Source organism: Tubulanus polymorphus, chromosome 6 (genome assembly GCF_964204645.1).
Source record: "Tubulanus polymorphus chromosome 6, tnTubPoly1.2, whole genome shotgun sequence".
NCBI classification, from domain to species: Eukaryota; Metazoa; Nemertea; class Palaeonemertea; order Tubulaniformes; family Tubulanidae; genus Tubulanus; species Tubulanus polymorphus.
Window position 1 is genome coordinate 14,079,319 of NC_134030.1, and position 144,179 is coordinate 14,223,497.

The 144,179-nt window shown below is 36.2% G+C and overlaps 2 protein-coding genes and 1 long non-coding RNA gene across 7 annotated transcripts; 2 read left to right on the forward strand and 1 right to left on the reverse strand.

Annotated features, from left to right (window-relative positions):
* Window positions 1-22,393: 22,393 nt before the first annotated feature.
* Window positions 22,394-23,429, reverse strand: LOC141907568 (uncharacterized). Its single transcript, XR_012619513.1, has 3 exons — window positions 23,306-23,429; window positions 22,571-22,966; window positions 22,394-22,486 (listed from the first exon to the last, which is right to left on the reverse strand). It is a non-coding gene; the product is annotated as an uncharacterized LOC141907568 (long non-coding RNA).
* A 726-nt stretch (window positions 23,430-24,155) lies between these two features.
* Window positions 24,156-101,487, forward strand: LOC141906667 (uncharacterized). Of its 5 annotated transcripts, none has more exons than XM_074795950.1 (7): window positions 24,156-24,218; window positions 30,814-30,887; window positions 49,675-49,777; window positions 63,673-63,866; window positions 64,839-64,946; window positions 72,166-72,221; window positions 96,558-101,487. In XM_074795950.1, the coding sequence occupies exons 3-7, from the start codon at window positions 49,696-49,698 to the stop codon at window positions 100,597-100,599; spliced, it is 4,482 nt and encodes a 1,493-aa protein (XP_074652051.1). In that variant the 5' UTR covers window positions 24,156-24,218; window positions 30,814-30,887; window positions 49,675-49,695; the 3' UTR covers window positions 100,600-101,487. The 5 variants fall into 5 exon arrangements, with proteins under 5 accessions (XP_074652051.1, XP_074652049.1, XP_074652052.1 ...); XM_074795948.1 differs by having other exon boundaries at window positions 24,181-24,259; XM_074795951.1 differs by lacking the exon at window positions 24,156-24,218 and adding an exon at window positions 29,893-30,031.
* A 39,299-nt stretch (window positions 101,488-140,786) lies between these two features.
* LOC141906953 (uncharacterized) lies at window positions 140,787-143,420 on the forward strand. Its single transcript, XM_074796453.1, has one exon. It carries the CDS (start codon window positions 141,052-141,054, stop codon window positions 142,849-142,851), a length of 1,800 nt encoding a protein of 599 aa, XP_074652554.1. The 5' UTR covers window positions 140,787-141,051; the 3' UTR covers window positions 142,852-143,420.
* The last annotated feature ends 759 nt before the right edge of the window (window positions 143,421-144,179 follow it).

Consider the following 144,179-nt stretch of genomic DNA (forward strand, 5'->3'; position numbering starts at 1 on the left):
CAGCGCTAGAAAAGACGTTTTCTCATCAAGTTCTCCCCGTATCGAAAAAATGAAATTGTCGATGCGCAAAAGCGCTCAAATCGACGGGAAAATCACATTTCGTCCCGTAAACGCCGTTCAGCGCTAGAAAAGACGTTTTCTCATCAAGTTCTCCCCGTATCGAAAAAATGAAATTGTCGATGCGCAAAAGCGCTCAAATCGACGGAAAAAGCACATTTCGACCCGAAAACGTCGTTCAGCGCGAAAAAAGACGTTTTCTCATCAAGTTCTCCCCGTATCGAAAAATGAAAATGTCGATACGCAAAAGCGCTCAAATCGACGGGAAAAGCACATTTCGATACATTTCGACCCCAAAACGTCGTTCAGCGCGAGAAAAGACGTTTTCTCATCGAGTTTTCCCCGTATCGAAAAAATTAAAATGTCGATGCGCAAAAGTGCTCAAATCGAGGGGAGAAGCATATTTCGACCCAAAAACGTCGTTCAGCGCGAGAAAAGACGTTTTCTCATCAAGTTTTCCACGTATCGAAAAAATGAAAATGTCGAAGCGCAAAAGCGCTCAAATCGACGGGAAAAGCACATTTCGACACATTTCGACCCAAAAACGTCGTTCAACGCGAGAAAAGACGTTTTCTCATCGAGTTTTCCACGTATCGAAAAAATGAAAATGTCGAAGCGCAAAAGCGCTCAAATCGACGGGAAAAGCACCTTTCGACACATTTCGACCCGAAAACGTCGTTCAGCGCGAGAAAAGACGTTTTCTCATCAGATCTTCTCCGTATCGAAAAAATGAAAATGTCGACACGCAAAAGCGCTCCAATCGACGGGAAAATCACATTTCGACCCGTAAACGTCGTTCAGCGCTAGAAAAGACGTTTTCTTATCAAGTTTTCCCCGTATCGAAAAAATGAAAATGTCGATGCGCAAAAGCGCTCAAATCGACGGGAAAAGCACATTTCGAACCGAAAACGTCGTTCAGCGCGAGAAAAGACGTTTACTCATCGAGTTTTCCCCGTATCGAAAAAATGAAAATGCCGATACGCAAAAGCGCTCAAATCGACGGGAAAAGCACATTTCGATACATTTCGACCCGAAAACGTCGTTCAGCGCGAGAAAAGACGTTTTCTCATCAAGTTTTCCCCGTATCGAACAAATGAAAATGTCGATACGCAAAAGCGCTCAAATCGACTGGAAAAGCACATTTCGATACATTTCGACCCGAAAACGTCGTTCAGCGCGAGAAAAGACGTTTACTCATCGAGTTTTTTCCGTATCGAAAAAATGAAAATGCCGATACGCAAAAGCGCTCAAATCGACGGGAAAAGCACATTTCGACCCGAAAACGTCGTTCAGCGCGAGAAAAGACGTTTTCTCATCAGATCTTCTCCGTATCGAAAAAATGAAAATGTCGACACGCAAAAGCGCTCCAATCGACGGGAAAATCACATTTCGACCCGTAAACGCCGTTCAGCGCTAGAAAAGACGTTTTCTCATCAAGTTCTCCCCGTATCGAAAAAATGAAATTGTCGATGCGCAAAAGCGCTCAAATCGACGGAAAAAGCACATTTCGACCCGAAAACGTCGTTCAGCGCGAGAAAAGACGTTTTCTCATCAGATCTTCTCCGTATCGAAAAAATGAAAATGTCGACACGCAAAAGCGCTCCAATCGACGGGAAAAGCACATTTCGACCCGAAAACGTCGTTCAGCGCTAGAAAAGACGTTTTCTCATCAAGTTCTCCCCGTATCGAAAAAATGAAAATGCCGATACGCAAAAGCGCTAAAATCGACGGGAAAAGCACATTTCGACCCGTAAACCTCGTTCAGCGCTAGAAAAGACGTTTTCTTATCAAGTTTTCCCCGTATCGAAAAAAATGAAAATGTCGATGCGCAAAAGCGCTCACATCGACGGGAAAAGCACATTTCGACCCAGAAACGTCGTTCAGCGCGAGAAAAGACGTTTTCTCATGAAGTTTTCCCCGTATCGAAAAATGAAAATGTCGATACGCAAAAGCGCTCAAATCGACGGGAAAAGCACATTTCGATACATTTCGACCCGAAAACGTCGTTCAGCGCGAGAAAAGACGTTTTCTCATCGAGTTTTCCCCGTATCGAAAAAATGAAAATGTCGATGCGCAAAAGCGCTCAAATCGAGGGGAGAAGCATATTTCGACACATTTCGACCCGAAAACGTCGTTCAGCGCGAGAAAAGACGTTTTCTCATCGAGTTTTCCACGTATCGAAAAAATGAAAATGTCGAAGCGCAAAAGCGCTCAAATCGACGGGAAAAGCACCTTTCGACACGTTTCGACCCGAAAACGTCGTTCAGCGCGAGAAAAGACGTTTTCTCATCAGATCTTCTCCGTATCGAAAAAATGAAAATGTCGACACGCAAAAGCGCTCCAATCGACGGGAAAATCACATTTCGACCCGTAAACGTCGTTCAGCGCTAGAAAAGACGTTTTCTTATCAAGTTTTCCCCGTATCGAAAAAATGAAAATGTCGATGCGCAAAAGCGCTCAAATCGACGGGAAAAGCACATTTCGAACCGAAAACGTCGTTCAGCGCGAGAAAAGACGTTTACTCATCGAGTTTTCCCCGTATCGAAAAAATGAAAATGCCGATACGCAAAAGCGCTCAAATCGACGGGAAAAGCACATTTCGATACATTTCGACCCGAAAACGTCGTTCAGCGCGAGAAAAGACGTTTTCTCATCAAGTTTTCCTCGTATCGAACAAATGAAAATGTCGATACGCAAAAGCGCTCAAATCGACTGGAAAAGCACATTTCGATACATTTCGACCCGAAAACGTCGTTCAGCGCGAGAAAAGACGTTTACTCATCGAGTTTTTTCCGTATCGAAAAAATGAAAATGCCGATACGCAAAAGCGCTCAAATCGACGGGAAAAGCACATTTCGACCCGAAAACGTCGTTCAGCGCGAGAAAAGACGTTTTCTCATCAGATCTTCTCCGTATCGAAAAAATGAAAATGTCGACACGCAAAAGCGCTCCAATCGACGGGAAAATCACATTTCGACCCGTAAACGCCGTTCAGCGCTAGAAAAGACGTTTTCTCATCAAGTTCTCCCCGTATCGAAAAAATGAAATTGTCGATGCGCAAAAGCGCTCAAATCGACGGAAAAAGCACATTTCGACCCGAAAACGTCGTTCAGCGCGAGAAAAGACGTTTTCTCATCAGATCTTCTCCGTATCGAAAAAATGAAAATGTCGACACGCAAAAGCGCTCCAATCGACGGGAAAAGCACATTTCGACCCGAAAACGTCGTTCAGCGCTAGAAAAGACGTTTTCTCATCAAGTTCTCCCCGTATCGAAAAAATGAAAATGCCGATACGCAAAAGCGCTAAAATCGACGGGAAAAGCACATTTCGACCCGTAAACCTCGTTCAGCGCTAGAAAAGACGTTTTCTTATCAAGTTTTCCCCGTATCGAAAAAATGAAAATGTCGATGCGCAAAAGCGCTCACATCGATGGGAAAAGCACATTTCGACCCAGAAACGTCGTTCAGCGCGAGAAAAGACGTTTTCTCATGAAGTTTTCCCCGTATCGAAAAATGAAAATGTCGATACGCAAAAGCGCTCAAATCGACGGGAAAAGCACATTTCGATACATTTCGACCCGAAAACGTCGTTCAGCGCGAGAAAAGACGTTTTCTCATCGAGTTTTCCCCGTATCGAAAAAATGAAAATGTCGATGCGCAAAAGCGCTCAAATCGAGGGGAGAAGCATATTTCGACCCAAAAACGTCGTTCAGCGCGAGAAAAGACGTTTTCTGATCAAGTTTTCCACGTATCGAAAAAATGAAAATGTCGAAGGGCAAAAGCGCTCAAATCGACGGGAAAAGCACATTTCGACACATTTCGACCCAAAAACGTCGTTCAGCGCGAGAAAAGACGTTTTCTCATCGAGTTTTCCACGTATCGAAAAAATGAAAATGTTGAAGCGCAAAAGCGCTCAAATCGACGGGAAAAGCACCTTTCGACACATTTCGACCCGAAAACGTCGTTCAGCGCGAGAAAAGACGTTTTCTCATCAGATCTTCTCCGTATCGAAAAAATGAAAATGTCGACACGCAAAAGCGCTCAAATCGACGGGAAAATCACATTTCGACCCATAAACGTCGTTCAGCGCTAGAAAAGACGTTTTCTTATCAAGTTTTCCCCGTATCCAAAAAATGAAAATGTCGATACGCAAAAGCCCTCAAATCGACGGGAAAAGCACATTTCGAACCGAAAACGTCGTTCAGCGCGAGAAAAGACGTTTACTCATCGAGATTTCCCCGTATCGAAAAAAATGAAAATGCCGATACGCAAAAGCGCTCAAATCGACGGGAAAAGCACATTTCGAACCGAAAACGTCGTTCAGAGCGAGAAAAGACGTTTTCTCATCAAGTTTTCTCCGTATCGAAAAAATGAAATTGTCGATGCGCAAAAGCGCTCAAATCGACGGGAAAAGCACATTTCGACACGTTTCGACCCAAAAACGTCGTTACGCGCGAGAAAAGACGTTTTCTCATCGAGTTTTCCACGTATCGAAAAAATGAAAATGTCGAAGCGCAAAAGCGCTCAATTCGACGGGAAAAGCACCTTTCGACACATTTCGACCCGAAAACGTCGTTCAGCGCGAGAAAAGACGTTTTCTCATCAGATCTTCTCCGTATCGAAAAAATGAAAATGTCGACACGCAAAAGCGCTCACATCGACGGAAAAAGCAGATTTCGACCCAGAAACGTCGTTCAGCGCGAGAAAAGACGTTTTGTCATCAAGTTTTCCCAGTATCGAAAAAATGAAAATGTCGAAGCGCAAAAGCGCTCAAATCGACGGGAAAAGCACATTTTGAACCGAAAACGTCGTTCAGCGCGAGAAAAGACGTTTACTCATCGAGTTTTCCCCGTATCGAAAAAATGAAAATGCCGATACGCAAAAGCGCTCAAATCGACGGGAAAAGCACATTTCGACCAAGAAACGTCGTTCAGCGCGAGAAAAGACAAGATTTCCCCGTATCGAAAAAATGAAATTGTCGATGCGCAAAAGCGCTCAAATCGACTGGAAAAGCACATTTCGACACATTTCGACCCAAAAACGTCGTTCAGCGCGAGAAAAGACGTTTTCTCATCGAGTTTTCCACGTATCGAAAAAATGAAAATGTCGAAGCGCAAAAGCGCTCAAATCGACGGGAAAAGCACCTTTCGACACATTTCGACCCGAAAACGCCGTTCAGTGCGAGAAAAGACGTTTTCTCATCGAGTTTTCCACGTATCGAAAAAATGAAAATGTCGAAGCGCAAAAGCGCTCAAATCGACGGGAAAAGCATATTTCGACCCAAAAACGTCGTTCAGCGCGAGAAAAGACGTTTTCTCATCAAGTTTTCCACGTATCGAAAAAATGAAAATGTCGAAGCGCAAAAGCGCTCAAATCGACGGGAAAAGCACATTTCGACACATTTCGACCCAAAAACGTCGTTCAGCGCGAGAAAAGACGTTTTCTCATCGAGTTTTCCACGTATCGAAAAAATGAAAATGCCGATACGCAAAAGCGCTCAAATCGACGGGAAAAGCACATTTCGATACATTTCGACCCGAAAACGTAGTTCAGCGCGAGAAAAGACGTTTCCTCATCAAGTTTTCCCCGTATCGAAAAAATGAAAATGTCGATACGCAAAAGCGCTCAAATCGACGGGAAAAGCACATTTCGACCCGAAAACGTCGTTCAGCGCGAGAAAAGACGTTTTCTCATCAGATCTTCTCCGTATCGAAAAAATGAAAATGTCGATACGCAAAAGCGCTCAAATCGACGGGAAAAGCACATTTCGATACATTTCGACCCGAAAACGTCGTTCAGCGCGAGAAAAGACGTTTACTCATCGAGTTTTTTCCGTATCGAAAAAATGAAAATGCCGATACGCAAAAGCGCTCAAATCGACGGGAAAAGCACATTTCGACCCGAAAACGTCGTTCAGCGCGAGAAAAGACGTTTTCTCATCAGATCTTCTCCGTATCGAAAAAATGAAAATGTCGACACGCAAAAGCGCTCCAATCGACGGGAAAATCACATTTCGACCCGTAAACGCCGTTCAGCGCTAGAAAAGACGTTTTCTCATCAAGTTCTCCCCGTATCGAAAAAATGAAATTGTCGATGCGCAAAAGTGCTCAAATCGACGGAAAAAGCACATTTCGACACATTTCGACCCAAAAACGTCGTTCAGCGCGAGAAAAGACGTTTTCTCATCAAGTTTTCCCCGTATCGAAAAAATGAAAATGCCGATGCGCAAAAGCGCTCAAATCGACGGAAAAAGCACATTTCGACCCGAAAACGTCGTTCAGCGCGAGAAAAGACGTTTTCTCATCAGATCTTCTCCGTATCGAAAAAATGAAAATGTCGACACGCAAAAGCGCTCCAATCGACGGGAAAAGCACATTTCGACCCGTAAACGCCGTTCAGCGCTAGAAAAGACGTTTTCTCATCAAGTTCTCCCCGTATCGAAAAAATGAAATTGTCGATGCGCAAAAGCGCTCAAATCGACGGAAAAAGCACATTTCGACCCGAAAACGTCGTTCAGCGCGAAAAAAGACGTTTTCTCATCAAGTTTTCCCCGTATCGAAAAATGAAAATGTCGATACGCAAAAGCGCTCAAATCGACGGGAAAAGCACATTTCGATACATTTCGACCCGAAAACGTCGTTCAGCGCTAGAAAAGACGTTTTCTCATCAAGTTCTCCCCGTATCGAAAAAATGAAATTGTCGATGCGCAAAAGCGCTCAAATCGACGGCAAAAGCACATTTCGACCCGAAAACGTCGTTCAGCGCGAGAAAAGACGTTTTCTCATCAGATCTTCTCCGTATCGAAAAAATGAAAATGTCGACACGCAAAAGCGCTCCAATCGACGGGAAAAGCACATTTCGACCCGTAAACGCCGTTCAGCGCTAGAAAAGACGTTTTCTCATCAAGTTCTCCCCGTATCGAAAAAATGAAATTGGCGATGCGCAAAAGCGCTCAAATCGACGGAAAAAGCACATTTCGACCCGAAAACGTCGTTCAGCGCGAGAAAAGACGTTTTCTCATCGAGTTTTCCCCGTATCGAAAAAATGAAAATGTCGATGCGCAAAAGTGCTCAAATCGAGGGGAGAAGCATATTTCGACCCAAAAACGTCGTTCAGCGCGAGAAAAGACGTTTTCTCATCAAGTTTTCCGCGTATCGAAAAAATGAAATTGTCGAAGCGCAAAAGCGCTCAAATCGACGGGAAAAGCACATTTCGACACGTTTCGACCCAAAAACGTCGTTCAGCGCGAGAAAAGACGTTTTCTCATCGAGTTTTCCACGTATCGAAAAAATGAAAATGTCGAAGCGCAAAAGCGCTCAATTCGACGGGAAAAGCACCTTTCGACACATTTCGACCCGAAAACGTCGTTCAGCGCGAGAAAAGACGTTTTCTCATCAGATCTTCTCCGTATCGAAAAAATGAAAATGTCGACACGCAAAAGCGCTCCAATCGACGGGAAAATCACATTTCGACCCGTAAACGTCGTTCAGCGCTAGAAAAGACGTTTTCTTATCAAGTTTTCCCCGTATCGAAAAAATGAAAATGTCGATGCGCAAAAGCGCTCAAATCGACGGGAAAAGCACATTTCGAACCGAAAACGTCGTTCAGCGCGAGAAAAGACGTTTACTCATCGAGTTTTCCCCGTATCGAAAAAATGAAAATGCCGATACGCAAAAGCGCTCAAATCGACGGGAAAAGCACATTTCGATACATTTCGACCCGAAAACGTCGTTCAGCGCGAGAATAGACGTTTTCTCATCAAGTTTTCCCCGTATCGAACAAATGAAAATGTCGATACGCAAAAGCGCTCAAATCGACGGGAAAAGCACATTTCGATACATTTCGACCCGAAAACGTCGTTCAGCGCGAGAAAAGACGTTTACTCATCGAGTTTTTTCCGTATCGAAAAAATGAAAATGCCGATACGCAAAAGCGCTCAAATCGACGGGAAAAGCACATTTCGACCCGAAAACGTCGTTCAGCGCGAGAAAAGTCGTTTTCTCATCAGATCTTCTCCGTATCGAAAAAATGAAAATGTCGACACGCAAAAGCGCTCCAATCGACGGGAAAATCACATTTCGACCCGTAAACGCCGTTCAGCGCTAGAAAAGACGTTTTCTCATCAAGTTCTCCCCGTATCGAAAAAATGAAATTGTCGATGCGCAAAAGCGCTCAAATCGACGGAAAAAGCACATTTCGACCCGAAAACGTCGTTCAGCGCGAGAAAAGACGTTTTCTCATCAGATCTTCTCCGTATCGAAAAAATGAAAATGTCGACACGCAAAAGCGCTCCAATCGACGGGAAAAGCACATTTCGACCCGAAAACGTCGTTCAGCGCTAGAAAAGACGTTTTCTCATCAGATCTTCTCCGTATCGAAAAAATGAAATTGTCGATGCGCAAAAGCGCTCAAATCGACGGAAAAAGCACATTTCGACACATTTCGACCCAAAAACGTCGTTCAGCGCGAGAAAAGACGTTTTCTCATCAAGTTTTCCCCGTATCGAAAAAATGAAAATGCCGATACGCAAAAGCGCTCAAATCGACGGGAAAAGCACATTTCGACCCGTAAACGTCGTTCAGCGCTAGAAAAGACGTTTTCTTATCAAGTTTACCCCGTATCGAAAAAATGAAAATGTCGATGCGCAAAAGCGCTCACATCGACGGAAAAAGCAGATTTCGACCCAGAAACGTCGTTCAGCGCGAGAAAAGACGTTTTGTCATCAAGTTTTCCCAGTATCGAAAAAATGAAAATGTCGAAGCGCAAAAGCGCTCAAAATCGACGGGAAAAGCACATTTTGAACCGAAAACGTTGTTCAGCGCGAGAAAAGACGTTTACTCATCGAGTTTTCCCCGTATCGAAAAAAATGAAAATGCCGATACGCAAAAGCGCTCAAATCGACGGGAAAAGCACATTTCGATACATTTCGACCCGAAAACGTCGTTCAGCGCGAGAATAGACGTTTTCTCATCAAGTTTTCCCCGTATCGAACAAATGAAAATGTCGATATGCAAAAGCGCTCAAATCGACGGGAAAAGCACATTTCGATACATTTCGACCCGAAAACGTCGTTCAGCGCGAGAAAAGACGTTTTCTCATCAGATCTTCTCCGTATCGAAAAAATGAAAATGTCGACACGCAAAAGCGCTCCAATCGACGGGAAAATCACATTTCGACCCGTAAACGCCGTTCAGCGCTAGAAAAGACGTTTTCTCATCAAGTTTTCCCAGTATCGAAAAAATGAAAATGCCGATACGCAAAAGCGCTCAAATCGACGGGAAAAGCACATTTCGATACATTTCGACCCGAAAACGTCGTTCAGCGCGAGAAAAGACGTTTTCTCATCGAGTTTTCCCCGTATCGAAAAAATGAAAATGTCGATGCGCAAAAGCGCTCAAATCGAGGGGAGAAGCATATTTCGACCCAAAAACGTCGTTCAGGGCGAGAAAAGACGTTTTCTCATCAAGTTTTCCACGTATCGAAAAAATGAAAATGTCGAAGCGCAAAAGCGCTCAAATCGACGGGAAAAGCACATTTCGACACAATTCGACCCAAAAACGTCGTTCAGCGCGAGAAAAGACGTTTTCTCATCGAGTTTTCCACGTATCGAAAAAATGAAAATGTCGAATCGCAAAAGCGCTCAAATCGACGGGAAAAGCACCTTTCGACACATTTCGACCCGAAAACGTCGTTCAGCGTGAGAAAAGACGTTTACTCATCGAGTTTTCCCCGTATCGAAAAAATGAAAATGCCGATACGCAAAAGCGCTCAAATCGACGGAAAAAGCACATTTCGACCCGAAAACGTCGTTCAGCGCGAGAAAAGACGTTTTCTCATCAGATCTTCTCCGTATCGAAAAAATGAAAATGTCGACACGCAAAAGCGCTCCAATCGACTGGAAAATCACATTTCGACCCGTAAACGCCGTTTAGCGCTAGAAAAGACGTTTTCTCATCAAGTTCTCCCCGTATCGAAAAAATGAAATTGTCGATGCGCAAAAGCGCTCAAATCGACGGAAAAAGCACATTTCGACCCGAAAACGTCGTTCAGCGCGAAAAAAGACGTTTTCTCATCAAGTTTTCCCCGTATCGAAAAATGAAAATGTCGATACGCAAAAGCACTCAAATCGACGGGAAAAGCACATTTCGATACATTTCGACCCGAAAACGTCGTTCAGCGCGAGAAAAGACGTTTTCTCATTGAGTTTTCCCCGTATCGAAAAAATGAAAATGTCGATGCGCAAAAGCGCTCAAATCGAGGGGAGAAGCATATTTCGACCCAAAAACGTCGTTCAGCGCGAGAAAAGACGTTTTCTCATCAAGTTTGCCACGTATCGAAAAAATGAAAATTTCGAAGCGCAAAAGCGCTCAAATCGACGGGAAAAGCACATTTCGACACATTTCGACCCAAAAACGTCGTTCAGCGCGAGAAAAGACAATAATTCCTGGTAAAGCTGCAGCAGATTTTTTAGATAGTTCCCATAAATATTTTGCTAATTTCTTTAAACCATCTTTAATTTTATCTTGTATAGAATCATTCGGGGGTTTATCCGGTTTATTGGGAGTAGGAGTAGATTTCAAAGAATTTGATATTGCTAAACCAATTGTTGTAAATAACATAGTTACAGCTGTTAGAATTGAAAGAATTGTTATTCCTTCTAATTTAAATAATAACTTTATTCTATCTTTCAATGATATTTCAGAATTTGGTTTAATCAACAAATCTTTAAAAATAACTTTTGAAAATGCTAAAGGTCCAACGTCTTCATCATTTATGTTAAGTTTGGAATTTTCAATTATACGTTCTAATTTAGGTATTTTGTTTAAATTATCTAAATCTTTTTTTACTAAATCTGGGTCTAAATTTTCAGGATTTAATTGTGATTCTGCATTTTTAATATAATCAGGCATATTTAAATTATTATTATATTCTGGCTCATTACCGTCATTAAAACTTGTTTCACTAAAATCAGGCGGTTGTTCTTCAGTTATGCCAGGTTCATCTAAAGGATCCATTCCAATTTCTTCTCCACCTTCTACATCCATTTATATAATAAAAAAATTAAAATTTAAAATATAATATTCCTCCTATAACAATTCCTATACAAGTTAAAGCTAATTTAGTATTAAAATGGAATTTATTATCATTATCAGTTTTAATTATATCATGTTGAATATTATCAGTTTTAATATTTTCTGATGAATTATGATCCGGTTTAGAATCACTATTTAATTTAATATTCTTAGTTTAGTTTCTGTTGATTGAATATGTTTTTTATTTTTTTCACCTTCCATTAATTTTGGAGCAGTAATAATCTTTTTATTTATATCATTTAATCCAAATGAATTATTTATTGTTGCAGTTTTAATTAGATTATTGTAACCAATGATGTTTCCCATCTTTAATACTAAATCATTAGAAATAATTAATAGATTAGGGCCTATACAATAATTTAATCTAATATGTGATTTATCTAAATAATTTTGATATCTTACAATGTTTTCTGGAATCGATCTATTTTTATCATCATGAATAGAATCTTCAAATAATACTTTGAATTGTTTCTGTGCATCGAATGAAGTGTTATCATTTCCAATTATTGGGGATCTTGTTTCAACTTGTGCACCTAGAATACATATCAAATAAGTTCTAATTGATTGATTTATTCTTTGTATTCCAGCTTTAGTAAAACCTTCACCATTTTCTAAAATGAAATTAACCCAACCATTATGGTTTTGTTGTTGTATATTATTATAACATTTTGGTAATTCATTCCAATTTAGTGTTCTTATATCTGAATTTGTCATTATTTTTCCAAATTCTTTAGTATATAATATTCCGAATCCACCCATTGTTCCAATTTTTGCTCTAAAATCTTTATTTGAATTAATATTAAATTCATTACATATTTTATAAAACTTAGAAAAATTAATATTATTATTTAGTTCTTTAAAATATTTTGAACCTGGTAAAGGACATTCTAATTCATCTAATATTAATTTTATTTGAAAATATGTATGAAATCTAAAAAGTGATAACATCAATGGTAAACTTGGTTTGTTTAAATGATCATTCCAACTAATTCCGCATCCTGTTCTTGCGCAATAAACAGCAAAATTTAATTGGTTCTGCCAATACTTCATATTAGATTTTAATAACCATTGTTTTGCCTCATTTAAATTTTTGAAATTAATTGTATACACATGAAATATATTTTCCATCTTTACATGAAAATTATTACTTTCAGTAACATAAATATATAAATCAATTAATGAATTTAAAACTTCATTTCTATATGTAATATCTTTATTAAAATCTATTGCTGGAATATTATATTTAATTGATTTATTATATTGGAAAGCTTTTGGAAAACTATCTACCATTTATATAACAAAAAAATTAATAATTTATTAATTCTTTTAATAATTTATCTTGTTCTTCAACTGTTATATGACCATTTAAACTTATTAGTGTATCTAATGTATTCTTTAATTTATTAATTTCTTTTATATTAGTTTTAATTTTTTCTTTATTACTTTTTATATTCAATTTTGAACTTATACCAGTTAAAACACTTGAACTTAATCCTAATACACCAATTGATATAGCTAAAGGTGTTAATGGTGAGAATATTGCAAGAAATGTTATTACAGAACTAATTGTAACTGAACCACTAATAATAAGATAATATATAATTTTACTTTTTAAATATTTTTTCTTTTTAACTTTTAAATCATTTTCAAATTCTAATATTTGTTTTTCTAAATATATTTTTAATTTAGTTTTATTTATATCATGAGGAATAATATCAATACTATCAACTTTATCTTCCATTTTTTTAGAAAAAAAATTACTAATTAGTAAAGTTATATGCTACAAATATAACAATAAATGTTCCGCCTAAAATCCAAATTATTTCATATTTCTGCTGTTCCTTACTTGGGGTATAATAATCTGATATTGTAGGTTTATGTAGATGTAATTTTTCTTTATTGGTTACCGCGTTATATAAACTCATTGCATCATCGACTGATTGAAAATCTCTATGTGAAATCTTCTGATCATATAATTCCTTGTTATGTAATCCATATAGTTTTGTCTCTTTTCTCTATATTCTTCCGCTGCTTTATTGTATTTCTCTAAAGCTATGTTATGTCTTTTTTGTTCTTCTAATGAACTATTTTTATCTATATGCCTAAATAAATAACTACCGCCAGTAAATGCTAAAGCGTTAGCAATTGCCGATCCTATAATAGTTATAACTGCAGAAGCCATTTATTTAGCAAAAAAATTATGCATTTATATGGGAGGAATATATTTTTGTTTTTCCAAATAATCAATAGTTAAATTAGATAAAGTAACTGCTAATGTTAATTTTAAAATATAATTTATATCAAATCTATCAACATTAACACTTCCCATTTTAAATACTTTTTTTAATACCATTGAATAACCACCAGTTCCAACTGATAGTAATGCTCCATTATATATTCCAGTTATTATCCACTTATTATCACTCATTTATTTATCAAAAAAATTACTATCATCAAAATATTTAGTTATCTTAGTGATGATTAATTCAACATTTATTTCATTACTACTTTTATGATTATCATATATTTTGGATAATATGTTTTTAATATCATCGATAATTCCACCTTTATTTAATTCATAATATTCTAAAGACGTTTTGATTAAATCAATTACTTTTTCTATATTATAATTTTCTTTATTAATCATTGATGCATTGTTAAATGATTTACTTTTTATATCAGTAATTACATCATTTAGTTTAATTCTCATTTCTTTACCATGTTTAAAATCAAACTCAAAACATATACTCGGTCCAACAGTTATATTCATTTATATAGTGAAAAAAATTACTCTCTACATCTTATAACTAATTCATAAATTACAGGGAAATTATTTAAATCAATTAAGTATCCATTATGATTTCTAATTTCTAACCTAAAATTATTAAAACGAGGAATGCATGGTTTGAAATCACATTCTGTTAAATTATAATTTATTTGCGTTCCAAATTCTTTAACATTCTTCAATGGTAAAATGTTTAATAAACCAGAATTACAAGTTATATCTTTAGTTGCTTCGAATGTTTTTGTAGGATTGATTAAATTGCAATAAATATAAAAATGCGTGTAAGGTATTAAGTTTGGTGTAGCATCAACATTTGAATAAAGTTTATCTGGTGTAATTCCTAATAGTTTAGCAATAGGTTTTTTAACTAAAAATTGATATTTTTCTTGATTAGTTAACCTTATCTTAATTTTATCAGAACTATCACTTTTTAAAAATCTAATACTAAACCCGGAATTAGTACCTAATTTGTGCCAGGCTTTTCTATTAATTTCTTGAGATAATGTATCTAAATTATATAACCCTGGTTTTAGAAATAGAGGATACCATTTATTTTTATTTTTGTTAATAACTGCAAAACCACTATGATCAATAGTTTTATCCGTTATATTATAAAAAGAATTACATAAACTCAAATTAACTAATTTTAAATCAACACAATTCTTAAATTATCTATCTAATTGTACTTGTAAATTATGTGATTTATAATTTGTAAGTCTTCTTGAATCAACAAATATTCTGTATTCTTTTAATTCTACCATTATTTATAACATAAAAAAATTACCGCTCATCACTAAAAATTAATTTTAATAAAATTGTTCCTTAATAAATGGATGAGAAGATAGCATGTGAAATTTGTGGTGAACTTCTAAGAAAAAGTAATATGGCTCGACATATGAAAAAACATGATGAAAATTATAAACCCCCTAAACAAAACTGTCCAAAATGTAATAAATTATTCTCAAGAAATTATGTTAAAAAACATTCAGAGAAGTGTAAAATTAATGGTGCAACGGCTAATGTTGATAGTAATGAAAGTAATAGTAATTCTGTTGAAGTTGAACCTGAAATTATTTGGAAAAGACCTTTCTTATTCTATGATAAGGATGATATAAAAGATCATTTCTGCGAGCCTTGTCGAATAAAATATAGCCCTGAAAATATAGAAGATTGGGAGAATCATCAATTTCGTAAAGCACATATAGATAAAATTTCTAATAAATTTGAAACTGAATTCAATGAAAGAAAAAATAATTTATTAGAAAAAATAAAATATGAGAAAACGTTACCAGATAATTAAGAAACAGTTGAAAAGTTAGAAAAACAATATAATGAATTAACAAGAAAAACATATTATTGTAAATATTGTAAATTGATTATTACAACAAGTAATTCAAATCTACATAATAGAACAATAAAACATAAAGAAAACGTAAGAAAAAACCAAGAGCTTAATGAAAATCTATTACCAAGAAATTATAAACAAAAATGCCCACAATGTAATTACGCGACCTTAAGACAAGAAGGTACTGTGTTATTTTGTGTTGATTGTGGATGGCAAAAGAATTTATGGGGTGAAGAAAAAACTAGAAATTTTCTCAAAATTAATCCAAAATTAAATTATCTAGATGAAATTTTTAAAATATTTTCTATAGAAGATCATACACCAGAATATATGCAATGGCTTGAAAAAATGAAAATAATAGAAAATAAAAATGGTGAAATAACTAAAAAAGATATTATAAAAACAATTATTCCGTCAACATTTAACACAAAACAAAAGAAAATGTATTTATATTTATTATTTAACGATTATTATGAAAAACCTAAATTAACAGAAGAAGATATGGAAAATATAAAAAAAATATTTAAACAAATATTAATGTATCATTTGGAAAATAGAATAACAGATTCATTAAATTATGAATTCTTTTTAATTTAAACATCGATATTATAATTCCATTTGATGAATTAACGAACAAAAAGAAACAAAGAGAGCGAGATGAAATGTGGAATAATATAACACGTAATTTAAATGAGAAAAATGAAATGGAAGAACCTAAACAAATTATACAAGAACAATTAAATGAAAAAGAAGAAACCAATAGTGATTTCGAGTTTGATGATATTGATACATTTTAATAACCATAAGGTAATGTTTTTATACCATCATCTGAAATATGTCTTTTATCATCAAATGGATTTAAACTAGTTTTTTCAACTTCATTAATGTACATCTCGTGATCTTCTGATCTTAAACAATTCATTTTATTTTTCATTACAATTGAGTTATATAAACACTTTATATAATCTTGAAATTCTATATGTTTATCAACATTCTTCAAATTCTTCATTATATTTTATAGCAAAATCTTTAGGATTATTCACATGTATTCTATAACATTGCGATGATTTCATAACATCTATGATTTTGAATGTTTTATGTGAATAAACTTCTTCACAGAATTTCTTTATTCTTTCTAATAATTTCAAATCTTGATTGCATAAATACCAGCAATATTGAGTGCGATTAACATAATTATACACACCTGCTGAACCATCTCCCATGAAAAATCCTTTGATAAAATATTCTTTTTCTTCTAATGTTTCGGGTTCTATATTATAAATATTATCAATAATTTCATCAAATGACATATGATTCATTCTTTGGAAAAATCTTTTATGTAATAATTCATCTCCAATTTTTATATCAGTTGGTTTTATTTCATCACCATTTCGTTTAATTAAATTATGATCTTCTGTAACATCTACAAACCCTAATTTAGTTCTAACTCTATAGATTTTCTTATTTGTTTTATGCCTAATAATATTCTTTAATTTTTTCCATCCATTTCTTGTTCAAACATCCATTAATCCATTTATTTGTATTAATTCTTTTTCACCATATGAAATATAACATTCATTTTGTTTTGGAATTATTTCTGAAATTCTTCTTATCAATATTTTATCATTACATTTTAATAATATTGGGGTGTCAGCTGTTACAGAATCAAAATATAATATTTCAATATGCTTTTCCCCAAAAAGTGGTTGTAAAACATTATAATAAAAATCATACATTAATAATTTTGATACTTCTAAAACAGTTGAACCAATGAATATAGGTTTATTAAATTTCATTGACGTTCTTTTTAATTTTCCCGCGGTTAAATAATCTTCAAATCTTTTATTTCCTAAATGTCTAGGACTTGATTGTAAATGTCTTAATCTTTCAGAATTATTTACTAATTCAATATCATTTCTATTTCTAATATTTTCACATGTTTTTCCATAAAAACTATTGTTCATTAATTTGAAGAAATCTTTTTCAAAATCTGTTTTTGATATGGTTCTCTGTTGAGTATTGAAATCTATATATTTTTCTAACCACTTCGATTGATTAAATTCAATATATCTATGTACTTTCTTTAATTTCATTCCTTGTTTTACATAAAATTTTACCATTCTATAATGAACGATATAAGTGTATTTATTATTTTGACTAAGTATTAATTTTTCTGTAAAAACATGATCTTTCGGTTTTATTTTCTTCTGGTATTCACTTAAATAACTATCATCTACAGTTAAATGTTCTGGGCAATAAGGAAAGTTTCTTGTTTTAAACTTTATATTTTCAGGATATTCTAAATCAACTACAAAGAAATAACCAATTGGTGCTTCATCTTCTAAACTCATAATTGCGCTTTCCCAATTAGTTTTATCATCATTTTCAACTTCTGTTAATATAAAATTTTTATATGGTTGAGGTTGCATCATTGCCCAACCATATAAACTTTTGGCGTCAATATATAATAATTTATATTCATCATTTGCTTTAAAATACCTCCCATAACACCACTAATTCCACCTCTAATTTATTTTTCAAATAATAAAACCATATCTGGTTCTTTTAATAAATCTAATTCTACATTTGTATATTTTAAACCACATTGCCAGGTTAAACCAGGACTAGAGTAGCAATAACAAGGATCAACATTAAAATGATTCAAATTAACTTCTCTAAATTTTTCAAATATGTCAGCCAATTTCATAACATCTGATTTTTAAATATAATTCAACTAATTCACCATGATTTTTCATCTTAAAATGGTTCCAAATATTTAATGTTCTATTAAACACTTCGTCTTTCACATACTCCTCTTTTAATTGATCATAAAATTGATCTTTTAATAATTCTGTTACATTAAAATCATTGTGTGTTTTATAAAATGAATAAGGAATTGCGCCTTTATATCTCAATAATTTAGAATCTTGGTCATTTGGATAATAATATCGAGTTATAACGAAATCATTATCAACTAAACTTTTTGATAAATTATCTAATGAACTTGCTAGAAATCTATAAGAGTCTAAAAATCTAATGCAACCAAATTGAAATGAAATATAATTTTCAGATGTTTAAGCTAATAGTTTAAAATCATATTTTCTTACATTTACACCATTCATAGCATTATATTCTTCTATTTCTTGATTAATTGAACCCAATTTTCCTGATAATTGTTTTATAAATAGATGGGTATCATAGCCTGATAAATTATGAAATAAAATTGGTACGAAATTAACTTTCTTAGCTTGTAAATTGCAATCTTCATGAGCAGCTCCACGATATTTTGAATTTAAATGATTATGATCTCTAACTTTTTTATCAAATGAATAAAAATGTTTTTCACAATAACAACAATGAGTTGCATAATTAAAATCAATTTCATCTTCTTTTGTCATAACTATTCTTTTATTTTTGTTTAATAATTTTGCAAAATCACTTTCTAATTCAATCATTTTGTTACAAAAATCATCAACTACATCTTCACCTCTAAAAGAAATATATTGACTTTCATATAATTCAGGATAATTTGATTTCATATAAATTCCATAAGCTGCAGCTCTTTGATGAACTTTTTTAATTGTATTTATAATTGGTGGATCCTGTGTTGTGTCTTCATTTAATTCATTTCCTTTATCCATTGATTTTAATAATTGCTTTTTGTTATATATTTCTTTTCTATCTTGATCAGTTAATTCTTTATTCAACGATTCAAAATCCCCATAAATTACAAATGGAACAATATTCTTAAATTTATGATTAGTAAATTTCAATTTATAATCTTTTTCTGTTGGCATTATTAATTTACAAAAATCTTTATTATCACATAATTCTTTATGTTTTAGTAATGTATTCTCAGTCATAAATTTAGATAAACATTTTCTACATAGATAAATTTTACGATGATGATCACTTTCTGTTCTAAAGAATAAATCAATTTGTTTTAACCACATATAATGTTCATTTTCATCTTTTTTGTAATATAACAAATCTATAGCATTTTCATCATCATAATATTCTGTTAAATATAAAGCTTTCAATGTATAATCTTTAATATTTTCACCTTTTGTCTTTGGTAATTGCATTAATTCGAATACATTTATTTTTAAATTATTAACTTTTTCTATTTTAAAAATCATTTTTATAGTTACTGGATATTGATCAATTTTATATAATGTTTCATATTTCCGGTAATTTGTTATTCTAAAACTATGTGTAATATCTTCTGTTGGATGTAAGCAACTAATAATTGCCCACAGAAAACATTTATAATCTTCATTTTGAACATTTATTACTGCTTTTGTTGTAAATGGTAATTTAATATAAGATGATCCTTTAATATCCTCCTTTTCTGTTGTAAAGTTTGAATCATTTTAAAACATTTTATTACTTTTTGATGTTTTATTTCTTTTTGTATTATAAACATTTAAATCTAAAAATATAATTTCATTTAATGATAAACCAGAACCCTCAAAATATCTTTCTTCAATATGACGTTTAAATTCATTAAATATTTTTTCTAACTTCTCTTTTATTTGCGTTTTTGAAATTATTTCTTCAGAGAGTGTTTGAATATTATAATCCATTTTCTCTTCTGACTTTAAAAAACTTACTTTCCCAGAGATACTAATTTTTGGATATTCAACATCTGTTATCAAATCTAGTATTTTTCTCTTATTTCATTAAATTTACTATAATCTTCTATTGTTGTACCTTTAAAAAATCTAAATGTAATAGCTGCAGGACCAATTTTATTACGTAATGTTTCTAATATTTCAATTGTATCTTTTATTTCTAGTGAATCAATATAATTTCTAACATTTTCCATGTAAGGTTTATTTGAAATGGATTTAGTTTTTGAAGTTGGTTTTTTTACTTGTTGAGGTTTATCATCAAAATAATATTTTCCTAAAACATTATTACTCAAATTTTGATGGTGTTTTTGTGATTCGAGATGTCTATTATAATTCCTTTTTGTTATAAATTCATTACAAACTTCACATTTTATTTCATCCACATTCATATTTTCTAATCGTTCTTTTCTTTCATTGGAATTTTCTGAAGTTTCAAAATCTATAACATTTTTTATATGATTTGCTGTTTTTTCATGTCGTGATTTTTGGGATTTATCAATGTATTTTTTACAATATTGGCAATAATATTGATTTTTATTAACATTATTGTTTTCTGGCTGGTGTTCATTCTCCCCCATTTATTAGGAAAAAAAATTACTTGTGGTGATGAGTGGTGTCTCGACCGCACGACCTCTGGTATGAAACCCACATCTTCCTATTACTAAGACCACCTAGTGTTAATTCACACACAGCACTGAATTGACTGCTGTCCATTGTCACATTCAGAATAACCATCGTTAATAAAAAAAAAAACAAGTAGCCTCAGCGACGGAGATCACTGGTGGAGACAACCACTGCCAGTGCTGGGTGAAATGGTATTGTTGTCGATTGACGACCGTTCCTTTGAGCAGGGTAGATTTTGATGGTGCTGTAACGGAGACATACTGCCTTGTATGTCGATATCTTCGAGGTCACACGCAGTACAGGTTCTCGCAGAAGCGTGACCTCATAGTTTTGGTCGAGTTTCTTTCTTCTATTGATGTAAAAATCGACTTTTAAGAGGTCCATAGAACGTAAATCGAGACACTCTGGAGGCGGCCATGTTACATTGCTCACGTGATGAAATACTGAAATCTGATTGGATCCGTATATTCCGCGGAAGATGGCGGACGGTTTAAACCTGTCCTATTTAAACTGGTCGCCTGTCCAATTCTGCGCCACCTGCATTCGCAGTCAGAATAGGACAGGAGCGACAACCTGTACTACGTGTGGCCTCGATGATATCGACATACAAGGCAGTATGTCTCCGTTACAGCACCATCAAAATCTATCCTGCTCAAAGGAACGGTCGTCAATCGACAACAATACCGTTCACCCAGCACTGGCAGTGGTTGTCTCCACCAGTGATCTCCGTCGCTCTACGATCCTAGTGTAACCATCTGTGGCACGACACTAAGATTCTCAGTGAACAATACCGACGAACTTGAGATAATTTCTACTCACTGACTTACTGAACTGAACCAGCCATGCAGCAGAGGCCACGACACCGGCAATTTGTTTGTTCACTTAAGATGACTGATTGATTATGCTGAATGTGACACTAGATATTAGCAGTCAATTCAGTGTGGTGAAAATATTAGCTTATACGACGGGTAACTTCACTTACTTCACTTCAATGTCTTTTAAAACTTGTGAACAGTAAATGAATACTTATTTACAAATATTCTGTTGATTGTCTATTGTAGGTCATTGTGTGTGTTCTGATGTTGATTTTCTGAGATACAACTCAGGTTTTCTTAAGAATTAGAAGTTATACGTATTAAATTGAATGAGCTCAACATACACATGAATTGTTGTTGTATCATGGTAATTTTGAAAAACGGATGAAACACGAATTGAAAAGTCAATCCAGGTTTAATTGTTAGTGTATGCATATCAGTTTAATTTCAGAAATTAACCTCAATCACGAATCAAAGAGATTAACGAATCCAGCACTAATCATCATGAAATTAGATTCCAAACAACAATTGTGGTGAAAATCCTAGATTCTGATACAGTAATGAGTTTTAAAGAGCTGGAATTTATTAATCCCACGAGCGAGCATGCAATACGAATTGAGATTGGATTTAGGCCTACTTTCTGGTCAAGACTTGGTCTTTGTGATTCGAGTTAAGTTAGAGATATCAGTGTCATTCTGTTGTCACACAATTTGCCATGTCACAAAATACATATGTCACCGTCTTGTCAGGCAGTCTGTATATTGAATAAGATTTTGTACTAGAAAGTGGACAATAAATATAGAATTGCCAGTAAAAAAGAGTTTTTGTGATGGATTTTACTCAATTTCTAGCAAAAATCATGTATGGTCCATGGGGAGAGGAAAATATTGCAAGTTAATCTGATCACTGGTCTATCCCAACTTGCTGTCTGTATCATCAGGAATATATGTAGAGATGCCGCGTTGGATCCAAATATCTGATATAAAAAAACTGACAAGGAGTTCAACTGTTGTAAACTTTATTCAGACTTTAGTCATTTTCACATCATCAGAAACACAACAATTGAGTGAATATATTTTACATATCAGCCAAGTTCCCTCAGAATGACTATCACAGCTGATCCCTTTTTCTTACCTACAAAATTAATAAGTATCAATATCAGCGGATTAATTCGATACTCACAGCAATTAATGCCTTTTCTTCGGTCTTTAAATTTACGTTTGTTTGCCGATTACATTTATGATTCATAGATTATCAGTTGATTTACTGTAATCAATCATTCCAGTGCGATTTTGATATTACTCTTAGTTTCGCTTATTCGATGAGACGCCATTTTAACCCGGAAGTAACTCGATACTGACATGTTTGACATGCATCGAAAATGTAAAATGGATGATGGGATCAACCCGGTCTCTAACTGAAGGTTCACCAAGAGTCTTAGTGTCTGATGTACCAGGATCGTAGAGCGACGGAGATCACTGGTGGAGACAACCACTGCCAGTGCTGGGTGAAACTGAAGGTAGAGACCGGCAACCAGTCTATGTCCTCACAGGGGCTCGTTACGATAGCTGGGGGTCCAAAATCAAAGATTTGACCCAGTATCCTAGGTACCACCTATAAAAAAAGAAAAGGGAGCTAACATTTTGACATACTAGAATTGACCTTCTCATTTCAATCGCTCATAACTTCGTAACTCATCGACCGATTCGCTCGAAATTGGTTTCGTTTCATTCCTAAGAGGTTACTTTTTTTTGAGACCTTCCGCGACAAAATCGGATACGAGACACCCGAGAAATCACGACTCAAATCCGAAAAAACGAGTCAAAATAGCCAAAGCCGGAATTACTAGGACGTCTCGGAGTAGTCGATTCCCGACGAAAAACGATGAGTTGACGCGGTTCCCGGACGTTAATCTTCACATATCATACATCGCTGGAAAGCTTATGAACTGACCTTATTGAAAAATGCGTTTATTTGATAATCCGTTCCGAAACCGGCGACAAGCGAGGTGATAATACGCACCGAACCGATAAATACGCACTTAAAGCGTCACTGAACCGCCATTGAGGGTGTGACGTCACGGGCTCTGAGGACTGATAAATTCGCGATACGTGATTGGTCGACTGAATATGTTAATTATCTAGCGTTGCATGCTGGGATTTCTCATGACGTCACGCAGTTAATGGCGGCCGGAATACACTTGGAAATCGTATTTATCGCATCAATCTGGATTATCAGCTCGCCAGTCGCGGGTATCGGAACGGATTATCAAATAAACGCGTCTGTCAATAAGGTCAGTTCATAAGCTTTCCAGCGATGTATGATATGTGAAGATTAACGTCCGGGAACCGCGTCAAATCATCATTTTTCGTCGGGAATTGAGCACTTCAAGCCGTCCTAGTAATTCCGGCTCTGGATATTTTGACCCGTTTTTTCGGATTTGAGTCGTGATTTCTCGGGCGTCTCCGGTCCGATTTCATCGGGGAAGGTCTCAAACGAAAAAGTCACCTCTTGGGAATGAAACGAATCTAATTTCGTGTAAATCGGTCGATCGGTTACGAAGTTATGAGGGGTTGAAATGAGAAGGTCAATTCTTGTATGTCAAAATGTTAGCTCCCTTTTCTTTTTTTATAGGTGGTACCTAGGATACTGGGTCAAATCTTTGATTTTGGACCCCCAGCTATCGTAACGAGCCCCTGTGTATGTCCTATTCTGACTGCGAATGCAGGTGGCGCAGAATTGGACAGGCGACCAGTCTAATATTTCGGCGGTTTCTCTCGTAAAATATTATTACCAACTTCCGTCGTGTGAGATATAACATCGACCAGGAACGGCGATTGAAACAAAATGGCGACGTTTAAGATAGGTATAAAATAGCTAAAATTTGCTACAATTAACGTAGAAAAGGTGATTATCTGTGCATTCAATCAATAACTTCCAGTCTTTCTTGAAGTAGGATTATATGTGATGGATGATATGGAGGTGACGGACTCCTTATCAGCAATGATTCGTTTTGCATTAATTCAAGTTGTAGATAGATAGATTGTAGTAGAAATAGAATAGGCCTACATTACAATACAACGCAATCGCCACCAGTCCACAGGGGTTTGCGATGGGCTTGGATTTTATTTCCGGGTTGTTGATAATCTCGCAAGAATGGCACTAAATATGAACTGCAAATAAATTATAATTTTAAAATACCTTATAAATTCAAAATACCTTGTTTTTATAATGTTTATTTATCCGCTATAGGCCTAAATAAAGTTCCGATAAACAATTGGTCCTTAAGGATCATTATCAGACGGTCGATATGGCCTAATTAGCGTATTTTAGTGTCGACACCTCTAAACTGTAACTTAATTGTTCGATGTTAGGGTTTTCAAGTGAAAATTTTCCAAACACTATACAAACAATTTAAAAGGCCTAGATGAAAGAAGGGTTTAATATAATATCATAGCAATTGAGCTATAAATTGGATCCGTTTTCCGTTTTCTATCTGCGCGAAGTAGTTACACGATCGCGTAATGACGTCTTGCGCAAGTTGTTACTTCGTGCAGAATAAACCTGCAGGTGCGCGATCGCGTATTGATGTACTGTACCGCGCGAGTTCTTCACGCAGAATGAACCGCGCGAGTAGTGATGAACAGATTTGACTTTATTCAATTAATTATGCAGCGAACTGTTAAAACATCAATAGGCCTATTAATAAAGATAAGATTTCCACTAGGCCTATTTGGATTTGTCAAGAAGCGATATTTAATAGAAACGTTGTTATTTGTAAATTATCGCTATAAAGATTTAATGGTTTTGATTTTATATGCCTAAAGACGATGATTGATTACATCGATGTAGTGTATCAAACTTGTAACTTGTAGTGTATCAAAATAGTGATATGGTACGTGAAAACTAGCTTATTTACCTTTATCTGTTTATTAATCCTAATGTCATGAAATAATCCTGGTCTTGTTATATGATTATATTAGTGTATTCCGACATGTGCCCAAGACGATGTCCTAACGTAAACTGACCCGTTCCGTTAGTCGTCGTGCTGCGACCGATTTTTATCTCGGAACGCCGCACACCTCGTTAAAAAATCTAAAAATATAAACCATTTTTATTTGATCAAGCAAAAGATCCAAAACGAAACTACATCTCCTAAACGTCTTAACAAATAAATATATCTAGGACACTTATACTAATATAACGTTACTTAGGCCTACTGTGCCAATCGTATGCTGACTGACAAATTCCGCAGACGACTTCGGACCACGTACACCCTGCCTTGTTCAGTCTAAAATCCGATCAAGGGTTCTTGAATGGCAGGTCTGCAGGCCACTATGGCACTCTTTTGGATTCATCGCCCCAGCCCGGACAGTTTGAATGAAATATCAGCGTGGCACAGATCGATCTAACTTCGTTACTATACAGATCACGGATCTCCATTTTTTCTTTTCGTGAAAATAACTCACTCACTTTCGGCAAATCTCCGTTAGTTTCCTTTGCCGTACCTGCTGGTGCCGAAGGCACGTGCTCCACAAATTTCTGCCGAATGTCATTCGTTGCACCTTCTGTTACCTTTGTGGAAAGTGTGAGGGATTCCAGTTTGTTTTTGTTATGTTGGTTCTTTCCTTCCTCTAATCCGCAAAGAATAACCGCATATCCCGATTTCTTCGAAGATTTCTCAGCATACTTCGTTGCCATATGCCACATGTCGTAAATTTGCTGTCATTTTGTTTGAGTCCGTAACCATGTCATTGGTCGTTGAGCGTTGGTCGTTTTCCGTTGTAAGTGATGTTAAGTGTTAAAAGAATCAAATAATACCGTTTTATGTGCTGAGAAATTGCATATTTTTATATGGTTCTTCTATCATTGTCTTCAGAATTTCTAGACCAATTATTTTACATAAGTCTTCTAAACACGATAATTATGAAGAAATTAGGGTTCCTGGTACGGTTGGCAAACATTGTGCTGGTGTTTTAAAATAAATGGGCGAATGGGATTACTTATTATGCACATGTCACAATTTCTGCTTCGTTTTACATTTTGGCTACTTATTGTAAGAAAATTACTCCCATTTGAATCTAATTCTAAAGAATTAGGTACCGATTATAATGATTTCATTGTTCATTACCTCAGGAGCCAACACTGGACGGGTACTTCAGAGTTTAAAAATGCATTAACATAGTAGTTTATACTAGACTTAAAATTAGTTAACGGCAGAAATTCATAATAAATGAGTATATTCATAGTAATCAAGTTATAGCCAATCAGGCGTATTCCATCCGACTGCCAGGTGCCTTCAGAAAGTAACTTTTTTATTGACCAAAAAGAAAATCTTAATTGATTAATGCAAATGATAGATTTCAAATATTTTCATATATATATATATATATATATATATATATATATATATATATATATATATATATATATATATATATATATATATATATATATATATATATATATATATATATATATATATATAATGCAGGAAGGAGATCGAATTTATGGCAAAAAATTAGGGCTTCCATCTCATGCCGGGTAATTAAGTAAATTCCAAACAGAAATGCTGGCCAACTCATTTTCTTAGCTGTCGGGTTTAAAAATTACTTGTTTGTAGAATTATTTGAATACTTCATGAATAGGTGCCCGCGTAAAATTAACTTGGGGAAAAATGAGAAGGTATCATTTTTGTCTTATATCCCGCAATAAATGAATCTAAAAACTAAAAAATGCTAACTACAGACCACGAAAAGAGATTTTTCTTTTTAATCTGTGGGTGTTCAACGTTAAGGTTTAACGTGTTATTTTAATATTTTTTGACGCCTTATAAAACGTTACCATTATGAAACCTAAACAATGTTAACCATTCAGCGTCATTTTACAAACGACAGCCGTAAATCGATGTGCAAAACGTCACAGGTCTATGTGTACACAAATAAGCTATCTGGCAAAATATTATTGACATGGATGTAGAATGGCTTCCTGTGATTATATAATGACCTTTATTTGAACGTCGAAATGTTATATTGCATGGAATATCATTAGAAGACGTATTGTAATAGTAAAGGATGTATGATTATATCAGAAGTGGCAGGCATAAATAGAAATGATAAGTAAATCGGATTATTCGGATAAATGGCGGATGTATACACGATTTGGAAGTCTGATATAAAAGTCAGACCCTGACGTGGGCATGCCGGTGGAATGACGAAGCTATCTACGATGTGTGTAGGGCCGGCGTGAATTTCATCAGCGGCTACAAGCGGTCAATATGAAAATGTGTAAACATATAATTTCAATATTCAAACGTTTTAGAAAATAGGCTATGTTTGATATTAGGAGTATGCAGGTTTCGTGAGATTAGCAATTTATAATAGCATAGCTATCATATACGGCTCCGCGTCCTCTGATGGCATGTGTATTAGGTGACAATTCAATTCAATTCTTTATTGATCCTTATTACATTGAAATTTCGGGATAAAATTCCCAAATTCAATAAATACAAATTTTAAAATAAATTAATACAACATACATGACACACGGGTAATTCATACAGAACAACATAAGCATGTTATTTTAAATGACAATGTCTACTTCAACCCACCCAGACTCAAGACTCTAGGATATCGAGTGACAGCCAAACCTGTGGGCCGGCTGGCTAGGCCACACGATATGCTCGAAGTCATGATGAAGCAGACATCAGAAGAGCTCTTTCTTCATCCATGGAGGCAATGAAGTTGCAGACCAGCTTAGAGGCATAAGTAAATGAAGTCGGTCGCAAGTTCGCGATCAATTATTGAGAATTTTCAATAAAAAAATTTAAACCACTACTAGAGTCGAAGACCCGCTGTATCATCTACCCAATCGCCAAATCTCATCATTCCCCAAATTTCTTAAAACTTCGATTTCAAATTTGCAATTCCACATTAGCTTAGCCCAGAAATTATACATTTTTTTGCAGGCGTCAAATAATTTTCTAAAATTAATTTTCTTGTTTATATATAATGTTCGCGTATAATGTTTATTCAAAAATTTTTACATGTGTATGATTTCATAAGTAATGTACAGAATTGTTATGTAATACTCGTCTTTTCTCTCGACCAGTATACGTGTATTTAATGTTCTCTGCTAAACTGTCGATTTTCTCGTCTGTTTGTCATTGTCGGAAAATCCTTTGAAAAAAGTATCACTTGAAATCCCGCCCGAAAAATGATTGCGCTAAATAGAGGTAAAATAAAATCCACGCGTCCGCAACAGAAGTCTTTGATAGTACGAAGTACCGGGTCTAATAACCTCGCGCAACTGATCATGAAAATATCCTAGCTACACGAAGTAACAACTCGCGCAACTGATCATTACGCGATTGCGTAACTGGTTCGCGGAGATCGTCAGTTTCTGACCTTTATATACCTGAGCAATTAACAGAACTAAATTCGGTCGAGCCGTTCAAAAGTTATGAAGGAATTTGTCGGCTGAAAATCACACTTCTCGGCCATAGAGTCTTCATTAGGAAATGAACTAAAGGTCACAAGGTCAAATGGTGACCAAATGATGATTTCTTAGTTAAGAAATAATTGAAAGTAGAGAAGAAACTTTATAAGTATATCTTTGGGAATTGTCATCCGATTTCAATCAAACTTCCTGAAAATTCAGAGTTATAGTTTCCCTATTGATTATAAAACTTAAACTAATTATTAATTAAGCCAATTAAGGGTAATTAGCTTAATTAATTGGCTCATTGCCAGTTCCAGTTATTTATCAACTAAAAAAAAAGGATAAATGTTTACTAATTTGTGTTACAACTTTACAAGGATAAATATATCTGACTATAATTTACCGCAGACATCGCAACACATAAAAATTGGTTGCAATTAGCAACAATTGATTTTTGGGATTAAAATGGTTGCCGGCGCTCGGAAAGTATTTCAAACCCAAAAACGCATCATGATTGGTATCAAACTGATCGTATTCACCCCAGCTTCCTCTATTTAATCAGGATTCATGCATTCAGTTCATTGGTAAGAACATATTAGTGATCCAGTAAGAATTCTTGAATTTCAAATTTAGGCCTATTGGATCCTCGTAGCTAAAGAAGATCCAGAAAGAACCTTTATGGTATATAAAGTACTTGAAGAAGGATCTATTAATTGAAACTTTTATCTTTTGCAGGTGACTCAAAGAACTATGATGTTAAATTAGCCAACCCTTCTTAAAAGAATCATTATGCAAAAAGTGTAGGCCAAGTCCTAAAAGCTTTAGCTCTCACTGAGATGGAGTTATTCAAACTGCAACCATCTTATCTAAATAAGCTTCAATATAGATAAGTTAATGGAATTGTGGATTAAGAATTTTATATGAGCAATAAAATACAGCAATTATAAATTTTGTGGCGGCCCAAGTCCAAGGAAGATGATAATTGACTAAGAGTAGGAGTCAGCTTTGGTCGTTTCAATTGTAGCTTGAAAAACATAAATAAATGATTTCTTGATAAATAAATATTGTATTTTCATTTCAGTTTAGGTTTTATATGGACATTTTTATTGGGGAGAGGCAGGTTTTCATCTAGCTGCTTTTTCAGTGTGATTGATGATGTTGGCCTAAGCCCTTCAGAATGACACACGGGATTTCTTGAGCTTTATCGGCGACATCTTCCCCAAAGTTGCTCAAATTAAAGTAATTATCATAAATTTCATTGATTCTGAGAGAAAATGACTTAGAACAACTTAAAACTAGTGTAAACAGCTGATTTACACATGTAAACAAACGCTTACGCGAACCCGGAAGTGAATGAAAATGCCCGGATGTAGCAATTTTTTTGATACTTCCCAAATTTAACCCAAAAGTCGAGAGCGATGGCTTACCGAATCTAACTAAAACCTTTTGCAATATACACTAAAACTACTATATTTTTCCACCTGGGGGAGAACTTATTTCTAAATTTCATTATTTGATGAAATATATTGCGTTAAAATATTTTAAGTGTCGCAAAATCAGTCAAATTGCCGGTACAAACAAGTACGGCAAACCTGGATGTTAATCAAGAACTTTTGAAAACACCTGTGAAGGTTTCGTGATCCCCAGTCCCGCCCCTATTCTGCAGGATCACCTAGAAGATGGGCATCTAAAAACTGCATTTTTCGGAATCCGCGGTGAAGACTACACGCGCACCTGTCAATCAACAATCTAAAGTTGGCTGGAGTCCAACAGCTTGTAACTTACGAACTAAGCCGCGCATCAACATGGAATTTTCAACACAGTACAAGATGCTTATTGTCTTTCCTCGAAAATTTAGTTGAAGTAAATCGGATGACAATTATAAGATTTATCAAGTTCATAACTTTTGAAGTGGGAAAAAACGGCACTATGGCTGGTTTTGGTCACGTGATCTGAAAACCCCATCAATATGTTCTGAAGGTCCATCTTGTTTCATGTACAAGATATTTTATATATTTCAGTTCAAGGTAACTAGCCCGCAAAGAAATAGATGAAGGAAGATATTAGCTGTTACAGCATTGATAAATTATAAAAGGTTGGTGGAGTCCTGAAAGTTGCATGTGTAACTTCTGTAGATGAGACCGGTCCATATTACCGAGATGACATATTTTCAGAGATGCTAGTTTTCCGGAAATATCCGGAATTCCGGAAATTTAGGATCGCCGATGTCAATTCCGGAAATTGGGTGAGAATTCCTCGCGGCGACCAGTAATGGCACGGACCGTTAAAACGTTCGTTTGCTTGTACTCGTCATCGCTTCTGTGTTATTTTATCTTGGTCTCTGTTTCCGAGGACGTTCTGCTACAATGTATATATGTGTGCTTGTTGTGGTATCTCTACGTGCGTAGGCGGAGCGCCACTGTTGTGACGCCATTTCCAAATAAAAGTCAATTATCTTTACGCGCCGTTGTACATCGTCCCGCTGATGGCCAACAATGTGAAGATGCACGTGGTACTAATTAAGATGATATCTAATAAATATCATCTTAATTATAACCACATGCGTGCTTTGTCCTGAGGCACGCAGCTTTGAAACTTTCTTTTTGCCTGCAGCTGTCAAGCGGGACGGTCTGCAAAATGAGCCCGCACGGAAAGATTGTCAGTCGGGAGTCGGCCGATGTAAAGGCAATTGACAGCGGTATAAAAAATAAATTTAACTGGCACTGGCTAGAGTGTAAGGACAGTAACGGGGACTACTTATCAAACTACATTCGTAAGTTAGACTTAGCTGGCGTGGCGTAGTGTCGTTTGTAAAGACCAGGTCAAATACGGTAGTGGCGGGAAAAAAGATATTCTTCGTCACCCGGATAGCGCGCGGCATAAGCAGCGAGGGATGTGAAGCACAACGAATGCCTGCCGTCGTATTTTCAGATACCCAGGTCGCTCTAGAACGCATTTCCGGCGATGCAAAAATGCAAAAAGACCCCCGTTCTATATTCCGGAATTTTGGTACTTTGGCCCTAGCATCTGTATTTTACCGAGATGACATGAAATATAACATATTTATTCCTTATCGATTTTAACACTTGAAATCATATTAGGCCTATATCAGTAATAAATGCCTGCTGGAGTCATTTTTGGTTTACCTTTGTCAGGAGTATGAGGTTGGCATTGAGCCAATTCATGTAAAATCGCGGTACGTTTTAGCCAACTTGGGACTTTAGTCCCAGCGGGCTATTGCGTTCACTTTTCGTGCATCCGTCCGTCCGTAGATGGAATCCAGTTATTCAAGACGCTTCAAGGTAATGTCCTGATATTTGGTTTATACATGTATCTACCCTAGACTCATCTTCAGCCCAAAAACTGGCCCTGTCAATATCAAGATGGCCGACTGGCAGCCATTGTTGTTCGTAAAAATCACAGGGGCTCGTCACGATAGCTGGGGGTCCAAAATCAAAGATTTGACCCAGTATCCTAGGTACCACCTATAAAAAAAGAAAAGGGAGCCAGTGTTGCCACTTCTCCGGAATTCCGGATTTAAAAAAAATCCAATTTCATTTCCGGATTTTCGGGAGAAGTCAAATAACCACAAAAGAAAACATCGCGAAAAAAATAAAATCCGGGATTCGACCCTAAACATCAAAACGTGACGGCTCCGTAGAGGGTTCGAAAAAGCCGTATTGTGCTGCCACGTAGTGGCAACAACCCTGCAATACACGATTAAACCAAGATGACGCGACGATTGAAATCGACTGACGCTTCGTTTGTTTTTTTGGCTCTCTGGTTTATGTATGAGGTTTATTTGACGGAACCAATCGCTATTTGAAAAAAAAGATCCATAGGCGGTAATGAAAGCGAGGCCTATAACGTCTATTGCGCCAGAACGCATCTCCTGGCGTTCTAATTTCAAAAAGTTTTTTGGGGGAGGGCCCCCAGACCCCCGACTTATTTTCCGGATTTTTAGCTTCACATAAGTGGCAACTCTGAGGGAGCTAACATTTTGACATACTAGAATTGACCTTCTCATTTCAATCGCTCATAACATCGTAACCCATCGACCGATTCGCATGAAATCGGTTTCGTTTCATTCCTAAGAGGTTACTTTTTCGTTTGAGACCTTCCGCGACAAAATCGGATAAGAGACACCCAAGAAATCACGACTCAAACCCGAAAAAACGAGTCAAAATAGCCAATGCCGGAATTACTAGGACGTCTCGGAGTAGTCGATTTCCGACGAAAAATGATGAGTTGACGCGGTTCCCGGATGTAAATCATCACATGTCATACATCGCTGGAAAGCTTATGAACTGACCTTATTGAGAAATGCGTTTATTTGATAATCCATTCCGATACGGGCGACAAGCGAGGTGATAATCCAGATCGATCTGATAAATACGCACTTTAAGCGTCACTGAACCGCCATTGATGGTGTGACCTCACGGTCTCTGAGGACTGAAAAATTCGCGATACGTGATTGGTCGACTGAATATGTCAATTATCTAGCGTTTCATGCTGGGATTTCTAATGACGTCACGCAGTTAATGGCGGCCGGAATACCTTGGAAATCGTAATTATCGCATCAATCTGGATTATCAGCTCGCCAGTCGCGGGTATCGGAACAGATTATCAAATAAACGCGTTTTTCAATAAGGTCAGTTCATAAGCTTTCCAGCGATGTATGATATGTGATAATTTACGTCCGGGAACCGCGTCAACTCATCGTTTTTCGTCGGAAATCGACTACTGCGAGACGTCCTAGTAATTCCGGCTTTGGCTATTTTGACTCATTTTTTCGGGTTAGAGTCCTGATTTCTCGGGTGTGTCATATCCGATTTTCACTTCTTCAATTTGATCGATTTAGCCTATTCAAATTACTCATTGATTCTTTGAAATAGGTTTATGCAATAGACAATAGATCCTTTTACCTTCCTGGCCAGTTTCAAAACTGTTTAACAATCTGGCATTGAGATATAACAGAAAATACACGCAGTTTCCTCAAAATTCAACGCATTTCTATAGACGCTATTTCTCAGCTCTGCCTTTAATGACGTTGCAGCGCGCACCTGCTGATTTAGCCGACGCTGAACAGTAAGCGATGTAAACAACGAAATGAGGTCAAATATCTTGTTACAAAATCATAAATTGCGCGTAAACTAAACATTTTGGAACAGAACGGTTGAAGGTGATTGTATAGATCAATAGAATATCATATTTTGAAATAAAAAAAAGTGTCAGTTACCCTTTAAATCAATTTACCTTGATCTTTCATATATATTTGAATCCCCCAAGGGCCCATCACCATAAGAAAAATTGGGTCGACTGGACTTAAGATGGCCGTCCTATGACCTTTTTAGTGCCCTAAAATGTCAATTTTGTCCCAAATTCTGAGTCCTGTAGCTTCCTACTGGTTGGCCATTTCTCATTACAATTTGTGAAGGATATTCTTTGGAAAGGGATGTTTTATACCTTAGCCAGGAATTTTTGATCGGCCAATTATGACCTAATTTGTGGCCATCTTGGTATCATCAGTACTCATTCGTAGGTGGGAAAAAGTTTTTTGACGCCTTATAAAACGTTACCATTATGAAACCTAAACAATGTTAACCATTCAGCGTCATTTTACAAACGACAACCGTAAATCGATGTGCAAAACGTCACAGGTTTATGTGTACACATACAAGCTATTTGGCAAAATATTATTGATAAAGATGTAGAATGTCTCCCTGTGATTATATAATGACCTCTATTTGAACGTCGAAATGTTATATTGCATTGAATATCATGATAAGACGTATTGTAATAGTATAGTATGTATGATTATATCAGGAGCGGCAGGCATAAATAGAAATGATAAGTAAATCGGATTATTCGGTTAAATGGCGGATGTATACACGATTTGGAAGTCTGATATAAAAGTCAGACCCTGACATGGGGATGCTAGTGGAATGACGAAGCTATCTACGATCTGATTAGGGCCGGCGTGAATTTCATCGGCGGCTACAAGCGGTCTATATAAAAACGTGTAAACAAATAATTTCAATATTCAAATGTTTTAGAAAATATGTTCGATATTAGGGGTATGCAGGTTTCATGAGATTAGCAATTTATAATAGCATAGCTGTCATATACGGCTCCGCGTCCACTGATGGCATGTGTATAAGGTGACAATTCAATTCAATACTTTATTGATCCTTATTACATTGAAATTCCGGGATGAAATTCCCAAATTCAATAAAGTTACAAATTTTAGAATAAGAAAATACAAAATACAAGACACATGGGTAATTCATACAGAATAACATGAATAAGTTATTTAAATGACGATGTCTACTTCAACCCAGACTCAAGTCTAAGATACCGAGTGACAGCCAAACCGGGCCCCGGGACCGGGCCGCTGGCTACACGATATGCTCGAAGTCATGATGAAGCAGACATCAGAAGAGCTCTTTCTTCAACCAATGAAGTTGCAGTTGCTCTGAGGCAATGAAGTTGCAGACCAGCTTAGAGCAAAAGTGAATCGAAGTCAGTGACAAGTTGACAATTTTTTTTTTAAATTAGACCAGTCAAAGACTGTATCATCTACCCAATCGCCAAATCTCGTAATTCCCCAAATTTCTTAAAACTTCGATTTCAAATTTGCAATTCCACATAAGCTTATCCCAGAAATTCTACATTTTTTCGCAGGCGTCAAATAATTTATTAAAGTTAATTTTCTTGTTCCAGATTATATTGATACCTAATCATATTTTGTTACCACAATCGATTGCAAAGTTGTAGCTCATGACATTGTCTATGATTGTGGTGAGTTTTAAGGACATGAGTTAGTCTATATGGTCACCAGGGGGTGTTGAATAGTAGAATAACTTAGTATTTCTTTATAAGATTAGTACCTAGGCATATTTTGTTACCATGATCAATTGCAAAGTTGTAGTTCATGACATGTTCTACTAATGTGGTGAGTTTCAAGGTCATTGGGTTTTGCATATGGTCACCAGGAGGCATTAAATAGTAGAATAACTTAGTATTTCCATATTAGATTGGTAATGAGGCATATTTTGTTATCACAATCAATTACAAAATCGAAGCAGCTGACATATTCAATGATTGTAGTGAGTTTCAAGGTCATTGGTTTTTGTATATAATCACCAGGGGGCGTTCTTTATGGTGTGCAGAGTTGAAAGCCTGATTTACTGATAGCATCAGATTTTTGAGATGAGTCTGACATATACACGAGTGGAATACTTGTTTTATCATCATTAATTGAAGCATTAGCGTTCCATTTTGGAGCCTGATTATTAGCTTGTTAACTGCGGTACAGTGATGAGCGTTTGCGCGGCATAAGAAGGCAGCCAGGGATGTGAAGCACAACGAATGCCTGCCGTCGTATTTTCAGATGGAAGATGCCGATCGTGATACAGCATCTCCGGCGATGCAAAAACGCAAAATTTTTTTCTGGGGGAGAATTTTTCAGACCCCCGTTCTAAATTCCGGAATTTTGGTACTTTGGCCCTAGCATCTCTGATATATGAAAAACCTCCGATGAAACCCAGGCTCTCACCAAGTTTCTACCGTATCTTAACGGGTCACTCATCAGTGCTTCTTCTAGCCCAAAATAGAGGGGCGGTCCGCCCCGCCCCTGAAAATAGCCGCACTTGTGCCTTCAGATGTGTCCCATGCTCGCACTTGTGCCCTCATCACTTGCCGTAGGTAAGCCCTCCTGCCCTTGTCAGTCACGAGTAATGAGTCAGTGCTTTCAAAATAAGCCGTCGCATCCGACTGTTAGTAAAAAATCTGTGACGGCTATGAAATATCTTGTATGATATCAATGATAGTAGCTCATGTGATCAGTGGTTATATTTAGATGTACTGCAGTCAGTGTGCATCGTGTGAAAGCGTGCCTCAGACGCGTGGCCTAGTTTAAGTTTCCAGGAAATTGGCTGACTTCCAAACTACTGCCAAACATTCTAGCGACTGCCGTTGTAAAGCTGGTAGTGTATATTCAATGGATGGTTTCGTTTTGAACACATCGTGATGCTCTGGATCTTTCTATCTAGACTATTAGACAAATTTTATATATACAAGGTGAAAAACTTCGGTGTTCGGTGAACAATTGTTCGGTGAACTCACAGAGAGACTCACTGAGACAATTAGTTTGAGTAGCCTCATAGCAATAATGTGTTCTTAAGCTGGCTGCTAATCAATTATCAGCAGTTACTTGCTAATCACTAACACTATCAATTTAAATCAATTAAATTGATATTTCTAAGATTAAAAATATGAAATTTCATGAAGGCCTATACACTATTGCTGGCTTCTTTTGCTGTATCATTTGCTTTTTGAGATTGCTTTTTGGCCCACTTGGGACTTTAGTCCCAGCGGGCTATTGCGTTCCCTTTTCGTCCGTTGTCCGTTCGTCCGTAGACGGAATCCAGTTATTTTGGGAAGTTTTGAAGACACTCTAAGGTAACGTCTTGATATTTGGGTTACACATGTATCTACCCTAGACCCATCTTCAGCCCAAAAACTGGCTCTGTCAGAATCAAGATGGCCGACTGGCAGCCATTGTTGTTCGCCAAAATCAGCACTTTTTACACATTTTTCAACTTTTTTAGGGAAATTTTGAAGAGGCTTTGATCAATTAGCTTGATCTATCGGATATATGTGAATCCCCCCAGGGCCCATCAGCATAACAAAAATTAGGTCGTTTAGACTCAAGATGGCCGTCCCATGACCTTTTCAGTGCCCAAAAATGTTAATTTTGGCCCGAATCCTGAGTCCTGTAGCTTCCTACTGGTTTCCCATTTCTCATTGCAATTTGTGATGGGTATTCTTTGGAAAGGGATGTTTTATACCAGAGAGGTATTTTTCATCAGCCAATAATGATGCAATTGGCGGCCATCTTGGTGTCACCAGTACTCATTCGTAAGTGGGAAAAAGTTTTTCCACATTATATTGATACCTAAGCGTATTTTGATACCACAATCAATTAGAAAGTTGTAGCTCATAATGTGTTCTATGATTGTGGTGATTTTCAAGGTAATTGGATTTTCGTATATATGGCCACCAGGGGGCGTTGAATAATAAAATATCTTCGCATTTCTTTATTATATTCGTACCTATGCATATTTTGTAACCATAATCAATTGGAAAGTTGTAGCTCATGACATCATCTATGATTGTTGCGAGTTTTGAGGACATTAGTTTTTCTATATGGTCACCAGGGGGCGTTGAATAGTAGAATAACTTAGTATTTCCTTGTTATATTGGTACCTAGGCATATTTTGTCACCATGATCAATTGTAAAGTTGTAGTTCATGACATGTTCTATGATTGTGGTGAGTTTCGAGGTCATTGGGTTTTGAATATGGTCACCAGGGAGCGTTGAATAGTAGAATAACTTAGTATTTCCATATTAAATTGGTAACGAGGCATATTTTGTTATCACAATCAATTACAAAATCGTAGCTGCTGACATGTTCTATGATTGTGGTGAGTTTCAAGGTCATTGGTTTTGTATATGGTCACCAGAGGGCGTTGAATATTGAAATTGTTAGATTGTTGAGCATTTGGAACCACTTCCCAAGTGGGCATGGTGTCCCTGGGCCCCTAGTTTCTGCTATATTTTGTCGGCAACTGGTTTTCCAAATCATTTTGAAAGCCCTATCTATTGATTAACTTTTGTTCATTGACAGGCATAGGTGTAAGGATGTGCTGTGGTCAAGTGTGTCACTCATGGCAAAATCAGAGTTAAACATAGTTTCTAGTCCTCGATCGTAGTAGGGGGTACCTCGATTCTATGCAATAGGGAACATTGCAGGTTGCCCCTAAAAGAGACGTGAGTGCCTTATTATGTGCCCTTGCTCCACTTTTTTACCATACTCACTCCAGCAGTATTCCCTATTACAGTACCCAAATTCTTTTTAACACATTTTGATGATGATGCTTGCTGCAGCTTCGTGATAGAATCTCAGCATCTGCAGTTTAACAGCACTTATTCTGTTATTTTCTTGTTTTATTGGTATCATTTATCGTTCTAACTTGACATGGTTAACTCCTTTATATCTTCAAGATTATAATGGTAGGTAGTTTCCAAAAATATCTGATAATAATGATCGTGTAGTGCTGCCATCTATGGCCTGTAACAGCGATCATTGTCTTGTCTTTGCATTGCTGATTTATCTTATTTAAAGTAAGTTTTCAGGAATCAAAGGCTTATAGGCCTAACAGTAGACTGAAAAATTATAAAATACTTCAATCTTCAGTGCCTGGTGGCTCTTTATGTTTTAAAGTTCATTAATTTTGTTAAATTTTACTCGAACTGTCGAGTTCGGACGATTTTCTTGTCATTTCGCCTTTTGCCTAGGTGACCGAACACTAGCGCACCTAGCTGTGGCGGCAAACATCATCTGAATAGAAGTATTGAAAGGGTTAAAAAAACATCAGCGCGCGCTGCATATGGTACGTGTCTCTGATCAATAAAGTTTGTTTAGCGTCTGTGGATCATCAATAAATGTATGCGCAAATGAAGTTTATATACATTTTTGTTGACTGCATCATTGATATTGTGTCATATATATCTAGTAGGATTTTCTTTGAGCTGAGTAAAGGTAACACATTAAAAAAGTGATATGTAGCGGTGATAGTCAGCCTCAACGTGAGTGTGACAATGTATTCATATCCCTGGCCAAGTACCTTGTTTCCTGGAAAACTACAACTAAACCACGTGTTGAGGCATGTTCTTCTCACTACACGCCGCGCTGCCTCGGCGCTGTTGCTTTTAAAATATCTTATCTTATATGTCCCATTTGATTTCATCAAAATACATTTTACGCTTCAAAATCGTCTCGCTTTATTTTCTAAAAAGAATTGCATGTAAGTGTTTGTTCATGCATTCATTCTCTCCAGTGCGTGGGTCATCGTCAGTTTTTCTAAAAATAGACAACCATCATAGTAACTGAGCCATTCGCCCAGTTTTCATTGATTTGTGATGTTTGGCGTCCAGCATTAAAACCATCTGTGACTTTTCACAAATTCCAGTGTGATTTTCTGTCTCAGACACTCTGAGGGGCGTTAAATTTTAAAATTTTCTTGGGGGACCCCCAAACCCCCCGCAATGACTTCGCACCTTCGGTGCTCGCTTTGTCGTTGAAGAACAAGGATAATATATCATACTGCGCCCTGCTATAAATTTGACCTGTGGAGAACACTGCTGTCTCTGTGTAGGATTCATCTGGTTGACCTCTTATTTGCGCTACTGCTTGACGCTAAGTTTAGCAATGAGACGGTTACGTAGCAGGGTGGCCGCAATCCGCGCGCTTTCTTGTACAGCGTGGTTTAAACTGTATTGCTAGTAGAATGATACTTCGGGGATCATGGACTGTCGCTTCAGTGTGGCGCGTAAATATCGCTCACATATACATATTGTTCATGTCGAATTGATCTACTGTAGTTAAGAATAGATAAAGAATTCACCTGAAATGTCAAACTTGTTGCTTACCCCACCACACAGAAAGAATCTTTCTAGTTATAAAATGTTAAAATTGGTTCATTTCTAAATCTGCTGTTATAATAAAATATAATTGATCATGGTTTAAAAAAGTAATGTACAGGTTAGATAGGTGGCCGGCGGAGTCAACTTTTAAGTTCGGCAAAGAGCGGAGAGACAGGGTATCAATTTTTGGCGAACCGTAGGTTTGCCTATACAAACGGTCAGGTCAAGCAGTTTTCATTGAAAATTAATCGAGTACCGATGTCAACAAGGCACAAACATTGGCTAATGAACCAATAATGTTGATTTTGGTGTCATTGTTTGGAGTTCTCAAGCGAAGAAAAATTCCATAGTGACAGAGTTATTTTTTGGGGACATATTCTTGAAAAACACGTAAAAACCCTGCTTTTAAGCACTTATTAATGGCACGTTTTTATATATGACAATCTGCATACTTAGAATTGAAATATATAAAAGTTCAATTCTTCCTGGAAGTGTTGCCCGTTTTAGTGGGACTCATCTCGGTGTACTTTCGACCTACAGGCCCTCACTTTATAAACCCCCATAATTTTCTTGCTTCTAGTTATTTGAGTTGACCTTGTTACCTGAGCTACAATGAATGTGATGTTTTGTGGGATATACGGGAAATGCCGGGAACTTAAGCGCTTCTGATGTAATTAATGAGGTTTAACAATACAAATCGCATAAGCTATTAAATCATGCGGCAGAAAAAATGAAATTCATTCAATTCTTAAGTCTGTGGTCCTCCCAATCAACATCATAGAACAGATTTTCCGGCAGATGTAAAGCATTAACCACTTAATACCTTACCACAGTATAATCTACCAGTGCTTCAAGGCCCATGGGCCTCTTTTAATGTTTTCATGATATTCAGTGCATATTGCACAACGTTGCTGTTTTTATTTTTCCGATCGTCTTCATCGATGTGGTATTCATGGATGAAAATCATCCGCTGATTTCCGCGGTCAAAGACTCATTTTTATTACTCTTGAGATAGCCTTAGTGCAAATCCATTGAGAAATGGGGGGTAGGAGTTGTTTTCGGCGCAATATCTGCGATACTCACTCTGAATCAGGCATTGTTAGCGATAACAAATGCCTACTAAAGCGTTCTATTTTTATAATGCTCCGATCAGAATATATTCGTATGTGTGTGTATAAATACATGTAAAAAATCAATAATCTTATACGTGAGACTTATTAGCGTGCGCATAACACACCACCGCATCTACCTGACTGCCGGTTTTAAGCTTCCCACGCCGTGTTTTTGGTTTACCTTTGTCAGCGATATGAAGTTGGCATTGAGCCAATTCATGTAAAATCGTGGTACGCTTTTTTATGTGAGCATTTGTTTCATTGGTTCTCGGCTTAAACGACGTATAATCGATGCGATTGAAGACATGGCCAACCTACATCGATGACATGGTCAACATTGTTAAAATTCTAACAAAAACTGTTTTTGGCGGGAAAATTCTTAGCTCTCGCATATAAAATTGCAATAACCTCGATTGGGGGGCGTTGTCTCTACGAGCGAATGTGATTGGCTGTTTTTGGGATATATGGGGAATTCCGGCGCTAATAAAATAATTATGGGAAAGCCATAGAATGGAACGTTTCATAGGACTAGGTGCCGTATACGTGCAAATTTCAAATGCTCATTGCTGGTGAGAATGTAATTATTATCCGCCATAGGTATTGTTTCATTTTAATACCCGGTGATTGATTTGTTTGACATTGATGTGTAAGCGAACATTCACTTACACAAGGCCACCACGTGCGCGCGGAAATCATTAGATTAGACTGTTGCACACAAACACACGCACGTACAGTATACACTACTATAGTGATGCTGTAACGCTGCTTGCTGGCGCGTTTGACATTTCATGAGCAGAAGTGGGCTGTGTTTTCTGTTTGATAGAATTTGTAATAAATTGTAATAAATTGTGACCTGCAAATACTAAGCAGCAAACTATAAGAATAGTTCGAGGTCTGAATATTGTAGTGGTAAATTCCAGGATTTAAAACGAGGATCTAATACACCGATTCCTTACTGCACCGGTATTTTAGCTGCCATACATTCAGCCGCCCTCTGATATGTGACATCATATGAATTTTATTTGAATATTTTTTCGTATGAAAAATGATATTTTTCATAATATTTTTTCATATTATGAAAAATATTTCTTTGAAAATATAAGATAGTTTCCATGCCGCGCCTACCTGTACCCTACGAAATGTTGGATGTGGACCGTAAACAAATGTAGATCTTTGGTCTTGTTTGACTACAAAATAATCCTTTAAGAAAGATAAAATACAATATTTTTAAACTTGTAGAACTTTGAAGTCACGAATTAAAAAGATTTTTCAAGCAATACCCTTACCCCAAACAACCTCTAGCTTTCAAGGTAAACCACACTTTGTCCATGGGCAATTTATTTTTAATACCGGGATGCTATTTATGAGCGGTTATTTTGTCACTCATGGATCATAAGATCATAGACAGGTGCTCTTCTGTAGACCCAGGGGGTGTTGATAAACGATTGAAAAATCCATGGAAATGGAACTGGTTGGAGACTTTAATTGACGATGTTCCCCTAGCTGAATGTATTAGAAAAATCAGGGTTCTTGGAAGAGCACTATGCATCTGGTGCAACAGGGAAATCAACTATGGTGCACGGGGAAAGGTTGCTATTTCTGATCACGTAAAGGCAAAAAAACACAAAGATATAGTTAAGGACGGAATAATTACAAACTACCAGGTATGCATTCTTTGTTTTTGAACTAGGCCTTAAACTTTTGTCAGCCGGTACATGAGTTTATTCCGTGGAAAAGACTTCAGCAGGATTTTCAGAATTTATTTGCAGCTTTTAGATACAATATTAAGATCATATGATAAATAAAATCAGACACGATTGGGTCGTTAATTGCTTACCTTACAGGGTCTTCAACAACATCATAGCAGGAGAAACGTCATTGGCAAATGTTTGAAGATTCACCATCCACTGAAAACGCGAGCAGTCATCCGAAAGTTGAACCTTTCATTCCAGTGCAGGGCAGGATTCTTCATTCTGAGGCTATGGAACTTGCATTCATTGCCGACAAAAGCTTGCCATTTAACATTGTTCCGGATGTGATAGATCTGACTACAGCCTTAAGTAAAGACAGAAATGAATTACAGCATCGAACAAAATGGAACATGGCTTGGCCAAGACATTTTCAGATCAGTTGAATGGAGATCTGAATGAGAACTTTTTCTCTCAACATCGATGAAGCATCGAGCTTTAATCTGAAAAAAGTTCTTTCTATTCTGGCCAGTTTTTATTCACCAGTCGAGAAAAAGATCATTTCGGTATGTCTCGTCATTTAAAATCATCTCAGCGAATAGTGAAAGTATTTATAACGAGGTCATTGGCGAGTTGGACCATCGGCAGATATCTTATGATCGCTTATTGTCCGTTCTTGTTAATTCATGTAATGTCATGCGTGGCTGAAGATCGGGGTTCGAGACCAGGTTGCGTAATAAGGTCCCCCACCTTCTAAACATCGACGGTGACTCGGCGCATCACGTACACAATTTGTCAAAGCAGTTTACCAATTGTTTTGATAAAGTGATGGAAAACTTATTACAGTCCTGTACAATGATTTGAAATGGTCACCTGACTTGCGCGATGATTACCTTTGTGAAATATGTTCTTTGTTGGGATTTAACTTCACGATGCTCGAAAGATATGTTTTTTCCAGGTGGCTGTCATTGCACGATGCCGCTGTTGCTTTACAACGTACGTTTGATGCATACACAGTTTTCTACTTCGGTTTTTTTAATCCAGGTGATCGCATTATATATCTAGCCCGTTGCGTAGAAATTTATCGGCACTTGGGTATTTCAGAACCTGCACGAGAGCGCGTTAAAAAACAAGAAACTTACCGAGGACGGAAAAGCAAGGAAATATCGCATTACGGATTGTTTGTTTGTCGACCGAAAACGGACAGTTATGTACCTGAATTTCCTGATTTCAGTTTTGCCTGTTCTGAAAAAGTCCATTCTGAAAGTTCAAAAAAGAGAGCCTCTGATACATAAGCTTATTGATGAACAAGTCAGTGTATTCCGGGAATTTCTCTCTTGCTTTATTAAGCCTGACAAGATCCCTACTGATGATCGAAAATTAGTTAGTGTCGATCTTTGCTCGATGAAACCGAGTGAAATGTTTGTTGGAGCCAGTCTCAAAACTGATCAGTGAGAATCCAAAAGATCCAGTTGTCAAAGAATTTTACTGCAAAGTCAGAAAGGTGTACATTTCTTGTGCTAAATATTTGGTAAAGAAACTACCACTAGACAGTAAGACGCTGTTACGTATAGCTGCAATTGATCCAGCATGTCGCAGTCATACCTTGACTATCTAAAGGATTTCCCAAATATTGCAACACATGTTCTGAATTCGGATGAGGTTGATAGCTACCAGCTTGAGGTATAATAATAATCTTTATTTTTCGAAGAAATTATAACATATAATATAAGTATATTAATACAAAGTACAAAGTAACTTTAATTATTAAATGCCATAATATCAATGAAAGGTGCCCATGAGAAGCAAAGTTGCTTGTAATTATGGGTCACCTAACACACACAGACACATGCAGACACTCTCTCTCTCTCTCTCTCTCTCTCTCTCTCTCTCTCTCTCTCTCTCTCTCTCTCTCTCTCTCTCTCTCTCTCTCTCTCTCTCTCTCTCTCTCTCTCTCTCTCTTACACACACACACACATATAGTATTTGTAAATGTAGTCACATTAAACAGTAGGATAAAAATTTAGTAACGGTTAATTATGTCAATTTTGAATTTGTTTTTTAACTGCAAAACTGATTTTGATGATTTAAGGTGTTTACCAAGATTCTGCCAGGTGGCGGGAATTGAACAAAGGAAGCTTCTATTAATTATACTTTTAGTATGTTGAGGTATACGAGGGTAATTGCGTTGGCGAGTATAGTAGTTATGGTTATAAGAATTTTTTTTAAAAATATCATTAATTGGTAAAGGAATTAGATTTTTAGAAAGCAGATGTCAAAATTTCGCAGCTTCAAGCTGGATCATATCTTCAAATTTTATGACATTGAATTTTTTAAATAATAGATTAGTTGGGCTATTGTATTTAGCCTTAGCTATAATCCTGATTGCTTTTTTCTGCAGTTGAAAATCCTATTCTGGTTAAATTTTGAAATAAACGATCCCCAAGTTATCAGACAATAGTTTATGTGACAATATATATAGCTATTATACAGCATTTTCAGAGTAAAGCATGGTACAAAATGTTTAAGAGAATTCATCAAATAAATTTGTTTAGCTATTTTTTTGCAAATTGAGTTTACATGCACGTTAAAATTTAAATGCTCATCAATTTCAAGACCTAGAAAGGTAACTGAGTGTGATAAGTTGATCTGGTAATGATTTATTTTTATGAAGTTTTGATGGGCTGCTTTTTTAGCATTTTTAGGCTTAAAGAGGACGAGTTTAGTTTTACCTAGGTTTAATGTAAGATTGTTTGCAGAGAACCAACTATATAGAGTTTTCAAATCATGTGTAAGGTCTTTAAATAATTTAGTGAGTGATTTACCAGTGACGAATATATCAGTGTCATCCGCAAATAAAATTGGTTTACACTTTTTCAAACAGAGATACATATCGTTGGTATAAATTAAAAACAAAAGAGGTCCTAGTACAGAGCCTTGCGGGATTCCGTAATTAAGTGGGTAGACAATAGATTCTGTATTGTCAAATTTTACATACATTTCCCTACTATTTAAGTAACTTTCAAACCAGGCTAGTGCCTGTCCCCTTATACCATAGGTATAAAGTTTTTTCATTAGAATATTAAGATCAAGACAATCAAATGCTTTACTAAGATCTAGGAAAGCTGCTAGTGTATAACAATTAGTTTCAAACCCATTAATAATATTGCCAACTAACTCCATAGTAGCATGGCAAGTTGAATGCTCTGGCCTAAAGCCATATTGGCTATTGTACAGAATTGAGTATTTGACTAGATAGTTATATAGTCTTTTGTGTACGACCTTCTCCAAAAGCTTTGATACACAAGGTAATAACGATAGTTCGAAAATTCTCGATTATCGTCGAGCAAAAACAATTTAAATTCTTTTAATAAGATTATATTAAGGTAATCTTGTATTAAGATTATTAAGACCAATTGACAAAAAATTGAATTCTAAGATTTGAACGATTTAGATCGTTAAGACATGAACTGCGAATTTCGTTCAATATTCTAATTTGATCGTCTCTCAGCATCTTAATATGACTAATTTTAAGTTCTTTACATTGCCTTTCTTCTTGCTGCTGAGCAAATGTAAATGGACCAACATTGCCATATATGTTAAGTGGGCCAAGGAAAAGCAGTTGCCTCGAAACTTTTTCGACGTCATCTCGTTTAGGCCATGCAAATTCAGTTGCGGATATCTTGTGCCGATACTTGATCTCGGCCTCGTCTTCGTCGTATATTGATTAGAATTATATGTGACCAGATAATACAAAAAACGTAAAGTTTTTACGCAATCAATTAAATCAAAAATGAAAAAAATTGCGGAAAATATCGTTTACATTTAGCTGTGGCATGTTAATTGGTGTTTGCTCTTCAATCGCTATTTCATGAAAAACATGAACATCAAGCTCCGTCGCTATATCAGGCTGAGTGGCCATTTCAGTCTCCGTTACCCACGGGTGAAGGTTACAACAAAATTATTCTGCCGAAATATTCTTCGGCATATTCAAGTCTGAGGCACAAACACATGCACAAAAGCACTTTTGCATGAATTGCAGAATCATGAAAAATGGCGAGCAAGCAGACTATACGGGGTACCAGTACAATGTAAAGCATGAAGCCATCTGCACCCTTTAATAGTGTCAGTGGTGATAGTTTGAGGCCAATCTCTGTCAACATTCTCGCTGTATAAGAATCCTCGTTTTGTCAATATATCATCCGATAACAAATTCTCACTACAGTAATGATATAGATCTTTTGCACAAGTAATAACCTTGCCTCCCGCTATAGCCCTGCCCTATCGACTGCTCTGTTTACTTTACCAATTTCCTTATCCCCCTCACCCTTCCCATGCTCTGATCCAAAATAATGCCTTTCAATGCCCTCGATATCCGACAAAGAAAGATCTGCGCAAGTTCCTTTCCCTGTGTATTGGCTACTGCACCCGTCGCTGAAAGAGTACACGAGAAAACCCTTTTTGTCTCTTTGATACGTCTCTTTGACATATTGAGATATGTGTTGGCTGCATGATAATCATGTTTACGATCACTGCTTATGACGAGAATAGCATGTCTGACGGGATTATTTAATCCATCTTTGAAAAAGGAAACAGGGGTGCATTGTGATCTGTGATCCCGAAGTATGCCGATTTAATTTCACCTTGAAATTTTATTTTACGGTTTTTAGCGAAATCACAGACCATGATACACCACCCATTTGGGAGGTTTTCTTTGACAGTTCGATACTGCTTCTCTTGCCATTTGTGAGTAAACATTTCACCCAGTCCTGTAGTGTGGCTGTCTCCACAGTGATCTACGTCGCTCTACGATCCTGTGTACCCACCAACCCAGACACGTTCATTCATATTCACGTGACTTTAGCTGACACAATTTCCGTCGGCATTTTTGCCTGTGTTCAAACTGTGATATCTCAGTTAATAAAAAACCGATTTTTTAAAATACACTATACACTAACCTTATGACACCTTACATTTGTTCATTATATCATTTTGATGATAAATGTGATTTTAGTACGATTAAAGTTAAGATACAAAAATGATGCGCTGTTAAGTGATGAGACACGCATAGCCCAAGTTGTCTTGTTGCTAACGAACTGCAGCGTTACAAGGCCAGTTTCAAAGTGAAGAATGGTGACATTTTTGCTACTTCTGTATATATATGTTTATTTCTGTTTACAGAAACATGAATGAAATTTACACAACATGAATTTATATCGAATATTCTCACAATATACGCATGTGCAACAGTTCAATGTGTTGCACAACTTTTATACATTCAGCGGAAGAAGCAATGTAAATTTCATGAGCCCTATCTTTACTCTCGGGTATTCTGATTTAAAGAGTTTGAAGGCACTTTTTAGGGTTACCTCCAACACATGACACCCGGCGGAAGAAGCAATGTAAATTTTATGAGCCCTATCTTTACTCCCGGGTATTCTGATTTAAAGAGTTTGAAGGCACTTTTTAGGGTTACCTCCATCACATGACACCCGGCGGAAGAAGCAATGTAAATTTCATGAGCCCTATCTTTACTCTCGGGTATTCTGATTTAAAGAGTTTGAAGGCACTTTTTAGGGTTACCTCCATCACATGACACCCGGTCCGTGCTTCGATGCATATCATTTCTGCGGTAATACACTGGAAATGTCAGTGCGCAGATAGAATTGACGTATAAATGATTTTCTATCGGGACCCAATGCATCCCGTCTCGCTTTGGTATGAGCCCCTGAACAGTTATTCGATAGACTGATTTTCTGTTTAATGCCCACTTTCGAGCCAATTGAGGGATGTTCAAGTTTGTAGGGTTTTTTTACTGAAGCTGATACAAACAGCTTTTTGACGGATGTCTGATGTTTAGGTGGAAACTCACTAATTTGCGAAACGATGTCATTTGATTGCTGTATTGGCTTTGGGGTTTTGTTGTGGCATAAACGGCCTAGAACTTCAGCACACTTTCTAGGGGATTTTTTCAAGGTTTTTTGCCAAAGCCAAAACCCGTGTACATCTACAGTCTGTAGGTTTTGCCGAGGCGCACATCTGTGTAAGATTAGCTAGGTCCGTGGGAAATAAACATTCTCTCGAATCGGTAATAACCGATAGAGACCATGAGTAACTGCTTAGATTTCGGGTTATGTAGGCCAAAGATCAAGGTCTCCGGAAGCTGTTTTTTTGTATTTCTCATTCCTGCTTTCAATCATATATGAGGTTCATTTTACACTTAGGCATTTCACCTGATGTGGGGGCATCAGTCGGCTTCAGCAATGTTCTAGTTAGGTCAGATCGTATGCATCCAATCAGCCGGTCATGATTTTTTGGCTTAAAAATTTGAGGCTGGAAAATCATCTTATTCGCTAGAAAAATACAATGTTTCTTGGAAAGGGATATTTAAAATATCATACAGGTATTTTCAATTAGCTAATAATTACGCAATTGGCGGCTATCTCAGTTGGTATCTATACCCATGTGGGCATGGTGTCCACCTAGTTGATATTGGCTGGTCTTTGATTCTCTTGCTCCATAAGTTGTACAAAACACAACATTGATTATGTTATATAATAGCATCACTGAAACTTCTGCTTTTATTTACAGGAATAACATCATACGGTTAAAATGAAAACTAGGTCCAGTAACCAAGCTGGTAAAACCGCAAGTCCCGCAGAAAAATCTACCGGCAGTAGTCAACAAAGCACAGGTAAATATCCAGTGCATCACACTGCAAGACACAAAAAAACAAGAAATTTTTGATGCATTTTTCAGGAAGTTTGGTCAGTAATTCAGTCCCGTTTTAAGATATTTGATTATATTTACCAACAGATTTTATTATAAAGGTTGGTTGATAAGGATTGAATTTCGATCTGGTCCCGCAAATTGCCGGATTTTTCAACCATACGTAAGAAGTTTAGGCTATGATTTCAAGTATTCACATTTTATGAATGAACTTCATGTGTGTCTCATAATTCACTTCTGTTGAAGCATTATATTGAAGCAAGTTTTTCTTGAAAAATGATTTGTACTTAGCATAGACATATGTTATATTGGGGATTTGGTGGTGCCACCTCTGATATGATTTTGGGAAATTAGGATCCAGCAGCTGGCGCTAAAAAGAATCTTGATGAGAAATCATGAATTATTTTTAGGATATGGAAACTGAATTCTATGATCTTTATGAATGTCATGACTTCTTAGTTAGTTAATAGCGCCATCTTGTCAGGGATCTTACTGCTGTAGCAATGCTTTTTGTTCATTTGATCATATAAAATAAACAATAACTATGATCTAAAACCTGTGTTTGAAAAGATTCCCTCTCAATTTGACACAGCGGATAAAGAGAGCATCATCGCAGTAGTAATAAGTGGTTAAGATTAGTTTTATTAATAGGTGCTTATAAGGTAGGTATATGCGTAGCACCTACTTCCAGTCTCAAGAACCCGTATTATTGCAATACTGTTTGAATTGATCGAAGATTTTGCTGGTTTCACTCAAGCTATCTGTTGGATACCCTGATCTAGATTGAGGGATCGTACTTCTCATGATTGATGAATTTGAACTACTACTTACTAAGTTAACAATTTGCATCATTTCCCAAGTTTTTAGAAAAATGTTATTCCAAGGTTGATTCTATCAATACTGTTTTACCTTAACCCTTTCAGTGCTGGCTAATTAATACCCTATATTGCTGAAGATAATTTGAAAATTCTGAAAAGTTCCACCCTAGGGAATAGCACTATAGTGCGTCTACACCCTGGCGCGGTATATCGTTAGTTACTAATATTTCACTATGTTTGATAGGTGCTGCCATCTTTCAAGAGAGATAATTAGTAATTACAAATTAAATCAATACACCGCAGTGCGGTGTACTAGCAAAATCCATCACTGATTCGTACAACGCACATTTTGATGGCATTTGCTCTTTAACTCTGTGCCTGCCACACCTTCTTATTTTTCAGGCGCTTAACCGGGATTTCAGGGTTTTTCAAAGATTTATTAGACAATACTAGAAGAGATGTTTTCAACAAATTTGTTCATCTGGTCTTGCTTTTCATGGTCAATCATTAGGATGTCTTCTTAGATTGATACAATCTGTTTTAATCATAGACAATATGCCGATTCAGGCATATATAACCCCCCTTTTCAATAGATGACATCACTAACACGCTACTTAGAATGACCGATGATAATCTGCTTTAGTAGTAAAAGGCATTAGACTAACTGCGGTGATGAATTCGTCATCTAAGAAACGAGTCAACCGTACAAGTACGGTTTTGGCAGCCAAATGATTGGAAATATTAAGCGTACCAGTATGTGGTTTGGCAGGCAAGGAGTTAATCATCATGGTACATGCGATAGAAAATTGATACAGTACTGTTTTCATGAGTATATAATACAGCCTTGATTGATTAATTGGTGGAATGAAATGGTTTTGCGTAATTAATCACTGATTCTATTTCCTGGGTCTGCCTGGGAATAATACAATAGGCCTAACTGTATATGTGTGCTTACTTGTACCAGGGAAGTGTATTGAGATGGAATACGGGCGCTATTGTGCAGCTCTAGTCGAATGTGCGTTGTCATTGCCCTAAAGCTGATAATGTTTCGTCGGCGAGCACTTTGTTACAGGGCTGCCAACCGTCCCGTTTTCGCCGGGACTTGTCCCGTGGACACGGCACCTGTCACGGTGTCCCTGACAGTAATAAATTGTCCCGGTTTTTAATATTTTGAGAAAAATCCCGGAGATTTCTCGAGTGTACCGCTTTATAATAATTGTCCCATCTGACATTCCCAATGTACCGCGCAATAAATAAATCACTCTTTTTTCCTGCTGCGTGTATCTTTATACATAGTCCCGTTTAACTTTTAAACCTATGTATGTTTTCATCTACAAGCAAATGAGGTCACGCATCGATAAGCTTGTATGTATGCCTGGTAGCCTTGGCAACGCTTGACATTTTGTTTCGTGATGATTCACCAGCAATGCTTGTCTAGAACTAGGCCAGCACACCCATCAGCTGTGAATCGGGGTAAGCTAATGCGAACTGTATGTATTCTAGTATACACAGCTGATATTATGGAGATAGATAGACGGAAATAAACCTTCGGGGCGGGGGCAAGCGGCCCCAGTCCTAGGTAAAATTGTTTACCTTCACGACGTAGTCATGTAGGTTATAAGATGGAAGTGAGCCGATGACGTCATTTTCGTGTCACCACTTACAACTTGTTGGTGGGAGTTCAGAGTAAGATTTTTTTTCCTTGGTCTTTTTTTCCTAGGCAAATACCTTGGCCATTCTTCCTTGGCCATCAACTTGGCTGTTTTCTATTTTTCAATCTGTTGCCCCTGCTACTATTTACTTACCCCGAATGATGTGCTTGGCACTGCCACCTCCTAGTGTAAAGAGGCTATTCTCACGGTTATCTTTTACTGAATATGTTCAGCTGTATCCTCAATCTTATTATAGACCATTGTACTAAAGGGATGGTGGTTGATTTATAAGTGAATTGTCTTTTTTTTTTTGACGCCTTATAAAACGTTACCATTATGAAACCTAAACAATGCTAACCATTCAGCGTCATTTTACAAACGACAGCTGTAAATCGATGTGCAAAACGTCACAGGTTTATGTGTACACAAACAAGCTATCTGGCAAAATATTATTGACATAGATGTAGAATGGCTTCCTGTGATTATATAATGACCTATATTTGAACGTCGAAATGTTATATTGCATTGAATATCATTAGAAGACGTATTGTAATAGTAAAGGATGTATGATTATATCAGAAGGGGCAGGCATAAATAGAAATGATAAGTAAATCGGATTATTCGGTTAAAAGGCGGATGTATACACGATGCGGAAGTCTGATATAAAAGTCAGACCCGGACGTGGGCATGCCGGTGGAATGACGAAGCTATCTACGATCTGAGTAGGGCAAGCGTGAATTTCATCAGCGGCTACAAGCGGTCAATATGAAAATGTGTAAACATATAATTTCAATATTCAAACGTTTTAGAAAATATGTTTGATATTAGGAGTATGCAAGTTTCGTGAGATTAGCAATTTATAATAGCATAGCTGTCATATACGGCTCCGTGTCCTCTGATGGCATGTGTATTAGGTGACAATTCAATTCAATTCTTTATTGATCCTTATTACATTGAAATTCCGGGATAAAATTCCCAAATTCAATAAATACAAATTTTAAAATAAATTAATACAACATACATGACACACGGGTAATTCATACAGAACAACATAAGCATGTTATTTTAAATGACAATGTCTACTTCAACCCACCCAGACTCAAGACTCTAGGATATCGAGTGACAGCCAAACCCGTGGCCCGGGCCGGCTGGCTAGGCCACACGATATGCTCGAAGTCATGATGAAGCAGACATCAGAAGAGCTCTTTCTTCATCCATGGAGGCAATGAAGTTGCAGACCAGCTTAGAGGCATAAGTAAATGAAGTCGGTCGCAAGTTCGCGATCAATTATTGAGAATTTTTAATAAAAAAATTTATACCACTACTGGAGTCGAAGACCTGTATCATCTACCAAATCGCCAAATCTCATCATTCCCCAAATTTCTTAAAACTTCGATTTCAAATTTGCAATTCCACATTAGCTTAGCCCAGAAATTCTTCATTTTTTCCCCAGGCGTCAAATAATTTTCTAAAATTAATTTTCTTGTTTCTCTCATTCGTAGACCTGGTATTTCTCATACTCTAAAGTAATTTTATATGAAATAGGTCAGAGTTCTGACAGATAGCTCAACCGAAACCTTGAAGGATATCTCTAGTCACTCGCACCAGTCAGCTTCTATGCGGATTCTGCCTCCTGGGTCCTAAGTACTTACTCCAGGGCTCGGTAGAGGTCGAAAGATTTCATATCATTAAACCACAGACGAGTTGGATGCTCACTGGCGAGTGTACATCTTATAGGGCCACGTGTGATATGTATATAGCCTATATATAGGCCTATATACTATCATATGATCCGAGATTTACATGTATATGTAGGAGCTTCATTAAATATGATCATCGGATTGAAATATTTCTCTCACATTTTCCACCCCAGATCAGGTTGTGTTCTGTTTGAGGTACAATATATCAGTCAGATTTTCTTTGTCTTTGTTTATGTAATATTATTATATAATATTCTTTCTGTCCATATTGTGATATCTATATTTAACCTGCTCAAATCTGTCTGTATACTCAATTACTGCAATATCCAACAAGTACTTATAATGCCGAATAAGATGGTGACCTGAAGGAGAAACTGATGTCAGTGAACGAAAAGAACTAAGATCGTTACTCCTATGGCTACAGAGGAGCAAGCGATAAAGATATATATATATATATATATATATATATATATATATATATATATATATATATATATATATATATATATATATATATATATATATATATATATATACTCCATCAAAAGCCAAGCATAGAATGTACACGAAATTGTGTAATGAAATTAATGTGCATTGCTTTGAGATGAGAAATAAGATTTACTGAAACCCTATTTATGAAACCAAATTGATGCATGAGAGCCAATCAGTCACCACTAGTGGAAGAAATCACTTGAAATTATGTGATTGCTTGTTGCGCTGCTGATTTTGTGTTTTATAGGGTGCGATACTTGATATCGAATTCAAAGGCTCTAATGAATAACTTTTAATTTTAAACATTGCTGCAGTAATTGAGTGTGAAGACATGACTGTTGTTTGTTATGCTGCCACTATTAACAATTAACACCACTGAAAGTTTGTGTATGTATTTCCCCTATTCCCAGTAGCCAGTTTTTTGAGCCGCCAACTTTTTAATGCTATGTAATGCTTGGGTTGCCTTTGATTTTAAACAAACATGACACATCCCTGCATTTATATGTATACACGTGCCTATATAAATCCACTGAAACTGTCCAAATGACATGCCATTTTTTCCTGAAAATGATATTACTATTGAAGCAATTATTCTGATTAATATGTACAACTAATTAGTAAATGATAGCTGTAAGTTGTATTTTGATAAAATAGCGTTGTGAACTGAGTAAGTGGTATATATGTATGTACACAAATTGCAATGTATGGAATTGGTAAAGTTTAATTACTTGTTTTTAATTTTCTTATGATTAACAGTAAAATTCCCCAATTGTTTTTATTTTCATTGATTCATTGATTAACAAGTTTTAATTTTTTCCACTAGTATTTTTGATTAACGGAATTTGTTTCTTTATAAATTATAGCTTTAGTGCGGGGTATCACACACTATTGACTAGGCTTGCACACCTGTTGGATTGGTTCTTTCTCTCTCTTGTTCTCTCTTTTTTTCTTTAATTGTTGTTTTTTCTCATCACATGAATGATGGATTTTATTTCGCGGGCTTGCTTAGTATAATGTACACATTTAAGCAATTTTACTCAGCAGCCATGGTATGACCACCAGTTTTACAATTGATACATAAAACCAGAGTCATTTTCATTCTGATACGTAACTGTTTTAACAAGTTCATATCTATCATTTTGCCTATTTATGTATTGGATGAAATGGTTTCTATTGGTTGAAAGTAAGTCAAAAGCTATTTTTGATCTTTGGGTGCAACTAAGAATAGGATCAATTACTTGAGATGACATTTTCAAAGATCCCCCTATGGTATCACTTTTTCTAATGTGATGTACAATTTATTCTTATTTCCTTAGAGTACTGTACCCTTCCTTTTACCTCAATTAGCTAATATAGTCTGATTTTGGATCACTTGCGAATTATTTATGTATGCCCCCTCCCGGATTTGTACTACATGTATATATAAAACTCCATCTTTTCTTTCATTCTACAAATAGTCTAATTCATTGAGTCTGCTACATGGGCCTCCCAACATTTCTTGTTAGTGAAGTCTATATTGCAATGATGGCTGCAAGATTATTTTTGAAGTTCAGCGAATATTTCAACCAAAGCAGTGAAAACTTCAATGCAATAATTCTGACTTTTATGATATTTACTTTGATGGTAATTAGCTAACTCCATGATTATAAAATGTTTTCCGAGGCCACTTTGTTCTGAGGTTAATTGTGTGGTCATGACGAGTTGTTAAGCAAACATTGTTCCTCCTTTACTTTTTAAAAGTGTAACCCATTGAGTCAGAAGGAAATCCCAGAGCAAAGTATTCTATCACACAAAGTTTGTAACTAGGTCATTAATTTAAGGAGTCTTGGAGTTCTTTCATTCAATTCTATATCAGAACCTAAAAAATTGCATAGTTTCGTATCAGCATGTTCTTATATGACCCCTTAAAGTTCCTCCTAAAATTAGCTTCCTTATATCAGTACACAGGATGCCTGATGGACTAAATGAGCATTCACTAAATCACTTGCAGAGCAAGTTAGTCATTTCAATAGTGTCCCTTATGGGACCAGATCCTTGTTTATACAAAATATGTGAAAGGGAAACTGACGCGTGTTTTAAAGATTTTCAACTTTTTACACTAAACAAAGGTAATAGTATACAATAAGGCTTGGTGATTTCAAAATTGGAAAAATCTTTTCAAACTAGTCAGGATTGATGATTTTGATGTTCAAGCACCTGTTCACGATACCTATAGTCATAAAACTACATAAACAAAACACCATCATGGCTGCTTAGTAAGCCAAGTATGGTAGTCACCCGGTGAGCCGTTAAAGGGAAGTGTAATAAGGGTCGAGTGAAGCGTCATGAAAATACGTGGCTAGCTTAGCGTGGACCGGTTTTCAGGGCGGAATTATTTTCTGCGCTTGATAAGCTGCGTATTTTGGTAAGATGATGAACTGAATAAGCTGTGAATAGGTCTCGAATAATTTCATTGTGTGATCACTTAGCAATGTACTGAAATCCTTGTGTGAACGCAGCTATAAACAATCTTCTGCTGGCAAAACTTGCAGTTCGATATGGACTATATAAATCAGGGGATATCTAAAGTCTGTCTCAGCCCAGTTTGCCGCGAATTTGTTAGGCAAAGGAGATCAAATGTACACATGTAAATTGGTACTGACAGCTGAAGTGGCTGAACCTCGCGCAAAGATTCAGTGAGTCAGCAAAATCAGCTGACTGTTGATATAGTAACGGCAAAGAGTGGGTAACAGGAGCAAGAATGCAAACGAATTCCAGTTACCGTATTTTCCAGCGAATAAGCCGAGGGCAGTTTTTTAGCCTAAAATACATGGATTTCATAAAGCTTCGGCCAATAAGCCGAGGCCCTTCATCAGAGATTTTAATTCACTGATTTGTCAATTAGTTCGTCTGAATTGACGATTTAAGAGGCTGACAGTAGCCCCCGCCGATGTGTGAGAGTGCTGTGCATACTATCATCGCCGAGTGACTGTGCTCTATATAGACTCACTCAGCTGATTACTATACATACAGCCATACACGCAGTACGCGGCTCACTGCTGATTTGCATATATACTAATGTATGAACTGACATGTGGTAGTACGATGAACTCGCGCGTTATATAAATGTATACCATTGGATGGAACAATCAAAGTAAAAATAAAATAGTTCAAAATAGATTATAATTGGTAGTAAATAATGACCTCAAATAAATATCGACCACTTTTCTTGATTTTGACAATCATTGAGAGCATTAGAGTGGCATAGATCAGGAAGTGATTTTTTATGTCAGATCGTATCCGCCTAATAAGCCGATCACGATATTTTGGGTAAAAATCTGAGGCTAGAAAATCGGCTTATTGGCCGGAAAATACGGTATGCTTTACTACCTTGTTGCATGTCAGCTAAATCTTAGAACGACTTCATGAACTTTCAATTCTTGGAGTATCCAAGAGTGCGTAACTTTTATACACAGTTTTCATGTTTGTTTTGAAGTTGTCAGGGGTGTTTTGATGGACCAATTTCCTGGAATCTGTTAAGATTTAGAACATACAACACAGCTGGAGAGGCAAATAAATAAGTAAAATCTAAAAATATCACTTCAGGAGACACACAATATTTGTTATTCATTCAATACATATACATTAATCCACCAGAGATCCAATTCCAAGCGCATTGATGTCATAATCATAGTCTATCTCCCAGGATTCACCCCAATCACTGTCCTCTGATTTCGTAATCACTAACGTCTCCGAGGTTGGTAACAATTTGTTCGATGACATAGTCCATGATGCCCTCTGTCTCCATCATTTTATCCTCCACTTTTATGACATGGGCTATATAGTTCTTCCACTGTGACATGAGACATGGCATCAATTGAAAGTAATCTTACATCATCCAGCTTAAAGGTTTTATTGTTAGCAGCTCTTTGGTACAGCTGCCAGATATCCTGCTGTGGAGTGTGTAGTTGCCATGCAGTAACCACAGGAATCAGACAATGTTATCATAGTAAAGCTTTGATGTGCTGGGCAAACTGGCCTGAGACAGACTTAAGTGTTTGATTTAGGGAGGGTTGCAACCCCAAAATAGGCCACATAATTAGAAGGTTACACAATCATTGGAAAATCCCTCTTTTTGGAACAACACAGAATATGCTTTTGAATTTAAACTTTTTCATTATTAATTGATAGATATTTCATAGTTGATATTTCCTCTCTGAATTTCAGGGCAACCTGACATATTAGGGGGTGTGCACCCCCTGTACTCTCTCTTTGGAGTGCCCCTGAAACAGAACCAACTGGAGGGTTTATGCAGCCTCCAATAATGATTCACTGCAATTCTGATTGTGCTCCTGTACAATCAATGGAATTTAACTGATGCTGGTTAGAATACAACTAATACTTTTTCCTCACTTATAACTTTTGAATCTTAACATTTGTGGCCTAGAAGAACTTGCGTGGTTACAGGACCTTATCATCAAAAAATAAGTAATAGTCATTTCAACTATAATTAATGGAGGTAATGCCTCGGAGGCCCCATAGTTTGTGTATATTTTCTTTTTTCCCACCTCACAACATTATATTTTTTTCATGGTTCTGTCGTATCATATTGATTCTTGTGTCAAATGATATGCAAATGAAATTGCGGTGGTCAAAAGAAGGATTTCGATCCCCTCCCTGCTTAAAACCCTACTTGCTTTTCCCAGTGCATGTTGATTGGTTAAACATGCTTCATAATTCCTAGTATATACATTCTTATTTAGTAATAAGTTTCTCTGAATCATCCTGATTCATCATAATATGTTGATACATGTAGTATATAAAGTAATTAAATTCCAAGCGTTGACAATTAGTAATCATGACTATGAAATTAATGTAGTGGTTGAGAATACCCACCTACATAGCTAGCTCAGCTTTCTCTCTTTCCCTTTCTCCCTCTCTCTCCCCTCCCTCTCTCTCTCTCTCTCTCTCTCTCTCTCTCTCTCCTCCCTCCCTCCCTCCCTCCCTCCCTCCCACCCTCCCTCTCTCTCTCTCCCTCCCTCCCTCTCCCCCCCTCCCTCTCTCCCCCTCCCTCTCTCTCCCTCCCTCCCTCCCTCTCTCTCTCTCTCTCTCTCTCTCACTCTCTCTCTCTCTGGAACCTTCTCCCTCTGCAATGATATCAAATGACTGGTGCCAAAATGAATGATCACTTGCTATCAACAAATCTATTAAGTTATTAAACTTATGTTGTCATGGGAGATTTACTGAGAAGTAGCTACTTTGGAGAAGAATTAAAGTGCTGTTTTTTCTCATGCAACACCTGACATATTTACAAAAAGATTTGAAAGATTTGAATATTTATCAGACTTAACTTATGGGATCGTATCAGCATATAAATTTCAAATTGAAAATATAAATATTGACTATAGTCACTCAGTTGCATATTTATTATTTCATTGACTCTTCCATCAAAGATTGAGGCCTTCATGATGATATCCCCCTATAAAGTTTTGAACCATACTTGCTTATCCTGCTATGGCATCATTGAATAATTTCTGGAGTGATGCGATTCAATAACAAATTGATTGATAAATGAACCCATTACTGATGGTGTGTAAATATTTCGTTGTTATGTTATGAGGTTTTAAGTAAATCTCATGAGAAATGTTAATGAAACATGTTGATGATAAGCAGCATGTTACCAAGGAACAGTTCCTCTTTGTTGGTAACATCTTATATTTTCAAAATACTGTTTATTATCATTAATTTATATCCGTTTCTCTGATAATGAGATTTAGTTCAAATCTCAAAATATTGGAACAATAGGTTTAAACATCGTCAATTGTTGGCGCATCCTTCAACATTAAAAACTGAGCACACATCAGTCTACCAAACTAATTAATTGTTTACAAGTGATTTTGTAGGAACATTTATTAAGGAACCTCTTCTCATTAGTTATTTGGAATTCTATTGCTGCTTTCATTATGATCTATCTCCCTTTCGTGTATGATGACTACTACTACATTTGTCTTGAATTAGTTCTCTTCAATGTCATAATAGGATTGTTAGGCAGCCATCTATTCAGATTATATCTTTATAGATTTGTTCTTTCTTTATTGTAATGCCTAAAACTGGTGATTTAGATCTGTGATAGCCTAGTAGTCCAGGACAGGGAGTTTTCTTGGTGACTTGGTTTCATATCGTGTCTTTTCTTCATTTGAAAAACACGCGCAACTGTCTTCTTTATTTAGCCTCTATTTGGTAAGGATAAAGCCAATATCTTTTCTTGTATTGTAATTATTGTTTTCATTTTATCCAACTGACATTTTCATTTTCTTCTCTTCACTTGTTTGACAAGAAATAATTTTTGTCAGTCTGACATCATTTTTGTGTAGTTTCAATTGCTGTGTGGTGGTATCCACCTTATGCAGTCATATAATAAGGTGCATGGTTTTGAAAATCATAAAGGGATTGTAATGGCTGAAAAACATCTCTACCAGCTATTTTGTGCTCAAGATATCTGTTGTAAAAATCACACCTCTATATTTTTCTACTTCCCGATTTAAAGCAATGTTATGAGGATGATATCTATACATGTGAATTAATTTTCAGCGCATAAAAGTATGCTTTCTTATAAAAACAAAATATCATAGCGATTTGGACTAGAAATGTGATATGCATGAAATGTTTCCTGGTAATTGTTGATTACTTTTGTGATAATTATGATATAATAATCGTTGTTAATAGAATTATTGCTATCGTTATTACTATTTCTTAAAGATAACTGCTACATCTTTTTTCAACAGGGTTTTACGTAATATAATGTAAATTCCGTGCTGGTAAACAAACTGTGTTTAATCTAATTTGCCTATGTACTTAACAATATGTTTCTTTTATTTGTTGTTTCCGTATATTTATTCTAGAATCGATTTCATTCCGTAAAGCCTGATTCGAAAATTATTCAGTTCAATTACAAATTAATTGTTTTACATATTACTCCAATTGAGAATGTTTATGGTTTGGATTTTATCACTTTTTGAGATGTTGTTTTCGAGTTTGGTCAACGGAAGAGAGATTGTTTCTGAAGTTTGACCCGACTGGCATTATTTCTTCATCTACGAATCACAAGAACAAATATTAGGAATGAGTTTTGGTTAAGATTTAACCAAATAGACACTCATACTTTTAATGACCAGGATCATGTAATAATCAGAGTTTAAATGAGAAAGTATTTTTTCAAATCAAAAGGAGAGTAAAACATGCATAGCAATAATAAATGCATACATTCAATCTGATGAAGATCTCATGCCAGTTGCTATAGAAGTATCTGGCGTCACGATATTTTCGCACCACCAGGCCCCTGGAATGAGGCAGAGTTTGATTTCTACCCTAACAATCACTACTGTATAACTTGTATGGCTAAATAAAAAAACAAAAACTACTTTACAGCAACTACTACTACATCAAACTAATTATCATTGATACCACTGCTTTAAAAATGCACTTCTCTCTGAGTTAGACATGTTCAACTTCCTCGTTCGGCGGGGATACATGACACCCATCCTCCCTAAGCAAGGATTCAAACCTGAGATAATCCTGAGAATTGCTTGGGTTCAAATCTATGCCTTCCATTGCTTAGCCACTCGAACCAATTGATGATTTTGAAAATTTCTTAAAATTGCCGAAATAAAACATGTCAATCTTGTGTTCGGAGAGAGGAAGCATGTGCTTATTTATATCGGCGCTCTCCTGTATTGTATTTTACACAATGCGTGAGTAAATGTCATAAATACAGTACAGCGAGCGTGTGGACTAGTTGTACATGGTGCAACAACTGGGCACCAGTCTTGATTTGGCGCACAGTAGTGTTAAACTCGGTCGTCGAAATCGATCTGATGATTTTTTATGAAGCCAAACCAGTCAACTGGTGGGAAATTGAGATTATTATCGTATTTTCTTCATGCATGAGGTTTGGCTATAGCGTTGTGTATGGAACCTTTCTTCTATAGTGGATCAGTGCACTCTTGTACCCCGCAGATTATAGGAATATCTTATGTCGCCACCTGGTATCATGAATAGAAAAACTAGTCGCATGAATACTGCCTTACTCGTGTTCTATGATCAGAATTCTGCCAAGATTTTTGAAATGAAGTGCCTCAACCTAGATAATGATAACTTAGGCTGGCACTGGTCAAATTCTACCCAGTTCGTGCCAAATACGGAGTAAGAGTTTTGGAACCTGGTTAGGATTTCACCATTGCTCATTAAGAATTATTTTAAATTCAAATGTTTTACCAACCTATTCAGTTTGGAGAAGTATTGTTAGGACTGTAAATATCAGTGGAGTCAAGCTGTTTACTGACTAGAATGGTACCGAGTTACGTGGTTAGTCTTGGTGTAGACAGTATCTGATACCGGGTTAACTGCGACATGGGAATTTGCTTTGTATATTGACTGCTGTATGCAATAGGTTGTCAAATCACTCCCAGCAGAATCTCTTCATAATTACACATATTATTATTATTATTATTATTATTTTATTATTATCATTATTAAATTTGTTTGTTTGTTGGATCAATTTGCGTTGTACCGCCAGTTCTTTTAACAACAACTCAATGATTGTCGATGAGATTTTAAAAAAATGATGCTTGGACTTTGTCGGTCTAGTTGAGTTTTATTCTAAGGATGAACGCATGCCATTTTATACTATTTAGAGGCACTATTTCGATAGAGTAAAAATACTTGTTTAATTAAAGTGTAGACATTTTGTTTGATAATATTCGTGTCTCAGGTTGAAATTTTTTGCCAATATTGAAAGAATTGACACTGCCTGTTACAGGGAAACTGTTTGCCTCTAGGTAGGAATCAGGCATTTTTAGTTCTATTTCAGGGTTAGCTGTAAATTCCTATGCGGGTACTGTGTAAGTGTCTTGGTGATGCCCCTAGTGACTAATATCACAAACTTTTTGCTGTTTTTGATTAACTAAATGCAGTTCATCCATAGAATAGAACCAAGTGATTTAAAAACCTACTGTTCTCTTAAATTTAGTTCAGTTTTGAACTGTTAACTAATCATTTTAAACAGAACAATCAAAGCCCAAGCGAACGCAAATCTGATGCACAAAAAAATGAGTGATAAATGAATTCAATATTCATCCATACCTGGTTGAGCGTAGAGTTAGTTTTAGATATTTTTTCTTGACGCAAATTTTCATCCAGATTATGTTGTCTTTGCTTCAGAAACTGGAGGTGAGAATGGTGACCTAACGCCATCTACAGAAGTTGATGAAGTGAATGAAGCACTCTCTACATCATCTGATCAGATAGCAACACCATGTATTTCAGCTGACAAATCATTGGTGACATCTCCCTATCTTAAAGAGACACAGGCTCCATTTATTGCAGAAGATGATGGCCAGAAGAATACAGAGCAGGTACTTTTGCTAACCAGTAGATGACTTGATAGATATTATCAAGTTCAAGGTCACTTGATCTTCTACATAGCCACCAGGTGGTGCTTAATACATGAAAAGTGACTACTTCAGATCACTTTGTAAATGAAACATATTTCTTTATGACTCCCAGGTAGAGATTGGGGCACATGAGATTTCCACCCCTTTTGAAATTCTAGTTTGCACAATAGTGGATTTTCATAAAGTTTAGTGACTGTTTTGGCCTAAGAATATGTGCGGCCCTCTCGAAAATTGAGGTCATCGGCCATCAAATAGGGCTACCAGGGAAGCCATCTTGAATTTTTTTTGTGAAAACAATGAAGCCTACAATTCTGAAACTGAATCGGGGTAGATGAGATGTCCACCCCTATTCAAAATATAAGTCGTAAAAAATGGTCGCCATTGCAGCCATCTTGAATATCTTGCTAGCATGATACAACCTACAATTCTTAAAGGCTTTACATGAAACTAGGGGTGATGATTGGGGCAGGTAAGATGTTCACCACTTTCGAAAATGGAGGTCATCAGCCATTAAATATGGCCACCAGGGTAGCCACTTTGAATTTCTTGTTAAGCATAATACAGCCTGGAATATCTGAATATCTGATGGATATCCATGAAACTTGATGTGAGAGTTAAGACAGGTTTATCTGAAATCGACTTAAATTCTTAGAAAGTAGGTGAGTGTATTGTGGGGGTGGTATATAAGGCAGTATGTTGAACCTTATAACGAACTTTAAGGGTTTCGGGTATGTTCATGTTCATTAGACCTACGTATATCTGGTTAAGTTCCTTATTGTCTAAATCTTGTTTCATCATTAGTCAAATTGATACCTATATGTATGAGAAAGCTCCACATCCACCACTCCTAACAATTGTAAAGAATAATGATAGTGGCAATTGTATTAAAACAGAACCATTCTCAGTCGATCGATATATTTCTTCTATTTGCAGGAAATGAAGCAAGGATATGAGGTTATTAAAACTGATGAATCGATAGATACTAGTTCTCAGGATGATGTTATATCAATATCAGCCATTGATGATCTTGATGATTTAAAGGTAATTTTTGACTTTTGGCTCTTGAGACCTGTCCAGAAATAACGTGCTCACAAAATTCCATGCACGTAAACTTGTCTTCTGTACTGTACACTTTCCTTATGCGATTAGTGCCTTTTAAAACTTTACCAAACATAGATGAAGTGGTGAGAAGATGATTCTGTGAAAGGTTCCAATTATGCATTGAGTTCGATATTTTTTGCGATGTGTTCCATCCGAAAAATTAATACCTCCATTCTTCTCCCTTTTGATTCGTTGATACGACATTCATTGACCAGGGCTCTTTCAGCTAATCACTGCTCTTCAACGGCCAAGGCCTATATAAACGCGCCTTTTGACGTCATTTTAAGAAAGCTGCACTCTGATTGGTTGTTCAGGGAATACCCTCAGCAGCTGAGGGTATTCTCAAACAAGCGGTTTAGATGAACAAGACATAAGGCACAAGGGATACACGCCATTTTGCCTTTTTGATGTTTTGGGTAAGTGTATTTCATCTATTTTGCTGAATATGATAAAATTCCTCCTATGATTGGCTTAGCCGCAGAAATCAGCTGGTGTTCACATGAACCCGCGGTATTGTCTACTGTTTTACTTCCATGTTTAGTTCAAAATTTCAGAAATTCCGATTCTATTTTGATTCAAATCAATGAGACTAAGGGAAAATATTGATCTTAGGCATTTATTCCTGCCAGCTCCCTGCCTGTGCTACTTATGAAAACACAATTGTAGTGTTTCAATGATAGGTTTTCCCGGACTCTGAGCTGGGAGTGTATTTTGACAAATATAACACACAGAGTGCATAATTTGCCATTTTATGAAAAGCTGACTAAGGCTGGTTGTAGTGCCCAATGGGGCTACTGTTAGTTGCATGTGATTTTCTTTCAACCGCATTTTTGTGTCTTTCTTAAATTTAGCCTTAGGTCCGCTTGTTTGTGTATTAATAAGCTGAAACTTAATTGGTACTTCTTTTATTGTTTCAGATTTTGTCAGGTGGATGTTGAATGATACGTTCAATCCCCACTACACTAGACAGTGGTTTCTATTCGTGTTTACTACAGCAAACATGGCTTTCCCAGACCCGCTTACCCCTACGGGATTTCTGTATTTGCTACGGATTTTAATAGCTAAATACGGAAGTACAGATGCTGCGTAAAAACTACAGTTATTCATCCATTCTTTTCAAAATATGGATTTGTTTTATCTTCTTGTCTGAAAATACGGCTATAGTTTATCATCACATCTGTGAATACTGCTGTAGTTTAACATCATATCTGTGAATACGGTTATGAACTTTCAAAAACGGGAGTACGGGTTCGTTTATGTCTACTGCTCGTAAATCGGGTCAGAGGATTGATCAATTGGCCTACGTGACTGACCTTGCTTGAGCGTTCGCTGCCGGCGCGCCGCTTCAAAGTTATGAATAAAGTACTGTATAACTGATTGTGAATGACATACAACAAATAAACCTTTAAAGAAAGGTACCTAGTGTCTGACATTCTACTGTAAAATCCGGATCGATCCACCGCATAGTTTTTTCATAGTGAGCATTTTAGTATATGAATCAATTAAGATGATTGACAGACGCGGGTGTGGTTGTATCAGCTGTTGAAGACGTTTGATGTAAACAATAATTTTAACCACGTGCACGATGAAAACAGCGACATCAAACTAATGGTTGGTGATAAAATATGGCTGCCATTGGGGTGGCCATGTTGAATTTTTGTTTGCACGATGCAGCCCGCAATTCTTGATGGATTTCCACAAAATTTTGTTTGAGGATCATGGTCAAGCTGTCCATGCCTTTTGTATATGGAGGTCATCGGCCTTCAAATATGGCCGCCAGGTAAGCCATCTTGAATTTCTAGCACAAAACGGCCTGCAATTCTTGATGCATTTTCAAGATACTAGGTGTAAGAATTTTGGTAGGTAAAATGTCTACCCCTTTTGTCAACCAGGGTTGCCATCTATCTTTGATGTATTTTCAGCACGATGCCGACACCAATTCTTGATGCTTTTTTAGCCCACTTGGGACTTTAGTCCCAGCGGGCTATTGCGTTCACTTTTCGTCCGTCGTCCGTCCGTCCATAGACGGAATCCAGTTATTTTGGGAAGTTTTGAAGACGCTTGACGGTAATGTCTTGATATTTGGGTTACGCATGTATCTACCCTAGACACATCTTCAGCCCAAAAACTGGCCCTATCAGATTCAAGATGGCCGACTGGCAGCCATTGTTGTTTGCCAAAATCAGCACTTTTTACCCTTTTTTGAACTTATTGAGGAAAATTTTGAAGACGCTTCGATCAATTACCTTGATCTTTCGGGTTTATATGTGAATCCCCCCAGGGCCCATCAGCATAACAAAAATTGGGACGATCGGACTCAAGATGGCCGTCCTATGACCTTTTTAGTGCCCAAAAATGTTAATTTTGGCGCGAATTCTGAGTCCTGTAGCTTCCTACTGGTTTACCATTTCTCATTGCGTTTTGTGATGGGTATTCTTTGGAAAGGGATGTTTTATACCTGAGACAGGTATTTTTCATCAGCCAATTATGACGCAATTGGCGGCCATCTTGGTGTCACCAGTACTCATCCGTAAGTGGGAAAAAGTTTTTCCACATTATATTGATACCTAAGCATATATTGTTACCACAATCAACTAGAAAGTTGTAGCTCATTACGTGTTCTATGATTGTGGTGAGTTTCAAGGTCATTGGCTTTTGAATATGGCCACCAGGGAACGTTGAATAATGCAATATCTTAGCATTTCTATATTATATTCGTACCTATGCATATTTTGTAACCACACTCAATTGGAAAGTTGTAGCTCATGTCATCATCTATGATTGTTGCGAGTTTTAAGGATATTGGATTTTCTCTATGGTCACCAGGGGGCGTTGTATAGTAGAATAACTTAATATTTCCTCATTATATTGGTACCTAGGCATATTTTGTTACCATGATCAATTGCAAAGTTGTAGTTCATGACATGTTCTATGAATGTGGTAAGTTTCGTATGAATGTGGTAAGTTTCGAGGTCATTGGGTTTTGAATATTGTCACCAGGGGGCGTTAAATAGTAGAATAACTTAGTATTTCCATAAAAAATTGGTAACGAGGCATATTTTGTTATCACAATCAATTACAAAATCGAAGCTGCTGACATGTTCTATGATTGTGGTGAGTTTCAAGGTCATTGGTTTTTGTATATGGTCACCAGGGGGCGTTGAATATTGAATTTGTTAGATTGTTGAGCATTTGGAACCACTTCCCAAGTGGGCATGGTGTCCCTGGACCCCTAGTTTCATGTAGTGTGATCTTTGGGGCAGCTAAAATGGGCTTGTCTTTTCATGTAAGGATATATAAACAGAAAATGAACATGAATTTCAAGCAATGCCCTTACTCCAAACAGTTAACTAATATATAACATACCTCTAGTATGCATTACTGTCTTGTTCTAACTAAAGATGAGCTCAGAGTCTGTCTAAAACAACTAACATGTGAGTGGCCACTCATGCTTCCTCTCAACTCTGCTATGTCCCCTCAGTTATGTGTCACCACAAAAAGTTCTATATTAACAATCTCATCTCTTTTCTCTTTTGAGATGCGGCAATTACTTCAAACGAAAGCTCATCAACTTTCCTGGAGTTAAGTGAATAATTACTTAAACTTAAGACCGATAAAACTATGATTGATCGTGAACTGAATGACAACAGTTTTTTGTCGAACGGAAAACACATCATTACATATCTACATTGTCGATGTTTCATTTTAAAACTTATTTACTGAAGAACCTGGATGTTTCCAGATTCAAGCGCATGTAGCAGACTAAATGGTGAAGCCCCTTTTTTAGTGAGGCAGTCTGCTAGTTGACTTTTGGTATCTATCCAATTAACTTCCGTTTTTGCCTTGGTCTCTAACGATTCTTTGATAGCAGCTATGTCAGGTCTTAAACGTCGTTCAGTAACAGCTTTGTTGGACTTAATTGCTTCATACAACGACTTACTATCCACTAGACATACTATTTTCAGTAAGTCTGTCTCCGTCTTTCCCCACATCAACTTAGTGTACATATTACGCAGGGGAATAGCTGCATCAACGGCATCCGCTAGTGCCAAAGTTTCAGCAGCAATGGTACTACGTGCGACTCTTATCAGTTTCCTCGAACTCCAACATACCGGATTCATTTTTCCATTTTCACTTACGAGACATATGAAGTACGCACCTTGAGTACCGCCATCATCCATGTTAGCCAGAGACGCATCACTGTAAACAACCAGTAAAGTCAATTTTCCCAGTGGTTTCGCTCTGCTACCATTGTTAACTAATATATAACATACCTCTAGTATGCATTACTGTCTTGTTCTAACTAAAGATGAGCTCAGAGTCTGTCTAAAACAACTAACATGTGAGTGGCCACTCATGCTTCCTCTCAACTCTGCTATGTCCCCTCAATTATGTGTCACCCCAAAAAGTTCTATATTAACACAAACAACCTCTATCTTTCAAGGTAAACCACATGTTGCCCATGTGCAATTTATTTTCAATTTGTTGCCTCTTCTGATTGTCCATTGGAATATTGATTCCAGCAGTCTTATTTTCCATGCGTCGCATAAACAGATCTTCGCTCGCGATTGCATTTTTGTGATAGTCATAGTTATCTCTGTACTCTTTAAATTTGGTGGTTGCAATATTCCAATTGACTAAAGGGGCAATAACAAGCCGCTTTAAATCAATTCCGGTTTTTGACGAAACACTACCATTGCCGAAGAACACACACGATCTGCAGTAAGCACCATCTTCTTAAGAGTATTCGAGCCAGCTATACCTGGACAACCACACTGGAAGAAATGACCGCCTATAACCATAAATCAATTTAGTCTGGAATTTGTAATCTGCATCCGGGCACCATACAGATTTCAAGGCATGGTATTTTTCTGAGTCGTCCATGCTTCTAGCATTGCAATTCACATAGTAGGAGATGGAGTTTAAACTAAACTCATACCTAAAATGAAACATAAAATAATTTGAGCTCTATGAAAAAAACAAAACAAACATCTTTTTTACTAAACTTATTGTCTTCACATGTTGACATCCTAATATCTTATGTAACCGGCTGGTTGTTGTATCGGCAGGCTGGCTGGGGAACTAGCATTTACACCAGCGGTACAGGATTCCATCCATCAGGAACAACAAGGCAGTTAAACCTTATATGTACAATCTTTATTGCATCCCGGAATGAGAATGATTATCATACCTTTACATAGCCTTTATATACAGAATCATGAGTATAATGTGAGAACTAGGTGTCAGACAAGTTTTAGACATCAGGACTCACAAACAAACACCTAGTGACATGTTTGAGAGACGTTAATTAATTATCGATGAGCACTGACTATAGCTAATTATTGTGAAAACATTTTGAGTAATGTCACATGTTGATTACGACCTTAATGCACATATTGACACTATAGTCATAAGTTATATTATATTATTATTATTATTATTATTATTATTATTATTATTATTATTATTATTAATAATATGTAGTAGAGCTATGAAATGTTATGAACTGTTCGATATGACATTGTAGATCTATATGATTATGAAATATGCAAATTATATCAGGGTCACCCTGATATAATTTGCATATATAATTTGTACACGTGTTTGCTAGTGAAGGGACGCGATGTTGTGTGGTTCACACTAAAACCCGGATTCCGGACACGGAATTAGCGGTTGCTGAAATAATGCTATCAAAAATATTGCCGGTGAAATTTCGAAGGGCACTTAAAAATTCTAGACAATTGGGCAATACGGCTAATACGGTGGATCCGCCCCTGAATAACTTAGTATTTCTTTATATAGTTGAATAGTAGAATAGCTTAGTATTTCCTTATTAGATTGGTACCTAGGCATATTTTGTTACCATGATCAATTGCAAAGTTGTATTTCATGACATGTACTACGATTGTGGTGAGTTTTAAGGTCATGGGTTTTGCATATGGTCACCAGGGGGCGTTGAATAGTAGAATAACTTAGTATTTCCATATTAAATTGGTAACGAGGCATATTTTGTTATCACAATCAATTACAAAATCATAGCTGCTGACATGTTCTATGATTGTGGTGGGTTTCAAGGTCATCGGTTTTTGTATATGGTCACTAGATTTTTGAGCATTTGAAACCACTTCCCAAGTGGGCATGGTGTCCCTGGACCCCTAGTTTCTGTCAAAAGTGTCAACTTGGAGATTAAATTGAGATGAGCCTGAATTCTGAGACCTGTTGCTTCCTAATGGTTTGCCATTTTTCCAATGGTTATATATAAAACAATGCATAACATCATGACCGAGCTTCAGGGACTATTGATCTCTTGTTACTAACTTCTTGTGCATTCAGTAAGCTGTATACTTCCTCAACTTAAGTGCAATGATCAATATTGCCAAGAGGCTCGTATACACAATGAGCTTTAACAAAACCCAATGAATCTGCAAAGACAAAATCTAGTCAAGAAGCACCATTTCATACCCCTCATGCCTGCAGTTCGATGAAAGCATCATCATTAATACCTTTCAATTCTGAACAAGGTGTATACCGTAAAAACCGGCGTATAAGTCTACGCGGCGTATAAGTCGAGGTCGATTTTTAGACCTACATTTCATGATTTTAAGATATATCCGGCTCCCGAATCCCTTCTCTTAGAAGAATAATTACTTGTATCATTATATTGAATAGTTTGTTTTGATAACGATGTGCGCCTTCACGCACGCCGCCGCGCGTCAGCCTGATTGCTGCTGTGTGTTAATCAATAGACTGTTACACACACACACTCGGGTATAATACACTACCATACAGTGAGACAGTATTGTGAGTCACACGCTATATATAGCCTAATGTATTAAGCGCTGCTATGAGCGCGCATATATGAATACATCGTTTAAAATGAAGTGTCAAAATGAAAGAAGTTTTTTTCATTAAATAACTTTATATATCATGAATAATTATTCAAACTGTTATAGCAGTGAGAAGATGAACACTGTCTTTTTTTGTCTGGTAGAATCAATATTTCTTGTGACCTGAAAATACTTAGTATAAAACTGTACTCGGCGTATAATTCGAGGTCAATTATTTAGTGGTAAAATCAAGGATTAAAAACTCGACTTATATGCCGGTTTTTACAGTAAGTCTTTAACACAAATCATGACTTGAATCCTCCATTTTTTAGGATCCAATTGTAGACTCCGAAGAGGAAAGATGTAACTCAGATATGAAATCTCAAAGGTGAGACTTTTAAATTATAGAAAAATTATTTCCATTTTGGATATGAGACTCAACTTAACCTTAACCAGTGAAATTATTACTTAGTTTTTGTCCCCCAGCAGGCCGCGAGCGGGGGACTTGGTATCCGCCTCCGTCCGTCCGTCTGCATGAGCTTGTGAAAGCGATTCAAGAAAAACCGTTGATAGCAGTACCATGATATTACGTAGTATGATTACCCCCATGGAGAGGATGTGCCCTATCGATTTTGGGGGAAAAGGTCAAGGTCACAAGATATCATTCATATGAAACCTGGTAAACACGATTCAAGAAGAAACATTGATAACAGAACAATGCTATTTCATAGTATGATTACTCCTGGGGAGAGGATGTGCATTAGTGATTTTGGAGGTCAAAGGTCAAGGTTGCTAGACGTCTTTTGCCTAAAACCCTGTAAACTCAATTCCAAAATAACCATTCATAGCAGGCAAATGATATTTCATAGTATGGTTATCCCTGGATACACTCATCATTTTTCTAGACCAAAGATCAGTGTCTTCAGGGGTCATTCATTCCCTACTGGCGGGGGACATAGATACGTAGTATCGAATTGCCTTGTTTGCTATTATATCTATTCCTTGAGCAAACAAAATTATGTTATGAGATACTTGCTAAATTTTTGGTTTACCTTTGTCAGCAGTATGAGGTTGGCATTGAGCCAATTCATGTAAAATCGCGGTACGTTTTTTTATGTGAGCATTTTTTGCATTGGTTCTCGGGTTAAACGACGTATAATCGATGCGATTGAAGACATGACGAACCTCCGTCGATGACATGGTCAACTCTGTTTAAATTCGACGAAAAACTGTTTTTGGCGGGAAAATTCTTAGCTCTTGCGTATAAAATTGCAATGACCTCGATTGGGGGGCGTCGTCTCTACGAGCGAATGTGATTGGCTGTTTTTGGGATACACGGGGAATTCCGGCCCTACTAAAATAATTATGGGGAAGCCATTTATGGCGAACGTTTCATTGGACTAAGTGCGAATTTTAAATGCTCATTGCTGGTGAGAATATAATTATTTCACATATCGCCATAGGTATTGTTTCGTTTTAATACCCATTGATTGAGATTGAAGTGAAGCGAGCGTTCACTACACAAGGCCTCCACGTGCGCGGGACGGGAGTGCTAAACATTAGACTGTTGCACACACAAACACACGCTCATACAGACTACTATATGGAGATGCTGTAACGCTGCTTGGCGCGTGCACGTTTTGTATGATAACAGGCTGAATAATCGTCATAGCAGAAGATGAGCGCTGTGTTTTCTGTTTGATAGAAGTTGTAAGAAATTGTAATTTCTTGTGACCTGAAAATACTAAGCAGCAAACTATAGGTATAGGTCGAGGTCTGAATATTGTAGCGGTAAATTCCAGGATTCAAAACGATCTAATACTACGCCCCGGTGTTTTAGCTTCCGCGGCCATACATTGGCAGGCGCCGATCCAGGGCCATACAGTGACTACAGCACAGTGAAAAAGGGCACCAACTGAAAAGGGCCAGTATTAATGCCCAGCGAGCGAGTTTGAGTTTGAGTGCAATCGTATCATGCCACTAAATGTGTCTTCACATTCAATTCGCTTTTAGCCTTTTTTAGGTATTTGGTCAAAATTTGCCATTTCTCGATTAAATTTATAGAGCGACAATAATTTATTTTTTAGAATAGTGCCCTTTTGAGTAAAAAATGCCTTAGATTGCCTTTTATGATTTTGGGCAATTTATTTCATCCACATTTCGCTTTAGGCCTTGTACAGAAAGGCAATTATTCTTTATGACGCACAAATTGTGTGCCCTTTTATTTACTTTTTTCCCGAAACATAAATTTTTCAAGGGCATTTGAAAACTGCGACTACCGCACGTGCTGCATGTGCGATAGTCTGGATCCGCACCTGATTGGAAGAGGTTTCGTTTCCAAGACTCAATATTCAGCCACCCTCTGATATGTGACATCATATGAATTTTATTTGAATATTTTTTCATATTGTGAAATTATTTTTTTTAAATATAAAATAGTTTCCAATGCCGCGTCTATCTGTACCCTACGAAATTTTGGACGTAGACCATAAACAAATGTTTATCTTTGGTCTTATTTGACTACAAAATAATTCTTTAAGAAAGATAAAATACAATATAAACTTCTAGAACTTTGAAGTCACGAATTAAAAAGATTTTTTCAAGCAATGCCCTTACTCCAAACAACCTCTAGCTTTCAAGGTAAACCACACTTTGCCCATGGGCAATTTATTTAGCTAGGGGCTGTCTTTTTGCAATGGCTTTGCACAAAAATAAAATGCCATGCACAAAATTTTGCTAAGCTGCTGTTAAGACATCTGAGAGAAATTTAATTTCAAATGCACATAATCATCTTAAGCGAGCATACCTTAAAATCTATGGATAAAAGGTTCACTCTTAAGTCGATAACCAGGATTGATGCGTTTGATTGTATGTTTATGCAGTTCTCAAAATTAGCAAAAAAAACGGCTTTACACTGCAAGTGGTTTTTATAATGTAACATGTCGATGTCATACATATACATGTAAGTGTGATACGTGTCTATTCACCTCTGGTTAATGAACAGGCCCATCAGAAGCCAGCAATGGTTGGGTAGGCCTAACAGTGATTAGCCCAGGTTCTTTCTGTAAAAGTGAAAAGAATTGTCAATTGGGTAACTATTTGGGCAGCCTATTTTCTCTTGAGTGTGAACCTCTGTGAAGTGTGTTAGAGAAAGCCTCTGCAAATGTGCGCCCGGGCTCTTAAAAATCTTAAATCTTAAAATCATGTTAATATGTAAGAATTAAGGCCTGGTGATACACAGGGTCCATAGCAGGAAGTGTTAGCAGTGAATAGCAGTGAATTTCTAAAAATTCCATTTAATTTAGTAACTGAGGGGGGTGTCTTATTTGAGTCATAGGGGAAAACCTCCGAGAATCTATAGTCATGATGAATCTTGATGCAGTGTTGAGCGTGATTACTAAGCGTTTTATAGTAAGTCACTGCTGCCAACCGTCTTTTTTTTGGGACAGTCACTGAATATCATCGTTTCTTCCGCTGTCCCGGAAGCATGAAAATGTCACGGATTAATAAACAATTAGCTTTTGTCGCGGAAATTGTGATGGTTTTTATAAATTTCAATGATTTCAATGCAAAGTTGGCTCTTTTTTGCTAGCGTTATATTTAATCGATTATGTAGTGAGTGAATATAATAAGGCAAGTGTTCACTGTGGCGCTAGCAGGCAGTACTCTCGTCATGATATAATATGGCAAGTGAACACTGTGGAGCTAGCAATCAGTACTTAACTTTCCCACGCATTGAGTTAGATTTCCTGTCTGTGAATTTTAAGAAACATTCATTGATGATGTGCCAGCTTTCTTCACCTGCGCACAAGATAAGTGCTTGGTCATAAGTTAAAAAGCTGAAATGCTGAAATTTTGGATGTCCTTGAATATTGATGGCTGTCCCTCCAAACTATTTTCATGGGTTGGCAGCTATGGTAAGAATAGCGCTTTGCAGTGTCATATTATGCCCTTTTATTTAGAACAAAGATTCTCATTTGAACTTTTGCAAAAAAGTTGTTTTTCCAACAACACAATTAATTAAAAAACCAGTGTAACGCAGAAAGGTTATGAAAATGATATAAAGACCTCAAGCATCTGGAATATGAAATTGATAGAAGGATAGGTCTTTGAGCCATACTTTATAATTTCGTGAAGCTGTTTGATAAGCTGCCTGGGGCTCATGTTTTCAAAAACCTTGCCACCACATGTATCGGGATTGATTGCCGCCCACTCGAGCTCGAGCCAATACAAACCCTGGCCGCAAACCCTTACAACGCCCACAATTTCTTGGAAGGACACGATCTGTTCAGGGCCCACCAGTCCAGTAAAAACGCGTCTGATTGGCTAGATATACAAAGATTGGTGGGTGCTGAACGTTTTTACCTGTCCGCCCAAGATACCATGGGCGAATGAAGGTTTTGCGGACAGGGTTTTTGTTGGCGTGAGCTTCAAAATCTGGCAAGCAAGGAAGGGACCTTGTCTCATGAAACGGGTGCTACGACCTCTGAAATCTTTTTTACAACATCTTTGCGAAACATCGCTGTTGTCTAGGCCCACTGTCCGCGCTCATTCAACAAAGCAATAACATCTATACAAGTAAAAGCGCTGCGCGGGAAATCTACATTTAGAATCTGCAGTCGGCGCTTTAGTGCATTCATCTCTCTTGGGACTTTCAGCTATTCATTGACAAGTGCATTTAAGTATTCTCACTACGTGGCGCCGCTGACAGACGGAAGAAGTCAGTTTGGCTTTGGTTTTCCTCACTGCTGGACATGCTTACATGGTTGTCATGGTTCACAGTTTGGCCTTGTTCTGTGAGCATGTACTTATGTTGAACTGTCTGCCTTCCTTTGTGCAGTTTGGAGTCTGCCGTCCATGGTATTCCATTGTGTGTGGCAGTCCAATATGTTTATTACCTGCTGCGTGCGGGAAGGAGGGCTGTGTGCCCCGGAGTCCACTGTGTGTTGACTAGAGGCTCTGTGCCATGTAGGACTGTGTCCTGTTTGCCTGCTGTGTGCGGGCTGGAGGGCTGTGTGCCCGGGGTCCACATGTGTGGACAAGAGGTTGTGTGCCTACAGGACTGCGTGTCCTGTTGCCTTCTGTGTGCGGGCTGGACGAGGGTTGTGTGCCCCGGAGTCCGCTGTGTGTGAGACAAGAATGGAAGGATTGTTACATTTGAAATAAAGAGTAATAATGAATAAACAAATTTTATGGCAGAGAAAACTCGAGAGGTCAGGGTTGTTGGTTCTACATATATTTTTTTTTAAACACCCTCAACCCGCTAAGCGCCATGCAGGGCATTATAAGCGGGTTCGATGTTTCTTTTTCCCAATGGGGGAGAGACCCGAGAAGAACCTTTGACCAAGAAATACTGTCGCCACCAGGGTTTGAACACATATACCCTGGATTGACGAGACCAGCGACTGGCTGCTTAACCCACTCGGCCACTGTGCCTCTCCAGTTCACTGTAATGATGTCACTGTGTATTATCTACATATTCTAACTGTGTTTCGTCTTTTGTGTCAGTTTTCTGATATGTGTCGGTGATTTTATTTAATGCATTTTTGTTTCCTTGGGGAGTTAAGGCGCACTCATTCGTGCGGGACGCGTGACAAATTCTTTTTCATTTGCAGTTTTATGCGAGCCTTTCGACTACTTGGATTTAAGCATTTTCATTGCTTTTGTTTACGACTGGTCAGCTTCTTGTTGCATTTGCCCATATATTCCACGGGTCTTACTTGTTGATCAATGTCTTTTACTGTTTTCAAGGTGAAAATAGCCGAATTACAAAGGATTTGAGCATCTGAAACCGTCTGATTGTTTAATGCTGTTATAAAATAAAATCATCTTTCAATTTTTAGTAGGATCGACTATGTTGATCCTTATAGTAACTCCTGAGAGTAACTTTCTGTTAGCTTTTGGTGGCACAAATTGTAACCAATGGATATACACAGCTGATATTTTGTCAATAGGTGGAAAATAGGTGGTGGAATTAATATGGCGGGTTTCGTCCATCAGCTTTTCAGCTGTTTGGAAGTACTGGGAGAAAATGTGCAAAATTTCGATAAATTCATCACAGGGAAACAGGGACATCACAGGGTAATAAGCCCTTCAAAAGGGCATCACTTGGAAATCCATCTAGAAGGGCTTTCCCATTGACATCATTACAGAGAACTGTTCTACCATGTACTTGTGACTCGTAGGGAAAACCCAATGCCATGTATATCAACTATCAAGTTGAAAATGCTTACTACACAGTACACCATGATGATATTTCCGTCGAGTACTGTACCCTTTCCTATGGTTTTTGCCAATATTTTCTAAATTTGGATTGATCGCCAATGGTTTTTCTATACGACCCGGCCCTGCGGTATTGCATTTAGCCACCGGCGAAATCTGCCATCTTTTTTCTAGGCGTTCGCAGTAGAACTCGTTGGATTTTTTTGCCGTTAAAAATCTTGGAATTAGGATATTAGGGAGTTTTCACTCTCATAACGGTGAGTCCGTTCGGTTTGGTGGTTATCCCTGGTTTCTATTTTTCCGTAAGAATTTTATTTACAAATATAATTTGATTGAATTGATTTGATTTGTATCAGGATAATTATGCCACCCCATCCTAAGGGTCAACATCGTGGCGGGGAGGGATGCGGGCATTTGTTTGGCGCCTGGGACAACCACGATTCGTGTGCGTCGTGCAGGCGCAAATCCGGTCAAATATGTGCAAGGAGCAATCCTTGCAAGATTTGCGAGGTGTGGTCCGAGGACCTTTGGCTTCGGGCCGATAAGGCTCTTAAACTAAGAGATCGTCGTCGAGTTAGCAGGGATTCGTCGGTTTCGGCCGACGTGCCAACCGACGTTTCTAATCCTGTTTCTTATCGTAAAGCGGAGCGGTCGTCGGTCGGTCAGGTACGATCGGCTTCCCAACTCCCGTGGAAGAACGCTGGTTCACCGGCACCGGTCTCCGGTCATTCACCGGTCTCTGGTCGTTCACTGGTTCGGCCGGTTCAGACTACATGTTCGGAACCGAGCGCGCGCCGCGGTAGTCGGGAACGGCCCGCACCGGTTTTGGTCGGTACCGGTCCGGTTCGGGCACCGGTCCGGTCCAGACGTCGTCCGGTTCAAAACATCCGGTATGTTCATCGTCTGATTCTGATCGTCGCTCCGGGGATAGAGCTCGCTCTCCCACTAGATTTAGACGCTGTGAGCGTTATAAACGAGCAAGATCTCCTTCTCGCAGATCAAGGTTTGATCGCGAGAGGGACTACGATCGTTATTGTCGGAAGTTTCGCCGTCGGTCTTCTCATCGTTCGTCGACGTCGGTTAGCAATGAAGGCGATTCTTCTTGTAGGTCTCGATCCCGTTCGAGGGACTGTCACCGAAGTCGGCATGATCGTCGGGATACTGGAAAATACCTGACTCAGAAGGATTTCCATGTATTTGAAGAGAAAATTTTAAACTTGTTATCTTTGTCGCAACAAGTCGCTGCAACCTCTACAACAGGTAAGCCTATTCCTGATTGTCCGGTTAGAAGTTCGCCAGCCCACTCAGTTCTTCTGAATTCTGACTCTGAATTCCTGGATGCTGCGGTAGGGTCTGATTTCAATGAGGATCCGGTCCCAGAAGCGGCAATTCCTTCTGGGGTCGTTCCTGTCGCGAGCAATTGTCCCGTTCAGTTTTATCCGAACCAGCGGGGGACATGCCATTTAGAGCGATGAAAAGTGAGTTCTTTGTCAAGCACGGGGCAACTCGCGCTAAGTCCACAGCAGCTCCTCTGGTCGGTGAGTCAATGGAACGTTATCGCCCTCCGGACTCCGATCTTAACGTTTTACGGGAATCGTCAGCGGTTTCGAGAGAATGGGCTCGATTGGATACGCAATTATGTGGTGAATGTCGGCCTGGAACATTTTCATTTCCCCCTCCAGAACGGGGTATGAAATCTGGGAAATATTTTAGTTCAACCGATCCACCTATAGGCGCATTTCGCTCGGCGTATTACGCAACTCCAGGTGCTGTGGATCACAGTCATAACTGCCTGGATGCTGATTGTACTTTGATCAGCCCGGATACTGTTACAGCACAGTCGGGTATTCGATTGCCTAAGTCCGGTTTGGTGGCCATGACGTCAATCCTGGACAATCTTACCAGGGTTGGTTCGTTTCAAGATATGGCACTTAAGGTATTGACGGGTGAGCTTCGCGAGACTCACGCCGCCGTTCATGCGGGCACCGACCCAGAGTCAGTTGCCCTAAAACTGGAGGGAATGGACCGGATTATCCAATCTTTGGCTCGGTCTGTTTCGCATGTAATTCCGTTGTCGGTTCGGGGTCAGGCTAATCTTGTGTTAGCCTCCCGTCAGTCAGTGATGGACTCCAGTTCCAAAACTCGTCTACCGGATATGGTATCCAATGCTTTGCTGAGAGCCCCATTGGGGAGGTCTTCACGTCTCTTTTCTGGTTGGTGCGCTCCGGTTTCCGCAGAGCTGAGGAAGATTCGGGAGGTTCAGGCCAAGTCCAACCCCCGAACTCCGTGGAAAAAGCGTTCTGGTCCGACGCCGGCGGCGCAAGGTTCGGCACGGACGCAAACAGGACCATCTCAAACTTCAGCGCTTTCTCAGGCGGCTTCGGATGCCGGTTGGAGAACTAGCGCGCAACTTCAACAATCGTCTCAAGCCTCGTCCGGTCGTAACAGTTCCGGTTCATATCAAGGCAAGGGGAAGGCTCCAAAAAGGGGCTCTCCCTTTCGGAAAAACTCGAAATGAATTCTTGGGACCAGTGGGAGGTTGTCTGCAGCAGGCAGCAACCCACTGGTCCGACCTTTTTGGAGACGGTAGGCCCTCCCGTGTCGTCTCTCGTGGCTACCGTCTCCGTTTCCTAAGGCGACCGCGCCTGATGAGGTCACCTCCCGACATGCGGCCAAAACCAGGTCAGGAGGCCTTAATCTCTCCGGCTCTCAAGGAATTGGCCGAGAAGGGAGTGATAGAACCAGTTTGCAACGAAACTTCTCCCGGCTGGTTTTCTCGAATATTCATGGTACCAAAGGCCACAGGGGGTCAACGGACAGTGATAGATCTGTCATCCCTCAATCGGCACCTAGACATTCCAACGTTCCGGATGACCAAGCCCAAGGACGTGATTCTAGGGCTCCGTCCGGGTCAATGGGCGGCTTCATTGGACCTGAAAGATGCTTACTTTCAGGTTCCAATTCACCCAAAATCTCGGCAATTTCTCAGGATAAAGTGGAATGGCCGCCAGTTCCAATTCAGGTCTCTTCCATTTGGCCTCAGTACGGCCCCGTGGGTTTTCACCAAGTTGGTCAAGTCAGTTCAGAAGGTACTTCAGTCAAGGGGTGTTCGACTGTTTGTTTACCTCGACGACTGGTTAATAGTCACGAATTCGGCTCAGGAATGTCGGGAGGCAATGACCTCAGTCTTGGACTTAGTCCATCAGCTAGTGTTCTGCGTAAACAGGGAAAAATCTCAGTTGACACCGGCCCAACAGTTCACTTATCTCGGCATGGACTTCGATCTCCGAATCAGCTAAGTCTTTCCGTCTATGGCTCGAGTAGCCAAACTTCAAGAAGCTGTAGCAGGAGTGTCCACAACCCCGAGAACAGCTCGTTACTGGTCACGGCTTCTAGGCTCCATCAGCTCCATGGGTCTCGTGGTGCCCTTAGGCCGCCTCAGAAGCAGGCGCTTGCAACAATATTGGAAGGTCTTCTGGTCTCAGTCGAAGGGCAACTGGGAGACCTTGATTCCCGTACCTCCAACCGATCTAAGTCCGGATCTTCAGTGGTGGGCGGCAACTACGAATCTTCGGCTCGGGGTGTCACTAGCCCCGTTAGAGGCTCCAGTTCGTGTATTCACGGATGCCAGTCACCAAGGATGGGGGGCACATCTGGAGAACCGAGTCAAAGCCCGGAGATGGTCTCGCTACGAGGCCACCAACCACATAAATTTCCTAGAAATGCTGGCCGTGTGGAAGGCCCTGAAGTTCTTTCACAGGAGAGTGGAGGGCCACCACGTTTGGTTAGCCACAGACAATTCAACAGTGAGGGCTTACCTTCAGAACCAAGGGGGCACTCACTCAGAAACACTCACAGGTCTGTCGGCCAAAATTCTTCTTTGGTGCCAGACAAAGGGCGTGTCCCTGACTGTGGCACATTTAGCAGGGAAAAGGAACGTGATGGCCGATGCTCGTCGAGGTCAGGCTATTGCGACAGAATGGGTTCTCCACCAAGAAGTAGCCGATCGGGTTCGGGGCATGTTTGGCAATCCGCTGCTGGATCTGTTTTCCACCCGGTTCAATCGGAGGTGTCCTCTGTTTGTGTCCCCGTTTCCAGACGCGGAAGGAATGCCTTCTCTCTGGACTGGTCGGGGATGCATGCGTATGCGTTCCCGCCCACACCAGTCCTGCCGCGCTTACTGGATCAAATAGAGAGATCAGTCAATTGCAACATAGTTCTGGTAGCACCATGTTGGCCGGCTCAGAAATGGTTCCTACCACTTCTCAACCTACTGTGCGACAACCCCAGGATTCTTCCAAATTTCCCATCGCTTCTGTCTCAGGGGAACTTTCGGCATCATCCAAACAGCCAGTGGTTAAATCTGCTCGCCTGGCCATTGTCCAGCGATCCTTGTCAGCTTCAGGCTTTTCAGAACAGGCTGCCTCCTTTATCACAGGATCTAAGCGGCCATCAACAAGTACCATTTACGATGCCAAATGGAGTCATTTTGCGGATTGGTGTGCTGCAGGGGAAATTGATCCATGCTCACCCTCTGTAGCTCAATTGGCAGATTTTTTACTGCACCTATTTGTAGTAAAAGGTTTGCAGGTCATAACTATTAAAGGTTACCGCTCCACGATTTCTCATACATTGCGTGCTTCTGGATGGCCAAATGTAGCAGGGGATCATCGGATATCCCAGCTGGTTGCAGGGTTTTCTATTTCCCGGCCTCTGGTACCAAGGACAGTTCCACCATGGGATCTGTCTGTAATTTTGAAGAAGTTAATGGAGGCTCCATTTGAACCTCTTTCGGCAGCGTCATTTGCAAATTTGTCAAAAAAGACTGTATTTTTGCTGTTCTTGGCTTGCTCGGCCCGTCGCTCTGTGATTCATGCGCTTTCAGTCCGACAAGGTCATATTGTCTTTGGGCCAGCGAAGGAATTTGTTTCGCTGCGGCCTGCTTTGGAATTTTTGGCAAAGAACCAATGACCAGGCTCGGTTGGGCGTCAATGGCGAATTGAAGCCCTAAAACATCGAGTGGAACCGGGCATCCCGGACAGGACTTTATGTCCTGTGCGGGCGTTGTGTTTCTATTTAGATCGCTCTGCTTCACGGAGGGGTTCACGGGAGCGGTTATTTATTCCGCTGCTGGATCACCTAAAGGGTGATATTTCGCGGGACACAGTGGCCCGATGGGTCTCTTCACTGATCAAGGACATTTTATTGAAGGAGAATCTTTCCTCGGAGGGAGTGGTTTCTCATCAAGTGAGGTCTATGGCTACTTCCTGCGCAGCCTTTTCGGGTGCTCCGTTGGAGGAAGTCTGTCGGGCCGCCTTTTGGAATTCTCCATCGACATTCACGTCATTTTATTTACGGGATGTGTCAGGCCAGTTAGGCTCATTAGCTTCACTTGGTCCTGTTGTCATGGCTCAGGGTGTCCGTTCTTTCCGATGGGACCCTTTAGTGTAGAATATTTATGTCGCATTATCAGGATCACAGGGGGTGTATCCTTGTACATAGTTTGGGCTCATATCTGCAAGTATTAATTTCGCAAAATTCTGGGGGGGGCCTCTGAGCTGGACGGACTCACTGTGGCCAACCGGTCTTCCCTGTGCTACAGTGCTACATTCCGTCCTTGGGTAAGTGCTCTCTTTTTCCCTCTTACCTTGCGTTTGAGCGGTGGTTTTTCTATCTACCTTTCCCACCATCCTTGCGCTAGGCTAGTCTAGCAAAAACCATAGGAAAGGGTACAGTACTCGACGGAAATATTACAATTTTTGGAACTAAAATTTGTATTTCCGAGTAGTAATTACCCTTTCCTATGGTGGGAATCCCGCCCACCTGCCCCGCATAGCTGTTTTTTTTTTTTGGTCTGCTATAACGTAAAAAGATGACGGATTTCGCCGGTGGCTGAAATAATACCACAGAGCCGGGTCATAAAGAAAAACCATTGGCGATCAATCCAAATTTAGAAAATATTGGCAAAAACCATAGGAAAGGGTAAGTACTACTCGGAAATACAAATTTTAGTTCCAAAAATTGTAATTTTACCTTCATCTGCTGTTTTTACGTAATTGCAAATCCAAGAACAAATCGATTTTTGTGCTCAAAATTAAAATGTACTCAGTTGATCCTATTTGTTGTTTCATTGTGTCATGTTTTCAATTCTCTAGCCGTGGGCCTCTTAGTGACCATTGTCATCGCTTCGGTTTTGTTGGCTGGGGGGTTGGTTTAGTATACTCCTTTTTAGTTGCCTTTGTGATACGGTATGATCTGTTTTGATTCTATTTTCGGCAATCTTTGAGCGATATACTACGTCCCACTCTTGTGAGATTTATTGGTCAGGGAGTTCGTCTTTTATTTCAATTTTCTGATATGTGTTGGTGATTTTATGTAATGAATATTTGTCTCCTTGGAGAGTTACGTCGCACTCAACGCATGATTTAGTTGCTCCATTTGTGCGGGACGTGTGACAAATTCTTTTTCATTTGCAGTTTTATGTGAGCCTTTCGACTACTCGGATTTAAGCATTTTCATTGCTTTTGTTTATGGCTGGTCAGCTTCTTGTTGAATTTGCCCTTGTATTCTACTTGTTGATCATCATTGGGGGGTTGGTTTAGTATACTCCTTTTTAGTTGCCTTTGGGATACAGTATGATCTGTTTTGATTCTATTTTCGACAATTGTGATTACCGTAACTTTTGAGAGGTTGCTTTTCCTTCTCTCTGGTCATGTTACGGCGGCCAATGATGCTTATGAACCATTGTATGTTATATTTCCTGTGAGCGACTATGGAAGTTCAGTGCCGTAGGGCTTTTACATATGATTTCAATATTGCTTCTTTGCACTTACTGTTTAGATCCTTTGTTTGGTTTGGGTTTGGGATATTAGTTTTTGGGTTTTGCAATGCCGTTTCGGAATGTTTGGTGGCCCCAGTTTTTCCCATATCTATATATCTCTGCAGTATGTCTGCACAACAGGGAGTGAGAATATTATACTATTCTCTCTGTGTGGCGCTGCGGACAGACGGAAGAAGTCAGTTTGGCTTTGGTTGAGTTGGTTAGGCCAGCTGTGCTGTTAAGTGGAGTTTATTAGTCCAGGGGATTCAGTTAAAAGTGAAAAAAATAGGAAAGTCATTCTAAGGTACTCGCTCATTTGTGCGAGCATGCTGCGGTCCTGGTTTTTCCCATATCTTTATATCTCTGTAGTATGTCCGCACAACAGGGAGTGAGAATATTATACTAAGAACATGGTCTAGCGATTTGGATATTGTTGGAGCCATCCTTGTCATTGACTCAAGACATAAACCTATTTTAGAAAAAATAAGAAAATCTCAAAAGTGTTATGTCATGGGTGATTTCAATATCGATCTATTGCAAGTAGACTCGCATAACCCTACCAATGATTATTTGTCTTTATGGCTGTCAAACAATTTTCAGCCTTTAATTGATAAAGCAACTCGTATTTCGAAATCCTCTGCGACCTGTATTGATCATATATTCTCCGATATTACATTAAATTTTGACATCTTATCTGGTGTATAAGGCATTTTATTTCAGACCATTTTCCTCTATTTTTTGTTATTCCTAGCATAAGGCATACATGTAACTCTGTTAAAACTGTACAGTATCGAATGATGTCAAATTTTGCTATTGCTTTTAAACATAAACTAATGACAGTAGACTGGAATAATGTTTTGAATGAAAATGACCCAAATTTGGCTTACTCTTTATTCTTTAATACTTTTATGAAATATTATGATGAATTCCTTCCTGTTATATCTCGAAAGTTTCTTCTTTACAAAGATAAAAAACATCCTTGGGTTTCAAAGGTTTGCTGAACTCATTAAAACAAAAGGACCGTTTATATAAAAGATTCGTTTCTACCCATAGACAACATGATGGGGAGGTATACACTAGATATAGAAATATTTATAATACTTGTATTCGAGCAGCCAAAAAAATCTACTATCAAAATTTGTTCAAGGATGCGCAGTGCCCAAAGGATACATGGAAAATAATTAACAACCTTATCAAAAAGTCAAATGACAGAAATTATCCTAATAATTTCAAACACAAGGACATATTTTATTCTAATGATTTTTCTATTGCTAATGGTTTTAATACATATTTTGCTAATGTCGTACCGAATTTAGACAAAAATATACCATCTACAAATGAGTCATTTTCTGATTTTTTGGGACCTTCGCATCTTAATAATCTATTTTTTATGCCATCATCTTTTGAAATTGAAAAAATTGTATTAAGTCTTAAAAATAAAAATAGTGCTGGACATGATGGTATAAGCCAGAAAGTTTTTAAGGAGGTTATTGATGTTATTTCTATCCCGCTTTGTCACATCTTCAACAGAAGTATGTCTACAGGTATTGTACGAGAGTTGTTTAAAAAATCTAAGATAATCCCTTTATTCAAATCTGGCGACCCCCAGGAATTAACTAACTACAGACCCATTTCTGTTTTACCTTGCATTTCAAAAATACTTGAAAAATTAGTGTATACTAGGCTTCTAAATTACTTGAATAAATATAGAATTATCTCTCAACAGTTTGGCTTTAGGAAAAATCATTCCACCTACATGGCTATTATGCTAACCATTGACAAAATTATTAGTAGTTTAGACAATTGGATGTCAACCATTGGTGTATATTTAGATCTTTCGCGGGCCTTTGATACTGTAAACCATGATATTTTATTGTATAAACTTTTTCATTATAGCTTTAACTTGGTTTGAAAACTACATAAAGAATAGGTTTCAAACGGTCTCTTTTAATGGAACTGTATCTAATCTTACATCCGTTCCTTGCGGAGTTTCTCAAGGCTCGATTTTGGGCCCTATTCTTTTCATTATATATATTAATGATATTGATAAAGCTTCAAATGTGTTGAATTTTACTATGTTTGCTGATGATACTAATATTTTCACAAGTCATAAAAACATCAAAACTCTTACCAACTCTGTTAATTCTGAATTACATAAATTAAATATATGGTTTCGTGCGAACAGACTTTCTTTAAATTTTAAAAAGACTCATTTTATCTTTTTCAGTAGAGCAAAACTTAAACAAACTATATTATATATATTATAGTCATATAAATATAGTCTTTAATATTGTAATCTTGGTCGGTTTACTGCATTATATTTGCAGTATTCACTACTAATCCAAGATTAAGATCAGTCAGTTAACTTGATCAGTTTTTGAAGTTATTGCTGGTCCGATATCAGTCGGTTGATTTGTAGTTTTGACTAACGAGGAATCCAAAGTGTTTCAGTCAAACGTCTCCTATCATTGAGAAATGACTTGAATAGTTAGGAATGTACATCGTACACATGCCAAATTAAGGGTTTAAAAGAAGTTTAAGTGAGAGCCTTATACTTATATTGCGCAATTGCCATGATTGATACGAAAACGTTTCTAGAATCGGATGACAATTTATATAGAATTGGAGTCAGATGTGCATTGTTTTGGGAGTGTTCGAACTTCGCTGAATCACTGAATCGTTGATTATTATATTAATTTCGCTGATTTGAAATTACGAATAACGAATCTATTTTGCGGAGAGCAGTAACGGCTTTCGGCTTACGTCATCGGTACTTCGATGTAGTCTTACAGCTTTAATAGTGATTCGCCCTGGCGACCCGAGTTTCAGATATACAGAAAAATATACAAAAAATCGTGACGATTGTAAGTTGAGCAACGATTGAAATTAAATCATTTGACTGCTGGATGTAATCACAAATAACAAATAAACTGACGCCGAAATAGTCTACCTTTCAATTCAGTTGGTTTTCTATAGTAGCTGTTTGAAAGAGTCTACTGCTGAAAAGTGACTGTTGTAAAACATCTGATGTGCTAGTGTGCTAGCATTTTGATAGTGCACACTGGCAGTAGATGTGACTGTAACCAACCGATTGTAAACAGCGACTTAGTGATAGTAACTCCTACCACAATAGCTACTCTCAAAACACATCGTTTCTAAAAGTCAACTAGTGAAAAATGACCATTTTGAGATGGCACGGTAATTTCCTGTTCAAAATAGCCACATCTGTTAAAGATTTGCAGTGATACGTGACAGGGTCAAAGGTACTGTTAAACCCCATATGCTTTGTATACAGAACTCTGTATGCTTTGAATACAGTTCTGTCAATAGAAATCCTAGTTTCTGAGTTGCTAAGAACCCCCTAAATTATATCTCGCTCAACAAAATGGGAATAACCAATAGGGAAACTATTGATTTATATAACATCATTATGGATTAAATCCGTTAAAACAAGTATTGTGCCAGATCTAATTTGGAATTTTATGATTTTTGTTTTATATTTGCGATTATAAAACATGCTGGTGCATTCATACTGTCATAAATCTTTGATTCTGTAGAAATGAATTTGTCTTCAAGCATATATGAGAGACGAAAATAAAAATAAAATCATATGTTCATGAAATGGATTATGTCTTTAGATCTCTTTACCTGGATGAAAGACTACAAAAAATTTTCCAAAAAAATTTATCTAAAATACTTAGAATTAGCCTACAATTATTGTTTATTTTGATACAATCAATTTTTAAGTAATCCATGTGATGTTCACTTTGTCACGCTGTTCTCTGCTTGTTCGTTTATGAATATTGAACCCTTTTATCGCTTGTTAGAATTGATATACCTTAACCGAAATTTCATTTCTTAGTTATACAGTTTGGTTGAAATGATATTACAACTTCTAATATAAGATCAAAATATTAGTGCATTATATTCTAATCTAATACCCATTACTTACTGAGCATATGCTAGTGAGAATAAGCCTAACAATTATCACTTTGATTGAATGAATACTGAAATAAATTCAGTTGAGATGTTCACGTAGTTTTGAAATCAGTTATTCCAATTTGATTAAAAAAAACCTCTTCTGGTCTAAGTAATAGAATGCAAGGCTGAAATTTCAGTTTTACATGCTTTCCTACTTTGTTGAGTAAATTGTTTGTATAGGTTATCAAAAGCCCAGAAGCAGCTATCAGTCAACAGGTGAATTACACTGGCTAACTAGACAGTGATTGATGAACGAATAAACAAACTGCACTGACCACCAAAAATAATGACCTCTTAATAGTATTTAACTTAGCACCTCGAAACTCTATTTGAAGATTCCAATGAAATAAAATGCCAATGAATCGCTGAATTTTAAGGTACTTTATCAGTTTTTCTCCAATATAACTCATTTTCTCAAATTATCTTAAAATAAAAACTACTTTTATATCAGTGGATCCATATTCTACGACAGAAGTGCATTCATAGTAAGAATAACGTTACCAATACGTTAAATTGGAAGTGAATGCAGGCTAGGACCAAAAAAGGTGCCGATTTAAGATGCCGATATGCAGAGAATCTCTCCCGTAGCGTCTGACACGGTTGCATATACCTTCCGCGGCGACAAGTAAATAATTTTCTATCTAAACGACTACATGACCCAAAGTAGTCGAATAGAACACTAATCCGATAAATAAAGATATTCCGCAATAAAAGTAATGATAATTTGTTAACTAATTTACTGCACTCTCGATTTTTATTGGTAAGACTATCTTCAGAGCTTAACTGAGTCACTCAAGATACAACTATACCCCAAACTATATCGTGAGAATAGAATTTTCCACTACTTTCTCAGTGTGTTCATGTTGTCACGTATCACCGCTAATCTGGCTATTAAGTAAAAGTAGACGTTTAGGCTCAAATGTGTGATAGACATGTTCTTGGATTCAGAGAACAATACAGAGACATGGGGCCAGGCCCTCATCCACTTTTCTGACGCTTGAACATAATTTTTTTCATCGCCTGCTGTTAAAGGATACCAGTGTAAAACCGTTATTGTCGTATTTCTGCATAGCGTTACATTCTGAAATTCTTCAACAGGGCTTTTAACCTTCATTTTAATCTTCTTAGCCTCCTTGAATCTATTGTAATCGTTATTATCCTTTTTACATAAAAAATGCCTGAAATTGTGAGCATATACCATTCCTAATTTCAACTAAGAAAGTGCTCAGAAAGCACCTAAACGCATCTCATTCTTCAAAGACCACACCCCCTTCCTTTTGTGCCTTACGCACCTGTGGCCCTTCTCCAAAAGCTAGATTCTCGAACATTTATCTAAATTACTCAATGGCATTTATTTCAAGTCTGCCCCCCCCCCTCGCGATCATGCCATTCTCCAAAAGCATCTTCTTTTCAGTTTGGATTCGCTTGCTAGATTCCCTGTTATAAATAGCGACATGTGCTTCAGATTTGCAGTGATACGTGACAATATAAACAGCGTATAAACAGTAGTGCAAAACTGTATGCAAACGCTATATAGTTTTCAGGGCAGTTAAAATCTAAACATTCTGAATATGCTCTTTGAGGATGTGAAATATATGAGCGATAAAACTCTAACCGATAACCATCGAGCTAAATCTGTTTGTATAATGTGATAAGTTTTGAAGTTTTAAGATTAATCGAAATTGCCTTTATTTCATGGCAATAATTTAATGAAAATTCAATTGGAAGAAATGCAGCTTTTTCAAGTATAGGTCAACATTATTTTTGTCATTAAAATGGTTTATGTTCGGAAAACAGCAAAATTTAATAAAATACTTCAATATTCCGATTTTTAAAAGCTTCAATCATTTCAAAAATTTCAAATTTTCGGTGTTGTTTTTCCCAATATTCATCTTGAATAATCTGTGACTTTTACTAAGCTGCGTACATATAACCTGTCATAATTCGTGACTTTTAGCAAGCAACATGCATAAAAAATGATATTATCAGACGTAAGATAAAAACCCACTATTTAAAAATCAAAAGAAATCTAAAATCGTGAATTATTTATTGAAACAATCTGAAATGTAAGAACACGACTTTTCGATCTCACACTAGAGATTATCGTCAGGTGTGAGATATTGACTGAAAACAGGGGTATATATAATGAGGAGAACAGGTTAATTGAGTAAATTGGTGAGTGAGTAACTAATTAGTGTTTGGCAAGGCATGGAGTAATGGAATTTTAGGGGGAAAAGCGATTATTTAAATTGGTACTAATATCTGAGTGACGAGTAATTAGGGCAGACTCAACTGTGTGGCGTTAAGTGTAATTGGTGGAAGTATAAATAATTTCGGCTTTATCAAAATTAAAAGGATGACCAGCTACGCCACTAGCCGGTTTTTTATTTATTATATCCATTTTGTGTTCCGAAATTCGAGTTTTTAAATCACGACCAGTTTCTCCAAAGTACATTTTATCACAGCCAAAACAAGGAATTTCGTAAACTCCGCAGTCCAAAGGTTTAGATTGATTGTTTTTTACCAAAGTCTTGCTAATTTTGTTATCACACGTGAAAATGATTTGTTTATCCATTAAAGGGAGAGAGTGACGAAACTTTTCCAAAACAGGTACATATGGAACTACAATGAATTCTGAAATGTGTTTTTTATTTTCTGGAAGTTTAGACTTAAAGGAAGTACTGAGATAAAATCCCACTATTTACAGATTAACAGAATTTAAAAACGAGAATTTATTTATTCAAACTAAAATATATAAAAGACATTATCTTATTATCCGTTCACCACGTTTGAGTGTGGTTATTGTTCTATTAAAGAAAGTACGAAATAGCGATTTTCAAAATGTGATCAGGGTAAGCCAATTTATTAAGAGAGTTGGATATGTGGTCAAATTCAGCTGAAAGGAAGGTTTCATCGCAGATCCGCAGTGCACGGAGAAAGAGGCCTTGAACGAGGCCAATTTTGATTGATTTAGCAGTAAACAAAAAGAAATGGAGATATGCCTCAGCGTTGATCGGTTTACGGTAGACTGAAAAAAACAAATGAGAGTATTTATTGTGGATTAGAACATTTAAAAACGGAATTTGGTCATTTTGTTCCCATTCAAATGTGAATTTCAAAGATGGATATTGAGAGTTGATGAAGTCAATAAAAGAGTGTAAGAACACAACGTAAAATCATCAGAAACTAAGCACAGAATGTCATCAAATCATCAGAAACTAAGCACAGAATGTCATCAACACATCTAATCCAGAAGTTAGGTTTAGAGCCAGCGTAATTGGGGAGAATTTCGGATTCAAAATGTTCAAGAAAAGATTAGCCAAAATGGGGGATTATGGGTTACCCATAGCGAAACCGAAAGAATGTGTCTTGGAATTGGAAGTATAGATTGGTTGTTCAGAGCTCCAAAAGTTCAAGTAAGCAATCTACAGGAATTGGGAGATCAAGATTGGAGTCCGGGAGTTTTCTTCTTAATAAATTGAGAGTTGGTTCCAATGGTATGTTTGTAAACAAGGATATAGCGTCGAAAGATATAAATTTTTGGCCATCAGGTTTGAGATTTTTGAGTTTGTCTAAAAGATCCAAATTGTGCCGAATGTTAGAATCAGAAAAAGTACCCAGAGCCGGGGAGTACTTTAGCCAGATATTTGGACGTAGTTTTTATTCTGAAGATATCTTGTTTAAAAGTATTAGTTAAATATTTATGTACCCTGTGTTAAAAGTATCAGATGGAGAGGCCCGTGTACTTCTTCACAAAAATAGCATTTTGACCTTTCAAGGAGATCGGTGTGCAGCAAAGATATACGCGTTACCTCCGCTATGAGATTTTCAGGCAGGTGGGGAATTCGGGTCACCCGGGTCTATAGTCATGAACACTGTACTATAACGCCCAGACATCCATCTAAACGATTCCATGCTCGTAGGTACCAGGTTTATAATATCCAGGCAGCAGGCGAATCATTTGGGTCACCTGCAATGTACTATAACCATAGAAATTTAGCACTGCTATGCTTTAACCAACCAACAGCTGATGGAGTTCATCAGAGCATCCAAACTTTAAATCTCCAGAAATCTATCTACTGTTTTATAAGCAGTGGATGCCATGTGTCCCTCTAATCGCCTTCATCAACGCAAACATTAAAAAAATGTGACGATTTTAACTGCTAAATCTGCCAGCAATCACTTAATACCGTTACTTTTCATAGTTGATATCTTAAAAGTGAGATTGAAACAAATCCTTCCCGGATAAAAGGAACACCTTAAACAGTCACCTAAAACATATTCATAGTCATATAGTCTTGGATAATTACATGCCACATAATTATTTTAGTTCAGGAATCGAAATTTTTGAAGCTCGGCTTAAAAATCCTCCGATATTTAACAAGTGTTTTAAAGAACAATGATATTTTTGATAACAGGGTCGAATGGCTTATTTTGAACATTTCATCCAATTCCAAATTGGCTACATATTTCAGCCTAGATTTCATACTTTTTAGACAGGATGATTTGATATTGTTTTAACACTCAAGAGAAATCTCTCAAGAAAATCAAGATGCGGGGAATATATTTAAGGCAACGTTTCGCCTAAAAAAATTGAAAAGTCATATTGTATTTCTAATATAACACATGTGCATGATCAGGCCTTATGACAGATAGGCTACTACTCAACTGTGAAAGCCCTTAAATTCTGCTGACCTGTATTAATTTGTATTAGACAACAAACATAAGTGACTTAAGCAAGGGGACAAAACGCAGACAGCGATTTTATTGTCTGTATCAATAAAATACATAATTAAGCATATATAGCCTTGGTATTTTTCTGCGCAGAAGTGTGTTTGTTGTTTGAGCTAAATGGATGAATGCCATCTGTATAACTGAGCAATAACGTTTTAATGCGATAGAGCTAACCCTCCCTCTCCGTAACTTTCAATCAATCTACGGTCCTAAAACCGTTTCGTATCAATAGATAAATTAGATGTAGATGTTGATTTAATTTCCGATAACAGAAACAATTAGTAATCGTACTTTTCTTAAATTCAACTTAAGCCAGACTTTTCTAAGTCTGAGGATTTTTCTTAGTTCCAAACGATTCGGCTTGTCACCGAATAACCAAGACCTCAATTCTTGTTATATCTTTGTGTTCATTTGTAAAATCTCATGTACATATTCAAGCACGAATAAAGGACTTCGGTAAGAAACAGATTTTGAGAAAACTGATTCTGATATGTCATCTGTGAGGGAAACGAGACATCAAGCTTAATTGCTGTTCTTGGTTCGACTCCGTTTTCATAGCCATTTAAAACATAGAAGTGCGCACCCGGTAAATCGAACGGCCGTCTTACCGAGTCAACAGGTCATTTTTTCAAACTCAAAATAAAATGTTGTTGGCCGCATTGCTCTTCCGGATCGATATTTGAATATTTATTCAAACAAAATCTTTGTTCCGGATATATTTAACATTAAACCAGACAGGAGAAAGTTAGACACAATTGTGTATATATGTTGATATTTCCTCTGTTCACAAGTTTACAACTGCTTACATCTGTTTTCATAAATTATTTAAACCGTTGTTGACTCCATCCAACTTGAGTACGTCTACTAACAAACGTCTTGTTTGGTTCTCGCGCGTGGAAACCACGCATATTTTTTTAGTCTATATCTACTTGTTAAACTAGACACAACGTAATGATTGACAGTTCAGATAACAGTCTGTTGTTGTGCTGCTAGCGGAAAATTACTCCATTGTAAATAATTTCTTGATTCATAAAATACTAAATCATCCTAAAGTAAGGGAATATTCTCCCAACTGAACTCAATTTAAATTGTTTTGAGCCATCATTGACCTCGAACGATGAATTCAATGTAATTTTAAAACACTGAAAAATAACCAAAATATAGCGGTAAATTTCCGTCAATAAGATTTTATTAATCATGGTATTTAATTGAATTTTAACTGAATTCGGCGAAGTTCAAACACCCTTCAACCTAGCAAAACAGCTATATCAGTGCGATTATACATTCCTCTGTTAGGAAGAAAATTTTGGTCAAGGCCATTTTCATGTATAGTCAATTAGCGCACTGTCCTTTAAAACCAAGCAACATGCGATGCTCACAGTGTGCAGACTATTTTTGATCAGCGTGCTCAGTGACGTCACACAGAGCTCCTAAACTGTAATGATCCAAAAATGGACTAAACTCAATGTATCGGTACAAATCCGAACATGTACACGGCCGGTATTTTACATTTGATACCAACAACCCGTTCATGCAACGCACAGACCGCACCAACCCGTGAAGTTTCACCGTTAGTTTCTTATAGTATACATTTGCTCGGACGAAACTTATTTAGTTAACATTCTAACCGTGTGAATCCCTAGTTTTCGGAATTCCAACATTTTAGGAATTGTGCGCATAAACGCTGCTTTCCAAATGAAATTTGGAATTTAAAGATAATTGTCGTTTTCTAATACATCAATTTGAAACTGTCATAGGTTATCACTATAATTGCTATAACACAATTATCCTTCATGATTAAAAGCATAAATACAGTATCGGGAAAGGAAACTAACTCCATCCTTTATATTTCAATTCATATTTTGACACAGAATAGCGAACAGTAGGACCTTCTCAAGACGAAATAAAAAACTCTCTGTCCCCACATCTTCAAAATACTGTTTATTTATGGTCATCCAATTAGCCAGTACTTCAAATACTGTAAAAACAACCGACTGGGGTTGGGCCAGTAATCGCAAGCAAAGGTCATGCAGTGAACCGACCTAGGCTACAATATTGTAGCCTCGGTCAGTGTTTACAAAAAAAGTTATGCAGTGAACCGACTTAGGTTACAATATTGTAGCCTCGGTCAGCGCTAACAGCTGAATCACACGTTCTACGCAAACCGCACTGCTAGGTAACAAATTATCTATCATTGCTTTGACCGAAGCATAACCGTTTTTCTTTTTTCAGCTTTACAATTGATTCCATGAATTTAATAATTCCATTTTCGAATAATAATGTGTTTATTTTACTTCCGGGTTTTATTTTAAGTTTTGAAATTGTATTTCAAGATCGATTTCTGGGAAATCCTTAGTTCAATTTGGTTGAAAAGTATCAAATCCAATTCAGTTTTACTTTATTGAACAAATAAAAGATCAAATCCAATTCAATTTTGTTTCATTGAGCACATTTCTGAAAATTTGATTCCATTCTGCTTTCAAATCAATAAGACAGAGGGAAACGATTCATCTGAGTTATTTGTTCGTGCCAGCCCTCGTCTGTGCTACTGAAAACAAGAATGTACTTTGTAAATGATAGGTATTGACTCTTGAGCTTGGCTTTTTTTTGACAAATGTAAACCCACCGAATACTACATTTGCAATTTCAAGCAAACCTGACAGGCTGGCTTTAGTGCCCCTTGTGGCTCTTGTTCTATCGAGTTGAACTTTTTTTTTTTTGATGATTTTACAATCTCACCTGTGATGAAAAGACGAGGTATCTTTTTTGCCTCCGATGATTCTCCTATCATAAATCTAAAATTTAAAGATGCCTGAACAATATTAACTGATTCTGTTAGGGCAGTGGACGATGAAAATGAGTACCTAGTTATGATTATATTATGGCATAGTGAAGCACTCATTGAACTTTAATTGTGAATTCCTGATGTCGATTACATAGGATAATGATTTCGTGTTTTATTTCTAGTTTGGAGCATGAAGAGAAGACTGTTGCTGTAACTTGTCATATGTATGAGCCCAGTGGAAGAACTAACAATGGTCTCAATGTCACAGCTACCAGAGACGATGAGAAACCAGCAAGTAAAGAAAATGACGAGAATATAGGTCGAGATGTGGAAAAGAAGATTGAAGATGTTAAAGATGATTCGAACAAACTGAGTATCATAGATGGGTCATTCATAAAAGTTTTAAGTAAAGATGAAATAACAGAGTTAGAGTGGCCAGTGGAAATGATACAACATACAATTGTTGAACCAAAAGTTTCGTACAGTTGTAATCCCCTCTATTTCGATTTCACACAGTTGAGTAAAAAGGAAAAACCAGTTGTAACTGAAACGATGATGACGAAAGATTCTGTCATTTTTGATGGCGACAATGATGGTGATGGATTGTACCCTGGAGAGTTGTCACCCAGTAAAAATGCAAGCATTGCATTTGTTCCACGTCAGCTGGCAACCAAGCAAAAAAAAGAAGATGAAACTCAAAGTAAAGATGAAGAGGAGGCTGATGATGAAAAGGAAATGGAAGAAGTTGATGACGGGAAATATCGACACATGAAGAAAAAGAAAAAACGAAAACATAAGCATAAATCTAAGGATGCTTCTACCGTTGTAGAGGAAGAAACATGTGAAAAATCAATTTCAAAGAAAAAACATAAACATCGAAAAAAACGGAAGAAATCTAAGCGTGCTGAAGAGAACAAGTCAACGGTACATGTCAATGAAGAAGCCTGTCATAACAAAAAGGATAATAAGATGGAAAAAGGAGAAGAAATGAAAGAAGAGGAGGTGGCGGTGAGCGAAATCGAAAAGAAAAAGAAGCATAAACATAAGAAGAAAAATAAGAAGAAAGAGAAAAAAAAAGAATTAGTTAATGTCCTATTAGAAGATGAAGCAATGGTGCCACCTGTCAGTAATAAACAAACAACAGTTGAGACTATGATGGTAAATGCACCCTCTGGTACAGACTCAGAGGAAAAGCATAAACATAAACACCGTCACAAAAAACGTAAGAAACATAAGAAAGAAAAGCAAGAGAATGAGCCTGAAAAGAAATTGGAATTTAAGCAAGATGGTATTATGATCAGTGGTGAGGGTAAAGTGAGTGGAAAACGCAAACACGAGGAAAAGTCAGGCTCTCTAAAAGGGGGCCACAAGCGCATAAAAATTGAAGATGGCCAGCGTAATAAGCAAGGCTGTGAAAGTGAAAACACCACTGCCGAAAAGCCAACAAAAATCAATGAAAAGAAAATGGTCACCACAAAAGTGAACCAGAAATTGGGTATAAAAGATACAGCTGTGTCAAAGTGGGATACAAGTGATAGTGAAGTGGAAATCCCAACCCTGTTGAAAGATGAACCTGATAGCAACAAAGAAAACAAATACAATCATAAACCACGAGATAGTAGCAGCGATGAAGATAGTGATGATTATGAAAGCAGGCATCGGAGACGGAGCAGGTGTAATTCATATTCAAGTGAAAGTGATCACGGAGGGCGACGTAAACATGCAAGCAAGCGTCGATCATACAGTAGTGACAGCGATGATTACAAGTCTCTATCACGGTCATACACGCGATCTAGATCATCGAGCCGCTCTCGGTCACGTAGTTACCACCGACGACACCGTAGTTATAGTAGTTACACGGAAAGCGATGATTACGACCATCGTCGACGATCAGGATCGAGTAGGCGGCATCGACGGCGATCATCATCTTGCAGTCGATCGTATTCCAGTGACTACCGACGTAATCGCTCATACTCTCGAAGTAGATCACGGTATTCGAGTTACTCACGGTCACGTAGTCGCTCACGCTCATACTCGCGTTCATATTCGCGGAGTAGGTCAAGAAGTCGTAACAACCGGCGCCGATATGAAATGAAAAACAGTCCAGCGAAAGAGTTCAGTTCAGTGCTACCGAAGAAAGAACCTAAACCACATCGTGAACAGAAGAATGTGGAAGCAAAAACCTTTGAACCAAAAGAACTCGTTATGCCGTTAAACATCAACAAAGATGAGGTCAATGAAAGAGCTCAAGAACTACTGAAGAAAATTAAAGAGAAGAAACAATCGTTGAAGGATGCGGATCATGATCCAAATGACTCTGTACCAGTTGGACTGAAATCTGCCGGCCTTATTCCCAAAAACTGTATTTCTGGGTTGTTAGGTCCTTCTCCAGCCATGTTAGAAAAAGTTCCTGTTCTGCCAGTGATTGGAAAATTGCCAAATTCAAAAAAGCGTAAAAATTCTGATGACGATGAAAAGGATGGGAATGATAAATCATTAGTTGCAACATGCAGCCCAAATCCAGGAAATATTCCACTTCCGAATAATAATGATTCAGTTGATTTGTCTGATATTCAAATGCCGAAATCGAAACCCCCACAGAAAAAAGCAAAGAATAGTGTTAAATCAGAGTTTGAGAATAAGGTCCCTTTATGTCGTGGACCTCGTTCAGAAATGGACTCGATACCTCTCCCACCTGCATCGCAAATGAAACCAGATACAGATCAACGCGTTGTGCATCCAGTGACAGCAATTCATCCCCTTCCACCTCGTAATGTAGGTCCAAATCTTATGAGAGGACCTGGTCCTGCTCCTGGTCCAATGAGAGGCCCTCCTCCTGGTCTCATGAGACATCCGTGTCCTCGCGGTCTTCTTGGACCGGGTATGATGCGACCTGGTATGCCTCCTCGTGGCCCACCAGGTCCCAGAGGACTACCGCCACATATGGGTTCACGTGTTCCAATCAACCGAGTACCAGGACTGAGAGGACCTCCACCTCCAAGTTTAGGAGCAAATAATAGTCCATCATCAGGGTCAGCATCACCGCAACCTCAACAGGGTAACAATGCTCAGGAACAACAACCACCACATATCCCTCAGCCTCACCCTAATGCTCCTCTACAGATGAATAACAGACCATCTCCTCATCATCCACCTCGTGTCATATCTGCTTCAGGTCCTCGCACCACCTACATTGGCCCTCAGGTTCCCCCTGGTATGGCGCAAAGTCTTGGCTTAGATATAAGTCAAAAATTCAAAAAACCTAACAATCTAAACAGTACCGATATGACTCACAGTGAACCTCCCCTTCCCTTGAAAGAAAGTGATAAAGAACCTCCTTTACCTCCATCGTCACCTCCAAAACCTAAAGAACCTGAAATCACACCAATGGAGCCACCTGTACTCAGCGCTGAACAGCAAGAGCGATATAAAGAATTGGCACAACAGGCCCAGCAACATGCAGCATTACAGCAACAACGTGAAGCTGGAGTTACACCGACCTCAGAAAGCGAGAACGAAGCACCTGGCTCATCTACCACACCTGTGGCAGTTATTGCTTCACCAAGTCTCTCCTTGCCCCAGCCTGTTGTTATGTCACCACCTGTCACATTGCAACACATGCAACAGATACAGCATATACAACAGATCCAACACATGCAGCAGATGCATCAAATGCAACAGATGCAACAAATGGCTGCTGCAGGAATGATACCGCAACAGATACCAGCTGGAATGATACCACAGCCAGGCTTGCCAGTCAGTATGATGTTAGCAGCAGCAGCTAATCAGCATCACCCTCAAGTTGCATTGAGTCAGGGTATCCCAATACAGGCTGGTTCTCCTCTTATTGCAGCTACTAATCCATTAGGTGTAGCGGTGTCCGCTGCTAGTGGTGGTGTACCATTACCAATACCTATACCAGCTGGTGCATTGCACCATCCTTCGTTTGGTCATTTGCCCACACCGATACAGATTCCAGCTGGCATGACTGGTTTACCAGGGGCAGTCCATGGTGGCTTTCATCATATGCATCCACCAGGTTTATTCAGTTTACAGGCAGCGCAAGCAGCTGCAGCTGCACAACATGCAGCTGCTTCATCTGGTACGCTACCGCATGGTGTCATACCACATCCATTACTAGCAACTGCAGGGCATCAAACTGGTGGCCCAATGATTTTGGGATCTCCCATGTTATTAGCTAGGATACCTCGTCCACAGTTATAGGAATGCTGAACCATTACTCACCTTTATGCCATAATTTATACAAGACATTTGTCCGGATAAAATTGCTTTACTAAAATTCGTATGAGGACTCGCCCTTGGTGGACCTATGTTACAGCTTTATCCTTTTTTATTAGTACAACATTTCTTTGCTATGTTCAGTATTTTTTGGTATAATTATCAAGAAGTCTTTTTTTTCGTAAAATGATAAATATTTAAACTTTTTTTTTTCATGTCCATTTTTACTACATAAATTTTATCTTCACGAATAAAATGAAATGTAGGTGTTAATATCTTTTCGCCACGTATTCAAATAGTATGAATCTGGTTGTATAGTGAAATTTAAATAATACGTTTCCTTCGCTGTTCCTGCGCAACGGCTAAGTGATTTTCTTAACAATCTTAAGCTAGAAAGTTTACCAAACCCTTAAAGATCTTCAAAGTTTTTTACTCAAGAAGTCTGAAGCGATTTACATATCTTTTCATAATGGTTTTCACCAATTAATCTTTAGCAAATTTTGTTGGAAAAAATTGTATTTATGTAAAGTTAGTACATTATCATAATTATATGTATCATAATGTGGTTTTAAACGTCTGTATTTATTCACCTCTTAGATGATGTAAATATTTGTATTCATTTGCATATTTGATTGCCATGATTGTAACATTATTATTATTACTATAATTATTATATATGTTAATGCAATGAACTTGAAATTTATTTGACGAAGTTTTGGTTAAATTGATGAAGTTTAGTTAAAATCTGATAAAAATTTGTTTCTTGTGGGATTTAAATCAGGGGTCTCTTGGTTCATTCTGAATGCTTTTTATGGAATTATGTTTAACAGATATATTAAGTCGCCTTGTGAAAACATGTACATAGAATAAATGGTAAACATAACTTAAGTATTCTACGTATCCGTATCTTTTTCTTAAGATCGTTAGTGGTTCACCTTTTGAGGGTTTTAGTTTGCAGTAAACCAAAAACTATCGCTGTAGGTCATATACACTAATGAAGGCTGGGCCCATCGTGAATAGCTTTGCAATTGGATATCGTTTTCCTCAGTCTTCGGGTCTTGCTAAATTACGAAATTGCGAAACATGAAGCGAAATGCGTAACGAAATAACCGAATATTGATTTTTTTTTGCAAGAAGTGCTCTACACACCCTATGAAGCTGGGATTTGAAAAAGGCCTCGTTAAAATTTATATGAGCTTTTGCGCAAAAATCTGAACGCAAAAATATCTGTTTTAAAAAACCAATGAGATAGCAACGACTCCTCCATGATCAGCAGGTGTTCACGTGAACACGCAGTAGCGACTTTTTTTGTCAAAAGTGAGTTTCAGCCATCTTGTTTGCAGTGCGCATGCTCCCCATTCTGTTTGTTAACACAATCCACATGTGTGCTCTACACACTCTCAAGTTGGCGTTCGCGGCTATCAAGCTACAAAGAAAACCACATCAAATACCTGCCAACCCAGGCAACTTTTCTACGATTCTACATGATTAAATCAATTTCTGACAACGTTTTCACATTTTTCAGCATACCGGGGACCTCCGGTGGTTAAGATATATCTTTGAACATGATGAAAAATTTTGAAATTGATTTTTTGCCGCCGCTCTTCATTCATATTTCAACTTATTAACCTCTGGAGGATTTAGTTAAAGGAATAGTGGTTAAGCTTTGAAATGATCGCACATGCGATCGGCTCGTGCTTGAAATGGAAAATTAGTATGATTGAAGACGAAATTTGGAAAATCCAAAACCATTCGCTTCTGGGCGCAGAAATACATTGGAAAATGTGATTTGGAAATAAAAGAATTTCATGCATTAAGTATTCCTCAAAGAATGATCTCTTCTAATTCGTTAGTCTCATCAACTATATTTTCTGTGTAAGTTTCAAACATGTTGATCGAGTAAAAATTGCTACGTTCTGGTTTGATAAGCAGGTTTTAGACCGTACGTAATCCTATTAATCGGTGTATTTACAGTAGTGTATACACTTCTATTACGTACGTGGGCCTTACATTACAGTGACACAGTTCTCTGCAGATTCAAGTTGGCGTTCGCGGCTATCGAGCTACAAAGAAAACCAAATCAAATACCTGCCAACCCAGGAAACTTTTCTACGATTTTACAAAAACATCTACATGATTAAATCAATTTCTGACAACGTTTTCACATTTTTCAGCATACCGGGGACCTCCGGTGGTTAAGATAGATCATTGAACATGATGAAAAATTTTGAAATTGATTTTTTGCCACCGCTCTTCATTCATATTTCAACTTATTAACTTCTGGAGGATTTTGTTAAAGAAATAGTGTTATTTTATTTTAAAGGGGTCATGAAGAGGTTTTGAAAAAAAATTTAAATCTAATTTTTTTTTGTATAAAACATTCACCGTATGCATCTATGGTAGTCTCGTGAAAAAAAATTTTAAATATCTTTATCCCTCAGAAGCGTTATTATACAATGCTCATTTTCATTGAATATCGCGCTAATTTTACAGTCTTTCGAAATGCCTTGACTGTGAATAGCTATGAACTGTTCCCACAAAGGCAGCGACAAATTTTAATGGCCAAAACCAAAAGATTTGGCCCTAAGATGATGGACCATAAGAGCGAAAACACCCGGCCTATGGTGTAAACTAGCTTCACACTTCAGAGAAGGATTCTCGCAAATATTACGGCACTCATAAACTTGGATACACAGAACTTATGTTTTTATTATTTTAGAGCTTTTTATCCTGCCAAGTGACGCTATTTTCGCGAATTAAATACGTAGTAAGAGATACGCGCTTTCCACTGCATATAGTACTGGCTTTCCCCAGTGACCCACATCGCTACACAAAGTATAAAGTAAAAAAAAGTTTGAGTATGTACAACATACTGACTGTATGTATGCAGCACACATTACTATCACACGGCCGGGATGGCGCAGGCTGGGCTGGGTTTCACGAACAAGTTTACGGTTTCAGACGGTCCAGTGGATAAAAATATCCCTACCCACAGAAATATCTGCGATGTCTATATCAGTCATCCCCTCCTCATGACTTAATGACGATGAATGCTCGCTGCTCCAGACGTAGAAATATGCTGTACTCTATAGTCACAAATTCCTTCGTTCTAAGGCATCAGGTCTTAATTAAATGGAATAATTTTGACTGTCTATTAATAACAACTGTTGGCTTCGTAAACATCAGACGTTTGATTGGAATCTGATGTATTTGAGTCACTATTTTGAACTTTAATCGCTGTAAGTATCATCACCTGTTTCTATACACTACACCATATTGTTTTGGTTTGGGTTCTCAGAATGACGTCACACTTCCGGGTTGGGAAGGAATCAATTTTTATAAAAACTAATTTATATATCTAAGTACTAGACGTACGAGTAAGAAAGTAAGAATTCTTGGATTCTTGGATTCTTACTCGTACGTCTAGTACATAGATATATAAATAGTTTTATCATATATATTGAAACAGAAATATTATAAATATTTAGAAAAGTATAAATCATATTCAATTATATATTTACATTTATCATTATTAAAAGAGGATTACAATGAATCCATTAGATTGTTAAACTGTTTAAGTATTAAATTGCGTAGATTGTATACTCATAAACTAAATTATAAATTAAGAATAAGACTGTTTAATTAGCTGAAATGTATGAAATATTGTATGAAATATTAGTTAATCAAAAAAGGGGGTTGAGGTATCAATGTATTAAATACGTATCAATGTATTAAATACGTATCAAATACGTATTAATGTATTAAATACATATTATGCTTTATTTCTGAAAAGGAAGTCACAGAAGTAATTTATGTTTTATATTATTCAAATATGATATTGTAATTCTTTACATTTGACTAAGATAATACAAGAGTGATATTAATTAGTTGGTTTATTCAATTAGAGAAACAATGAAATAATACAAGCGTGATACTAACAGTTAAAGTTATTGAATTTCTTGTTAAATCTTGTTAAACTCTATTCAGTTTATTGTTTAACAAGAATTGACTAGAATTCAAATAGATTCAACTAGAAATTAAATAGAAACTACTAACAGTTAAAATAATTTAATTTCTTGTTGAATCTATTCACACTTTTTATGTTTAAAAATCAAGAATTTAACACATATAAATATAAATATTCACTGTTTTAAATATGAATTATTTCACTCGTTAATTACTCGTTACTTTTATTTTTAAAAATAAGAATCTAACACAAATAAATATAAATATTCACTGTTTTAAATATGAATTATTTCACTCACACTTTACTCACACTTTTTATGTTTAAAAATCAAGAATTTAACACATTTAAATATAAATATTCACTGTTTTGAATATGAATTATTTCACTCACACTTTACTGACACTTTTAATGTTTAAAAATCTAACTCATACAAATATAAATATTGAAATATGTTTAAAATATATCTATCTATCTATCTATAATAGCTCGACCTTCGACCTCTGGCTTGAAAGCCACAATTTCCTATTACTTATATGAAATTCATGTAAATTATGTTCATATATATAAATATTTTAAGAGTAATAGGGATAATAGGGGTTCATATCAAAGGTTGAAAGGGCGGGATCATAAAAAATGAAAAAATGAATTCGAGTGTGCGAGAATTTATTTTTTCATTTTTTATGAGCTCGACCTTTCGACCTTTGGTATGAACCCCTATTATCCCTATTACTATTGATGATAAATAATACTTTTAGCCATATCTCAAAAACCTCTTCATGACCCCTTTAAGAACTAAAATTCCATTTCAAGATCTCCTTAGTTGATAAACTCGAATAGTTCGTGAATTATAAGATGGCAGTGAGTCGATGACGTCATTTTCGTGTCACCACTTATAACTTATTGGCGGGAGTTCAGACGACGATTTGTTGAACGAATAAATACTTTAATCTTATTAATGCAGAGTGTGAAATTTCAATTTTTTCGCCAGCCGTAGGCTGAGCCTATTAATATACAAATGGAGCGAATTAAAATGACATGGTTTCCAGAGCTGAGGCTCTTTGACTGTGCAACTGGGCATGTATTCATACAAATCATTCATTAGAGCATTATCCATTCTCCAACCCCTATGAAGCTGAATTTTGAAATAGGGCCTCGTTAAAATTTATGAGAGCTTTTTCGCGAAAATCTGATCGCAAAAATATTTGTTTTAAAAAGCCAATCGGAAAGCAAAGACTCCTCTATGATTGGCTTAGCCGCAGAGATCAGCAGGTGTTCACGTGAACCCGTGGTATCGTCTACCGTTTTACTTCTGGGTGTCATATTAAGACCTAAAATTGTGTTTCAATATCGATTTCTGTGAAATCTTAAGTTGATTTTGTTTTTAGGAGGAATCTTTTTATTTGCACTACAGAAAATATCATTGACAATTATGCAAAGTCCGGGAAAAATAGCTTTACCTCAAATCGGATGGATGACCATGCCATGTGCTCAAACTGCAAATTCAATCAAATCTTATTCTGCAAAAAATATCAAATCCAATTCAATTTTACTTTATTGAACAAATTTAACATAAAATCCAATTCAATTATGTTTTATTGAGCAAATTTAAAAAAAATTCAATTCTATTCCGCATTCAAATCAATAACACCAATGAAAAAGATTTATCTCGGGTATTTGTTCCTGCCAACTCCGTTAGCTGTTCGTATTTCTTATGAAAACACGATTGTAGGTATTGTGTAGATTATATTTACTCTGAGTGGGAAGTGTATTTTGTAGACAAATAATAACACACAGAATGCATCATTTGCGATTTTATGAAAAGCTGACAGGCTGGCCATAGTGTCCCTTGGGGCTCTTGTTGAAATATACTGGTCAATTTACGATCTACGTTTTCATTCCAATGACATACAGCTATATTAGACCGCATTAGGTATTGTTCCTCAGATAATGAAATCCGTTTATACTGAAAAATGTTCATTATGTTGTTGAAGCTTTCAACGGATAGTCTCTGCCGAATACAAGGTATTCAGGATGTTATAATATACATGAAAGTATTTTGCAAACAGATTTTAACAAATTCTCAACTTCCGGTGTTGTTATCACAATTCCCGAAGGCTAAAGGTTTATATCGTTTCTACAACGAGAGCTTTTACTTCATCTATCATGTACATTTTGGTAATGACATATAATGTTGTTAAACATAAATCAGAGTTTTTCAGTATTTTGGTCGCAGTTTTGAATGGCCCCATTGTAAATTGTTCTCTGATGTGTTTGGCCTATCGTGTAACTCCTCGTGCCATGTTTTGCCATTATTTTTTAGCTCAAGCTGCCACATTTTCTAACTTCTTCATAATATTCTTTATTTCATGCCATTTTGGTTTATCACGCCCTGATCTCTAATGAATTTGTTCACTGCTGCACTATCATGACAGTGAACACTGATTTGTAGTCCTCACTCGATTCCGTATTTTGAATGTAATTATGAATTTGTTCTGTCCCGATCCGCTCATGCTGTTAAGAAACTAGATCATCTAATTTCGTCACATATTCATAAATTACTATATAAAACCATAAATTATTAAATAAAACTGCATATTGTGCCCGATTCCAATGACACTACAATCTTTGGCACTTTTCCTCCACCCATGCCTGGTATCTGACATATATCGATAGGAGTTGGATTTCATACGAGGCGATTTCTTCGAACAACTCAAAACATGTAGATTTATCCTATTCTGCCTCGACACAGGACTCATATGATGACTGCAGTCTCGTGAAATGATTCACTGATATCGAGCCCATACCGATTCCATTCACCAAATGACTATAGACAGCAAATATAAGTCTGCAAAATATCCATGTGCAACAAGGGCATTTACCAGAAATTCCCCATTTGGTAAGTAAGGTGATGACCATGTTGTATGGATGCCTTTTTTAGCCCGCTTGGGACTTAAGTTCACTTTCCGTCCGTCCATCCGTCCGTTGTCCGTCCATCCGTATCCAGTTATTTTGAGAAGTTCTGAAGACGCTTCAATCTAATGTCTTGATATTTGGGTTACACGTGTATCTGCTCCAGACACATCTTCAGCCCAAAAACTGGCTCTGTCAGAATCAAGATGGCCGAATGGCAGCCATTGTTGTTACCCAAAATAAGCACTTTTTACACATTTTTATTGAGTTATTGAGGGAAATTTTGAAGACGCTTTGATCAATTACCTTGATCTACCTATATATTTGAATCCCCCAATGGCCCATCAGCTTAAGAAAAATTGGGTTGATCGGACTCAAGATGGCCGTCCCATGACCTTTTTAGTGCCAAAAAATGTCAATTTTAGGCAGAATTCCTGGCCCTGTAGCTTCCTACTGGTTTGTCATTTCTCATTACAAAGTGTGATGGGTATTCATTTGAAAAGGATATTTATACCTGAGACAGGTATTTTGATTAGCCAACCATGACGCCATCGGCGGCCATCTTGGTGTCATCAGTACTCATTCGTAGGTGGAAAGTTTTTTCCACATTATATTGATACCTAATCATATTACCCCTGTGAAGCTGGCTCCCGGTTCCCGGTTCCTTATTCGGCTCCCGATTCAAAAACATTTTGAATCGGGAACCGGGAACCGGGAGCCAGCTACTGGTTCGGCTACCGATTCAAAATGCTTTTGAATCGGGAACCGGGAGCCGGCTACTGGTTCGGCTACCGATTCAGGTTTTGAATCGGGAACCGGAAACCGGTAGCCGGCTACTGGTTCGGCCACGATTCAGGTTTTGAATCGGGAGCCGAACCGGGAACTGGGAGCCGGCTACTGGTTCGGCTCCCGATTCAAAATGTGAAGCTGGCTACTTATTCGCCAGGTGGCGCTGGTATACACTATGCCAGACATTTTACGTAACTACGTAAATGTCTACTCTGCTGATAAACAAAGTCGACCTCAACCTTGACAACAAATCGCCAGGTGATGGCGCGAGCCAATCCAGACGTCTAAACACGATTGCGTATGCGACCGCGAGAGCGGTCAGCTGTATGTAGCTATACGTCAGTAAGCTGCGTCTATTAATAACATAACTTGGTTTAAGAACGTGTGTATTGCTCGGTCGTTTTTCTCGTCACCGAATCGACTTCTTCATATGTTATTCGCCTCTAACCATTTAATCAATTAACCATCGATTGTTCCCGAGCCCCTAACAACAGAGAAAGTTTCTAACGAAAGTTATCGAATCCCCTCACCAAGAAATCAATATCTGCAAGCCCATGAAATTGAAAGATATAAAATAAACAGATGCTTTCTGCCAGCCTATCTATCAAATTCCATAGAAAAGAACATTTTTTCTCATCCCTAAACCGAAAATAAATAAATATATATATATATATATATATATATATATATATATATATATATATATATATATATATATATATATATATATATATATATATATATATATATATATATATATATAAAAGCTTCAGTTACACACACTTTTTAATACTATTCGATCAGATTGCTCTCAATACTTTTAATACGAATACGAATATTCATTACACTCCAACCACTTCTATGGTATATGGAGGAGGAAAAACAGCATTCATTTAGGAGGTAAATGAAAACGTATCTTAAAACATAACAAACGTTATTTACGGAACATACTATCTACATATTACCCGATGGATTCATATACATCTAAACTAGACTTGATTTGACAAGTTTAGCAGTAATACTTCCCATTGCAGCGTTATCTGGCGGCTTAGTTTTGGGAAGGTTACAGTTATTGATATGTGAGGTGGGTGTAGGCCTGGTATCTGACCCAAATTAAATGCATTCCAATCATTTCCAAACTAATCGATCGGACGGTGTATTTCTCATAGATAATAGACAAAGCTTATTATAATAATGATAACGTGGTTAGTCTTGGTTCTTGTAGCCCCAAACATTCAAAAATGTGAACATCGAATTTGTCAATCCTCACGAAATGAATCAGTGCTCTGCCACATCATTTTCGCACCTCTCAGCACAGCGACGCGTTTACACCAAGTGATGTAGTAATACGCCGCAATTAATTGACTTCGTAAATGAATGTATATATCTTTTTTCATCTATCTTATAATCTTTATTCTCTTTTGGTATTTTGACTTTATTTGCGTCATAATTTAGCCCTTCGTTACCGTATATCCACTATGTTATGTTTAAAATTCTCATGTCTTTAAACATTGAAAATATTGAATTGTCAACGACTTGCTGATTAACTATTATTTACAATATTTTTTAATTGATTGTGATCAATTATCTTCACGATCCAGTTAGATAGAATGCTAAAAACTTGATAACATTGTTGCACTCTTTGCATTAAGGATGAAATTTACGTTAATTTCGCTTATTACACAAATGATTCAATGAATGCAAGAAGATGTATGTGTATATATCTATGAGGTTCACACCTGTAGTATATTTTATAAAGTAACCTATTTCCATAGCTAGATATTAATAGACGCAACTTCGTTAGGTATAGTAACCGCTCGCGGTCAGTAGACATGCTTACGCAATCGTGTTTGGACGTCATAATAGGCTTGCGCCATCACCTGGCGATTTGTTGTGTCCATGTATTCGATGACCGCGGTTAACGTTGTTGATGTTTAATGTTCAATGTTTCAATGTTTAATGTTTGGCTAACCGTGTTATCAGATAGAGGAGAGCGCCACCTAGCGAATAAGTAACAAGAAATGGATCAGACATTTCAATAGGTAACAAGGCTCTTGAGGGGTAATGAGAGGTCACCTGTAGATAGTAGAGGACGCACCTTACTGCAACCATAGTGTTGGATCAAGTGTTTAAGTGAAGTCTATGTGGTTGGATTAGAACTACAGATTAGCGGTTAATTGTAAATCACATCAGTCGTCATCACACATACGCCTATTGGGCACGGGCCAAATTGGCCGTGGAACAGGCTACATCCAAAAAATTGGCCCCGTGCCTGGAACACGTGAACCACGCTCACCGGATACTACAAAAAAGCAACAAGAGGACCAAAGGTCCTGAGGTTCGAAAAATATCAGAAATTCAAAGGGTGTCCCCCTTTCGACTTAGAACATTTATATTCCGTGGTATTATACCGGTACCTTCTGAAACATGGCCATGACCGCGACTGCACATCAATACCTGGCATTGGGATTTTCCGTGTTACACTTGTATATAAAACATGTACAACGTAAGGTAAACGGAGATCGGGAAAACACAAACAATGAACGCTTTTACGGTTCGCAGCGCTTTTACGGCCGCAAAATGTGATCTACCGATCTCAGAAAAATTATGTGACCCAAGCCTCAATAACCCTCATGCCCCTAAATCTCTACATATTTCCACTGCTCTCTGGAATGATGAGATAAAAGAATAGAAATCGACATCAGTAGCACCAAAGCTAACCGTACCATTTTTTCTCACTACTTGAAATAACCTATGCGCTAAGTCAGAGAAAAATTTGCGATTTAGAGAGAGATGAATATAATGCAACACTCATCATCGATTCGACACAGCAACTGCAGGCCTATTTGAATACTTGTAGTAAAGCGCGGTCGATTGGTGCGCGCGGGCAGTATCTTATCTTCAAGCACAAAACTATCGTATTGTTTCCAATAATTAATTGTTACATGTTTACACTCTTTGCGTAAAAGTAACGACACATTTGAATTTCTTCCTGAAAGCAAAGTGAAATTAGGTGACAATTGGAACTATTTAATTTCGCGCATTGAAACATACATACGCTTTAAGCGGCGTGATCAGTACGCACGATAGGGACAATTTATTGATTGCTAGAAAGGCGATAAAGCGACTCAAATTGTCGTGTTGTATTGCTATAATACTTAACACTGCATTTTCACATTTGTGATCATACGTACTAATTTCCCCTGGAGCGGTGGCCCGGCAACAGTGCGCCAGCAACAGGTGGGATTCTCACGTGTATCTCATTGAGCGGTGATGAGTGATAACAGATATCAATTTCTTCACACGGTCAGCTTTTCCGATATCAAAATAGTAGGTCAGCATCATTGCTTGGTGACGTAGCTACGATAGTCCCAGTTGATTGCGTCATCACGTCTGGCGCAACCACGGAAATCCTCACGATGACAGACACTGTCCAATAAACATCGGATCGCCTATCTGGCGCCATACTTGCCTGGGTTTGATTGCTGCCCACCGAAACTCTTGCTTCAGCGTCTCAAACGTTTTTTCTTTTGGCCACATGGCCAATGAATTGTACTTTTCGTGATTGATAAACGCAATGCTTATTTCGCAAAGGAATGATTACTTATAAATGCGTCGTTCATTTATTCTTCACTTTGTTTACACAGTTCACCAAACTCACTGTTGCTTTTTTCACGGTATGTCGGTGATAAACCTAAGCACGTATACGCTCTCTAGCCCATATACGTATACAATTGATTGTCATAATTTGTTCCCTCTAAAATATCACGGCTATATGGTGCACCCACTAACATATATGTTTATCATATCATATACGATGGCACCAACAATACTTTAGAAATCATTAATTAAAAAAATCTTAAATACCCCTTTGAAATGAGTAGAAACTGAGTAAACAGTTTAGCTTTCAACAGAGATGACGTCAGGAACACGTACCTGCACACATCAAGATACAGTGAGCACCTGCTCAAATTGCCGATTTATAAGTGTATTACAGGAAATGACTGAAATGATAATCAGTAGCATATTATTACTTGTATTATATTGATATTCTATTAATTGTACATGTGCCCTTAGTAATAGGGGTAATGGGCTTTCAGGCCAAAGGTCGAACGTCGAGCTCATTAAAAAACAAAACATTACAAGTAATTTAAAACTATAATATATTTTCATAACCGTGTGTATTCTATATTATAATTAAATATTTATTCTAAGATATTAATAATTTTAATTTTAAAAGCATATTGTATTAAATCAATTGGTCGCTCCACTTCGCTACCGCTCCGCTCCGCGACCAATTGATTTATTTACAATACACAAATTCATATAATCAAATAATAATTATTATTCTATTATTAAACTGAAATACACACGGTTATGAAAATATATTATAGTTTTAAATTACTTTTAATATTTGTTTTTAATGAACTCGACCATTCAACCTTTAACCTGAAAGCCCATTACCCCTATTACTCTTAAAATATTCATGTAAATGAATAACATTTAAATTGACAGATTATTCAATATAAAAGTGTAAGCTCTTATAGAATAGATATATAAATAGTTATTTTATGAATTTATATTCATATGGAAATTGTAGTCTCAGTAATAATTTTGAACCTTTATTATTCTTTAATTTATTCATATATTCATCATGTAATTCAGTAGGTATAATTTGATTTTCTTCCAATGATTGTTGCATAGATTTTTTTATCTTCGTTATAAAATAAAACTAGAAATCTTATATTCTCCCTAAAGTCTTTAACAATTGAATTATATTTTTGATTTAAAACCCATGTTGTTATCCCGAAATGTCTCCCAGAGAAAGCTAAATAACATAACTCACTTTCTCTCACTTTTGAATCATGTAAATTTGCGCAATCATCTATAATGAATAATGTATTTGATCCTTTATAAGTATCAATTGCTATTTTTATACAATTATCTAAATTTTCTTTTACTGTTTTAGGATCTAATATAATAAACTTTTTCATCTTAACTATATCTCTATTATATGTTTTATTCATTTCATAAGTAGGGCAGAATAATGTTATATTATCAAAATGATTCTTATAAATAGTTTCTAATAAATCTAATATGAAATGTGTCTTACCACAATTGGTTACTCCAGTAACTAACATATTATGCGGTTCAAATATAAATAAATCTTTATTCATTTATTCTTTTAATTTTACTAGATAAAATCCATTCATTAAATTTATCATCGTATCCTTTATATTTCACCAAAGAATACTTTTTTCCTTTAAGAGTTTTTGTTTTCAATACTTATTCTATTTTGTATTCTATTTCATCTGGGTTTGGTACAAGTGATAATTCTTGTTCATAGAAATAACCTAATATTTCTTCATCTTTTAGATCTTCTAATTTATAAACAAATGGTTTAGTTAATATTATCTTTTTAATCTTGAATATTTCTTCTGTAAAATTTGGGGTATAACCTTTATAAAATGTTTTTCTATATTTAGATATTCTTACGTGTTGTCCTATTTTAAATTTAGGTTCGCCGAAATCATGTGTAACAAACGCACCATACAAATTATTCCAAACTATTTCTGAATTATCTTCTTTTCTAGCTTGTATAGGTTTCATATTTATAGAACTATGTATAGAATTATTATAACCTTTCACTAAATCATCTAACACATCGATATATTTATATGTTTCATTAGCAGTAAAATATTTCCACATTCTAGTTTTCAATGTTTTATTAAATCTTTCTATAATAGATGCTTTTTTATCTGAATGTGTTGAAATATAATCTACATCGTTATCAGATAATAGTTTTTTAAAATGTTTGTTATAAAATTCCTTACCTTCATCAAATTGTATCTTATCTGGAATAGCTTCTTTAAATATATTCTTAAAAGCATTTGTTACTTCTATTCCAGTTTTATTTTTGATTGGAATTGACCATGCGTATCTCCTGAATATGTCTATAACATTTAATATCCAGAAATATCCTTTGTTGTATTCTTCTAAGTTCTTCATGTCAATTAAATCTGCTTGCCATTGTTGATCGATATATGAAACCATAACTTTTCTTGTTAAATAAGTTTTATCCATTTTCTTGTGAATTTGATATGTTGGTTGATTTTGTAACCATGATTTTAATTCACTATATTTTATATCACCATTTTCATTATCAGATTTAATTTTATTCCATAATTCTGAAACGTTAGAATATGATACTTCACTCTCTGGGCTATAATATAAATCTCTTAGATATTGTTCTTTTTTCATCTTATTTTAATCCATTAATAATAATCTTGGTTTATTTTCAATGACTTTATAATTTGACTTATTTTCTGGTATGATAGGTTTATTGTCATTGGAATCATCTTTATCATCAGATTTGAATTTTGATTTATATATTACACCGGATAATATAATAACTGTTACTAATCCAATTGTAATATGTAATTTATAATTACTTCCAGCATTAGAAGAATCAGATGGATTGTTATTTGAATCAATATCAGGTGATTCATTTATATCAGTTAATTTCTTTTTCTTAGCTTTTTTTAATTCTGAAGATCTTTTACCTAATTCTCTTGCCCATTTAATTTGTTTCTCGGATCTAGCCTTTTTCTTAACTCCATCACTCATTTATTTTAGTTAATTTTTGTTCTGATTCATTTTCTGTTTCGCCGTTTGGTTGTAGTATATCTGTTTCGTTCTTACCTGATTTAAATTCCATAGGTTTGATGTTCGAAAATGTTATGACACCAGTAGAAATTAATGTCATAACCGATCCTAATTGAAATGAAGCATATCCAACCCATTTTTGTAATTCAGTCATAACTAAGTAGTCATTTTTCAAATCACTATATAATTTATTTTCATCATCAATTGGTATTAACTGGTTACATAACTTAGAATAACATTTGACAATACCATCTGAAATAGAATTATTTATTCGGGCCAATCTTGCCTCTTCATAAATCTTAAAAAATTTTATTACTTTATCTGGTTTCATAGCATCTAATTCTTGAAAAGTTATTATTTTCGCGATAAACTGATTACATTTACCACTAGCAATTAATAATTCTAGATGGTGTTTACAATATAAGAAGTATTCATAATCTATATTGTTATTAACTTGAATAGAATAAGAAACAACTGTATCTTTATTATCACTTATGCCCAAATCATCTAATGTTTTTTCAATATCAATACTATTCTTACTCGATTTCTTTGACATTTATATTAGAGAAATTTAATAAGAAAAATATTATAAGTATTTTGATACTAGATAGTTAAAGGTAAAGAATTCTAGTATTGACTACTGATACTAATTATTTGAATTTTAAGAATTTCTATTTGAATCTATTCAAAATATAAAGTATTCTCTTTTGAAAAGAAAGTATTAAAAATATAATAGAATTCACTAGCTAGTTGAAGTTATTGTTTTTTAAATACTTTTTATTTGAATTAGGATTTAGATTATCTCACTACTATTGTTTATCTATAGGAGCAGTAATTATAACTGTCCAGATAAGTCATTTCGGATTCTTGATAATAAATCCTAAAACTGAAAATAAATTCAAAGAAACGAATGGTGGAAATACTATTTCATAAACACACGTATATTTTATTCTACAATCATTATCGATTTCCACATTCCAAGCCGCTCGGCAGCCGAGCGGTAAGGTATGCGTGGAATGCAGGTATCAATAAAATACAATACAACATCTGTCACTGTGTGACATTAACAACAGCTGAATGACGCAATTGAAATTCCGGCAAACGTAATGCATTGAAAGCCTATACAGTATGGCTAAACTGCTACAGTCTCATGAGTTGAAATATCCATAATTTCTGATTCCACGTCGATCTATCTTCACTTTCTTGATTCAATGGCCTTCATTTTGTTATCTAAAAGATAAATATCTAACGTAGAATAAAATTAATTTGAAGTTGTAGTTGTAAAATATTAATTACAACACTTAAACATAGCCATTCGTGGCGCATTTTACCAGGATAAGTTTTACATGTTTAACGTTTCCCAACGCCTTAATAACAACAAAAACAGTACTTACACTTATAACTGTAAACTCCTAAAATTGTGTTCATAGAGAGAATATCCTATACGTTCCTATGCTTATGTGCTGCGCGTTTATAACTGCCAGTTATTCACTAGCTAAACACTGTCTGTGCAACAGATGTTCCTTGGTAATGTTATTGATTAATCCTTTTCAACTTAAATAGAACATTCGATCAATATTCAAATGAGGTACACCCTATTCAACTGAATATAACGTGCTACAGATGCTTTTGTAAACAACCTAATACAATTACATATAGGCGATTTGATATAGATCGAGAGTAACCGGTTTTCTAAGCGTTTAACATTCAACGAATTTTTCATTATGTGTTGAGTTCCATAATTCAACAAATGTCTAGTTTATTAGATTTAATTATGTTTTCCTTCTTTTCTAAAGGCCTTAAATCTTTCCAACTCCAAATAAGTTTTTTATTGTATTCATCATTCATGTTAAATTTAGATATTGGCAACACATGATCAATATGAAAGTATTCACCATAATTATCTATATTCATTTTATCATCGAATTGATATATTATCCATGATATGAAAAATTCATCTGAACAACCCAATAAATTAGATAGTGTTTCTGAATGTGTTTCTTTGTTGACTAATTGTGTTAATCTAGATCTTAAGCATTGTTTCAATCTAAAATTAAGATCTGTTTGATATCTTTCTCTCATATATTCTGCCATATAATAATTATAATGTTCTATATTATCTTCTCGATATTGTTTGGTATATAGTTTAAAACAAGTTTTACAGCAATATTGAAAACCATCTTTGCTAATCTTACGCTTACTAAATTCTGTTAAAGCTAATTTATCTAATTCACATTTAGAACACTTCTTGTAATATATATTTATAACACCAGTGTTATTTGTAATATTGATAATTTGTGGTTGTTCTGGTTCCATTTATTATACATATTTTTTTACTAAATTGATTTTAGAAGTTATTCATTTATATGTTATTCATGAATATATATGAATTATTTCAATAAAACTTTACTAACAATTTTAATGTTTAAAAATCTAACTCATACAAATATAAATATTGAAATATGTTTAAAATATACCTATGTATTAGATACCCTATTAGATACCCTAATACCTGATACCCTATTAGATACCTTAAATACTTAAAACCCCCTTTTTAAAAATAAATATTATTTATACAATTTTCAACCAATTTATTTTTATTTTTTCAACTAATATATGAATAAGTTTGAAAATAATAAAGGTTATTTATTATTACTGAGGTTTCAATTTCCATATGAATATAAGTTTATAAAATAAGATATTTTATGTATTAGATTGTATTAGATATGTATTAGATACCTTAAATACCTTAAATACTTAAAACCCCCTTTTTTATTTACAATTATTTTATATAATTTTCAACCAATATTATTATTTGTGTTAAATATAATTAATATCTTAATCACTTTCATCATCAGACCCTAACAATTTATTCAAATTCTCTACCGAATATTCATCTTCAAATTCTCTATTATTTTTATACTTATTTTTCACCTTTTTTACTGCATCATCAATAGTTGTTTCATTGTTATGCTTATTCATCCAATCAAATTTATCATTATTTTCTACTTTATGTTTCATAGAATCTTTATTAGTGTTTGCTCCTAATATTTCATTTACAGTGTTTGATCCTAATATTTCATTAGCATCGGTTAGATCTAATTCATCTTTATTAGGTGTTGCTAATAATAAATCTTCATATATTTTTTCACCATTTACTTTTTGATTTGAAACAAACTTTGTAACATATCTAAATGGGTGTTCTATAAATTCTTTTAAACCAACGTTCTATAACATTATTTATATGTACCCTTGTATTCATATGTTTATTCCAATTTGATGTAGCGTTTGAAAATTCACTTTTACAATATCCACAATAATTTCTATTTTCACTAACATTTAATATTATTTCATTATTAGATGTAGAAGGTATTACATTATTAGATGTAGAAGGTATTGCATTATTAGATGTAGAAGGTATTACATTATTAGATGTAGAAGGTATTACATTATTAGATGTAGAAGGTATTACATTATTATCAATTACATTACTTAAATTATCAACAACTTCACTTTTATTATTATCTATTTCTATTAGTTTAGTTTTATAATTTTTGAAAATAGGATCAAATATCAAAGCTATATTACAAGGTATTACATAATATAAACCATCATTATTTTCATGTGTATCGATGTATGGTATATGTTTATATACTTTACCTCCTTGCATTTATTATATAAATTTTTATTAAAGTTAAAATTTTAATACATAACACTATTTAATTGAGAATTTACAATATTTAATTGCGCGTCAGATATAATATAAATGTGCACTTTGAAATTTTTGATTCCTTTATTCTTTGTCATGAATAATTGTATTCCATCTTTAGTGTTCTGTAGTTTTTTTCCAGAACCATGTAATGAATTATCCTCTGTTGTTCTAAAATCTAACCATAATGCATATTTATTACCGGTATAATAATCAATTTGATTAATGTTACAATTTTCAGATGATTTTACTTTTTCATTCATAAAATGTTTTCTAATTTCTGGCCATTGATCATTCTCATTCCTTGACAAAATATTTTATTTGCTATTCCTTCGATAGTTATTTCTACTTTTGTTATTTCAGTATTATAATAATTATCAACATTTATTGCACCATTAGTATATGTTGCAATGGTAAAAAATATTAATATACCTTTAATAGATCTTCTTGGGAAGTTAATATTCTCATTAATTATTTCATCATTTGCATTAATAGTTACAGTTTTAAATTTATCAATATAATCATATAATAATGAAAATCCTTGATTGTATTTAGTTTGAATTATACTTGAAATATTTTCATCAGTTACTGTATCATATTCTAAACATATATTCGATAATTTATAACTCATATCTTTATTAACGCTAGATATTACAATTTCATTTACAGGAGCAAATGTTATTTCGAATATAACGTCTTCTTGAATTGCGTATTTATATAAAGGTGCATTGTTATTTATCAATTCAAAGTCTAATGGAATTTTATATTTGCTTCCATATATACTTTTTATCAATTTATCTATAGAATTAGTTAATATTGCATTATATGCTTCTGATCTTAATTTATTTTGGTTTTCTGATTGGATTCCTTGAAATATCATATTATTTCTATTTTCTTTAGTTAACCATAAATCTTTATAATGCATAAATAAATTATAATCATCTAATGTGAAAACTGTTTCTGGACCAATCTTTATAGTTAATTTTTTTATCAAATATCTTCCAACATTATCAACAACATAATTATTATTAATACCGATTACTTTTATATCGGCTGATAAATAAATACTATTTGGAACATAAAAAGTATTTTGTGTTAATCGAGGAATTCTAACATATAAAGTTTCATCAGGATTAATGTTAGAAGGATTATGTGTAATTATATGATGTGATCTTTTTGCTTTAATAGCATTAGATATTCTATGATTCTTAGAAGGATTGATATAACTCCCACTCATTTATTTAACAAAAAAATTAATTATTTATTTTTTATCATGTTTACTAAACCAAAAATAATTGCACTTACAACTGTAATTAAAAATAAAATAATATGTTCAGCAGCAAAGTTAATAATGTTTCCTGCAGATTTCAATATAAAACCAACAATTGATGCAATAACTCCTGGCAATGCTGCAGCAGATTTCTCATTTGATTTGCTTGATAGTTCCCATAAATATTTTGCTAATTTCTTTAAACCATCGTGTTTATTTGGAGTAGGAGTAGATTTTAAAGCATTTGATATTGCTAAACCAATTGTTGTAAATAACATAGTTACAGCTGTTAGAATTGAAAGAATTGTTATTCCTTCTAATTTAAATAATAACTTTATTCTATCTTTCAATGATATTTCAGAATTTTAGTTTAATCAACAAATCTTTAAAAATAACTTTTTTTCTATTAATATTATAATCATATGATTTTAATAATAACTTAATTTCTTCTTTTTGTAATTCTATGTTATATTCTAAATCATCTTTTTCTTTTTCTAAATATGCATTTCTTTTTTTAAATTCGATTTCTTCAATAACTTTATTATCTCTATCTAATTTTAGTTGTTCTATTTCTTTATTTTTATCAGTTAATTCTTTTTCTAAAGTTCTAATTTTAATATCTCTTTTACTTTTTTCATGCGAAATTTTATCAGCTGATTCTTGCATACCTTTAATTTCTCTACGTGTTTGTTCAGGAAATTGTTTTAATTCTTCATCAGTTAAATCAAGTAATCCTTTTTCTAGTAAAGATTGTATTTGATTTATTCCAGTTTCAGCACCAGCACCAGATGTATCTGGTATACTATTCATCTCTTCTGAATCTCTTAATCTATCAATTTGTTTTTCAAATGTTAATTGTAATTGACTTGAATCATTATCAATTTGTTGAATATCTCTTCTCGATGTTTCGGGCGTTGAAGATCTTAATTTATCTAATCGATCTCTATACTCTTCCATTTCTGTTTCTGAATTTGTATTGATTATTTTTAATAAGTCATCAATTCTTTCACTAAATTCTGTTATATTATCATCTCTTTCTTCTTGTGTAACATCAGTTATTTCATTATTAATACTTATTATTTTAATTCTATCTGGTTCTAATTTTCTCAAAGTTGATTCCGCTAATATTTTATTTAGTCTTGTCTTTTGATTAGTGATATCAATATAATAATCACCATCCAAATGATAATAATATTTACCTTTAAAAAGTTTTAAATTTTCTGCTAAAAGTTCAGCATCTCTATCACTTATATTATACCCAGATCTTTCAAATACAGGTTTGAATTTATAAATAATTTTATTATATTCTAAATCTTGTCTTGATAAACCTTGATTTAAATTTTCAGGAGGTATTCTCGATCTAGTTCTTCTATCAAATTCATCTGTTGATGGGGCTTTAGAACCACTATCTGCTAAATTAGAATTATATGCTGATTCATTACCATCATCGATATTAGTTTCTGCATCATTATAATCATCATCAATATATCCTTCATTATAATTTCCCATGCCTTCCATTTCATAATCTTCTCCACCTTCTGCCATTTACATAATAAAAAATTAAAATTTAAAAAATAATATTCCTCCGATTACAATTCCTATACAAGTTAAAGCTAATTTAGTATTTTCATAGGATTTTTTATCATCATTTAGTTTAATTATATCATGTTGAATATTATCAGTTTTTATATTTTCTGATGTATTGTAATCTTTTATTTTAGAATCATTATTTAATTTGATATTATTAGTTTTAGTTTCAGTTGATTGAATGTGTTTTTTATTTTTTTCACCTTCCAATAATTTTGGAGCAGTGATAATCTTTTTATTTATATCATTTAATCCAAATGAATTATTTATTGTTGCAGTTTTAATTAGATTATTATAACCAATTAAACCAAATCCCGTCTTTAATACTAAATCATTAGAAATAATAAATAGATTAGGGCCCATACAATAATTTAATCTAATATGTGATTTATCTAAATAATTTTGATATCTTACAATGTTTTCTGGAATCGATCCATTTTTATCATTATGAATTGAATCTTCAAATAATACTTTGAATTGTTTCTGCGCATCGAATGAAGTGTTATCATTTCCAACTATTGGTGATCTTGTTTCAACTTGCGCACCTAAAATACATATCAAATGAGTTCTAATAGATTGATTTATTCTTTGTATTCCAGCTATAGTAAAACCTTCACCATTTTCTAAAATGAAATTAACCTAACCATTATTATTATCAATTTTATAATTATGATAAGCCCCAATTCTATGCATATAATCAATTCTTTTTATTTCATACTCTTCACCAACACCTTGCAATTTACCATGCGCTCTAAAATCGGAATTAATATTTATATTAAATTCATTACATATTTTATAAAACTTAGATAGATTAATATTATTATCCAATTCTTTAAAATATTAAGACCCGGGTATAGGACATTCTAATTCATTTAATATTATTCTGATTTGAAAATATGTGTGAAATCTAAATATTGTGTGAATTAATTTTAAATCAGAACACTTCAAATTTTTATCTAAGTTATTTAAATGATCATTCCAACTTATTCCACATCCTGTTGTTGCACAATAAGCAGCAAAATTTAATTGATTCTGCCAATATTTCATATTAGATTTTACTTTATATATATATATATGGTATTCATCTCGAGTAAAAGTAACTTCATATGTATTAAATATATTTTCCATTTTAGAAATAAAAAACTGTGATTCAGTAACATAAATTTCTAAATTAGTTAATGAATTTAAAACTACATTTCTATATGTAATATTTTTCTTAAAATCTATTGCAGGAATATTATATTTAATTGATTTATTATATTGGAAAGCTTTTGGAAACCCCATTTATATAATTAAAAAATTATTAATTAACTAATTCTTTTAATGATTTATCTTGTTCTTCAACTGTTATATGGCCATTTAAACTTATTATATAATCTAGTGTATTCTTTAATTTATTAATTTCTTTTATATTAGTTTTAATTTTTTCTTTATTACTTTTAATATTTAATTTTGAACTTATACCAGTTAAAACACTTGAACTTAATCCTAATACGCCAATTGATATAGCTAAAGGTGTTAATGGACTGAATATTGCTAGAAATGTTATTACAGAACTAATTGTAACCGAACCACTTATAATCAAATAATATATAATTTTAGATTTTAAATATTTTTTCTTTTTAACTTTTAAGTCACTTTCAAATTCTAATATTTGTTTTTCTAAATATATTTTTAATTTAGTTTTATTTATATCATGAGGAATAATATCAATATTATCAATTTTATCTTCCATTTATTTAGAAACAAGAAAATTAATTTTAGAAAATTATTTGACGCCTGCGAAAAAAATGTATAATTTCTGGGCTAAGCTAATGTGGAATTGCAAATTTGAAATCGAAGTTTTAAAAAAATTTGGGGAATGATGAGATTTGGCGATTGGGTAGATGATACAGCGGGTCTTCGACTCTAGTAGTGGTTTAAATTTTTTTATTGAAAATTCTCAATAATTGATCGCGAACTTGCGACCGACTTCATTTACTTATGCCTCTAAGCTAGTCTGCAACTTCATTGCCTCCATGGTTGAAGAACGAGCTCTTCTGATGTCTGCTTCATCATGACTTCGAGCATATCGTGTGGCCTAGCCAGCCGGCCCGGGCCACGGGTTTGGCTGTCACTCGATATCCTAGAGTCTTGAGTCTGGGTGGGTTGAAGTAGACATTGTCACTTAAAATAACATGCTTATGTTGTTCTGTATGAATTACCCGTGTGTCATGTATGTTGTATTAATTTATTTTAAAATTTGTATTTATTGAATTTGGGAATTATATCCCGAAATTTCAATGTAATAAGGATCAATAAAGAATTGAATTGAATTGTCACCTAATACACATGCCATCAGAGGACGCGGAGCCGTATATGATAGCTATGCTATTATAAATTGCTAATCTCACGAAACCTGCATACTCCTAATATCAAACATATTTTCTAAAACGTTTGAATATTGAAATTATATGTTTACACATTTTCATATTGACCGCTTGTAGCCGCTGATGAAATTCACGCCGACCCTACACACATCGTAGATAGCTTCGTCATTCCACCGGCATGCCCACGTCAGGGTCTGACTTTTATATCAGACTTCCAAATCGTGTATACATCAGCCATTTAACCGAATAATCCGATTTACTTATCATTTCTATTTATGCCTGCCGCTTCTGATATAATCATACATCCTTTACTATTACAATACGTCTGCTAATGATATTCAATGCAATATAACATTTCGACGTTCAAATATAGGTCATTATATAATCACAGGAAGCCATTCTACATCTATGTCAATAATATTTTGCTAGATAGCTTATTTGTGTACACATAGACCTGTGACGTTTTGCACATCGATTTACGGCTGTCGTTTGTAAAATGACGCTGAATGGTTAACATTGTTGAGGTTTCATAATGGTAACGTTTTATAAGGCGTCAAAAAAAATTACTAATTAGTAAATTTATATGCTACAAATATAACAGTTCCACCTAAAATCCATATTATTTCATATATCTGTTGTTTACTTGGGGTATAATAATCTGATATTGTAGGTTTATGTAGATGTAATTTTGCTTTATTTGTTACCGCGTTATATAAACTCATTGCATCATCAACTGATTGAAAATCTCTATGTGAAATCTTCTGATCATATAATTCTTTGTTAATATAATCCATATAGTTTTGTCGTTTTTCTCTATATATTTCAGCTGCTTTATTGTATTTCTCTAATGCTAAGTTATATCTTTTTTGTTCTGTTAATGAACCATTTTTATCAATATGTTTAAATAAATATCCACCACCAGTAAATGCTAAAGCGTTAACAATTGCCGATCCTATAATAGTTATAATTGCAGAAGCCATTTATTTAGTAAAATAATTACGCATTTATATGGGAGGAATATATTTTTGTTTTTCCAAATAATCAATAGTTAAATTAGATAAAGTAACTGCTAATGTTAATTTTAAAATATCATTTATATCAAATCTATCAACATTAACACTTCCCATTTTAAATACTTTTTTTAATACCATTGAATAACCAACAGTTCCAACTGATAGTAATGCTCCATTATATAATCCAGTTATTATCCACTTATTATCACTCATTTATTTATCAAAAAAATTACTATCATCAAAATATTTAGTTATCTTATTTATGATTAATTCAACATTTATTTCATTACTAGTTTCATTTGTATATATTTCATTTATTATTTTTTTAATATCATCGATGATAAAATCTTCATCTAATTCATAAAATCTTAAAGATTCTCTAATTAAATTAGTAATCTTATCTACATTTAAAGTTTCTTTATCTATTGTTGTTTCATACTGAAATGTCGTTTCATTAGAAAATGTAATATTTTTGATATGTGTAATTACATCATTAACGTTAAATTTCATTTCTTTCTCATGTTTAAAATCAAACCCAAAACATATACTCGGCCCAACAGTTATATTCATTTATATAGTGAAAAAAATTACTCTTTACATCTTATAACTAATTCATATATCACAGGAAAGTTATTCAAATCAATTAAATAACCATTATGATTTCTTATTTCTAATTTAAAATTATTGAAATGTGGAATACAAGGTTTGAAATCACATTCAGTTAAATTATAATTTATTTGAGTTCCAAATTGTTAAACATTTTTTAGCGGTAAAATATTTAGTATACTAGAACTACAAATCGTTTCTTTAGTTGCTTCGAAAGTTTTTGTAGGCTCGATTAAATTGCAATAAATATAAAAGTGTGTAAAAGGTATTATATTTGAGCTGCCTTCTGCGTTTCCAGTAACTGTAAGCGGTTTAATTCCTAACATTTTAGCCAGTGGTTTGTTTACCATAAATTTATGTTGTTCATTAGATATCTTTATTCTTATTTTATTAGTACTATCAATTTTATTAAATTTAATTTCAAATACAGAAGTGCCCCCGATTTTCAACCGAGCTCTTCTATTAATTTCCTGCGCTAATGATTCTAAATTATATAATCCTGGTTTTAAAAATATATGAAACCATTTATCTTTATTTCTCATATAAATCATAAACCCTCTATGTTCAAAAGTTTTATCCGATATATTATAAAAAGAATTACATAAACTTATATTTACTAATTTTAAATCTACACAATTCTTAAATTCTCTATCTAATTGTACTAGTAAATTATGAGATTTATAATTAGTAAGTTTTCTTGAATCAACAAATATTCTGTATTCTTTTAATTCTACCATTTATTTTACATATTTTCTTATTCGAAATCTATTTCATGGTGCCCCTTTTCATTCTTACCTTTGTATACGAAATAGAAATCTCCAGAACATAATTCTTCTAAGTCTTCACTTGATAATCTATGAAATCTATCCGGTAAATATGTTCTGAATTTATACGTATTTCCTTTTAATCCTTCATATTCTAAGTGTATAACTAATTTATCTCCATAGTTATTAGTAACTGTAACAATATCTGTAATTAGATATTTCTTATGGATTGTTAATTCTGTTAACTTTTTGAATTTATAATCTACAGATTTTACATTTGTGATATCTTTAATTCTATCTAGAAATAATTTGTTGTTCTCACTGTGCGCTTGTTTACTCTCCATTTTAATAACATATTTTTATTAAAATTTGATTAACACGTTAGAATTCTTTTCATTATCTCGTTCTCTTTTGTTTCTTCTCTTTTAAATTTTAAGTATTCATCTAAATTACAACCATAAGCATCTGTATGAATTCCATCATCTAAAATATATCTTTTATCATCAAATGGGTTTAGACTTATCTTTTCAATTTCTTCAATAAACATTTCATAATCTTCAGATCTTAAACATCTCATCTTATGTTTTCTAACTTCTTCATTGAATATACAATTGATGTAATCTTTGAAATGAATATTCTTTTCTACTACACTTTTGGTTATTCCTTTTAACTTTTTAGCTTCATGTTCTTTAGTTTTATATGAATACATTTTAGATCTAATACCAATGAATTCAATCATTTCTTCACCACCTAATTCATCTTTGAATTTACCGGGAACTTTTTTATTATCATTGCTAAACAATTCATGATCTTTAGGATAATTACTGAAATAAAAAATGATGTTTTAATGTTTTTAAATCATCAGTTATGTTATCAGTTTTTATCTTTAATATGTAACTGTCGGTATCAAAATATAATATTTCTATATGTTTTTCTCCAAAAAGTGGTTGTAATACATTATAATAGAATTCATACATTAGTGTATGAATTCTACAGAGTGTATACAGAGTGTGCTATAATAGCCTGTACTCTACAATATACGAAAATATCCACACTTATGTTCTATGGAAACTTTAAGTTGTCAAATTCACTAGTTAAAAGCTTCAAACTTCGACAAAATCTCACCAGAATGCACAGTCCGGATGTTACGGCTCTTCCTTATGCGATTATTCCTAGGAAAACCAAATGTTCTTGTTCCCAAAAAGAAGTTTTTAGCTCCCGTGCCAATGACACGACTCTACAGTCCGCCATGTTCAAAAAACATTTCTAAACCTGATGCTATTAAACCAAAAATGAATGTAACGAATACTTTGTAACTGCACTTAAGTTTTTGAACTTAATTATGCGGGTAAAGCTACAAAAATGACGTAATCGTGTATACAAGTAAGAAAGGTGGTAGCAAAATGGACTCAAACGAGCACGCCACCCGATGTTCCTCGAAAATCGAGTTAGTTCAAAAAGTTAACGTCATTATGGTAGCGGGTTTAAGGTATGGTCTGAGTATTTTGATCATGTAAATTATGACAGGCTAGTGCTTTTCACCGAATTAATATGTCAGTCTTGATTATGTTTCAATTTGGACTTATAAAGGGAAACTCAATCGCTCATCACGATTCCTTGAATAAAGACAGATTACCTGGTAATATTCCAATTTATACCGACGCCGAGTGGCCAGGCTTGCAACTTAATAGGGGAATTGCAAACCACGCAATACCCCAACAAAAAAACAACAAAAGTAAGTTCACGCCATGGATAAGGTGTATATATTTTATGTACAGATAGTTTATTGAGTTACAGAATATGATCATCACTCGATCGATTATTTTTGAAGTGAGGAAAAAGACGACAGGAACAATCTACAGTTTAAGGGAATTAACTCATATGCCGTCCCGTGCTGCTAACTATTGATAAAACTTGAAAGTAACATCTGATTTTTAATTTGAATTGACTGCGTGACTTTTCAAACACGAACAATGAGTTTCCTGGCCATTTCGTGATGTCTTATTACTTCTGGCGAAAATCGAGTACTTTCCAGCGATGAATTATGTAAGTCTTGAAATCATAGGTCGAGCCAGTCGATTTACTCTGCCAAAAGCTAACGAATTTGCCTCCATTCACTCGATTATAGACGTTCTTGTCATTTGATAAGCTGTTTTAAAGGGCTTGATAGAATAAAGTACTATTTTATATATGATTACGGTTTACGTGAACTTGCTTGAAATTTGTTAACAAAAAGTTTCCTTGTACTTCTCGAAAGTTTGATTACAATTGTTGTTCTTCAGTTGTGTCTGAAACAAAGCATAATCCACCAAACGTTTACGTGAGGCTGTATGTACATCCTTCCCAAGTGGCGCTGATCTGTATTGTCGGGAATTATTCCTACCATAAGTCGGCGTAGTACTAGTTTCGGGGACTAGTGAAACGATGGCCGTCTGCGACGTCTGAAGTGAGGAATACAACGGTAAAACAACAATCACCATCAATAAGAAAGCAATTACCTAATTAAGTAGCGCATTTTTGCTAATATCGAAACCACCACATGATGATATTGAGCATGTAGTTTTAAAGATTTTGAATTCCTGTAAAACAACATTTACATATCTTGATTTTCTATGCTGATTTTTAACTACATCTGTTTTCATAGATGAAATCGTTTTTTTACATCCTATGATTACCTCGTGCTACCAGCTAGACCACCAGATGGCGTACGTTTCTCTAGGAAATTCAGTTAATTTTCAATTAAACATTCATTCGGATTCTTCGCCTCCCCCTCATAAGAGATTTCACAATAAGCGTTCAGCAAATGTAGGATTCATTTCATTAGAAAGGTAATAGGGAAATAAATGAATTGAAGATATTTACTTGACACACTTATATCTGCCTGTTGTATCGTCCCGGACACATATGCTATCTTTTGTAGCTATTACTTGTGCTCTATCGCTAATACTTTTGTCTTTTTCCGTGTCATTATCTGAAAAGAATATTCGTTATATTTGAATATAACGTTTGAAAGCTAGGCGTAAAGAGTAATGCAGAATCTCTTTTCCTGTATAGAAATAACTCCGAGACGAAGGAAAAATCATGAAATAAGAATCACCCCTTTGCGTATAAGTGATCGTCTAGGGATAGATTGCGCATCTGCTATTGATTCAAAACAGACTAATTGAATAATTGATAATAACGTGCGATCATTAATTACATCAGAGTACAGATTGTTCAGGAGACGAGAATCGGTAAGCAGGTGTTTGTCTTACAGATAATTGGCTACAAACTTATGTTTCCCTTCGTTATCTATCGGTAATTAGCACGTTTTCTGTTGTGAGAGTGGCCGATTAATCCTTGTACACGTTGTTCGCTCGAAATCTACCGACAATTTACGGAATTTGCCTATAAAGGAGCGTTCGCGATAGTCTGCGTGAAGTTTATCTGCTTTCATTTAATCATCAAAGCAATGGTAAACATGGTCACAGGGTTCTTTAGATTTGCACGGTTCATCACAATTCTGGATTAAAATTGTAATAACGCTTTCGCCTGAGAAATTTTTTGCCGCGAATGTCCACGATCAAAGATAACTGCCCATTGAGTATACGACGATCACCGGCATTTAACAAACATGCACGAGTCACCCGATCCTTAAAACCTCGAGCCTTAATTATCTAATAGCAACACGTTTTTAGTGTGGCGAATAGGCTTAGGGATTATCCTCGTTTGATATGGAAAATGTATTATCTAAACCGTGGAATACGAGAGTTGTTTTTTAGACAGTCTATCGTATGAAACCGTGTCTTTTGCCCACGAGTAGAAAATGTGTACAAGGTGTGAGATAAAATGCTTTCGAGCATCAGTAGAGACCTCGCATGAAGTTGGTATGCGGGAGTAGAATAAAACACACGATCTCCGTTATGCGAGTAGAATGCGTGTGGTGTCTCTTAAACTGGGCGTCTCTGTCAATTTAGGAAGACGATTAGGTCTATTACCTCTATTAAGTGTAAATTTATTAGCGATATTGAAACGATCAGTTTACTTTCATTCTTCGGTGATCAGTCCGGGACCAATTTACCGCTGGTGTAACCAAGCGTATTATTGCGCACGTTGTTCGTAACCGTGTTTAATAGTGACAGGGGTGCGGTAAAAGTAAGATGGATCACCAGCTCAATTCACAATATCAGCATAATACAATCTGATCATGTTTTACACTCGTCTAAAAACTTCAGGTAGCTCCATCTTTTAATATAGTCAAGCCGGATCGCGATGTGCCGAATTTGACGCATGGCGTATCGGTACTGTAGAAAACCGTTAATTCATTCAATAAAGCATAATAGGCTTTATCATTACATATTTTTAGTGAAGCGGTTCGAATAATTCTCACTTTCGGGTAGGTTTCCATTCATTTGTTTGAATTAAGTCGTATCAAGATAATCTCAAAGTCTGATTGATTGATTTTTTGACTGGCATTTGCAGCTTCTGATGGACATCCCTACTGTCATGATTGTATTATTTCAATTTGAAATTCGTGGATTTCTTGGCACGGCAAACAGGCACACATATAGAGTTGCGATTTTAATATAGGGTCTAATCGTTTTAAAACCCCACTGATAATGAATATCGTAACAATTGGTCCCATTTAAGTCGAATTTCACTTATCTAGTACAAAAATCTTTTTCCCACAGTTTTCTGGACATAACGATGGAACATGCACAAACATGACACATTGTTGACGCCGTTACATTGGACATCAAATGGCAATGAACGGTCACTTTTTTCATCAGTGTCCAGCTTACAGTGCCCCTCCAGTTGCACAATATGACACGCGTTTGTGACCTCTTGGACCTTCCACTTGGGACCAGTTTGAATGGATTCTTAGGATTCACTGTAACCTAAGATTTCTGATGCACACTCAAGGAATCAGTTACAAGTGGTGAAACCGATGTCTGACGTATTACAGTCAAACCCCGTCATAACGACAACGGGTAGCGATTTAGAGCAAATCCCAAGCGGCTCCATCTGTCAAACGACGACTCGTGTCAATTAACTCACCTATCTCATCACTTAAATAATCGGGCTCTTCATCGGGATCTAATCGTTTTCCAAATCTGCCTTGGGGTCGCCACTGCTGTTCACTTTCTGTTACCAATATGAGAAGTATAAACACGGTTGCCAGGGCGTACAAATATCCAATCGGTTTCATATTCGCTGTGTAAAACAAAAAATAACAAAGTCCAATGTAAAATTTGTTCGAGATGATCAAGAGAGAATTCCCACAATAAATTCTGCCAAAAATGAAAACTTATTAAACTATATTAAAATGATATCTATATTTCGATCAACGTTTCGGCTAAATACTATTAGCCATCATCTTCTCTCGTTATTCATCATACACGGATATTGTGTTTCTTCTGGTCTCATGATAAACATATACTTGTATTCTTCCATGTATATTTTTATACATATATGTTTATGAATTGAGTGTTTGTGATGGAATTTTAGTGTAGCCAAACATTGGTCGGTCATTCTACAGGTGATGACATAAAATAATATACAACCATTATTCGATATAGTTTGACAAAATATTACAAAGCTGAACATGACACCACCCTTTCCATCGTATCAAAAGCAAAATCTATAATAGATCGATATTCAGTAGCAGACGCGGCATTTTAGTGCCATTAATTAAGGCTTATCTCGATACTTCAAAATTAGAACGAAATGATACAGACAAACAAGGGTGTATCCACTAATTTCACAAATACCAGATATAAGACGAATTAACTCGTTCAATGTTTCATTCAAAAGTGATTTGGGCCTAGTTAGTGGTTTTTGAATAGTTCCTCTCGACAATCTACACAGTCGTTTTAGTCAATTCTCCCTCTTCCTCATCCGAGATTTTTCAGGTGAAAGCACGACATTTTTACAACTAGAAAGTGACGCAACGCCACGTATAGCATATTTAAAGATTTAAGTTAAGATTTTACCCCTGTTGAATTGTGGACAAGTAAAATATACTAACAAAGTTATTTTGATGCGTGTAGAGTGCTAACAAGGAATTCAAGATGTCTGCAATGGCAGGCATATTGTATAAGCAAGAACGTTGATTTCACTAGGTATACTCCACAAACCTACCCATTACACATACCAAGTTTAAAAGGAATCACACGTTATTTAATGGCAGAGAGCTTTGAAACATAAAAACCGATCAAAATTGTAGAATTAATGGACGCGCAGAAAAAAGAAATATCCTATAGTATACTCGTGTATACTGACGCACAACAATTATCAATTATACTCGCGTTTACAGCCAATCTTCGAACGGGTATTAGACACACCTATGCGTAACACACAACTCAAGACAACCGATCAAGGCTGTACTTTTCGGCTGCAAATTGAATAGTTGTTACCATCTTTCTAATATTCACGTCCCTTGGCCGCGTTCTTACCGACGGTCTATCAATGCGCATAGCACTGACCGTTCGGTCGGGACGCATACACGGACCTAACTATGCACTTTATATTAAAACCACAAAACTGCTCCGTGTATAACTTTTACTTTTAGGTAAATTCAGCACTATATGAAGAACTACCAACTGCCTCCTTCCTTGACGGAGAAACTCATCCCCATCGGAGCTGCCCCCTCAATGTCAGACAATTTAACTACACTTCGGATACTAGGACCATACTCTCATCTGGATAATTTGCGTTTCGAAATGTGCTTCTCATCAATCTAGTCAACACTTAGAGGACTTCTATATCAAAATATCGGCCAAAAAAATCACAATTAACTATCGGGCTATAACGCGTGGAAAAAGACCAAAAATTGTAAAAATGTGAAACATGATTTTCAAAACATGACCTTGTGATGTAGTTATTTCACGATGTATTAAATCAGCCAACAAATATGACCCCTCCCAGTCACTTGCCGGTTCAGGCTGACCGTAAGGTTGTTCGAATGAACCGGAACCGATATTTCCAATTATCTACTTCGATTTAAACAGTATATTCTGTAAACTCGACCACCTATCATCCAACTGCGTAAATCTGTACTTCGATTTCCGATTTCACAATTAAACCCCTTATTTCGATCCCGGCAGGTGTGGTGGCTTTGTAAGGGACACCAAATTAAAAAAGATAAACGAAATCTACCAATCAAATGTATAACAGGGTTAATCCCTATTTTAAGATTAATTAAAACAAGACATTTAAGATGCCGTGGTGGTTTTATTAGATGAGCGTGAAACCTAATTTTTGATAGGTTTCATCCATCGACCTACCCCATTACACATAAGTAGTTTAAAAGATATCGCACGTTGTTGAATTACTTGATGTGTGTTAAATAATTATCAATATCATTATAACTTTCAAGAAAATCGCGGTAACGAGGGAAAGCGCACGACGTACGGTGTAGCCAGAGTTAAATAATTGTCACCCCGCCCTAGCGAGATGACAATCGCTAAAATGTGTTAGACGAAATGATGTCAGTGAAACGCATTTCGGTAAAAAATAGCGATGAATCATGCGATGAAAATCCGATAACTGTTAGCCATCCTACTAAAAGTATTCGTTCAAAGGTTAATTCTACTTGAGTTTTATTAGCATTAGTGAATGTTGTTTTCCAATGAAGAAAGGATGACATCGAGTGCAATAGCTATATTGTATAGAGGCCGTGCTCGTGGCATTATTGTTGCTTGAATGTCCATGTTTTGTGTGACAGTACAGTATACCATATCAAAGTTTCTCCTGGATCCATCAAATAGAGCACGGATCACAAGTATATATATACTGACACCGGCTGGCCGAATCGACCATGGTAAGTGAGGCTATCACAAAGGATTTGAAACTAATTACTCCATGCTTTGATTTATATTACACCTCGTATCATTATCGCGTGACGCCGACGTGAAAAGAAGACATCCTTAAATACTGTGGGTATTATGACGTCTCAGTCGATTTTGAATCAGTCATGATTAACTAGCTGTAGTTAATGAGCCATGGTCGACATCGAAATTATCTGAATAACAGACCCAATGTGGGACTTGTTTACGATTCATCGTGCTGACGTGTGATTGACGAAACCCACATCAATGTACCGTTTTCTTCACACCATTTGCGTGTTAATGGAATATTTCCAACACTACTGTGGTAATCGAGCATTCCACTTATTGCAAGCAAGGATTCACCAGGTTCGCTAGTAGTTACAGTCGTATATTGAAAAACTTAATGTGAATTGTGACCAAAAACTACGGACTTTACTTTATTTATTCATTATCCTTTATGCGGATGACACGGTCATTCTTGCTGAAGATGGGAAATCTCTCCATTCGCATTTAGATACACTTTTCGAATATTGCACAAACAAACAGACAACGGTCTCGCGGTGAATGTTAAAACTAAAATATTAGTCTTTGCTCGAAGAAAAAGTAGGATTAAACGAATTTCTAAAATCATGTTCAGTAATCAGGAGTTAGAGATAGTTGAGGATTAGTGTATCTGGGAGTGAAATTGAAATTCAATTGGAATGGTAGTTTCGCTAAAGCAAAAAAAAAAATATCTATCATAAAGCTATGTATTCTATTATCCAAAAGTTCAGGCCTTTGAAACTTCAAGTACATGTAATGTTTGAATTATTTGACGTGTGTGTCGCTCCTGTCGCGTTGATAAGACTGCGAGTCAGGGGATATGAAAACCTTGATTTATTAGAAAGCCTCCACTGTCTATTTTGTAAAATTATCGTGAAAGTTCTCATAACCTACAAGAATAAGCGGAGTTAGAACGTTATCCTATGTATATGAGCGTAAAGCAAAGATGATTAAATTTTGGGTAAAAACGATTTCGCGCAAACAAACTAAACTTAGTTCAACTCTCTAGATATCTTTTAATTTGTATCTGAATGATAGATTATCATTTTCTCGCGTGACCAACACGTGCAAGAGACAGAATTTAGGCTACATTATAACCCCTTATACACCAATTTTAGGCAATATGAGAAGGAAATTTGAAAACTATATAAATCGGCTTGATGACGCGACTAGTTTATTCCTGATCAGGATTGGGTCTTACCTTGGTAAATAGATTGTCAAATCTCCGTCTACCCAGAACCGAAAGATTATGCCCCACCAGTAATTTACTTACCGAATTCCGTAACAACTACTTAACTTCAATTACCTTTCGGAACCTTCATGTTTTAATAAATCCAACTTTTAAACTGGCTAGATTTATCAAATTAGGTCTAGATGTATTAGATCCCTCCGGTAGTATGTAAATAACGTGTGTTATGTTTTCAAATACTTTATTTCCTGCGTTTGTAAATAATTGTTAATACGGATTTTCCTCCATATACCATGGAAATGGTCAGGTAATAAATATTCGTATTCCTATTCCTATTCGTATTCGTATTCTTCCACGTTCAACTTACTCTTAGTTTCAGTTAAATCGAATGAAATGTTTTCGTGAATAAACCAAATATATAATTAATGATAACATATGGTGATACCCGAAAAGATTAACTGTATTGTTGATGGGTGCTGTGATGTTGTATGGATCCGGGAGTATAAAAATCTGGTTCCAAGTTGATTGATAATATCAACGTAAGACAACTCATCTTGCGGGATAGTGGATGTTACGGTTTCACATCTAATCGCGTTCTTTTCGCTTGCTATGCCTAATCATAGTTAGGTGAGTAAATATGTGTGAGTGTGATTGCAGTGAACTGATGTAAATCTCAGTGTAAAGTTAACGAATAAAACCCACAGTTACTTCTGTAAAAACAGTTTATTGCCTTACAGTTTCGAGGTTCAAACTAAACCTCATCATCAGAGTAACAAAACTATAATGAATTTATTGTATTTTTTGTTCCTCTGATGATGAGGCTTAGTTTGAACCTCGAAACTGCGAGGCAATAAACTGTTTTTTTCAGAAGTAACCGTGGGTTTTATTCGTTATGTGCGAGTGTGCGGCTGCGCGCGTGCGTGCGTGTGTGGCTGAGACCGATGCAGCGAAGTGAACTCGTGGACGTGAGGCTTATCTGTTTGACCAGTTTGACTAAACGTACATAAATCACGTTTTTACGCCATGTGACGCTAAATTTCAGCAACGAATCTCACATCATCGCTATCGTCATGTCCGCATATTTTAATTAGAACTCGGCACGCAGACAAGTCACATCCGGGAATGTACCAGTATCAGTTAATAGGTTACGTGACTTTTCTGATGCTTAAAACATCTGTAATGGTTAACACGAAAATCACACCCGTCATCAAAAACTCGTCACCAAATCCTATTACTGGAGTCATAATTGAAAATGAAATTCGTCTGACGAAACGGCCATCAATTTTTAATGGTGTCCATTCAGCTCTTGTTGATTCGGTCGATGTGCCAAAGTGGGAATATCGGGTAGAGCTTGTAATAAAATATTGTATCGCATTCAGTCGATAGAAAGCATTGATTAACAGTAAGTGTTTATTTCATTGGGAGTGTGTTCGCGTGTAAGCGTGTGTGTAGGAGTCACCCTGCGCTGATAACGTTCCCATACATACCCCACTGTGAATGTAGCCCACCGACTCTCAGATTAGAATGCCTCATACTGGATTCGCTTTTAAATTGCATGTTTCCTGTTTACCAAAAGGTCCATTTGAGCGTCGGTGGGCCGATTATACTCAGGCCTTCAACACTGTTTCAATTTGGGTGATTCAGAATCCAGTTGGACAGTTGTGAGGTTAGATCTGACACTGGATCCTCTATAGCAGTTGGTCTAATCTAACTCAATTAAAGTGGTGGTGTTCAATATACTAGTTTTGAACATGAAAGTGTGGTAGAGTAAGTCTACAAAGGTTATTTGGGCGTACCAGGTAGATTTGGAACTAGGTGCGTACCGTGGCTACAGTGAATGGCAGATAATATGATGTACATATGGGTGGTAGCGAGAAAATTTCAGACGAGGCCATCATATTATACGCTCGCAGAATCACAGAGAATTACCTTAAATCGGTGGTAATTTCCGGGGATTTTGTGATAGAAACATACACTCTGTGGAATCATCTATTCTTAGAGAATTAATCAAATAAATATAGAGAATTAATCAAATAAATATAGGAAACTATACAATACCATATATGGTAGACTGTATATTTATGGTAATTTGGTTGATTAGAATCATACATGGTACAATCCCCCGGTGGTTGTGGTGGTGGTGGTGGTGGTGGTGGTGGTGGTTATAGTGGTGGTGGTTATAGTGGTAGTGGTGGTAGTGGTGGTGGTGGTAGTGGTGGTGGCGGTGGCGGCGGCGGCGGCGGTGGTGGTGGTGGTTTGTTCCTTAACCAGTGGTTAAATAATTTACCCACTGGTTAGCCTATTTTTTATTTACCCAGCCTCACTCTGAAATTGGTCACTCTCATGATGAAAAGACAATTAAAAAGCCAATTTTACAGAAAAAGATTGCAATGCCTGGTTGTAAGGTTTAAATTCTAGCGTGACTTTTATCTATGGCTCCTCGCCATATATAATGACTAAACGAGTTATTACGAATGACTAAATTGTCCTCGCAATGCTATATGTATAGATCACTTCCCTGGAATAACGGCTCAAAAAACAAAACGGTGTTCGTTCGTTCATATATATATATATATATATATATATATATATATATATATATATATATATATATATATATATATATATATATATATATATATATATATATATATATATATATATATATATATATATATATATATATATATATATATTCATAATTCATACAGAGACCTCGAGTAGACTCGAGTCCTTTATTTTGCTGGTTTTGGAGGAAAGAAAGTGGAGAGAAGCTGACTGAGTAGTTAATAAGTGAGAGTTAATGTAAGGGGACAACGTGTTCATTTTCTAATCATAAACAATTGTAGTGAAGTATCAAGCGAATAGTAATCAAATCACATCCACACGTTGGAGCCCGGTTAGAACATCGGAATCATATTCCTTCGTTATGAACCAGATGTAAAAACGTTGGTTTTAGGAGTTAGACACAACGCATCGCATCCAGCTTAGTGGTTATAAATTAAGATTTAACGTTGATTTGAAATCAGTTAATCATTTCCAAACTACTATATTGCCTAACAAACAATCGGGTGATTTGTCTACGGCCCCGGCTTGACTCAAAGGTGGATCTCAGGTTCTAAATAGATGATCCCGCCTCCAGTAAATTTCGAACTTTCTTCCCAATTTTAATAATCGGGATATATTCCGATGCTGGATCGATACGAAAATTTGAAAGCGAAACGCTTTCTGCAGATATAATTGCACGTTTGATGTGTGCATTTATAACGGATTTCATTGTTGCCCACCAGCCAGACGATCTCACGTTAATTAACCGATAGTTAACAGCATTGATTGGTAGATAATATCTAACTGCAGGCAGCCACTAACACCAATCAAAACTCACTATCTCACTGCAGGCAACGACTTCCCACACATAAGGAGAATGAACCTTTAAGAATAATTTACTCTACGATTTCCGAAACGGACTTATACGAGATATGTGTTAGGGCCTCATGATCAATATTTGTGATACGTTTGATAAGAGCAAGTATCGGAAATTCATGATTAGCTACCTATCACGATTAGTTCCTAATAACCATCTTTCTACCTCGCATAAAATTTCTTCGACAATTCTTCTGATTGTCGGATTGTCAAAAGAAATTTTTCGACAATACTTCTGATTGTCGGATTGTCGAAGGGTATTTCTTCGACAATGCCCTTGGCGTATTAATCTGTACTGTTATTCGCCGCCTGAACTGCTTAACCAGAAAACGGAGTTTATTACAAATTTTCTGTTAAAAAAAACAACCCTCTCATTTTCAGTGGTAATTTTGATACTGATCGTCTAGAATACGTGGGGGTTTGAAAAGTTCCTTCGTGGAGGTTTTTTTCCCCGGTTACTGGAATTGTGTGATGCGGTTCATCGTCCACTCGGCCAGTAGTAGTCGGGAATACTTTATCATTCGACGATTATCTATTTTACTTCTGGAAAATACCGAAGATTTAACTTACTTGAATTGTCGACAATTGCTACGATTTAAAATTGTCGACCTATTTTATCTTGACGTTTAAATCATTGGAATTATCGACAAGTATACGTACAGTAGGCCTAAACGAAAACGTGTCTTTAAGAAAGAAAATCTGTTGTCATGGACCACGAGCTCCGCCGTGGAGAAAGAAACTAAAAATCAAACATCAAAGCGAAATCAAATTTATATCAGATCACCTGCCCGAGAGAAATGAAAAAAAACTGTGTAAGGCGAATAAAACAACAAAAGAATTCCCATCTAGTGGAGGCTTGGTGAGAAATTCTGCTGGCTATTAGAAGAGTGGAATTTTCCAATCTAGCAAAGTAATGTGATACTTTTGTCTTCTCATTTTCGAGCAATTTTCCGGGAACAATGACCGTAATTTGACTCCGAAACTACGACCTTGAAATCGAGTGAACTTCAAACAAATTCACTACGTTTGAACCGACCAAGGAATTTCGATTGTAGATTGGTCCTTTTTGCATAGAACTCCTCATTTGTTAGCCTCTATATCATATTCATTGCGCTGCGACTGACCAGCTACGGCGTTATGCTTTAACAATGTGACGTCAACAACTAGCGGTGACGTTTCAGTGTTGACTTGATATTACTTTACATGATCACGTTTGATAAATAAACCCATCCTTTCGAGACCTTAGAATGGCGTGTATTCATCATATTACATGCAATGAATTGAGTGCCGGTTTAACACTCGGAATTTGTTTACAGTCGTAATTAACCACTTAGAGGTAAAGACACAGACTATATTCTGATTCAATTTAACCATACATCAAATCGACGCCCGAATCGAGGCTTTTACGTTAATGGCGTATGTTACACCTAACCACATTCAGTCCCTCGGCGGCACCTCCTACTGAGATTACCATGCGGAGATTTCTGCGAGTTTTTATTAGTGTTTTATCTAATTAAGATTGATCATTTATGTAATTATCGATACAGCATTGATAATGTTATTAAACCTCGGGAGAAGGAGATAATATTGTGTGATTATAGACGAATCAAATAAACTTGTCACCGATATTATTTCACAGAGCCTACGTTACGGTTTTTATTCCGCCAATAGTAGTTGGGACAAATATTTCGCATTTAAATGTGTTGCATTTTGTCTAATTCATCTAGCTATACTATATGGGAACTGGCAATTTTCAAACCAGATCACAGTCATACATTATACTACTGTATGCTATAAGGCCAAAATGATAAGCAAATGTGGAAAGTGCTTTGTCATAGATAAGCTATCGTTCGATGTTTATTTTCATTATGATCATGGTTATTATTACAGGGAAGGGTATTCGTATATACATAGATAAATATGTTTTATGTTTGTTCTGACGACAAACCCTAATTGTAATTGTGTCAATCGAAAATGGCTTTCTTGACCCATAGAAAAAGATAAAGTAACGATATATGTGTGCGTGTGTGTCTTGGTCGCTTTTATTTGATCTACAGAGACGGAAATATTCGCCCAAACTCACCACCGTGGAATATCATCACCGATATCTATACATAATGTGTCGAACTGATATTTATGATAGTTGAAATACGGTCTGATAAGACATTGAAACTGAAACGAGAATTGAAAGTGGAAACTAGAATTCTGGAACTGAAAAAACATCAAGAACTCAAGCTATTTTGGAATTTCAGAAGTTCGTGTGGAACTATTAAGATTCCGCAATTCATTGCAGATCTTGTTTTGTGATACTACATAGAATACGTGATGAAGTTGATTCAAATATTGTTCCCATTCGTGGCATTATTTTCAGTGAATAGTGAGTACCAAAACTGTCCGCCGGAATGTGATTGCTATGACAAAACATTTGACTGTGTGGCACCGGAAAGTGATATTGTAAGCTCTGCTGACATTTTGGATCAGTGCCCTCAGGATGTAATAGGGATTTCCCTTTACAGTTTTAAATTCAACTTTAGCGAAAGTCTAGTTTTTTCGCGATTTCACCAGCTGGAATATTTGTACCTGGAAAACTGCAATTTGAATCGGTCTGAGGCTTTGCTTACATCAAAAAGCTTCGTCAACTTCGGTTACGTCTGTGACAGCTCGGAACAAATTTGCCAAACCGAAGAACAAGTAAAGACAATAATAAATCAGCTACCTCCACAGATAAGTTCATTACGGATCAGTAGCTGGAGGGTAAAATCGATAAATGATTTAAACCTTTCTAGGTTTACTCAACTTATCGTATTGGATTTGAGCAAAAATTCCTTATCCACAATCGGTGCTACAAATGTATTTTTCGGCATGGGAAAACTCAGAGCTTTGCAGCTCAGTTTTAACAAACTGACATCGCTAATGCCGGGTGTGTTCAATGGACTGAGGGCATTAGGATCTCTGGATCTATCCCACAACGAGATATACTCGTTGGAAGATGGCGTATTCGCACATTTGAACCAATTAACCGAACTTCGGCTAAAAGGAAATAACCTGACGAATGTATCGTCGACCAATCTCACAGGATTGTCACCTTTGAGTTTGGTAACGATTGACTTTTCAGATAATAACCATTTCATGCCGAACTGGGATATGTTCAAAAATCTTCAACGGCTATCAATAATTTCATTATCTAATTGTTTCACGGATGTTAACCCCTTGCCCACAAACCTTTTTACCGGTTTACATAACATTGCCGCTCTGCACCTTGCCGGAAATAGACTTACGGCCATTCCGGCCAGTGTTCAGCTGATGGGGTCGCAGTTTCGCACGCTAGATATATCTCATAATTTACTTACTGCAATCAACATCAAGCTCAACACTCAAATTCCGTCGACCAAAAGCGTCACTTTAGATTTTAGTGATAACCGTATATCCAGAGTAGATAGCGACTCGTTCATAGGCAGTTTTCACAAGATCAGTGCAGACGTGGATTTGAGACGAAATCTTCTCCAAGAAATCGATATGAGCGCCATAAAAAAATTAGGTAGAAACGTGCAATTAGATGCGCGTGACAACCCGATCATATGTGGAGCCAATTTGTGCGCGTTAAAATGGTGGTCTAGTCAGAAAATGGGTGGCCCCATACTGGTTGACTGTATAAAACAACAGAAACGTCGAAAAAGAGTTGACATGTCCGACCTGACCGACTCACAACTTGGATGTTTATACCCGACATTCGTAAAGTGCATCAACGATAAAGTGCGATTACATGAAAAAGGCCGGCTTCATTTTACTGCAAAATCTTCCCCGGCGTTTATCGAATTCACCGACGTTCTGATAATTCGAGGAAATAAAACCGAAATGGTCGTAGAAAGATTAGAAAAATCCAGAATAAGAATTTCGATGTATTTCGACATCGTTTGGGGTGATTTTATCAGTTCGCTAGGTGAAGTCACTGTTGCCACTGCGAAAGTAACGGCATCTACTGAAATCGAAAATATCACATACAGTGCCACATGTACAAAATCGCTGTTATTTTCGTCCGTTGCAGCTAAGATGACTTGGGATTATACGATGTCGATTTTGATGACCGTTCTGATTATTAACGAAATATCAGAATATGGATCGTAGGTGGCATGTAGGGTTACCCGCAGACAATTGGAAACGATCTCTCAAGCTAATTTCTAAATCACATTGGCACACGATCAGAGAAGTTTTCTGCGTTTTTTTTCTAATCATCATATGCCTATTGTAATTATGCGAAAGGTGCGGGGCCCATTAAAATTTTGCCAATTTCGTGCATTGAGAAAAGACAAATTAATCGTGACGTCACGATTAATTTGTCTCTTTGCACGAAATTGGCAACGCCACCTATCCTTTTTCCTTGGATTCCTGTTTAAGACATTCTGTATGTTCATGTTCAAGTGTGTGTGTATTACAGGTAGTGTGTGAGATGACCCAGTATTGTATACATTTGCACCCAAATGGCAGCAATTTTTAACGAATATTTAAATTGCAACAATAATTGTTCACGAAATGTCTTCAATCATTCACATGGTTATATCAAAATTTTAAAAGAATAATTTGTACAATTCATATAAATCCAGAAAAGGAAGAGGTCGACGTGGACGTATATAATGATACAAAACACTGGCAACAATGTACCTATATTTCTGAATGCCATTATGATAATTTATCAACTGTGAAAATAGAAATATGTGATACCGATCACGCGTGTTGATTTTTGCTCGAGTTTGAGATCTTATCGTGTACTGCACTGTTTGATTTTGAGTAGTCATCGATTTGCACTGGGAAATAGAATGAATCAACTGTTACACAATCATGCTGCGATATTATCTCCCGAACATACCAAATAGCTAAACAAATAACATTTCAACTCAAATATTTCACTTTCCACCATGTGGGATTAATTCATTCTGAATTGATGGGCAGTTCGATGTTGGAATAACTGATCAAGTAAAGAGAAAGGCTTTCCCAAACTTTGTGAAATCCACCACAGACTTGAATAATAGAGCAGCACCGACGAGGAAGGATCTTATCATTGCTTCTACACTACGTGTTGTGAGATATACGTTGTATATTAGTATGGTGCCGAATCCATAGATCAAGCGTATCATCATTCTTGTTATGATCTTATTCAATAGTTAGCTTACCCACATACCATTGAAAATTGTTATTTCCGGTAAACACTGAGCTGGGTTTGAAAAATTAATAACATATGCGCGAATTTTCCGAACACTCACTGACTATACTTGCTATTCATGTGACATTGCATCACATGGGCTTTACAATGAATAACACACTATGCACTGTACACACAAAATCAGTGTAAGTTTTTCCTAATCGATGCCGACTGAATTCATGATTAAGCATTGGAATTATCTCTATTTTCATCATAACTGTAATCATGTAAAAAAAATCAAGATATTACACAATTT

Bases quoted from the DNA above. Each gene is read 5' to 3' on its own strand.
- LOC141906953 (XM_074796453.1), top strand. From the start codon at position 141,052: ATGAAGTTGATTCAAATATTGTTCCCATTCGTGGCATTATTTTCAGTG.
- LOC141906667 (XM_074795950.1), top strand. From the start codon at position 49,696: ATGAAAACTAGGTCCAGTAACCAAGCTGGTAAAACCGCAAGTCCCGCA. The intron at 63,867-64,838 runs GTACTTTTGCTA...TTCTATTTGCAG, and splicing joins GCCAGAAGAATACAGAGCAG to GAAATGAAGCAAGGATATGA. The intron at 72,222-96,557 runs GTGAGACTTTTA...TTTTATTTCTAG, and splicing joins TCAGATATGAAATCTCAAAG to TTTGGAGCATGAAGAGAAGA.